General features: G+C 46.1%; 2 protein-coding genes and 2 long non-coding RNA genes across 7 annotated transcripts; 2 read left to right on the forward strand and 2 right to left on the reverse strand.

The window, feature by feature from the left end:
- Positions 1-31360: 31360 nt before the first annotated feature.
- On the reverse strand, positions 31361-67532 carry RNMT (RNA guanine-7 methyltransferase). The gene is made up of 12 exons (XM_066579507.1): positions 67444-67532; positions 66334-66451; positions 56295-57444; positions 55251-55386; positions 51978-52103; positions 49636-49748; positions 46232-46413; positions 42855-43019; positions 38336-38453; positions 36017-36118; positions 35897-35930; positions 31361-31764 (listed from the first exon to the last, which is right to left on the reverse strand). The coding sequence occupies exons 3-12, from the start codon at positions 57411-57413 to the stop codon at positions 31727-31729; spliced, it is 2133 nt and encodes a 710-aa protein (XP_066435604.1). The 5' UTR covers positions 57414-57444; positions 66334-66451; positions 67444-67532; the 3' UTR covers positions 31361-31726.
- Positions 67533-67552: 20 nt separating this feature from the next.
- On the forward strand, positions 67553-71570 carry LOC136579160 (uncharacterized). Of its 2 annotated transcripts, XR_010786716.1 has the most exons (4): positions 67553-67815; positions 69113-69220; positions 69375-69548; positions 71100-71570. It is a non-coding gene; the product is annotated as an uncharacterized lncRNA (long non-coding RNA). The 2 variants fall into 2 exon arrangements; XR_010786715.1 differs by lacking the exon at positions 67553-67815 and having other exon boundaries at positions 68960-69220.
- A 1413-nt stretch (positions 71571-72983) lies between these two features.
- Positions 72984-77073, reverse strand: LOC136579159 (uncharacterized). Of its 2 annotated transcripts, XR_010786714.1 has the most exons (4): positions 76809-77073; positions 74914-75021; positions 74586-74759; positions 72984-73275 (listed from the first exon to the last, which is right to left on the reverse strand). It is a non-coding gene; the product is annotated as an uncharacterized lncRNA (long non-coding RNA). The 2 variants fall into 2 exon arrangements; XR_010786713.1 differs by lacking the exon at positions 76809-77073 and having other exon boundaries at positions 74914-75195.
- A 422-nt stretch (positions 77074-77495) lies between these two features.
- Positions 77496-114086, forward strand: FAM210A (family with sequence similarity 210 member A). 2 transcript variants are annotated; one of them, XM_066579508.1, is made up of 5 exons: positions 77496-77613; positions 85271-85381; positions 95883-96314; positions 106719-106830; positions 112360-114086. In XM_066579508.1, the coding sequence occupies exons 3-5, from the start codon at positions 95896-95898 to the stop codon at positions 112627-112629; spliced, it is 801 nt and encodes a 266-aa protein (XP_066435605.1). In that variant the 5' UTR covers positions 77496-77613; positions 85271-85381; positions 95883-95895; the 3' UTR covers positions 112630-114086. The 2 variants fall into 2 exon arrangements, with proteins under 2 accessions (XP_066435605.1, XP_066435606.1); XM_066579509.1 differs by having other exon boundaries at positions 77505-77609.
- The last annotated feature ends 7810 nt before the right edge of the window (positions 114087-121896 follow it).

Genomic DNA, 121896 nt, shown 5'->3' on the forward strand with positions numbered 1-121896 from the left:
CTGCAGTCTTCTATGGGGCTCCGTGTAGCTCCGTGTAGCTCCGCCCCGTCACGTGCCGATTCCAGCCAATCAGGAGGCTGGAATCGGCAATGGACCGCACAGAAGAGCTGCGGTCCACGGAGGAAGAGGCCATCTTCAGCGGTGAGTAGAGAAGTCACCGGAGCGCGGGGATTCAGGTAAGCGCCGAACGGGGGGGGGTTGAAAAAAAAAAAAACCCGTTTCGGCGCGGGACAACCCCTTTAAGCTGAAGTGACTTTTTGTGGATACTTCATCCTGTGATCTGTAATGAGTTTGTTTATCTGAAGTGGTCCCGATTGCAGAAGTCAAAACCTTTTATTTTACGTTTCTTTCAGTTCTCTTAACTATGTCTTTGATCATAAACATTTTAAAGAAACCGTTCTTAAAGTAAAGATAATATCTAGAATATTTGTGTTTCTTTGAGTCAGGGTTGAAGTAGTAAACAACCTCTTCAGGGAAAACCTTACTTAGTATTACATATCCCTACATATGCTGATGCACAATCACAGTTTTTTTCTACTATTGCCTTTTTCCAGTTTGTGCAATACTGCTATTTGTATGTGCAGTTAGTGACTTTTTACAGGTGTTATCCCAAGTGCTATAATTTTAATTTTTAACCACATTTTCCCTACTTAACTGACTAAAATATCTGTGCAAGATGCTTGCAGAATAATGCACTGCAGAAAATTGTTCCACATGCGGACACATGCGGAACAAAACGCACAGCCTACTTCCTGGTTCTCTGTAGCAACCCGAAAGTATCCACCTGCAACATCGCAGTACATCCGCAGTGTCATTGCGCATGTACTGCGAGAAAAATCGCATTCCATAGAGATCTATTGAGCCCTCTTGCGCATGATCTGCACTAAAATAGGACATGCTGTAATTTTTTTCATGCGCATGAATTTCCACGATAAAGTTCCATCTGTCTGTATTGACCCGAGGAAACTAATTAACTTCTATGGCTGCACGCAACAGCGGAAATTCCACGCGGAATCACGCTGCGGAAAATCTGCCCATGTGCATTAGCCCTTACATAAATATAAAACTCAAAATCAGTACACAAATGCAACACTAGAACAAACTCAAAACATAAATATAGCTTCAGGACTAAGTTCATGACATAGGTATAGCCCAACAACCAAGTTCATGGCATGACAATTTGGGCATATTATGAACTAATACCTAATTACCCTTTTTTTTGGACAATCCAAAAATTAAGTGTTTTTTTTTTTGGTTTTTTTTAAACCAGTGTGTACTGTGTTTTTTCAAATAAGAAAGATGGAAAAATGGCCCCTGTCTTTCTTTATAATGCAATACAAAACACAAAGGTTGAACACAAACTTCTTTTAATAAATGCACAATAAAAAATATAAATTTCCATAAAAAAATTATCAAACTATTTTAAAATGAATATAAATATAAATAACTGTAAAAAAAAATCCACATTAAAGGCTGGTGAATCTTGGCCTCGACTCATGGGGTTGTTGACTAAAAGGCCAGATGTTAGTGCCACTATGGTGAATGGGGTCTTGGACTGTGCATGTTGCATATTGAGGATTGTAGTATCCTATTGTGTGGTGCTCATGTCCGTCCTGTGTATAACGAGCAAGAAGTGGAATAGAAGCATGGCGCTCCCATTGATTCCAATAGGAATAAAGCCAACATTCCCATTTCCTCACCTGATCACCTGATGGATAGGAATCCTGAGCAGCGGACCCCCATCCATAAATTTCCCACAAAACCACTTTAAAATTCCTGATGCTCTGATCTAATATGCAGACATTTATTTCACTTATTTGAGTTGTGCCAGAGATGGAAATCTTCCACAGGGCAGCTCCTCATCTCTTTTTGGGGGGAATATTTCATTAACATAGCCATAACATTTGGAACGAATGGAAGAGATTTAGTCGGAGGAAGGGTTACACTACTCTATATTAGGGCAGCAACGGGTGGGCATGGGAAGGAAGCACCACATATAGCTTATGGATGGATGATGTCACAGAACATCCTAGATGGCTTCATCTGAATTCTCACTCAGATGTGAAACTACCCTCATAGCGCAGCTTTCATTTCATATTCTGCTCTTGAGAAATGAAAGCTGTGCTGTGATTGATTGCTGTGGGCAAGAAAGATAGTTTATCTTGTGTACAGCTTTCATAGGCTTTCTGCTTCAAATCTGCATTGTTATAGGATATTAACATAAATAACGTATATATATGATGCATGCGAGGCCTGAACATGTCTAATATAGCAGGTGGACTCAATTCATTTCAAAACACACATATCACGTTCATCCTTAACAAAGAAATTGACAAAATCTGGGGGTGTACTGAAAATAATGAGCAGTTGTGTCTATGTATAGCCTAAAGCTATAGTTCTATATGCCTTGGGAACATGCATGATGATGAGAAATGATCACAAGGAAGGTACCTAATTAGCTCATTTAGACGGCTGTGTCTGGACACTGTGATGTACCCATTGCTAATTCCCAAGAAAAAAGTCAACCAAATGAATGAATTAATTAGCTTGTTATTCACACTATGCTTTATTAAACATCATTAATGTAGATGACAATCATGAACCTCACGTGGACATTACTTACACAGGCTGTATGCTGGATTCTCTTTATATTACTTGCACTGTATGCCACACATTTTCTGAGCATTTCAAACGAAATCTTCAGCCCTTCGTAAATTAGAGTTTTTGGGCCAAAATGGCCAGACACTTTATTGAGCTATTGCATATGTGGTGGGTTAACTATTAGAGATGAGCGAGCATACTCGCTAAGGCAAACTACTCGAGCGAGTAGTGCCTTATTCGAATACCTGCCCGCTCATCTCTAAAGATTCGGCTGCCGGCGGGGGAGAGCGGTGAGTTGCGGGAGTAAGCAGGGGGGAGCGGGGGGAAGAGAGTGAGAGAGATCTCCCCTTCATTCCTCCCCGCTCTCCTCCGCCGTTCCCCGCCGGCAGCAGAATCTTTAGAGACGAGCGGGCAGGTACTCGAATAAGGCACTACTGGCTCAAGTAGTTTGCCTTAGCGAGTATGCTCGCTCATCTTTATTAACTATCATAAGTTTTTTTTTTCTTGGGATGCCAAAATAATTCTTCTGCATTTTATTTTGTCACTGATACGGCTGTTTTTACAATAGTTTTTTTTCTAGAACTTTGTTTTAACTTTTATTAGGGGTTATGTGTTTAAAAAAAAATGGTTTAACCCTTTGCAATCCAATTTTGGATTCAGGGTTTTCTAGGGGGCTTTCTCTTTCTGCCATTATACAATGGTGCCATCTGCTGGATAGAGTCAATACTGCGGTATTGGACATGCTGGAGAGGCCCCCGACAACAGAGCAGCCAGTAATATACAGTAAGAATACCCTGCTGGACATCTTCTGACATTGGAGCTGTACAGCTTTCAATCAGAATGTCTTTAGACGTCAGACAGTGGATTGGAAAGGGTTAAATTAAATTTACAGTTGCTTATTTTTTAATTTGTAAATTTTCATTTAAATAAATTATAAGAATAGTTTCCTCATTTATTTTCAGTCTTTTGATATATAAGATGTATAGTCTCAGATTATGCAATGGATTGGGCTAGCTGGATGTTTTGGTTTTTTTTTATCTTGTTTTTATTTTAGAATTTTCTTTAAATAATTTTTGTATATATTTACCGTACTTTAACATATATATATTCCCCATGATGTCTTAAATGACCTCTCAGGAAAATTCATACTGTAATTTTTTTTTCTATTTATTTTGCAGTTTTCCACTGCAAACCGAGGCATCCATAGAATAATATTCACTAAAGACTTGGGCTGTTCATACTGCATGCTTCAAATTCTGGTCATTCTTTCAATATGCTGTGAAAGAGAATCTTATTCTCTTTCACAGCATATTGTAAGAATGACCAGAATTTGAAGCATGCAGTATGAACAGTCCAAGATTCATATAACCAGAGTCCCATAATACAGTTGTGGTTCTGATGTAGTTGTTGACGTTTTCACTAGAGATGAGCGAGCGTACTCGGAAAAGCACTACTCGCTCGAGTAATGTGCTTTATCCAAGTATCGCTGTGCTAGTCCCTGAAGATTCGGGTGCCGGCACGGAGCGGGGAGCTGCAGGGGAGAGCGGGGAGGAACGGAGGGTAGATCTTTCTCTCCCTCTCTCCCGCCCGCTCTCCCCTGCTCCCCTCTGCGACTCACCTGTCAGCCGCAGCGGCACCCGAATCTTCAGACCCGAGCACAGCGATACTCGGATAAAGCACATTACTCGAGCGAGTAGTGCTTTTCCGAGTACGCTCGCTCATCTCTAGTTTTCACAAACCCTTATTTGTAGGGCTTCTTCATGCACACTTTTTTTCAACACTTTTAAGTTTTTATCCCCTTCAAAAGAGATTGTTATGATCAGCTAGAATTCTTTTTCAGTTTCATTATCTCCTGTAAACTATTTTAACCCCGTAACACTACAGGATGTACATTTACATCCTGGAGGTTAGGGGTTCGATCCCGCTCCATACAATGCGAGTGCCAGCTGCTGATCAGAGCTGTTAGCTATTTAAATGCCGCTGTCAATTCTGACAGCGGCATTTAAATGCCCTGATTGATGTTTGGGGGTCTTGGACTGCCCCCTGCAATGAGATTGTGAATTGCTGTGCGGTTGTCATGGCAGCCAAGGGCCTTGGGAAAGACACCAGGGCTGCCATTGCAGATTGCCATGTCTGTGGCGCAGCTTGATAGATTGCCTGTGAGATCGCGGTATAATGTAATGCTATGGTGTTGCATTATACTGCAGGAGAAATCAAACCATTGCAAAATGTAAAAATTAGTTTAAGCCATTTAGGACCAGGCACAGAAAATATACGGCGCCTGGTCCTGGGCTTAAAGCCCAGTCGTATGTAAAATTACGGCAGGGATTTAAGCCTCCTGTCTCTGCAATCAATCACAGGAAGGATGGGTTGTCAGCTGTTTAGTGAGAGCTGATAACCCAGAGAAGAAGTCAGGAGGGGGTTTTAACTGAAAAGTGAAAGTGGAAGTGTAATTTTCACTACGGGAGCCTTATGGTCACGTGACGTAGCATTCACTGTCTAGCAGGAAGCTCCGGATGCTATGTCGGGCTAATGCTGAGACTGAGTGAGACATCCTATACTAACGCCGCGAGACAGCGCATATGCGTGGTCTTGGCAGTATCCCAACATAGCATCCAATGCTTCCTGCTAGACAGTAAATGCTACGTCACTATGACATAGCCTACACTGACCTCCCAGAAGAAGAATGCAGCTGCATAACAAGAAGAATACGGCAGTTTGCAGAGAGGTGACCTGGAGAACTGCAGGAGCCAGGAGCAGATCGGTGAGTAGAAGATGTCGTAAGTAGACTGCCTGGAGAAGAATAGGTAAGTATAATTTTTTTTTTTTTTATGACAAAACCCCTTTAACCCCTTCCCTCCCCATAAGGGTACGTCATGGGAGCCGGGTACTTCCCGCAAAATGATGTACGCTTACGTCAAAGGGATAGCGCGAGATCATAGCAGATCTCGCGCTATCCCGCAGCGGGAGACGGCTGTCACTAGTAGCCGGCCTCCTGCTGCGATAGCGGGGGGCATTGGAGATGCGCCCACCCGCCGTTAACCCCTTCCCTGTCGTGATCTAAGTAGATCGCAGCAGGGAAAGGGTTCACAGAGGAAGCGCGCGCTCCCTCTGTGACTCCAGCCGACTCTCGCGATAACATCGCGAGAGCCCGGCTGGTTGCTAAGGCAACAGGACGCCAGATACCGGCGTCCTGTATTGCCATTGTCTAGGATCACTGTAGTAAGCGATAAGGCATGGCAGGAGAGAAGTCCTGCCATGCCTTATTGTAACAATCTTCAGTCCTGCAGTGTGAGTCCCTCAGAGGGACACAGATTGTGTAAAAAGAAGGGAAAAATAAAGTACAAAAAATAAAAATGTAAAAAAAAGTTAAAAAACCCTTTTTTCATGCTTTTTCTTATATTAGCATAAAAAAATTAAAACAAAAAATCCCACATATTTGGTACCGACGCGTACAATAAATTGAGCATGCTTTTTATCCTGCATGGTAAAAAGCGTTTAAAAAACGCTAAAAAACTGAGGCAAAATGCTAATTTTTAGCACTTTGCCTCCCAAAAAACGCAATAAAAGTGATCGAAAAAATGTATGCACCCCAAAATAGTACCAATAAAAACTACAGCTCATCTTGCAAAAAATAAGCCCTCACAGAGCTCCGTCCATGGAAAAATAAAAAAAGTTATAGGACTTTGAATTCCGTGAGTTTAGAAAAAAATATTAATTTTCAAAAAAAAAGGGCTTTTATTGTGGAAAAGTGGAGAAACCTAAAAAAAAATATAAGAATTTTGGAATCGTTGTAACCCTACCGTCCCGCAGAAAAAAAATGTAGTGCGTCATTTATGCTGCATAATTAACGCTCTAAAAAAGCCCCCAAAAATCTATGGCAGAATTGATGCGCTTTCTCTCCCTACGATCATAAAAAAATAAAAGTTTTACAATATAGTCTATATAGTCCGATAAAAACTACAGTTCGCCACGCAAAAAACAAGCCCTTATATGGCCCCATTGATGGAAAAATATAAAAGGTATGGCTGTTGCAAAATGGAGATGAAAAAATACCAAAAATCGTTTGGTCCTCAACGCCGAAATAGGCCATGTCCTTAAGGGGTTAAGGTTGGGACAGTTACTATTCAACTGTTTTACAGCTAATCCTTTACAGTGTGTCCGTTGACCTCATTGCTGCAGGCTCATTTAGAGGACTTCCTGATTGGTTAGCCTCTCTTTACGTATTCCAGACTTCTGTAATGGATTGATTTTTGTACCTGCTTTTCTTCGTGTCTGCTGTTCTATTTTATCAGGTTGTTATGCATTTGTTAGGATTTAATAAAGATGTATTACGCATTTAAAGTGCTACTTAGTGTGTGTTTTTTTGTTCGATCTCTTCAGCAATGAGTCACTCTGATTCCACTTTGCTGTTTTTATTTGCTTTTTACATAATTTATCTATTCCTTAGAGTTTTTAATGTTTCTTCGCTGCCTTCTTGTTTTAGCCGTTTATATGCTTTCTTTTTGCTGTTAATTGCCCTCTTTACATTTTTATTGGGCCACATTGGTTTTCTCCTATTACTAACCTTTTTATTCTTGTAAATCTTCAAATAGAAAAAACTCTTTCCGCGCTCCTGCTGGAGCTCCTCTTAGGAAAAATGAACTGTCGTGGCAGACAGTATTTATAAAAATTAATCATAAATTTATTTCCAATTAAAAGATTGCATGCAAGTGGAAATCTTGCAGCAATAGTTATACAACGCGTTTCGACGTTCTCAAGACGCCTTTCTCAAGTATACAGATGGATTAAAATACAACCTTTAAATAGCATGTCTTACCTTTCTGGAGGTGGGAGTTACAGGTGCTTGGCGCGCGCCTCCGTATCGTGTCGCTCTGGCGCGGTATCTAGGTGTCATAGCTGTGTAACGGGGAGGGTGTTCCAGCGTGAATATGCGCTGATACTGAACGTAAACTCCGTATTCTAGAAGGGAGGAACGCTAGATGTGTAACTCCCGGTCTGATGTTTAAAAGGGATAACTCCGACCTCCAGAGGGATCGATGCAATAATATTGCATCAAATTAATTATGCTAAAAATTCAATCTAAACTAAAAAATTCAATCTAAATCAATTAATAAAAGATGTTAATACAAAGATTGAATAAATACTATATGATGGAATTATACTATTCGGATAAACAAATATATGTATACATCAATAATGAATAATATAAATGATATTATTATTAATTAAACTATAAATACATTATGGATAATGTGAATAATAAATATTTAGACCAAGCAAAAAGGAATAATGGAAAAAACACCTAACATGGACCCAATCCCAACATAAAACTCAATAAATAAATAAAACCATAATACCTTATCAAAGAAAGGGGATACACACCTTAAACTACATGTTAAAAATAGAAACCAGCTAGTGTTGGGAAAATATATATAACAGTTACTGATAAAAAATAAATAAATATCAAAATTTCTCTAAAACCTCGTTCAGACCAAACGGAGTTAGGGTGTTCAACCTAAAAATCCAGAACATCTCTCTCGTCCTTAGTTGTGCAAACGAGAGAGTATGGATTTGTTCTACTGGTGTTATTTTCATATCTTTTGGATTTTTATTATGTTTCTCCGAAAAATGGCGTGAGACACTGTGTTTAGAATAACCTATTATTATTTTAAATCTATGCTGATTCGCCCTTATATTTAAAGTATTAGTGGTACGTCCTATATACTGCATTCCGCATGGACATTCATTTTATTCTTGTAAGATATGAACCACTCACTCATTTAAAAAATGTCCCATTTATTGTTTATCCTTCTATTTCTGAGGACATTGTCCCAGTCAGTAAGGTTAAGAGTATTTCTAAGCTAATTGTACTTTGCGTTCCTAAAGTTTAGTATTTTTGTAGCTCCCCGATAAAACTCCCTATTAAAAAATAGAGTGGAAAATTATTAGATTACGGTCACTATTTTCCAGGTACACCCCAACGTGCACCCCTGTTATTATGTCAGGTCAATTGGTTAATATTAAATCAAAATGGCCATCCTTCTAGTTAGGTCCTCTAGAAGTTGGGAAAGGTAATTATTTTTAGTTATTGACAGAAACTGTTTCTTTTATAAGATCTGCAGGTTTCAGCTTCCTAGTTTATATCCGGATAGTTAAAGTCCCCCGTAATAATGACCCCATTGTGATTTGCTGCTTCATCTATTTGCCTTATAGCTCTTTCACAGAAGCGTATATGGCCGTCGTTTTTTACGGCCAGCCAATACACGCTACGATTTGATGCATTGGATTCCAATGTATCAGATTACATGGGCGTATTCCGTCCGCGTAAAAGCATTGGGCACTTTTATGCCAGGCCAGAAAGATAGTCCTGGAACTATCTTTTCGTCCGGAATACGTTAGACGCCACATGGGCTTCTATGAAAGCCAATGACAGCGGCTGGATAAGGGAGGTGGGGGGGGAGTTTAGCAGCATGACTGCTTAACTCCCTCTCCCTTCACTCCTCCCCTCCAGCTGTTTGCAATGGGAGGGGGCAAGCTCTACCCCACTCCTCACCCTCTTCTATTGCTGGCTGCAGACAAGGGGGGTGAGTGGGCAGGTGCTTAGCTCTGACCCCGCCCACTCCCATTGCAAACAGCTGGAGAGAAGAAGTGAGCCAGCAAGGAAGAGGGAAGGGGAGGCAACGGCATTGTGACCTCAGCGTATATGCGCCAGGCCCGTGCTTTCTGAAGGGCACACAAACCTTAGATTTGTGCACCCATTCTCGCATTTTTACGGCGCCGGCGGTCGCACGTAAAAATGCCTATGCTTGTGGGAAAGGACCCTTATTCATACATTTTCAGTGGCTTCTGATACATTTGTTGGCCTATAGCAAATCCCACAGAGGATTTAATTATTATTTTTCCCTCCATGTATCTCTACCCATATACACTCTGCCCAGTCTTGTCAGTAAGAGGAGCAAAAAGCGTAACAGCATTGCCACGCTCCCAATGACTTCAATGGGAGAGAAGTCAGCAGTCCCATTACCTGCACTAACCGCTGTATTGACAGTGAGATGGAAGATCAGCTGGTCTTGAGTGGTCATTCCTCATTCATTAAATACTGAGTGATGACCTATCCACATTTTGGCAGCATGCTTTATTTTCCTGCACATTTGCACACCAAGAGTCCATATAAAAGTCAATGGGGATGCAGAAATGCAGAATTGCGCAGGAAAAAGAACACGTCTGGAAGTCAGACTAATTAGCCTTTTCACAAGTAGTAACAGATACGTTGCCAGCAGCACAATCCAGAGCACTTTAGTAGTGAGGCAACAAATGCAGTCACCTGGAACTAGAACTCGCTATACGCGGGTAACTATGCTGTTTTATTCGGATAATCCCACGTTAGTACGAATACACATTTAGGTGATTTAACATCCATTACGGGAGCATCCTATTTGTGGTTGATGATTTCCATGCTAGTGCGAACATTTACGGCATTTATAAGACGGTTAAGTGGAAGGTATAGAGTAGGAGAATTCTTTCTCTTTCCACATGTTAATATCGGAGCAGGTATGGACTTGCTTTGATGTCCTCTTTACAATGTTCTTATTAAAGTTTGGACAACACACCTCTACATATTCACGTTCGGAACGATGGATTAACGGGCACATTCTTTTTCACTTATGTGATCATATTTTGCAGATTCACATATATGATGATTATATCTTTGTGCGATAGTCTGATGCACACACACGACATTCTAAGGATGTTGTCTCATGGGATTTAGTGATTATGCTCCTGCGGTTGTGTAGTTAAATTGCTTTGGTGCTGAATGATATAGATGACACAATGTTGGATTTGTGGTGGGGTTGATCAATGATAATATAAGCGTGTTGGATTTATTTTGGGAGGGGCCTATATGACTAATCCTATTTTGAGTTTTATATATATGAGACGCTCTTATGTATCCGTATGCTATTATGTCCTTGGAGGAAAAACGGCTTACATTTTGCATCTTGAATGCTGTCACGTCTTCTTTCTGTAATAGGCATTTTCAATCCGTGTGTTTTAACCCGCGTTCAAATGAACATGCCACGTGTGTAGAAAAAAATACTAAAATGCACCGATAAAGCATCGTTTATTCTACAAATCGCTTGAGTGAAGGGGGTCTAACACTAACCCTGGGGCACGGATTTGCTTCTAGTTTTGGTTGTTAATGTAACTTATAATACATACATTGAATTTAAAATACTAAAAGAATTTCACATGATAGAAATCCAGCTGGAAAAAAAGGAATATTTAGAGATACAGCACCTAGTGAAAGTTTCCCTAGGACAGAGTTTCTGTTTTCCAGTTCTCAAATACACCCAACTGGTTGCTTGAAATGTATCTTCAGTGGTGCACTGGTGCTTTTGAATGGGGTCACAGCATTAGCAATCATCACTGTTCTTTTTTCATCAGAGGTCCCCAAAATACCGCTTGTGCCTGCTGGTACTTCCGGAGTAGGCCTGAGAAACACTGCTCTGGACCACGGGACAGGTATGGTGATAACCTTTCTTATAAACAAAATAATCAATCTGGATTTACTGAAAATCAAGGGCACAAAGAAAAAAATATTTGATACGGATACCACTAGCTTTCAGAGTCTGAATGCTGTAAAGTTGCTATATAGCTCTAATAATGCACATTTTGCCAAAAGTTACGGAGACAAAAAGGAAATTGCTGCTTTGTGATTATGATTTCACCAGTATGGAGAAATACATAGCAAAAGAGTAAACTTGTATGATTATATATATATTAATTAAGGCTAGAACTCAGATCGCAAATCAGCATTGTGACATTGCAAATAATGATTGTGCAGGCCAATTGCACCATTCAGTCCTTCGAGAAAATCAGAAGTATTTAACCCCTTAAGGACATGGCACTTTTTTTTCCATTTTCGTTTTTTTTCCCCCCCTTTTAAAAAAATCGTAACTCCTTTATGTATCCATCAACATAGCTGTATAAGGTCTTGGTTTTTTGCAGGACAAGATGTATTTTTCAATGCTACTATTTAATGTACCATATAATGTACTGAAAAACTTCAAAAGTGGAGAGAAATGGAAAAAATGAAATTCTGACATCTTTTGGTGCGCCTTGTTCTTATGGCGTACACACTACAAAATGACACGATAACTTTATTCTATGGGCTGCTACAATTACTACGATATCAAACATATAGTTGTTTTTTTTTACTGTACTACTTGTATGTTTTTTAAAGGTACTTAATTTTTTTAAATTATTTTCTGCCACCATCTTCTGTGCGCAATAGCTTTATTTTTCCATCAACATAGTTGTGCAAGGGCTAATTTTTTGTGGAATGTCCTGTAGTTTGCGTTGGTACCATTTTGGAGTACATACAACTTTTTGATCACTTTTTATTGCACTTTTTTCTTGGAGACAGGGTGAGCAAAAAAGCACATTCCTCGCAGGTTTTTTCCTGACGATGTTCACCGTGCAGGGTACAAAATGCCTTACTTTGATAGATTGGACTTTTACAAATGCAGCAATACCATATATGTATTTTTGTTTTATTTTTTTTAGATTCTTTTATTATTAATATGGCATAAGGTTTTTATTTACTTTTATTACTTTTTTTGAAATAACTAGTAAAACTTTATTGATCTTATTTTTACTTTTTTTTTTAATAGTCCCCAGAGGGGACAACAACTTGCGATGCTTTGATTGCTCCTGCAGTATGATGAAATGCCATAGCATTATACTGCGATCAGGTAGGCATTCTATCAAGCCATCCCCCCTTTCAGAAGGCTATCGGCTGCCATGACACCTGCATGGCTCCCTGCGATCTCAGCACGGTGGGCCGTACCGGAGTCCTGAACAGCGTTCGGGGGATTTAAATGCCGCGGTCTAAAGTGACAGTGGCATTTATAGGGTTAACAGGGCTGGTGAGCTGCGCAACTCATCGGAGCTCTTGCCACTGTGTGTTGTCAGCTGTAAAAAAAAAGCGGGTGGGTGCCTGCGATGTATGGAGGGAGAGCACCCCATGATCTCCCTCCATAAACATCCTGCAGCTGCAGGATATAAAAACACCAAAGGCCAGTTACTAAGGAGTTATGGCTAGAAGTCAGATCGCAAATCAGCATTGTGCCATTGCAAATAATGGTTGTAAAAGCCAGTTGCACCATTCAGTCCTTTGAGAAAATCAGGAATTTTGAAAGATCAAGAGATACCGAGTATGATAGAGGTGATAATTTGTTCTGTATCTATTAAGGGGTTAAACAAATAATGGCCCTTTTACGCAAGAAAACAGTCAGCTAAACAACTACACGAGCGCTGATGTCACCGCTAAGGTTGTTAACGATCGTGCAAAGCGTTTGTATAGACTTCGCTGCTAGAGCGCTGGGTTCTCGCAGGCTTCTCGCTCAGCAGTTCGCCTTCTATGCGAAGCGCCGAGTGGGCAGCATTTACATGGACCGAAAAACCAGCAACCCAGCGATAATTTTCATGCTGACTGAAAGTCAAAGATAACGACTTGTGAACGAATAGTGAGAATTTTTTTTTGCATTTACACTGCATGATTATCGCTCAACTTTGTATGTTTGAACGAATTTTGAGCGATAATCGTTCCATGTAAATAGCCCATCAGCTATGTAATTCATTAGCGGAAGAGACTTTGAATGATCTTCCGTTTACATCCTCAAAAGATTGTGCAGCAAAAGCTAGCCCAGTTAGTTCTAGACAATGGGTCTTTTAGAAACATAGTGAAAACCTTTGGTTTGTCCTACTCATAGAGTTTCTATGTAATCCATAATATTAGTCCCCATAAAATTAAAATAATTCTATCCTGACAGGAAATAAGTTTGTCTTAAATTTTTAGATGTTGATGGTTTTCGTCTTTTTTGATATTGATCTTATATATGTCAATTTTGTAAGGAAATGATCCAAATATTCAACAGATTATATGATATCACTATTGAGTTGGACCCCATAGTATATGTTCTGGGCGATATTTCTACAGTTGATGGAATCAGTTACAGGGATATTCCACAGACTGGACAAAATGTTCAAAATTTCCCTAACATTTCCACTTACAGTGGGTCCAGAAAGTCTTCAGACCCTTTCTCTTTGGTACATCTTGTGATGGTATGGCCTTGTGCAAATTGAAGAAAATAAATTTGCCTCCAATCTGAACTCAATACATCCTAAAGGCAAAACGAAAACAGAATGTTAGAAATTAGGGATGAGCAAAATGCTCGGGTGCTCGTTACTCGAGACGAACTTTTCGCGATGCTCGAGGGTTCGTTTCGAGTAATGAACCCCATTGAAGTCAATGGGCGACTCGAGCATTTTTGTATATCGCCGATGCTCGCTAAGGTTTTCATTTGTGAAAATCTGGGCAATTCAAGAAAGTGATGGGAACGACACAGAAACGGATAGGGCAGGCGAGGGGCTACATGTTGGCCTGCATCTCAAGTTCCCAGGTCCCACTATTAAGCCACAATAGCGGCAAGAGTGGGCCCCCCCCCTCCCAACAATTTTTACTTCTGAAAAACCCTCTTTAGCAAGGCATACCTTAGCTAAGCACCACAATACCTCCAACAAAGCACAATCACTGCCTGCATGACACTCTGCTGCCACTTCTCCTGGGTTACATGCTGCCCAACCCCCCCCCCCCCCCCCCGCACGACCCAGTGTCCACAGAGTACACCAAAATGTCCCTGCGCAGCCTTCAGCAGCACTCATGCCACACGCTGGCCTCATAGCCACACCACCCTCATGTCTATTTATAAGTGCGTCTGCCATGAGGAGGAACCGCAGGCACACACTGCAGAGGGTTGGCACGACCAGGCAGCGACCCTCTTTAAAAGGGGCGGGGCGATAGCCCACAATGCTATACAGAAGCAATGAGAAATCCAATCCTGTGCCACCTCCATCAGGAGCCGCACACGTGGGCATAGCAATGGGGAACCCAGGTGCCACACACTATTCATTCTGTCAAGGTGTCTGCATGCCCCAGTCAGACCGGGGTTTTTTATAAATAGTCACAGGCAGGTACAACTCCGCAATGGGAATTCCGTGTGCACCCACAGCATGGGTGGCTCCCTGGAACCCACCGGCTGTACATAAATGTATCACATTGCAGTGCCCTGGACAGCAGAGCTAACGTCAGATTAAATGCAGGTGGGCTTCGGACCACACTGCATGCCCCAGTCACACTGGGGTTTTTTATAAGTAGACACAGGCAGGTACAACTCCCTATTGTGAAGTCCCTGTGGACCCACAGCATGGGTGGCTCCCTGGAACCCACCGGCGGTACATAAATAAATCCCATTGCAGTGCCCATCACAGCTGAGGTAACGTCAGGTTTAATGCAGGTGGGCTTCGGCCCACACTGCATGCCCCAGTCAGACTGGGGTTCTTTATGAATAGACACAGGCAGTTACAACTCCGTGTGGACCGACAGCATGCGTGGGTCCCAGGAAGCCACCGGCGGTACATAAATATATCCCATTGCATTGCCCATCACAGCTAAGGTAACGTCCGATTAAATGCAGGTGGTCTTCGGCCCACACTGCATGCCCCAGTCAGACTGGGGTTCTTTAGAAGTGGACACATGCAGTTACAACTCCGTGTGGACCGACAGCATGGGTGGGTCCCAGGAAACCAACGGCGGTACATAAATATATCCCATTGCATTGCCCATCACAGCTGAGGTAACATCCGATTAAATGCAGGTGGTCTTCGGCCCACACTGCATGCCCCAGTCTGACCGGGGCTTTTAATACATAGACACTGGCAGGTACAAATCCCTAATGTGAAGTCCATGTGGACCCACAGCATGGGTGGCTCCCTGGAACCCACCGGCGGTACATAAATATATCCCATTGCAGTGCCCTGCTCAGCAGAGCTAACGTCATATACAATACAGGTGTGCTTCGGCCCACAGTGCATGCCCCAGTCAGACTGGTAATATGTTTATGTAGCAAAAGTGTAGGCCAACCCCACACACCTTGCTGTACCATGAGTGCAGGCGAAGCCCATAAAAATTACTAGGAAAAAATTGGTGTACCAACAGTACTAATGTACCTCAGAAAAATTGCCCATGCCCAACCAAGATGGCAGGTGAAACCCATTAATCGCTTTGGTTAATGTGGCTTAATTTGTAACTAGGCCTGGAGGCAGCCCAGTTAAAATAAAAATTGGTTCAGGTGCAAGTTTCAACGCTTTAATGAGAATTGAAACATATAAACATTGTTTACTAAAGTAATATGACTGAGCCTTGTGGGCCTAAGAAAAAATTGCCCCTTCGGCGTGATTACGTGAGGTTTCAGGAGGAAGAGCAGGAGGAGGAGGAGGATGAATATTATACACAGATTGATGAAGCTAAAAGGTCCCCGTTTTTGATGGTGATAGAGAACGATGCCTCCATCCACGGGTGCAGCCTACGTATTGTTTAGGTATCGCTGCTGTCCGCTGGTGGAGAAGAAAAGTCTGGGGAAATCCAGGCTTTGTTCATCTTGATGAGTGTAAGCCTGTCGGCACTGTCGGTTGACAGGCGGGTACGATTATCCGTGATGATTCCTCCAGCCGCACTAAACACCCTTTCTGACAAGACGCTAGCCGCAGGACAAGCAAGCACCTCCAGGGCATACAGCGCGAGTTCAGGCCACGTGTCCACCTTCGACACCCAGTAGTTGTAGGGGGCAGAGGCGTCACGGAGGACGGTCGTGCGATCGGCTACGTACTCCCTCACCATCCTTTTACAGTGCTCCCGCTGACTCAGCCTTGACTGGGGAGCGGTGACACAGTCTTGCTGGAGAGCCATAAAGCTGGCAAAGGCCTTGGAGAGTGTTCCCCTGTCTGCGCTGTACATGCTGCCTGATCTCCGCGCCTCCCCTGCTACCTGGCCCTCGGAACTGCGCCTTCTGCCACTAGCACTGTCGGATGGGAATTTTACCATCAGTTTGTCCGCCAGGGTCCTGTGGTATAGCATCACTCTCGAACCCCTTTCCTCTTCGGGTATGAGAGTGGAAAGGTTCTCCTTATACCGTGGGTCGTGCAGTGTGTACACCCAGTAATCCGTAGTGGCCAGAATGCGTGTAACGCGAGGGTCACGAGAAAGGCATCCTAGCATGAAGTCCGCCATGTGTGCCAGGGTACCTGTACACAACACATGGCTGTCCTCACTAGGAAGATCACTTTCAGTATCCTCCTCCTCCTCCTCCTCCTCAGGCCATACACGCTGAAAGGATGACAGGCAAGCAGCATGGGTACCCTCAGCAGTGGGCAAAGCTGTCTCTTCCCCCTCCTCCTCATGCTCCTCCCCCTCCTCAACGCACTGAGATATAGACATGAGGATGCTCTGACTATCCAGCGACATACTGTCTTCCCCCGCCTCTGTTTCCAAGCGCAAAGCGTCTGCCTTTATGCTTTGCAGGGAACTTCTCAAGAGGCATAGCAGAGGAATGGTGACGCTAATGATTGCAGCATCGACGCTCACCATCTGGGTAGACTCCTCAAAGTTTCCAAGGGCCTGGCAGATGTTTGCCAACCAGGCCCACTCTTCTGTAAAGAATTGAGGAGGCTGACTCCCACTACGCCGCCCATGTTGGAGCTGCTATTCCACTATAGCTCTACGCTGCTCATAGAGCCTGGCCAACATGTGGAGCGTAGAGTTCCACCGTGTGGGCACGTCGCACAGCAGTCGGTGCACTGGCAGATTAAACCGATGTTGCAGTGTCCGCAGGGTGGCAGCGTGCTTGTGGGATTTGCGGAAATGTGCGCAGAGCTGGCTCACCTTTCCGAGCAGGTATGACAAGTGGGGGTAGCTTTTCAGAAAGCGCTGAACCACCAAATTAAAGACGTGGACCAGGCATGGCACGTGCGTGAGGCTGCCGAGCTGCAGAGCCGCCACCAGGTTACGGCCGTTGTCACACACGACCATGCCCGGTTGGAGGCTCAGCGGCGAAAGCCAGCGGTCGGTCTGCTCTGTCAGACCCTGCAGCAGTTCGTGGGCCATGTGCCTCTTCTCTCCTAAGCTGAGTAGTTTCAGCACGGCCTGCTGACGCTTGCCCACCGCTGTGCTGCCACGCCACGCGACACCGACTGCTGGCGACGTGCTGCTGCTGACACATCTTGATTGCGAGACAGAGGTTGCGTAGGAGGAGGAGGAGGGTGGTTTAGTGGAGGAAGCATACACCGCCGCAGATACCAGCACCGAGCTAGGGCCCGCAATTCTGGGGGTGGGTAGGACGTGAGCGGTCCCAGGCTCTGACTCGGTCCCAGCCTCCACTAAATTCACCCAATGTGCCGTCAGGGAGATATAGTGGCCCTGCCCACCTGTGCTTGTCCACGTGTCCGTTGTTAAGTGGACCTTGGCAGTAACCGCGTTGGTGAGGGCGCGTACAATGCTGCGGGAGACGTGGTCGTGCAGGGCTGGGACGGCACATCGGGAAAAGTAGTGGCGACTGGGAACCGAGTAGCGTGGGGCCGCCGCCGCCATCATGTTTTTGAAAGCCTCTGTTTCCACAAGCCTATACGGCAGCATCTACAGGCTGATCAATTTGGCTATGTGCACGTTTAATGCTTGAGCGTGCGGGTGCGTGGCGGCGTACTTGCGCTTGCGCTCAAACAGTTGCGCTAGCGACGGCTGGACGCTGCGCTGAGAGACATTGCTGGATGGGGCCGAGGACAGCGGAGGTGAGGGTGTGGGTGCAGGCCGGGAGACGGTAGTGCCTGTGTCCTGAGAGGGGGGTTGGATCTCAGTGGCAGGTTGGGGCACAGGGGGAGAGGCAGTGGTGCAAACCGGAGGCGGTGAACGACCTTCGTCCCACCTTGTGGGGTGCTTGGCCATCATATGTCTGCGCATGCTGGTGGTGGTGGAGCTGGTGGTGGTGGCTCCACGGCTGATCTTGGCGCAACAAACCTTGCACACCACAGTTCGTCGGTCGTCTGCACTCAGTGATAAACTGCCACACCTTTGAGCACCTTGGCCTCTGCAGAGTGGCATGGCGCGAGGGGGCGCTTTGGGAAACAGTTGGTGGATTATTCGGTCTGGCCCTGCCTCTACCCCTGGCCACCGCACTGGCTCTTCCAACCTGCCCTGCTGCTGCACTTGCCTCCCCCTCTGAAGACCTGTCCTCAGTAGGCTTAGCAAACCAGGTGGGGTCAGTCACCTCATTGTCCAGCTGCTCTTCCTCCGAATCCTCTGTGTGCTTCTCCCTCGGACTTACTGCCCTTACTACTACCTCACTGATAGACAACTGTGTCTCATCGTCTTCGTCCTCCTCACCCACTGAAAGCTCTTGAGACAGTTGCCGGAAGTCCCCAGCCTCATCCCCCGGACCCCGGGAACTTTCCAAAGGTTGGGCATCGGTCACGACAAACTCCTCCGGTGGGAGGGGATTTGGAACCATTGCTGCCGATTCTGGGCAGGGGCCCGAGAACAGTTCCTGGGAGTCTGCCTGCTCCTCAGAATGTGTCATTGTAATGGAGTGAGGAGGCTGGGAGGAAGGAGGAGCAGCAGCCAGAGGATTCAGAGTTGCAGCAGTGGACGGCGTAGAACTCTGGGTGGTCGATAGATTGCTGGATGCACTTTCTGCCATCCACGACAGGACCTGCTCACACTGCTCATTTTCTAATAAAGGTCTACCGCGTGGACCCATTAATTGTGAGATGAATCTGGGGACCCCTGAAATTTGCCTCTCTCCTAATCCTGCAGCAGTCGGCTGCGATACACCTGGATCAGGAGCTCGGCCTGTGCCCACACCCTGACTTGGGCCTCCGCGTCCTCGCCCGCGTCCTCTAGGCCTACCCCTACCCCTCAGCATGGTGTATTACGAATAGAGCAGAAACAGAACGCTGTAATTAAATGTGCCGCTTATTGGCCTGTGGTTGAAGGCTGACTTCACTTACGGAACGCACAGCAGAGCCAGGCAACAATTTTGCGCACGCCTGCACTGAGACGTAGGTGCGTATGACTGAGCTAGTGGAATTCACAGCGCAGAAGCAGTCAAGTAGCCAAAGGCCACTAGTAGGCCTTAAGTATTTTGCTTCAATTTTTTTAAATGCTGAGCTGATACAGCAGACAGATACTGTAGGCAGCGTATATTATGTATACTGTTTCCCTCTGGCGGGATGACGGCGGTGATGTAACGGAGACAGCAGAGCCAGGAAACAATTTTGCGCAAGCCTGCTGTAACGCTTAGCTGCGTATTAATTAGGACTACTACCCCCAGCAGACACGCAGTACACTGAAGACGGTCACAGGCAGCCCAAATATAGTATTTTTCCCCAATTTTTTTGAAAAAGCCCACTGCCTATATATCTCTTTCCCTGTACCACTGTCCCTGCCTCACCAGTACTGGCCCTATACTCTGTACAATGACTGCAGACTGAGGACACAATGCTCTGCACGCCCGATATACAAAAAAAAAAAAAATTGTGCAACATTGCTCACAGCAGCCTCAACAGTACTGCACACGGTCAGATGTGGCCCTAAGAAGGACCATTGGGGTTCTTCAAGCCTAATATAACTCCTAACGCTCTCCCTATAGCAGCAGCATCAGCAGCACTTTCCCTGATCTCTGTCAGAATGCATCTGTGGCGAGCCGCGGGCGGGGCAAATTTTAATACTCGGGTGTCACCTGATCTCCCCAGCCACTCATTGCAGGGGGGGGTGGTATAGGGCTGGAACATCACAGGAGGAAGTTGTAATGCCTTCCATGTCTTTCTATTGGCTAGAAAAGCGCGCAAATGTCTCAGAAATGAAAGTGAAAGTAACTCGAACATCGCGTGGTGCTCGTCTCGAGTAACGAGCATCTCGAACACCCTAATAGTCGAACAAGTATCAAGCTCGGACGAGTACGCTCGCTCATCTCTATTAGAAATCCATGTTTTTTTTTAAAATGAAAATTATGTATTCGTTTGTTGATTTTTATATGTTTATTTGTATAGGCTCCATTCTCGGGTTTATTATTGGAGGTGTGGACCCATGGGGTCTGCTGGGGGGGAGGAGAGAGTTCCTACTGGGATATTGGGGTGGCGGCTGCTAACGAGACTTGGCTATAATAGCGCAATTAGAGGACCAGGTTGATCTGACCCTTCCCAGCCCTGAAAGATTTTCCGGCTCATTCCAGTAAGGGTCTTGCTGGCCGAGTTCGCTTGTAGATTGGTGAGGGTCAAGCCAAGCCCTCAGAGAGACACTATTACTGGCAGAATGTGGTGCTCGAACTGGACATCGCCCGGCCCGGTACTACCCACTGACTATGGTTGAATTCACTACTTTGAATAATGCTCACGACAACCCTACCCTTTCTTAACCCTATTTTCCCCAAATTTTTATTTTTATTTTGGTTATGTTAAATTGTATGCTGGAAAATCAATAAAACTTCTTTTCAGGCCCTTTGGAATGACACTGAAATTTAGCGTTCCTTTTTTCTTGATCATGTTTGACATGCATCTACATCTTGATTGAAGTCCACTTGTGGTAAATTCAGTTGATTGGGCATAAAGGTCTCTATAAAAGGTCTAACATCTCACAATGCATATCCCTGCCAAAACCAAGCCATGAGGAGAAAAGAACTGCCTATAGAGCTCAGAGACAAGAATGTGTGAAGGAACAGATCTGGAGAAGGCTACAAAGACATTTCTGTTGCACTGAAAGTTCCCAAGAGCATAGTGGCCTCTATAATTCTTAAATGGAAGAAATTTGGGATGACTAGCCCTCTTTCTAGAGCTGGCTAACCCAACAAATTAAGTAATTGGAGAAGGACCTTGGTAAGAGAGGGAACCACGAAATATGAACCCTCCTCCCCTGAAAACAAGCCCTAGCTAGACTACATGTAAAAAAATACTCACCTAGCTGCTGGCGTTCAGGTCCCTCACGCTGGGCTGCAGCACTGTGGCAGGCTTGCATGTCCTCCTGCATTCCAATAGAGTAGTTCTTTATGGTAGCAAGCTTGAATACCTCATCAGCAAGCTAATGCTCTGATTGGTTGACACAGCGCTCGATTAACCAATGTTAGCTGGCCCTCGATTAACCAATCACAGCCATTTAATTATGTCATTCCATGAATGGCTGTGATTGGTTAATCGAGCACCCGCTCTCATTGGCTGACGTGGCGCTTGATTAACAAATCAGAGCATTAGCTTATGGAGGAAGGGTATTCAAGCCCTGCTACCAGGAAGAGCTGCTCTGTCAATGTGCAGGAGGATACGGAATCCTACAGTAGCGATAGAGACTAGTGTGAGGGACCCAAACACCGGCTGCTAGGTAAGTATTATAAGACATCCCCAAAAAAATAAGACACTCTTTTGGCAAAAATTAATATGACAGTGTCTTATATTAATAAACCCTGTATATTATATGGGGCAGCAGGCACGAGACGTCAAGAAAACTTGGTAGGACGAGCAGCACATGTGAAAAAAATGTGGATATACTCATAGATCATTGACTGAACATGAGTCAACAATATGATGCAGCAGCCAAAAAGACAAACACAATTCTGGGATGTTATAAGAGAAGCATAGAGTCTAGATCACTTGAGGTAATTTTTCCCCTCTACTCTTCCTTAATCAGACCTCATCTGGAATAGTGTGTTCCGTTCTAGGCATCCCACTTTAAAAAAGAGAGACAAACTGGAGCAAGTTCAGAGAAGAGTTACCAAGATGGTGAGCGGTCCGCAAATCATGTCCTATGAGGAACAGTTAAAGGATCTGGGAATGTTTAGCTTGCAAAAAAGAAGGCTAAGAGGACACTTAATAGCGGTTTACAAATATCTGAAGTGCTGTCACAGTACAGAGGGATCAGCCCTATTCTCATTTGCACAAGGAAAGACTAGAAGCAATGGGACGAAACAAAGAGAGGAGACACAAATTAGATATTAGAAAAAAACTTTCTGACAGTGAGGGTGATCAATGAGTGGAACAGGTTACCACAGGAGGTGGCGAGTTCTCCTTCAATGGAAGTGTTCAAACAGAGGCTGGACAAATATCTGTCTGGGATGATTCAGTGAATCCTGCACTGAGCAGACGGTTGGACCAGATGACCCTTGAGGCCAACTCTACCAGTCTATGATGAGTTAGTTGCTGGAGACCTAAACTGGAGAATCAAAATAAGTCTCTAGGGTCCATTTTCCTCTTGCACTATAGAGGTCTATTTGTTCATAGGGATAGGCTACTTTATACTAGAAAGTAACAAGATAATGTTCTACGCCTCACAAGATCTACGCCCCACACATCTATTTGTTGAGAAATCTCTCCTATTATAGAAATTATTGAGAATTTACTATAGGAATTATGGGTAAGAATTAGAAATGTAATTAGGAGTAATCTCAAAGTGAAATAGAAAGTGACAAAATTAAAGTCTTCACACATGGCATAGACAGATTTAAGCCAAGTTCATATCCTGCTACACATTATCATATAGAATACAAGGTGCATTGAAATGTCAACATACATTAATTAAAATGGTGCCCCCGGACAAGTGGCCATCAGGCCCATGCGTTAAGATGGCACTGCCTAAAAGTCACTCTGGCTGAGCTCCAAGTATCATGTGTGCAAATGGTAGAAACCTCTAGAAAGTCAACCACCACTGCAGGACTCCACCAATATGAACTTTATGGCAGAGTGGCCAGAAAGACGTCTCTCCTCAGTAAAAGACACATGAAAGCCCGTCTGGATTTCAACTAAAAAAGCAACTAAAGGACTCTGACTGAGAAACATGATTCTCTGGTCTTGTGAAACCAAAATTGAACCTTTTGGCCTTAATTCTAAGCATTATGTCTGATTGAAACTAGACACTGTTCACTATTGCAAACATCCATCTAAAGCCTCAAATTGAACTTTAGTACTATTTTTGCCAACCTGCGCCACCCCTGCTCTCCAGGCAGCTTTAAATTTTACAGGCGTATTCACCATTGCAGGCGTACCTCTGGAGCACATGCGCTAGCTGTTCATTATTACTGGAGCACATTCCATAGAGCATACTCGAAGTGTGCTAGGTGTACTCCAACCAAAAGCAGGGCTGAAATACACCCAGTGTAATAGCTTTGATCCTATTTATTGCGCACAGACAGTTGTGCAGCATTTAAATGGATGCAGAGGCAGCACAGATGCTCCAGTCAGAAGCCATTTCTGTCTGATTATTTAGAAGCATGAATACAGATGATAGAAGCATGTAGAAATATTTTATTGGTGCATTACAATTTTTATTTAACTTAATAAGTGAACATTGATGTTTAGCTTGTTGCTATTAATGAACAAACAATTCACAATAGCCAAGTTATATTTGCTTCAAACTTCTGGTCACATGATGTGTGATCTGGCTGCTGGAACATGAGCACTCCACTGCAGCAGGTCACATGATTCACTATGAAGTCACGGATTACTCTGGAAGCAATCCCCCGCAGGGGTACGCAAAAACTACATCTCCCAAAATGCCCCATTGCCAGAAATTGAGGAGTGAATTTGAGGCTTCTCAGCATGCCTGATCATTTATGCAGACGAGCATACAGGTCGTAACCATTGGATACCAATGGAGAACTAAGCGGGGGGGGGGGGAGAACACAAGTAAAGCAGTATCTCTGCAGTTTTGTAAAACAAGTTACAACATTAAATTGCAAAATTACATGTTATCGCCTTATGAAGCATATAACTTTCATTTTGAATCACCAAAATACCCCTTTAAAAAGCTGTTTCACTACGGTTTTATTTATTGGGAAGAAATGTATTCTTGTCAAATACATTGATAAATCTCCCCCAACATTAAGGATGCGGTAGAAGAGAGATGAAAAACGGAGATATAAAGAACAGCAAATTCGGAGATTTGAGATGAAATTGGGAGTCCCAGAATAAAGAATTAGTTGTGTGAAAATTGATATTTAAAGGATTTTAGGAGAAATGAGAGACAGAAATGTGCTTTTTTTTCCGGTTTCTTTTTCAGGTCGTACACTTCCCAGATATTTCCTTAGTATGATTAAGCCTTTAACTGCCAGCCATTTTTCAGCCTATTTTTTTTATCATTGCCTTTCAAGAGCATAACTATTTTTCTGGGACATGGCAGTATGGGGTGCTTTTTTTCCATTGTAGGACAAGTTGTCTTTTGTAATTGTACTGTATAATTTATTGGAAAGGTTTAAAATTTTTAAGTGACGTGAAAGTGGGGGTGGAGGGGGGGCGGCGATGATACTGCTAACTTTATTCTATGGGTCAGTACCATTATGCTAATGCTATGCTGATAGAAGTTTGTGTTTTACTACTTTTGCAAACCTTCCATTAAAACATATTTTCCATCGATGGTAGTGTTTGAGGGCTTATTTTTTTTAAAAGGGACGAGCTGTAGTTTTTATTTCTACCAGCTTTGGATATATAAGCCTTTGAGATCACCGTATTAGTTTTCTAATTGGGTGACAAAAAGCCTATATATATATATATATATATATATATATATATATATATATATATATATATATATATATATATATATATATATATATATATATATATATATATATATTAGCTGATATACCCAGCTTCGCCCGAGTTAATTTGGTACTGGTGTTTATCTGGTGTTCACACGGAAAGTCTTATGAAGTCGTGGTTACTTTAGAGATACTGAGGAAAAACATATGTTGACCATTTTGCATAGTTCTCTGCGTTACCCAGGAAACACCACGTGGAGGTAACCATGCAACGTTTCCTTCATATAAAATGACATCAGGATGTGAGAGAATTAGATGACGTACATAAAATTTGGACACTAATTCTTTTGCGCTTAGAATTGAATAATTGAGTTGGGACCCATTAGCTTTTCATATTTATGACACAATCAATGCTTGTGCCAAATTTCATGTTTCTATGACATTGGGAAGTGAGAGATTTGGATTATGTACGTAAAATTTGGGCGCTAATTCTTTTGCGTATAGAATTGAATAATGGAGTTGGAACCCATTAAGCTTTTACTATTTATGACATAATCAATGCTCGTGCCAAATTTCCCGTTTCTAGGACACCGGAAAGTGAGAAAATTACATTCCGCACGTAAAATTTGGACGCTAATTCTTTTGCGCATAGAATTGAATAATGGAGTTGGGACCCATTAGCGTTTCCTATTTATGACATAATCAATGCTCGTGCCAAATTTCCTGTTTCTATGACACCGGAAAGTGAGAAAATTACATTCCGCACGTAAAATTTCGACGCCAATTCTTTTGCGCTAGAATTGAATAATCGAGTTGGGACCCATTCGCTTTTCCTATTTATGACATAATCAATGCTCATGCCAAATTTCCCGTTTCTATGACACCGGAATGTGAGAAAATTAGATTCCGTCCGTAAAATTTGGGCGCTAATTCTTTTGCACATAGAATTGAATAATGGAGTTGGGACCCATTAGCTTTTACTATTTATGACATAATCAATGCTTGTGCCAAATTTCCTGTTTCTATGACACTGGAAAGTGAAATTACATTCCGCACGTAAAATTTCGACGCCAATTCTTTTGCGCTAGAATTGAATAATCGAGTTGGGACCCAATTTCTTTTCCTATTTTGGAGATAATCTATGCTTGCGCCAAATTTCATGTTTCTACGACATTGGGAAGTTGGAGAACTTTTGGCGAGTCAGTCGAGTCAGTCAGTGAGGGCTTTCAGCTTTTTATATATATATAAAAACAGTATTCACTATGTGAGGTAAGTAATGTAAAACTGAATATTTTTGTTTAAACGGCTTTGTAGGAAAATATGAGAAAAAGCTTCATTTTTTTATTGAATGGTTTTTATTTATTTGTTCGCTTCTACTACACACTGCAATACTTCAGTATATTGTATATTTAACGTTTACATATTAAGCCCTGCCATAGTCAAGTAAAATATAAATCTGCTGGATTTAATTTAAAATTACTGGAAAAATGAATGCTGAATGTGATAGAAAGGTGTCAGTACTGTTGTTCCAACACAGCTTGCTGTGTATAGGACTGCATAGTCATAGACCTGTCAGAGTGCCTATGCTGATCCCTGTGCACTGCTTAAAAAAAAAAAAAAAAAAGCCTTGAATTTAAATGTGAGCATCAGAACTAGACCAAGGAAGAGGGTGGCCTGGTTTGATTAATTAGATTTTATTACATCAAGTGGACAGCAAGGTGCATGTGTTATTTACATAGTGCATCCTGGTGAGATCTCTTTCCCAGGTAAAGGAGGCAAGCAGCTATCCTTCCTACTGGCTAGAAAAACAAACAAACAAGCAAAAAAAAAAAAAACTTATGCCCCCTCTTTTGGAAGTTCCCATAATGTGCATCCATACAGAGCTGGTTGATTAAAGTTGACCAGCTCTCTCATATTGAGGAGACACAACCACTAACAGATTTTTCATTTAACCATTTTCACCAGGTATGGGAACCATGTTGTACTTCCGTCTCACCTGTATACCTCACTTTGCCCTCCTAGTCCTACTCTGGGGTCACCCACTCAAAGGCCTAATTCCAGATCTCAAGTCCCAGCTTCATGCAGCAGATTCCCACCACCCCTTTTTTCCTTTTAGTTTTCGCTGGTATTGACAGGTGTAAATTTGCCATTTATCTAAAAACAGCACTCATTTTCCCTACAGTTTATAGGACAACTGACGGGGCACAGATCCTACTAGCTTTCAATTATCTGATACGACAATACTTTATTGTTTAGGAGTCTGTGTTTCAACCATCATCCACCATCGTTACCGGAATTCCATCCTCTAAACACTATGCGCTCACGGCAAAGGTTTGGATCTCCTAAATGCTGTTATTGTATCCTTTCAACTTTGTCACTGATGTGAAAACATCCTGTTCAAAATGTAATAATCACTAATAAAAGATCTTTAAAAGGCAGTGTGACACTCTGGGCATTGTTCTACTTAGAAGCCCTGGGTTACTATATTTTCGAAGATGTTACATTGGCAAATACCACCTACCTAAACTTTATTGTAGCCTAAATTAAAGTGTTCCACCCCTTCATGAGAGTTTGTATTATTGTATTCATTATTCTTGCAGAATGTAGTGATGTAATAGATATCCTGTACGTAGGAGTGGATTTAACACTAGCTGTGTGCAGGAATTGTGCACTGGAGGTTATGACCTCGCAAGGTTTATTTACTATAATTTAAGGCATAAATTGTAGTGAAAATTAGCACTAAGGTCTTCAGTATAAATACAATTCTAGGAGCTACAAAAAACAAACATTTAGGTTTTAGTGCTCCTACAACATAATAGCACAGAAAACCAGAAATGAGACCGGTAGTGTGAAAAGGCCCTTACCTACACCCCTCTGTATGGGTATTTTAGGGTTTCGAAAGTATTTTATTGAAGAACTGCAAGGTACATAGAGGAATGAGTTTACATTCACAATATGCACCAACAGTTAAATGATAGAATTCCTTATTAGAATCAAACTATGTAGTTCTTCTATTTTATTAATTATGAACGGTGATAAGAGAAAAATAGCTCTACACTCGCAACCAGGCGCGCTCAGACCTCAACTCAATAGCATGGCAAAATTTAGGGAAACTAGGGGTGGAAGCCCGACAACCTGGAGGGTTCAAGCCTCTTATAATAATATTTTGGTGAATGAAGAATGTGATTATAGGATCGCAACACCCAATACCAAACAAACATTTAGGTGCAGGGAGGCATGTTTGTGGTAGTCATTCGCACCAAGCTCTTCCATGTGCATTATTTCATCTAATGCCTCTATCCATATTAGCTATGTAGGAGGTGATGTTGATTTCCATAATTTGGGAACAAGCTGGCACATGGCTTAGAGAAAGAAGCCGAGTGGGCCCTTTTTAGTCTGTGCCAGATAGCCTGGAAGCAATGAAAGCAGTACCAACTCAGGGTAAAAAATTACAATGAATGGTAGGCCCCATTGAATAGGCTGTTTATGTCATGCCACTAAGGCCCTATTAGGGGCAAGACCACCAAATGTGTGAAGGAGCCGGTGCATCTCCAACAGGAATTTGAAGTCTGAGGGAATATTTTGGCTAGTCTCATTGGAGTTCTAGACCATTGGGTTAACAGCTTATAATTGAGTTTCTGGCCTTCACTCTGACACACAAAGGTATAGTGAAAGTAAAGATTTTGGCCCAGTGTTCTGCCTAGTTATTTTTCTTAACCTCTCTTAAATGCCAATGAGTCTTTTTGTATACAGTATATAGTATACCATGCCCTGGTCACCAGACCCCCGTCATCTATCATTTCTCACAGAGCGCACAACACGTACTCAGGGTAAGCAGGTTTCTAGTCTGGAGAGTAGTGTGGAGTCACCAAACAATGCCATCAAATCTGGGTTACCCAACAGGGGCAGGAGTGGACCAGGTCAGGATACTAGGTTTAAGCATGATACGAGCCTGTCCCATGTGTCTATCAGTTCGCTCATAAATGGTGATGGATTAGGTATTTGTCAAGCCAACCTGCGAGACAGCCAAAAGATACCCTGGGCTCGATATGGTGTGGCATTTTGTTCCATTTCCACCCATAGTTTGGAAGAGCAATTATGCATAAGGTCCATAATACACTTGCAAATGGCTGCTCCATGCTTTAGAGTAAAATTTGGCAATCCCGTACCGCCTTTCTCTTTGCGTTGTACGAGGGGCCTAGTGTTACTCCAGACGAATTTCATTGTGGCACCGTGAAGGCGCAACAAGTAAGACCTGGGTAGCTTAATGGGGAGGGTTTGGCATATTTAAGAATCTGGGTTAAAAAAAAATAATAATAATTCAATTTTTTAGATCGTTAATCCTGACGAACCAGGAAAGTGGGAGTGGCCATTTCTGACAGTCTACTTCTGATGTTTTAGAGCACTTTTTAATTCAGGTCCATTAAATTGATTTGGATCGACTGGCAGGGAGATCCCCAAATATTTGATGGCATCTGCATGCCAACGCAGTGGGATTATGGATTTTAGTTGAGAAGTTTCATTCTTTTGGAGGGTTATGTTAAGAATTACGGATTTGTATAGATTTACTTTAAAGTTACTAATTCTTCAGAACTTGTCAAATTCTTACAAGGTGGTTGGAAGCGTAACCTCAGGATTTGTTACATTGTGTATGGTTATTTTAGACAACATTCATACATAGTACAAAACATCCTTCAACATTATGAATGCTCACATTCAGATTTTATATAAAGAATGCAGCTCTAAATTTGTCTGAGAATGTTATATATATTCAACATATGTAGGTACACACATACCAACCTATACACGCACACACTATATCTATCTATGCATGTTGAATATATAGGACATTCTCCGCCATGTTTAGAGCTGCATTCACACAATTCATTAAACTTTGGGACTGAAATTCCTCAGCATTCTTTGTTGGCTCAGTGGCTGTACAGAACTTGCTGTGATAAACCAGGCACTGTACAATAATGTAAAGTAACAGACGTGGAAAGTGTCTAACAAGCTTGTCAACTGTTTCCAGTAACACCCAGACTATAATACAGGCTTTACAAAGTTACTCAGCCTCTTAAGGATAATAATTCTAAAACTGCAAAACTTGACATATAATTGGAGGTACATTATAAATGTAACAGCTAAAAAACGTAACGTTTCCAGTTGGCTGTATAACTGAGGTGTCACATGGTCGGCGTTCATTGTTTATTTCTCTATTACTTCCAAGATCCTGTCCTTGTTGTCTGTAATGTTCTAAATCTGTACAACGGGCCCTCACTTACCATAACAACTAGAAAGCTCTCGCTACAAATTGAGCAGGACTCTTGGAGATCTTTAAATTGCTGGGTCTGATTAGCATGCATGTACTGAGGAAAACATTATGCTGGTGAACCTCAGAATGTGTGTATATTATAATACATATAGCTGAATTTAAGTTACCCGCAATCCCAAGCCAACAATCAAGAGTGAATAGAAGCATAAAAATACAAAATCACTATAATGCTGCAAAATGCTCATAACTAGTACTTACGTGTAGCCCAATGCCATAAAAAGCACAAATTGCTTTATTTACCTAAAATTATGTTTTTGTGCTGAAAAATCACTCTAAAGTGCTGGCCACTAAGGGCCTAACTTTGCTGTCCACCTCCTGTTGTCATGTGAAATCTGTCTCTAACAACAAAGACGACAAATCAGGAAACGGATAGCGATGACTCATGCTGCCCATAAAAGTCTATAGACAGGTTAGGGGAGGGGGAAGAAGAAGAGAAACTCACACAGATGTCATTCCTGTAGCTGTAACAGAATAAATCTCTTAGTGTTATCTAAAACCACATCTCCATAATTCTCTAGTGTGGTACATGATTATGTTATTTCTCTGTATGCTAGAGACACTTAAAGGGGTTGTCTGAGATAGCAGTTTTGTCTAAAAACAGCTCCCTTGTGGCCACAACATAAAGGGATCATACTCCTCTGCCAACAGGCTTAGGTCTCCGTACTGACAATGTGTATAGGCTGCAGTCAGCCTGTGGTGTCCTATAAACCTGCTTCTCCAGTAATGATTGCTGGGCTTTATCATTGGCTCCAACATCTTGTCTACGGGAAAGCACCCTGTAAACATTATGTCATCAGGGAGTCCATAAACCGCCACCAGCTCAGAGTACTGAAAATTAGATATACAGCATGCGGGAGAGAAAACTGGTGATAAGTGTAGGAAGCAAGCCATATAATGGCCAGAAATTGCGTTATTCATTATGTTCGCACATGGCAGCTTATTCTAAAAAGTCATCAGAAAAGTCAGGTCTGCTTTAAAGATAAAACTAAACTATCATGTTCTGCAAATAGAACACCAAATGTTTTGAAACTGAAAATAGAAGAGATTTAATGCTTGTTGCACACGTATGGTAAAGTTAAAATATACACTCTGTGCATGCAAGTCCATTTCCGTCATCATCAACGCATACCCTTGGAAGGAAAAAAAAAAACTCAACATCTGTTTAAAACATTTGTACAAAATATCGATGGTCTTTTCATATTTACACCCCATCCTGTCACAGACAAGCATTTGTAACTTGCACGTTGACTTGGAACAGATATGTACGCCAAACTTTACATACATGCACAGGAGCTGTAACAAAACATATATACACAACATTCACAAGCTTCTTTAAAAAAAAAAAAAGAAAAAGAAAAAAAAAGTCCATTTTCAGAAGTGTCTCCATTCAAGTCTGCTTCTCAAAGGCGAATACTAAATATAGACCTGTTGGATAAAAATAGAGCCACGTTAGCAAACACGACACAATTAATAAAAATCCTGCACATGTAAAACAAGACCGAAAGAAAGATCTTTATATCATGTCGCTGTAGATCTTTACTGAAAGAACTAGGGTTTAAGCAAATGTAGATGAAAGTCCCACTGATACTGCAGCTGCAGATCAGATTGTGAGATGCTCACCACAAAGCAAAGTGTCACTTCAGAAAAAATTAAGTGTCCTGAATTAAAGCTAGCAGGCAGCAATTCTGGGATTTAGAACCGTATGGAAGTGCTTCAAGGCATAATTATGCACATTAGCAGGTGGCTTTTCATTCCATCTCTCATCATGCAACCATAAAAATATAGGCTTCAAGCTGGCAGAGAGAAATTTATCATAGGCGGTATGCAGTCCAACTTTGGCCCCTGAGACAGATTAAAATGGAATTTCCATTGAATACGACAACCACCCCAAGAGAAGCACAGAAACTGAGGTGCACAGCGAGAAGTGTACACGAGGCATCGTGTGTGCGCATTATACACAATGCATTCAGAAAGTCTTCATTTTTTTTACATTTTGTTATGTTGTGGTCTTGTGCACATAAAAAAAAAATGAAGTCCCCCCCCTCATTCTGCACTTGATACTCCATAGCAACAAAGTGAAAACAGGACGTTAGTTTTTCATTTTACAAAATGTAATGGTGTACAAAGATTTCTAATATCTGGCATTGACACGAGTATTCAGACTGTTTGGCATGACACTTGAAATTTAGCTCTTAGGGCCTCCCGTTTATCTTGATCATTTCTGAGAGGTTTCTACGCCTTGATTGGAGTCACCTGTGGTAAATCAGTTGATTAGACACCATGTTTAAGGCCACAACTGTCTCGTAGCTCACAATGCATATCAGAATCAAAACTAAGCCATGGAGGAGAAAAGAACTGCATGTAGAGCTTAGAGAGTGGATTGTGTGGAGGCACAGGTCTGGGGAAGACTGCAAAAACATTTCTGCTGCACTGAAAGTTCCCAAGAGCACAGCAGCCGCAACCATTTTTAAATAGAAGTTTGGAACAACCAGGACTTTTTCTAGAGCTGGCTGACCCATCAAAGTAATAAGAGAAGAAGGGCCTTGGTAAGATAAGTGACCAAACACACAAACGTCACTCTGGCTGAGCTCCAAAGGTCCAGTTGGGAGAAACTGCAAGGTAGTCATCCATCACTGCGGCACTCCACCAATATGGGCTTTATGGCAGAATGGCCAGAAAGAAGCTTCTTCTCAGTAAAAGACACATGAAAGCCTACCTGAAGTTTGCCAAAAAAAGCACCTAAGTGACATGGACTATGAGAAACAAGATTCTCTGGTCTAATGAAACCAAGAGTGAACTTTTTGGCCTCAATTCTAAGCGTTCCGTCTGGAGGAAACCAGGTGCTGGTCATCACCTGCCCAATACCTCCCTACAGTGAAGCAGGGGGGTGGCAGCATCATGCGGTACAGGTGTTTTCAACAGTTGGGCAGAAGGCTCACCTTCCAACAAGACAATGACCCTAAGCACACAGACAAGACAACAGGGGTGGCTTAGAAACAAATTTCCTTGAGGGGTCCAGGCAGAGCCCTGACTTGAAGCAAATCGAACATCTCTGGAGAGCCCTGAAAATGCCCCCATCCAACCTGACAGAGTTTGAGATGATCTGCAGAGACGGATGGGAGAAAATCCCCAAATCCAGGCATGCAAACCTTGTAGCATCATACCCAACACGACTGCAGGCTGTAATCAACGCCAACTAAACACAGGGTCTGAATACTTATATCAGAAGCAAAATGTTAGAAATCTTTGTAAATCTTTTAAAATGAAAAACTAACATTCTGTTGTCACTTTATCATCATTATAGGGTATTTAGTGCAGAATGATGTGGGGAAAAGTTGTTTGTTTTTTTTTGTTGTTGTTGTTGTTTTGTTTTTAAAGTTTGCACAAGACTACAACACGAAATGTAAAAAAAGGTGAAAGCAGCGCTGTTCGTTGTTTGCAGTTCACAAGAAAATGCTGACCCCTTAGGTGAAACGGTTTGGTGTGCTTGAGTTTGCCAAGGGTGAATCCATTGTTAAAGAGCAACGAGAACTCTGGCGTCAATTCCAAAAACAGCCACCTTGTCACAAGCAAGTTTACACATAAACATTTGTTGAACTCTGTTGCATGTGCAAACAGAAAAGCACTAGTTGCCCATGTCTCATGAAAATGTGGAGCGTATTAGAGAAGTGGCAGAAATTAAACTTAGTGGCAGGTCAAACTTTGAACCTCCCTCTTTTTAATGATGTGTGGATTGTGAACCTGCCTTTTGTAGTTTGCAATTAAATCTGCTCCTTCTTTCTGAATAACCCTACATAAATGTAGATGGTGTGAAATGCCATAAAGCACTTAACATCCTGCTGCAACAGAGTAAACGTTTAACATACAGGTTGAGCCTAAAAATGCACGCCGGGTTCGAACAACTTTCCTCTAGTGTGAATAGTCAGCTTCACTCCTGGTGGAATATTGACTATAGTCCAATATAAAAGAAAATATATGATGGTTGCATTTATTTATTTTAATTAGTGGGGCTGGTGTTTTTCAGTCACATATGCGCTTTTATTTGGCCTTTCCTCCTACAGAGATGCCTATGGAAAAAAGGCAGAAAAGCCAGAGCAAAAAAAAACAAACAAAACACATTAGAAAAAAAATGGCACTACAATATTGCAGCGTTTGTTGGGCATTTCATATACTTACTATTTACTAGAGATGAGCGAGCACGCTCAGATAATGCAGTTACTCAAGCGAGTATCGCTCTTCTCGAGTAACTGCATTCTCATCCGAGCAGGCTTTGGGGGGGAGGGGGAGGGAGCGAGAGAGATCTCTCTCTCCCTCCCCCCCCCCGCCATCCCCCCAAGCCTGCTCAGATGAGAATGCAGTTACTCAAGAAGAGCAATGCTCGCTCGAGTAACTGCATTATTCGAGCGTGCTCGCTCATCTCTACTATTGACCTATAGCAACCCCCTGGATGCAATGTTTTGGTAAATGATTGCACATGGCTGTTTTTCCACCCGATCTTCGAACTGAAAAATCAGTTGAAAATAGGTCCCATTCATTTGCTTGAGTGTATGCACAAGTCTTTCGTTTTATTTTACGGATAGTTAACGCTAAAAAAAAAATTATTATAGCATGTCCTATTGTAGTGCGATTTTTGGACGAGAATAGCGCATGTCAATGTGCCATGTTCAGCACATCGGACAGCACACAGGCGAGATGTCCGACTGCTGTCTGATGCGTGCTGCACCAGAGAATCTTGGGCGCAACTTTTAAGATGCCCTCATGCAAGTAGCCTTAGGGTACTTGTACATGGGCCGATGGCTGGGCACATAAGCACCTTACAGCCACCCTGGTGACAATGGCTTCTGTGCTTTCCCACAAAAGCAATGATCGGTCACTGAATGAATGGGAGCGGGGAGGAAATCTTTTGCCTGCTTACCTCCATTCACAGTATACATGCACTCGTTCATAGATGAACAGCTATCTGTTTAAATGGGCCAACAGTTGCTCAGTTTTTAGCTTAGCTAAAAACCAAGTGAGCGATTCTCACTCACTTGTGCTTTCGGGTCCCGTGTTTAAACAGGATGACAGTCCACCCCATAATCGCTCGACTAACAGTCCTTGTAAAAGTACCTTAAGAAATATAAACTTTAAAAACGTTTTATGCCAAGGAAAACAGGTAATCATTGTATTATTATATCTCTAGGGATACGGTAATACAATGTAAACACCGAATAATGCCAGAGGCCATGGGAAACTATTGTAGGTCATTTTTAGCCACCATCCAAGTGTATGACTCTACAATCTATAGCAAAAATAATCTGGTCAACTGGCATCTGTCAGTAAGAATCAGGTAATCCGATACCTGACAAATCCTGTTAATGCCATCCTAAATAAAGTCAACTCCGTTCTCACAAAGCAAACTGTTTAAGATGCAGTGAAAGCAGACAGACAAAATAAGAACTCAAACGATGAAAAGGTCAGAACCATCGTGCTACACTTTAAAAGAAGCTGGAGAGCCAAACTGCAATACAGCCAGTGCCTATTTTGAGAAAGCAATCGGATTTGGAGAATCACTTACTTGTAGCTTCCCATTCAGATTTGCTTAAAGTGCCCTTGAAAGAAAACAAAAATCTTGTTAGAGATACAGCAAGGGCGATGACTATTTCTATGGACAAGAGCACGGAGGAGAACGGCTTACCAGCGGCATCCTCTCTTTGCCACTTTCCTTTACATTCCTTGCATGTTCATAATCCTCTTCATTTTTCGAAACTAAAGTGGCGTAAGGAGCTGGAGGATATTGCTGAAATAAAAATGTGACACCACGTAAGAATGCATACAAGTATGGGAAGCGCATGATACATTGGGTGCAATCCGCTACGGACGCTGTGTATTTTGAGTGAAGTTAGACACTTTTCTATTACTTAAACCAATTCTTGGCTTAAGGCTCATTTACACGCAAAAACAATTTTTCAACCGATTGAAAGATTGACAGTTCGAGCTATTATTTTGCATAAACTGCTAGCGGACACTAACTGCCATCTCTCTCTGGCTGAACAATGGATTATATGCTCACGTTATCACTCAAAAGCCATAGGTGCAAAGAGTATTGCTCAAAATTCGTTCAGTGTAAATGGGGCTTCATTCTAGACCAGGGCTGCACAGCTTGTGGCTCAGAAGCCAAATGCCTCTGACGGTGTCATGCTGGCCAGTAGCTAGTTTCTATATAAGAAAGGAATGGCACACAGTGTGGAGCTAGGAGTGGGAAAGTACTAGTGGTGCACTTTGTAGCCATCCCTAGGGCCCCTATATTTTAGAAGAATGGGGGGCAGCAGCCATGTGGTGCTGGACCAGAGGCAATGTGAGAGGGTGGATAATGGCTGTTTTTTTCTTTATGCCTTACAAGCACAAGTTGTTGGTTTTTTTCCCTTCAGAAAACCCTTTTAAATTTGTGCCTAAAAACTGATGCATTCCAATAATAAATTTGATGCAAATTACCAATTCACTCAGCTTTGCCCACTTTTAAGCAGAAAATAAAAGGAAAGTGTGTTGTACAGTAAATCTTTCTGGTGCAAACCATTAATAAACTTCAAAAAATATAATAACCACCTTTATTTGCATAGCGCCAACTTATTCCGTAGCGCTTGAGCATCTTACTCTAAAAATCACATTTGTATTAATGCCACAATAAAATTGGACCTTTCATAATCACCAATACTTGTGGGGGCCATCTAATTTACTTAGTAGTTGTTAGTGGATTCTATATATTTTTTATAAATGGCGGAATGTGTTTTTATTGCTCTAATTGTTTTCACACTCTGATATACCAGTGGTTATCTTATGTCTATGATGCTATTCCTGTCATTCCCAATATTGTGCGATTACCTAGATTTTATTGCAGCCTCACAGCGTGGCCTGCATGCAGGTGGGTCAGCTGGTCAGCGTTCTACCCCCGCCTGCTTTCATTCACTGTAAGCAGGCAGTTGTTCAGAACTGAACAGCTGCTGTTTATACTGAACGGCTAGTCGTTCAGGCTTCTGCATGCAAAAACTGAGCAACTATCGCTCAGTCGTTCAGTCTCTGCATGCATTTACATGGGACGACTATCGTTCAAAACCCTGCAGGAGCGCAGGTAGTTGAACAACTCTGAACGATAATTGGCCTGAGTAAATGGGCCATAACAGATATGGCCAGAGGAGGGAGAAGATTCTGTACATTTTTTGGCAGGAGATTGACCAAAACCAGTTTTCTACAAGCCTTTTAAATTAGTTGACTACAATTACAACCCTAAGTGCCCAGTCAAAGGGGTTTTCTCCACAGTAGACATTTATCACTTATATACAGGACGTGACAAAGGCCTATTTACCGAAACTCTCACCAATCGTTAGAATAGGGGTCCGAAGCTAACTATTCCTCCTCACTGCGGCCATGCATGCACTGTGCTGCTTCATTCAATGTCGGCTACCAGAAACAGCCAAGTGACACTGAATAACTGAAATGTCAATTGCGGCATAACCTCAGTAAAAAGTAGGAAGAATGGCTCTGAAGCACAAACTTCTGCTCTAATAAATTACATACCATGCACACTAAGAGGAACATGAATGAGACCCCAAGATTAATTACTTATGGAGAAAGGCATCAGTTTGTTTTTTTTTGAACAGTTTGCACCTGGAAGATACAATCTTACTCCGAAAACGATGCAATGTGTGTATCTGGATAAGCACGCATCTGTAGGCAGATTTAATTCCAATTAGGTTACAGCTTCCGACTTTCCACTCCTTCACGCCTTTATAACTCATTGTCTGCATCAGCACACATACAGATTACAGCTAACCTCTGCTTTTCTTGACAAGCAAAAAACTGGAAATTAACGAGAAATGATTTTCTTCTCCATTGAAGGTTCCTGCAGTTTTCATTTGAATGCATCCCTTCGTTTTTTTGAATTTACCTTACTAATCTAATGACACACACAATATGCTGCGTAAAAATATTCTCCGCCATCAAACACTGAACAAATTACCTCCAAGGCCAACATTTTCCGCAGCAACGTTTTCTGTTCATCATTTTTAACCTTCTCTTCAAAAAATTCCTGAAAGGTCCTCTTGTAAATTAGTTTCATCTTATATTTTTTGGCCATTCTGCAAAATAAATAGATGTGTTATTTTCTCCCACGCTCAAACTTCAAATCCATCACGTGTATTCTCATTTTCCTTCCTTAAAAAGAACAAGCATTTCAAACAAACACAGTGACACCTTATGGACATTTGCAAAAATGCAGTCTCATTTTTAGCCGTTCTGACAAACTGTCACTAAGCCGCAATATTCATGGTGAGGTATGAAAAGACCTGGCGTTATATATATTTTATTTACATACATTTAAACATCTGAGGCCAACTATGTGTGACTTTGTTAGGTACCCAATGTCTTGTAAGATACTATACTTATCCTATTTCTAGGTTACTTAGTTTTCATAGTAATGGACCTCTTCAGTGGTCACTATTGATGCCGGAGTGAACAAAGTAGAGTTCTCATAGTAGAAATATTAAAGGACTCTCTAAGTTTGCTGATGACGCAATGTTGTTCTTCAGTACACAGTCACAAGCAGAAGATGATGGACTCTTTCATATGCTGACAGGACAAGTGAATTCCATGGTAAATCTAATTGGTTTTGTTGGGCCGGCTGCACACGAACAGGCTGGATTCTGCATGCGGCCGCCCACAGCTGAATCCTACTCTGTGCCCAGCCGGCTTCCGCACGTGCCTGCTTCTGGTCTTCTATGCCTCTACTGCAGATGGTCTGCATTGTGCGCTTTCGGACATGCGCAGTACGTTTTGTTTTTTTTTTTAAATCCCTGCTTTTCCTATGCCGTCACTGGACGGTGACGCAGGTACCCGCGACCTTTCCGCAAAGCCAATCATGGAACGGCCGTGGGTCGGACTGCTTCTACTAACTTCAATGGAAGTCGTCCGTGCTGAATTCGCACAAAAATGTAACATGCTGCGATTTTTCCTCCATGAACAGAAATTATAATTGATTTCTGCTTGTGTGCAGGAAGAGGCAATTTTCCATAGCATGTTACCAACAGTATTTGCTGCGGATTCGCGGTGCATCGAACACCCGCCGCGGATTAAATAATGCAAATCCGTTTGTGTGCAGCCATTCCAAAGATACTCAACTCTCCCTACATCTATGCAGACTGACAAAATCCAAGAGCCACCCAGCAAACCCAGACAGAGCCAACAAACAGGAGTGAAATGCAGACTCTGCCATTCATCTTCATGAGAGACGCGCACGCAGAGTCAAGCTGCTGGCGAGTGCCAAATTTGCAGGGACAGGGCACTGGAACAGGACACCTAGTGATTATGAAGGCAAGGTGGCACAGAGAAGCTCCAACTACTCTGACCTGCCAGCATAGGTCCCCACGCTCACAGCCTTTGCCAGGGGCTCCCTTCTCCATTGAAGGGAGATGAGACAACGTGGGTTGCCTACAGGACTTCATCTTCAGCTAGCCTGGTGTGGTTTACACATGGAAACCACTTTGGGCAGCCACATATGGATTTGCCCCACTGACTAGGGCTAAAGCAGTGTGTGCATCCACATGAAAATCAAAAGCACAACTCTGAGGCTCACCCTGGGAATTCTGCCACATATTAAACCGTGAGATCTACGTCAGGAAAATGTGACAGTTCATAAACCCATATGAACATGCCCTTACAGTATCCTCCACCTGCATGCACTTCCTATCTTTGCACATACAGGACCTGGTTGGTCGAATGGATCATGCAGCGTTATGTACACTACCCCATTTAGGAAGACAGCTGGACCAAATGTTCAGAGCAAGCTCTATTACCTCTTGTATCCGCTGGTCCCAAGCCCAGATAAATAGGGAGAGGTGGAGAAAGCACACTGCCGGGTCGGATTCTGACTTTGAAATCTCGCAGCGGAATCAGACCCTGTGCCTCATCATTGACCCCCGCTTACCTGTCTTGAATTCAGAGTCACGCCAGTGATGACATGGATCCGCTGCGACTTGCCACAGGACGGACGGCTTCCATTGACTGCTATGGAAGCTGTCCGTGCGAGGCTCACAATAGAATACGACATGCTGCGATTTCCCCCCGCAAGCCGAAAATCGCAGTTGGTCTCCGCTTGTGGACATGGAAAAACATTTTCCATAGCTGTCCTATGGGGAGTATTTGCTGCGGGATCCGGAGGCGAACGCCCGCTCCGAATCACACAGTGAAAATACGGCCTTGGGCATTGGGCCATATAAAGATGATTCTTGCTATTGTATACCGGTCAGAGGGAGGTCAAAAGGACATGGTTTTGGCCTCTATGGACAGCGATTACATTAGGGGCTTTCCCGACATACGCAATAAGTGTAAACAAAAAAAAGTGATGTGAATGGAAACGCAGCTAGCTTTGTTTAACGTAAGAATTTTTTGGTTCAATTGTAGGGGACATTTGTGTGTTTCTGAAGTACGGCCACATTAGTTGTCAATTTTGATTACGCTTTCAATAACTTTGCCACTGCTAGAACATGCTGATAAAAGGAGAGGCTGTTGTCACCTTTTCAAATGGCCCCTCAGTAAAGGCCCTTTTACATGCAAAGATAATCTTTCAAGCAACTAAAAGATTGAAAGATTTTGCGCTCTATTTCCATAAAGTGTTAATGGCCATTAACATGTTATCATCTTCATTTACATGTGAAAGGACCTCTAAGAGTTGTTTGCAGAGCCCAGTGTATGTTTAAACACACATCCAGCTGTGTAAACAGCTGCAGACATATCCAATGGTTCTCCTTGCGGCTGCAGGCAGATTGCATTGCTCTCCTTGCGGCTAGTATAAACATACCGCGGGGAGAACAGCTGGCAGGCTTTTCAAAGATGAGCAAAATACATTCAAATGGAATGTATTTGCTCAGTCTTTCAGCATCTCAACGGCGGATTTTAAGTAAACTAAAATCCATCGTTCAAACGAAAACTGCACGATGCCTGCGTTTACATGTAACGATTATCACTCATTTTCGGCCATTTGGATGAACTTTGAGCGATAATCATTTCAGGTAAAAGGGCCTTCACATACTCCATTTATTAGAGTTTGTCAGTTTCCTGGGAAACAAATTCAACGGATAACAAAAATATGGCTGTACTACTGCTAATCACTTATATTAAAAGCAAATAAAAAGACCCCCACAGACTCATCTATGATTGGTTCAAAAAGTTGTAGCAATAAATCCAGCTCTGCTATATTTTACAGTTGTGCTAAAAATAGTATTTTTAGTAGCTTTATTTGTTAATCACACTTTGACTAAGAACCGTATGCAGTATAATTAGGGATTATATGCTGATAATGTACAAATATGAGGTACTTAAAATGGTTGATCAATTCTGAACTATTGATAACCTATCCTCAGGATAGGTCATCACTACTTGATCAGAGGAGGACCACTACTCAGGCCTCCTGGTGATCAATCGTTTGGGGGTGACTGTCCGTGTGCACAGAGCCGTGGTGGAGGTTGCTATTGTTAAATTCAATGGCAACAGTGTCTGCAATACAAACCTGGGCCACTGCCAAATGTATGTAGCTGTCATCTTCCAGCTCCATATACACTGAAAGCCACTCGCAAATAGCTGATCGCTGGAGACCCCAACCAGTAGACCCCCGCCAATAGACTACTGATGACTTATCCTTAGGATAAGTCATCAATAATTCAAAAGTGGACAACCCCTTTAAAGGCCCTTTTACACGCAAAGATAATCTTTCAAATGACTGAAAGATTTAAGGCCCATTTAGACGGGACTAGGGTTGGGCAAATGATGCCCGACACATACTTACTCTCATGCTGCTGCAGGGAGCTAGTATCTCTGGCTCACAGCGGGGTGGCTGCAGGAGATTTCTATGGAGGAGATGCGCTATGTTATGTCAATGGAGAGGGGCAGGGAGGACGAGGAGAGAAATCTCCTGCAGCCTCCCCGTCCCCCTGCTGGCAGCTCTGTGAGCAAGCCAGCGATACTAGCTCCCATGCAACGGCATGGGAGCAAGGACACACAGGGACGAGTGTCAGGCATCATTTGCCCAACATTCGTCCCGAGTAAATGGGCCTTTAGAGATCTATTTGCATAAAGTGTTAATGGCCATTACACTTTATCTTCTTCATTTGCATGTAAAAGGAACTCCAGGGGTTGTTTGCTGAGTCAGGCGTGTTTGCTGTCAGATTGCATTGTTCTCCTCGGGGCTAGTGTAAACATGTTGCAGGGAAAACATCCTGCAGTCTATGGAAAGATGAGCGAAATGCATTGAAATTTAGTTTTTCAGCTGCAGAACAATGGATTTTAAGTAAACCAAAATCCATTGTTCAAACAAAAAGTGCACGATGCCCGCATTTACACGTAATGATTATCACTCACTTTCGGCCATTTGAATAGATTTTGAGCGATAATTGTTGCGTGTAAAAGGGCCTTAAGGCTTCCCATGTAATACTACTGCACAATAAATACAATTTAAACAAAATAATATGAATAAATAATACACTTACTCTACAAGCACTGGAAAGTACACCAGAAACTCAGGGACATTAACCACACCTTCCAACCTAAAATCATATTTGCATCCAAACAGTGGATAATTTCCTTTTTCTTCAAAGGTCACACTATATACATCGTTCCCAAATGAATTTGTATTAGAATTTTCAAGGCGTTTCCTGTAAAGAAGGAAAACACAAAAATAAGCATTTTTGCAACCACAGGATTTGCAAACAAAAATCTCTAGTCTAAAGGCCCCCTGCACACAGCTGAGCCACCCACGAGTACCTGCTGTCTTCTCTTCTCATCTGTACTGCGTATGGTCCGCACGGCTCGCCGTCAGACATGCGCAGTACAGATTTTTTTATTTAATACCTGGTTTTCCCATGTCATCCGCGTCATTGACTTCAATGGAAGTCGTCCGTGCGGGATCTGTGGACAAATAGAGCATGGTGCGATTTTTGCTCTGCTTGTGGGAACAGCAATTGGTTTCCACAAGCGAGCAGGAAGAATCGATTTCCCATAGCATGCTATGCGCGCTATTTGCTGCAGATCAGCAGTGCGGACGCCCGCCGCGGATTTCGCAGCAAATATCCATCCATTGGCAGGAGCCCTAAGAGACCATTCATATAGGCAAGTTTTAGCTGCAAATTCTCTCAGAGTTTGTAACAGAGCAAACTCAGACAGAACTCGGACCCATTTAAATCAATTGTCTATTCAGACAAGTGATTTCTTTCATGGTCTGTAAACAAAATCCAAAAAGATTTGCAACATGACCTATCCTGGTCCGACCCTTGGACAAGAGTAGGACATGCAAATATACAGTTTCTTGCATATTGGACAGCACTCAGCCGTGTGAATGTGACGTGGACCTTATACAGCATGAAAAAATATAACAGCATTTCAATATACACAAAGGCCGTAATTAAAAAGAAAGAAGACAACAGTTTATGTCCCAGAACAGCAAAGGGCTCTCCCACCATGTTGCATACAACAAGCCCGATCCTTCTCATTCTGTGTTCCCCCTTCCACTTTTGATAACCTGACATACCCATCTGTGCGCTAATCTAGATTTGGGATCCAATCAAAGTTCAGATTTTATACAACGACCAGAAATTTGCTCTTTGCCAGTATTTTGTCAGTACTTGCCCTGAACGTGTGGTTTGACTGAGGACCCGACAGCTCTCCTGATGTGTGCTTTAATATCTATATCCTCAGAATACAACTATTCAAAAGCATCTTTTCTTTGAAGTCTACGTGGTGCCACCTAGAAACGTATGAATAAACTGCCATCTGGAAATTACCAGTTTGGGGAAAGTGGCGGCCATAAACAGTCTCAACTGTCTTGGTCATTGGCTGCAGCAGTCTGTGATGTCCCGTAAAAAAATGGGCTACCTGTAAATGGGACGTCAGCGAAATAGCCATATGGCAAAGGAATTGTGTTTACAGAAAAAGATGATCTCAGGCAATCCTTTTAATGTATTACTATCAACAAGCACATAATTCCAAGGCCGCATTAGTGCTTAAATGTAAGGAACACGCCTGTAATTACCCCCCTAACTAGGGCTGCTCTGTTAACCCTTAAAGGGGTTCTGTCAGCAAAATAAAAAAATTATACTCATCTGCATCCTGCCCTGCATCCATGTACAGTCTAACCTGTGGAAAGAAAAGAGTTAAAAAAAAAAAAAACAAAGTCACCTAATCCCGTTGTATTTCTTCCCACCGTTGTTTATCTTTTGAGTGAGGGGTCATCTCCCAGCGGCATCTGCGCGCTGACGCCAACCTGGCGGCGTCTAACCTCTGACGTCCTCAGAGAGTTGACAGCGAGTGCGCAAGCGCGCCGGGAAGGGGGACGCATGTGCACTTACCGTCGACTCTCCGAGGACTTCAGAGGTTAGACGCGGCCAGACCAATCAGTGGGCGACGCATCACTTGTGATGAGTCAACCACTGACCCGGGCGGCAGTACAGATAGTCCCCTACTTGCGAACGTTCGAGTTACGAACTTCGCAAGATACGAACAATCTATCCTGCACAGTATGATCTAATGCTATGGCAGCATTACATCATTCTGTGGAGGGACCGGACAGGCTTCTATGAAGCCTGTCCGGTCAGATCGCGGGACACTTTGCGGTTGCTGGGCAGCCAGGGGCCTTCTGATAGGCACTCTACATAGGCAGCCCTGTGGCCTTTCAGAAGCCCCCCAGCTGCCTAGCAATTGCATCTGATCGCGGGACACTGTACGGGACACCTGAATGTCGGGTGCAGGGTGCTTCTTACAGCGATGAACGGCGCGGTTCGGTGGATCTGCTGCCGCCGGGTGTCGCTGTAAGAACAGCCTGCACCCGACGTTATATGGAGCAGGATCCACCTGCGATCCCGCTCCATACAAGCATTTGTTCGGACAAACGAACAAATGTACTTGCGAATAGGCTCCTGGAACGGAACCTGTTCGCAAGTAGGGGACTATCTATACTTGCCGTTCAGCAGTGGTAGAAGTAGTGGCGGAAGCTCGCACTTTGACAGCTTCTGCACTGTGATAGAAAGGCTTCCGGAGGGACATCAGGAGAGCAGCAGGTTTGTGGTGAACGGCCCGGTAAGGCACAGGCGAAAATATATATATATTTTTTTTTTTTGCTGACAGAACCTCTTTAAGCATACCTAACTTTTTAAAATAAGCCACTGTGTGTGTATGTATGCACTAGGAAAAACATTTTCTGGCAATTATATGACTTGTATCCTGTATTTGTTCCCCACTGCAGGGTGTGTATCTGTTAATGTTCTCAAGAGTAGTAGGAGGAGCCTGCTGCTGTGCTGTGTACTATAGACTGCACATAGAGAGCTGCACATCCTGCTCTCTAAATGCCTGTAGCACACATCTTCATGTTGTAGTAGAGTGTACGAGTGCGAGCACTGGAGCAATTTTCGTTCCATTCCACCCCACTTAACTTTTGAAAAGTTTTTCAATACATTAGTACATTAAATGGGCTATTAAAAAATACAACTTGTTGCACAAAAGAAAGCTTTAACACGGGTATGTCAACCAAAAAAGAAGATTACAGATCTTTGAAGGGGAAAGGGTGAGACGGAAGATGAACAATGAAAAAAAAAAAAACACTAAAAATGGCTGCAACAGGAAAGAGTTAACAATAAAACTAACAGAGCAGTTTATTATTAATGATCTTACTAATGTAACAAAATCCATCATCTCATCTTCTCATGTTCTAGACTTGCCAAGTGTTGATAACCCAAATTTACAATTTTCTATCAACACTCCTTGCCAGAGCTGTCACGGGAGGATCCGTGTTTGCCAGTATTTGGCAGGCTAATGAAACAGACAGCTCATTTTCTCAGCAGTTTGAGGAGCAATAAAAAGGATCAAGAACACTTACACCACCTCAAAGCCATCTAGAGTTGTGCCGATGAAATAGCCTCCAGGGCAAAGTTGTTCACAAGCATTTCTCAGCATCATGTCAGCCTGCTCATATGTCTCAAATGAGTAATGATAAACAAATTGACAGCTGCAAATGTCAAAAGTGGTGTCTGGATTCTTCAGCTTCGCAGATAAAAGCTCCTAGAATAAATAAAATGGAATTTAAAGAGATGTCACATTGCGCTAAAGATTTTGTACATTTAAAGGCTTCTATTTCAATCCAAAATTTGACTTTTTTTTAAAGCACAAAAGCCAAGTAAATGCAATAAATCATCATTTAGTTTGGGAGGACCTCGTGTATAACCTTGGCTGCATGCTACGGTCAGAGGAAGACGTAAGAACTAAAAGCAACAAACAATGAGGCCCAAGTAAGCTATGATTCACACACAGGCAATTACAGCCAAGACGGTCTCTGTTGGAATGGTGTCAAATCATCCATATTTCATAGCACTAAATACATAGGATACACCAATCAACACAGCACATCCCGACGTTTTCCCAGGACAACTCCTGCTATGCACTCGCTACAATACAACTGCAGAAACGGATATTCCTTCCCAGCAATTACTTAATCTTGTTATTCGCATAGAACCAACTTATTCCACAGCGCTTTCAGGTTATTTATTACGCCCGACCAAGCTGGGTACTCAATTTACAGACATTGGAAGGATGGAAGGGTCAGTCAATCTTGAGCCGGCTACCTGAACCATGCGGTGATTGAACCTCTGTCATGGGCGCTTAGGACTGCATTTCTGCTTCCTTAACACACTGCACCACACAAGGCTCACTTCAATAAGAGCCCTCATATAAAGATAATGTCACCTAAAGCTTGAAAAGGACTGGCTGAGTAAGGCCGCATGCACACGCCAGGTCCAGATTCCGGCAGCGGAATCCGGCCCTAACCGTAGCCGGTGACCCCCGATACCTGTCTTGTTCTTTTGAAATCTGTACTGCAGATGGTCTGGCCGTCACGCCGATGCACATTAAAAGGATGGGGTGGGCTGTCAGTTTTTAAAGTTACATTATTAATAGAACCTATTGATTATTATTACTTTTCAACCTGTCACTTGTAAACACAGAAATTGGCAAGTCAGTAATTGCACATCCATCCTTGTATCAGTAGTGTGTCACATTGTCAAACACAATATAGCAAACCTAGAGACTTCTTTTACAGCAATGTTTACACTGGGATGGTTGTGTGAATAGGAAATTGTGGATTTACTTGTGATTCTTAAAAGATTTTTTGCGAGTCCCACAGCTCATAAATATTCCAGACTGCTTCCCCCAGCCCAATATGAGCACCGCTACTACTTCTATGTAAGTTTTATACGTTTCTCAGGTAGAGAGCAGACAGTGCTAAAATCAGCTTCCCTCAGCAGCATAGAGGCTTCCCTTTAATGTTAGCTGGGTGTCACTGGTCAGACAAAAAAAGAAATAAAACGTTCTAAGGACGACGACAGTAGTGACCATCCATTGGAAAGGAATGAACATCTGAATTGTATCAAAGGGTATAAAGATCCATATGTTCAGATATACAAGAAGCGTTTGTTAATGATTTCCCCCGATCCCCTGCTATTTATCGCAGGATGCTGAAACTGTGTGTAATGATATAAGGCTCTATAGGTTACGCTCCAATTTGTAACTCTGAACCGATAACGGTCTTTCTTTTACAGGTGCTGAAGTGGTGCGAGGCCCGATAATGGACCCAGGGAAATTCAGAGCAGTCATCAAGTTCCTTTACTTGAAAGGCCGCACAGCAAGGGGGACGGTCGATGAGATGAAAGAGGTTTATGGGGAGGATTCCCCATCAGAGGATGTAGTCAAGAACTGGCATCGTCAATTCAAATGTGGTCGGACTTCAGTGATACAGCTCCAATTCCAGGGCAATCCCACTCAGCCATCGATGAACATACCATCCAGCAAGTGGAGGCTGCTATTTAGGAAGGTGGTCGCGTAAGCATTTGCAATCTAGCCCAGAATGTCAAGATTAGTGCAGGGTTCGTGGAAAAAAAATCATCCAAGATCATCTTCATTTGCATAAGGTATCCGCTCGCTGAGTTTCCTGGCAGCTTACACCTATCCAGAAGCAGGAACTAGTTGAATGCTCCCAGGCTCTTTTGATGATTTGCCATAGAAACCAGGAAGACTATCAGACTGATCACACAGGATGAAAGCTGGGTCCATCACTATGATCCGGAGACTAAAGTCCAGTCCATGCAATGGAAGCATCCGGACTCACCGACTCCAAAGAAGGCACATGCCCAACCCTGGACAGGCAAGGTCATGCTCGCAGTCATTTGGGACCAGCATGGAGTAGTCTTGTTGGATTTCCTAGGAAAGGGTACCACAATTAATGGGGCATACTATGCTTCTCGGCTGCGGAAACTGCAGGAGGCCATCAAAGCCAAGAGACGTGGAATGCCGAGCAAAGGTGTCCGCCTTCTGCAAAACAATGCCCCAGTTTACAACTCACATGTTGCCCACATGGCAGCACGCTGCTGCAGGTATGAAATTGTACCGCATCCGCCTTGTTCACCCGACCTCGCACCATCGGACTTCCACCTCTTTTCAGCAATGAAGTCCTTTTCCAGATGATGAGACTGATTTCTGAAGTCACAATGCGGCTTTTAGAGCAACCTGTCAACTTCTACAAGCAAGGTGTTTACAGTTGCATAAAGAGATGGGAGAAGTTTGTGTCCCCCTAGGTGGCACCAATGTAGAGAAGGACTAATAACTGGGCCAAGAATTGTTCCTCTTAGTCCACAGGAAGGTGGCCAGGGGAAATCTTTAATGAACGCCCCTCGTATATACTTCAAACCAATAGCCATATGGATCTCCCACTGAACAAGTAAATGACTATGTTGTCTATGTATACCACTACATTCAGTTTATAGATAAGCCTGCAGTTCCCCTTTAAAGTCAATGAAACAGTTTGCACAATTGCCAAAAAACAAATAGCAGAAATTGAATAAAGATGATTTTCTCCAGACAGCCCTGTTTATAGCACTGGTACATAAGATGGTGTAATAACAGCATCCTAGTCCTTGCAATATCACACCAATGGGCCCCCTTCAAAATTGTACTATATATGTAAGGCCACATTCATATTTGCATTAGAGGCTCTTTGAAGCCGCTAGCACAGATCTGGCATACAATGGGGTTTATTCTGCCTCATTTTATTCTATCACAAAACAGATCCATTCAGGCAGGGATTCTGTTTTTCTGCTCCCATAATGGAGCAGAAAAAACCCAAATGCAGATGTGAATGCAAGTCTCTTTTGCGACTGATTGAAAACTAAGCAGGTCAGAATGCAATGTTCTCCTAACGGTCCTCAGCCTTTAGGTGACGATCTTAAAATGTACCTTTGTAGAATCCGCAGTCACAAACTCTGCTTCAAAAATATAGTCGCGGTAGTTGCGTGCTTTCATATCCGAGTACCGCTGCTCACACTGCTGGACAGAAACTTCTGCTATATCTGTAAAAAGTATCAGAATAAAAGTACAATGAAGCTTAAGGCAGGCGACAGCTGGACGTGTTTACATATAAACCAAAGTTGGTCCACGGCTACAGTTAATTAGCGGTGAAAGTCTTGGACAATGACTCCTGCTCCTTGCAGAGTGGTGTGAACACTGATCGTTACATAATTAATATTCTCTGGAGGCCAACCATAAACAATCAAAGGCTTCTCACACAAAAAGCAAGTGGTGTAAAATGTGCTCTATTCATTCTAGCTCCAATAGAAAGAGCTTTTGAACAGTTTCTAATGAGAAGAACACATACAAAAGAAACAAAAAAAAATAAAAAAGGAAAAGTCTCAAACATCCAAAGTAATTACAAGAAAAAAAAAGCATATTCTTGGCAGCTTGTAAAGTAAATGACTGAGCTGCGCAACAACAAAACCGCTAACAGAGCAATTCACTTTTTTTTCCGTATCCAATCTGTAATATCAGAAAGAACATATAAAGCGACTTACGAACTTCAAATCATAGTTATTTAATGCTGAACTATTTTCCATGGGGCTCCCCCTAGGCCATTTCAGCAGTAACACGGTAATATTATACACACACATAGACATATATTTATATATAATTTTTTTCCCCTTCTGTTTTGGAAAAGAAGAAAACTATGCAGAGATTTCAACACCAAAATCCACAGCGGATTTTCAGCTGCAGAGTTTCCTCCGCACGTGGCTATAATATAAAACGGTTTTTAGCCACATTTTTTTTTCTTCTCTTCTAAAACAGAACACTCAGTACACATCTAGTGAATATTTTTCTATAGGCCAATACCCACGGACGGATTTCTGTCGCATATCACGTGGCAGAAATCCACAGTGTTATTCCGCAGCTATTAGGTTCTATTGAACCTAACAGCTTTTTGCCTTGCAATGCTCACGCTGCGGAATTCCGCAGCGTGAAAGAAATCGCAGCATATTCTATTTGTAGTCAATGGAAGCCGTCTGTCATGCAATACTTCCGATGCGAGCACAGCTGAAGTATTGAGTGATTACACGTCACCGCTGGCTGGTCACGTGCTGCACTGCGCATGCGCGCCGGATGGATTCTTGCGGCGGATCCGGAGAGGCGAGTGTGGGGTCTTGTGGGGTGCCGTGTCTTACTCTGCTGCGATATTCCGCTGGCAGAGACGGACACGGCCGTGGGCATGAGGCCTACGTGTGTTTGTTTTCAGTAATGTGCTGTCATGTTTGATACTTTTTGGACTGTAGGAAGTGATTTTATAAAATATTTTTCAGATGTCAAAATTTACAATGCCCGCTCTAGAACTAGATTTCTTTGAGTGAAAGACTATGTAAGTAAGCATGCACATATAAAAAAACCTACAGTATTTGGGCCCTATTCATTATCCAGAGCAGGTACAAAGACAAGCTCTTGCTGTGGTGAATCCCAAACATCTGTATATTGCGTAGGTCATCAATTCATTTCAACAGGAACCATGTGTTTTCTCATTTTAACCTTGAGGAAAACAGAGCTCACATAAATGAGCATACCAGGAGCTTCAACTCTGGGATCTTGTAGTCGTATCACATCCCCAAGTGCTGATCCCAGGTATTAAATGGCAGTGCTAGTATATTTGTGGTGGCATTGCATCCCTCCAAGTGCTACGTGGACATAAAGTCAGCTTTGGGAAAAACATATCCTACACTTATGAAGCACTATGCCTAACATTCTAATCTGTGTTATAATCATTACTGCCCGATCCCTAAAATAAGGGGGGAAAAAAATGAATTAAAACACAGGTTTAAAAAAGTCCTGGAAGAATATGACAGGTGCCTAATGGGCCATTTACACGGGACAACTATAGGTCAAAATTTGTTCAAACACATGAATTTCAGTGATAATCGCGCAGTGTATATGCACAATTTAAAAAAAAAAAAAAAAAAACCTGCTAATTATTTGTTTACAGGTTTTTAATCACTGAGTTTCAGTCAGCTTACAAACAGTGCAGGCTTGTCGTTCTGTGTAAACGCTCCCCGCTTCATGTAGAAGGTGAAGCACTGACTGAGAGCCCAGCCAGAAACCTTACCGGTGAAGTCTATCAGTGTAAGCGCTCTGCACGAGTGCTAACGACCTTAGTGGTGACGCCAGCGCTTGTGCAGTTGTTTACCCGTGAAGGGCCATTAGTAGAGCTACATAAACAGTACTCAGCAAAGCAATGGTTAGAGCAGATAAAGGCTAGATCATACCTGTACACACAAGCTTCTGTATTCTGCCTTTCTTCCACTTTAGGAGATCTCCTCCTTTTCCACAACCCAGATCAAGAACCGTAATATTTCGATGATTCTTCCGCCATACTCTATCGATAAACTCACCTGAGGAACAAACGATACATTAATTCACTGTCATTTTAGTATTTTTCCCTCCCAGATCACACAATGTTACTGGTCAGTTAAAAAGATGATTTGTTGCTATATTTCACCCTACGAACCATCAATTTGGTTGAAATTCTCTTTTCTTTAATCCACTTTTGTCTAATATGTATGGACACCTTTAAAGGCTTGCTCTTTCCAATATGTTCACGGCTAATGGAAGAGGATGCATGGAGTTTTGCATAAGCTAGCCAAGTGGCTTGTTACAGAAATCGCCTCCCAATAGCACCGACCATATTATAGGGAAGAATCGATCGGCTCTCCAACTCAAAAATTAACATTAGCTTTAAAAGGATATTTGCCAGAAAAAAAACTTTTTATGTAAAAACGTGTAATAAAAAGTTTAGAGACTTTCTTGTGTGCCACTTGTGTCAATTCCTTACTTTCACACCTTTGATTGCCAGGAGGCAACAAACCCTCGTGGTGTTTTCTCTGCAACACTGAGTATACCAAAAATTGTGTGATCAAGAAAAAAAAAAAAAAAACTAGTGAAAGGGGATCCTGTGGACCTTAAATTGTCACAGGTGGATGTCAAGAATCATTCTGACAAACAGGTGGTGAATAATCAAGGAAATTGCAGGTGAATACAACGCTGGAGCGGTAACTAACGTGTGTGAATGCACAGCTCATCGTTCCTTGGCGCAGATGAGCTATAAGACAAGATGACCAGTGTCAGTGCCACTGCTATCTAGGACACAGAAAGGCGAGCCTTCAGTGCGCAAAAGTGCTCAAAAAGTTTAATGCTGGGCAGTGGAAAAACATTCTTTGGTCAGATGAATCCAGATTTCTGTTGCACCATAGTGATACTAAAGCCAGAATTTAGTGTAAGCAGTTTGAGTCAATGAACTCTTCCTCTCAAATGAGAACTGTTTAGCAGGTAGAGGAGGAGTAACGATGGGGGAAACATTTTCATGGCACACCCCAGGTCCAATATTCCGGCAGAACAAGTTCAACACCTAGTGGAATCTATGCCGTGATAAACTGCCCAAAGGAGGTCCAAGGCGCTACTAGATGATGTCTCCAAGTGGCCATTCAGTGCATGTTTTACATCCATATGAACAAACGTACTACCCAACAATTAATAGAGATGACCACAATATGTCATGAATCTAGTCTAAAAAAGTAGCGCAGAACTTGAAACAACTTACGTGCCAACTACACTTCAATCACTTCTAAAGATCACTATGACTGAGGGCCTTCTAGACCTGCACACGTCAGTGATTCATATTATGCACCTTGTAAAATCTAATGTTTAGAAACATTTGAGGCGACATAAGATTAGATGGCGCTCAGTAGCGGAGTTCTCTCCATATTGGGTAACTATAAGCGGTTTCTGACAGTTGACTGCCACTGGCAACAGCTGCGGTCAGAGCTAGTTCCGATTGCAGCCATCTAACTGCTTTAATGCCGCGGCCAATAGCAACCACAGCGTCTAAGCAGCTAACCCTGGGAGGGGGCTCCTCCATCACCATTATGGGGTGCCAATGGGTTGCCATGGCAGCCTGAGGCCTTGTGAAGTTTTCCAGGCTTGCCAGGAAAGTCAGCCTATTAAGTCTTACCTGAGTTATGAAATGTTTAAATGCATAAAGAGAGTTTAAAGGGAATGTATCGCATAGTTTATTTTCTAACGGAAACCAGAAAGCAAAACATATTACATTCTTCCAATCTGTTTCTAGAGTTTTATTCTGTGGTCTCTACAAAACGACAGCCATCCTGCCTTTAATGCAGATACACCATTCACAAACAAAACAGAAGGGAACCCACTGATTTCTATGGAAAACTGTTCTAAACTTGCTCTGTGACCTCTGCGGAGGTCATTGTGCAGTGAGGGGAGGAGGTGAGCTGTACTTATCACTTACTGTAAATGGTGACCCGTCTTCCCTATATATAAATGTTACCTTTCATTATAATCGTGCCTTTGATGATTTAGTGATGACCGATTAAAGGTTTTCACTACAGAACAGTGAAGAACCAAATTAGCAGTCCACCAAAAAAAAAAAAAATTCTTTAATAAGTTTAACATAAAAACTTGATTTATACAATAGGTAATTTCCTGATAATCCGTTCCCTTTAAAACGTGCAGGGTAAAAGTGAAAACTGAACAAGCCCTATGAGATATACTGCAGAATGAACCTAGTTACAAACTGTATCCTTCAGGACTGCAATACTGCCTTGTCTGCAAGAGGGGTGCTGAGCGCAGTCATATATACTGTAGTTTCATGTTGCAGTAGATTTTAAGGAGCTGTGTGAACGCCTCCCTGCAATCCCATGAGTCAATAACTGACGGCTCTCACCATATAAGATTATGTGTGATAGATGTTTATCTAAAATGTCTATAGCAGTCACATAAATCTGATGAAGAATTGCTACCATTAAACTTATGAGATATGAGCAGAGGTGATAAAGGCTTCTAAAGGGTGAAGACATGATCAAGTCATCACCAGTTCTCGTTATCATGGCTCTTCGGTTACACAGCTGGTAAAAACAGTTTCATTACATTCTTCCCGGGCTTCATCTGCTACAAGTCTAGCACGATGGGCATATGGAAGACGAAAAATACTATGACCAGTTTTTCGAAAACAGTGCTAAATAGCGATTACTTAGAATCTGAGATTTACATATAAAGTTAAGAAATAGCTTCCAAAAAAAGAGACCCCATTTTAACAAGTACTTGGTGGATGCAATAGCGCTCTCGGTGTGGGAAGTATTTGCACTAGTACATACAATAGGAGGATTGCCATGTAAGGATCCTCTTAAGGTGCTTTTACATGGGACGCTCTGTCGGGTGGGGATCGTTCTGGCTCGCTCATCTCCATTCACAGTAAGGAGGCAGTCATTCATAAGTGTGATATGCAAGGCACTACAGATCACAAACCCTATTCTTGTGCGTGAACCGCATGATAATAGGACCTGCTTCAGTTTTTCTGTCTCACACTAGCGGTGCAAGAGGGAAAAAGACCCCTGTAAAATGAACCCATATAATACATCGTGTGATATCTGTGCGTCATATAAAGGCAGAGAACTCTGGTATAAATATGGCCTTAGTAGGACTCACAAACATTCTATTACGCATATAAACAAACAAACCACCTATCAGAGCACTTTTCATCCAGTTATTGAAGTTCCTTAGATGAAAGATTCGGGACTGACTGCGTTCCTGCAAGCCGCACTCCTGAAGTTCATTATAGTGCGTGGCAACCGCTGAGCTGTGACCTTCTGACGTACGCTGTCCAGAGAGATGGAGAAAAGAAACATGAAAATAAAGCTTAAAAGAACACAAATAGTTTCTATGCTATATATTACTAATTCTTTAAGAAGGTGCTGTCAGGAAAAACGATCATACCATATATGCAACTGCAAGTAATGTGTAGCCACCTACAGCTCACCTCAGGGATATACTCTTACACATTGGTCAGGGTGCCGACCTTAATCTTTTTTTCTGCACAACTTATCCAAAAAGTACTATTGATGACCTATCCTCAGGATAATTGATTGGCTGGGATCCGTCGCTTCAGACACAGACTGATCAGCTGATGATACACAGGGGTCAGAGTGGAAGTCTCTGCTCCGACCTCTCTGCAGTGGCCGATGCTTGTAACTGCAAGTGCAGGTCTCATTGAAATCAATGTGAGCCGTGCCTGCAATTACAAGCGCTAGCCACTACACAGATGTCGGAGCAAAGACTTCAGCTGTTTCTGCTCCGACGCCTGTGTAATTGCGGCGCTGTCAGCGGATGCATAAATCAGCTAATCGGTTGGGGGTCACAAGCGAAGGACCACAGTCGATCCTGAGGATAGGTCATCAATAGTATTTTTCCCGGAAAACCACTTTAATTCTCCTTTTTTTTTCTCCTCGCAAGGGGATTTGAAGATGCTATACTTCCCCAGCATTCTAAAGCATTATTGCCTGTCAGTGTTGCACTTTTCCTTGACCGAACAGGCTAATATCTATGGCAAACCTGGTCCCTTACTGCACTGCTACACAGGACAACCACCTAACTATCATTCCGGCGTTTCAGATAGGCGGGGCTGGCAGGAGACTATTCCGCCCACCTTCGTTCACAGTTAACAGGCAGTAAATAGTCCTGCAGTTTGTAAATTTAAAAGTACAGTATAAACAACGGTAAATACATACAATTTTCTTAGCTGGTGGATCTAAGCCATCAGACTTCCTCTTCTCAGTTGGTGGATCTAAGCCTTCGGACTTCCTCTTCTCAGTTGGTGGATCTAAGCCTTCGGACTTCCTCTTCTCAGCTGGTGGATCTAAGTCATCGGACTTCCTCTTCTCAGCTGGTGGATCTAAGTCATCGGACTTCCTCTTCTCAGCTCGTGTATCTAAGTCATCGGACTTCCTCTTCTCAGCTCGTGGATCTAAGTCTTCGGACTTCCTCTTCTCAGCTCGGGGATCTAAGTCTTCGGACTTCCTCTTCTCAGCTCGGGGATCTAAGTCATCGGACTTCCTCTTCTCAGCTCGGGGATCTAAGTCATCGGACTTCCTCTTCTCAACTCGGGGATCTAAGTCATCGGACTTCCTCTTCTCAGCTCGGGGATCTAAGCCTTCGGACTTCCTCTTCTCAGCTCGGGGATCTAAGCCTTCGGACTTCCTCTTCTCAGCTCGTGGATCTAAGTCATCGGACTTCCTCTTCTCAGCTCGTGGATCTAAGTCATCGGACTTCCTCTTCTCAGCTCGTGGCTCTAAGTCATCGGACTTCCTCTTCTCAGCTGGTGGATCTAAGTCATCGGACTTCCTCTTCTCAGCTGGTGGATCTAAGTTATCAGACTTCCTCTTCTCAGCTGGTGGATCTAAGTCATCAGACTTCCTCTTCTCAGCTGGTGGATCTAAGTCATCAGACTTCCTCTTCTCAGCTGGTGGATCTAAGTCATCAGACTTCCTCTTCTCAGCTGGTGGATCTAAGTCATCAGACTTCCTCTTCTCAGCTGGTGGATCTAAGTCATCAGACTTCCCCTTCTCAGGTGCCAGATCTAAGCCATCGGACTTCCCCTTCTCAGGTGCCGAATCCAAGCCATCGGATTTCTCCTCCTCAGCTTCCAGATCCAAGCCATCGGACTTCCCCGCCTCAGCTGCCGGGTCTAAGCCATCGGACTTCCTCTTCTTAGCAGGTGGATCTAAGCAATCAGATTTTTCCTTCTCGGCTGCCCGATCTAAGCCATCGGACTTACTCTTCTCAGCAAGTGGATCTAAGCCATCAGACTTTCTCTTCTTAGCAGGTACCGTTACATGTTCTGTATCCATACTATGTAACTGAGGATCCACAAGCCTGGAACTAAACAAAACAACTGGATTAGATTCTCTAGGTAAGCCCCCTGCACACGGGCGGAAATTCAGCGGCGGGATTTCCTGCAGAATTTCTGCCCTGGACGCCTGCATAGGATCGCGGCATGCTCTATTTCTGTGCGGGACTCGCAGAGGTCCGCACAGAAATGTCTCTCCTGGCGCCCCGGCTCTGCTCTGCACATGAACCGGCTGGCCGACAGCCGGCACATCAAGGAGCCGGAGCCGCGGGAGAGGTGAGCACCGCGCTGGTCCCTGCAGGGGCTCCAGTCGGGTCCCGCTGCGGGAACTCTCGCAGCGGGATCTGACCCGGCTGTCTGCAGGCGACCTAAAGGTTGATGTAAAGACGCTTCAAATCAACACATATTGGAAGTTGGAAAAGCCATACATTTTCAACAAAAGTTTAAAGTATAGGTTACAGGACCGTGTAATACATTTAAAAAGGGACTTTATTCCCCATTTCTTAAGATTAATTAAAACCAGGTAGTGAAATATTTTCCATTTTTCTAATCGGTTTACCAATTGTAGGTGTTTTTATTTGGTGGTTTCCACATGACTATGGGGACGTCCATCTTTCCTGAGCTACATTTAACAGCATTTAGAAAACAATGCTTTATAGCAACATCATGGGCCATCAGTGTACAGAAGGGGACCCATTGACTTGTATGGGAGGCTGTTCTAGACATGTTCTATGATCTATGCTGGGCGGACAAGTAGATATTCACAGCTAATCCCCTATTGTGAATGGTGGGTTCTGTGATATCTACATATAGGTGTTACCTTTCAGTGTAATTCTGCCTGTGACGTTATGCCCCTTTTACACGGGCCGACAGCTGTTTAAAAAACGACTGCATGAGCGCCAACGTCACCGCTAGTCATCAGCGCTTGCGCAGAAAGACTTGCTGCTGGATTGTGGGCTTCTCGTCTGCTTCTCGCTCAACGCTTCACCTCCCATGAGAAGCGCTGAGCAGGGAGCATTTACACAGGATGACAAGCCAGCGAGCTAAACGATTATCGCTCAAATTTGATCATTTGAACAAATTTTTAGCAATAATCATTACGTGTAAACGGGACATTAGTGAGATGAAAGCTGCAAAGCTTTTTCTACAGATTTCAAGAGGTGACAGTTTAGTATGAGCAATAATCGATACGTATAAATAGGCCATTAGTTGAGATCCCACTGGGGAATCCTTCCTCTAGAGCAGCGGTTCTCAAGCTCTGCTCCGCGGAACCCCTGGGGCTCCGTGAGCGACAGTCAGTTGCTCCGACCGAGTGTCTCCGTGGTGAGCAGCTGACGACTGCTCACCACTGTAATAATAACCAGCAGGGTGCCACAGTTCCCAGCCGGTAATCGCGCTGCGACGCTGATCCCGATGCAAACTCTGACGTTAGTGTGCACCCAGGATCCTCCTCCCCTGAGACCCCTCCTCCTCAGTTCCATAGGAGAGGACAAGGGACAAAGCATTTCAGGCGCATAACTGTCAGCGTGCACCCAGGATCAGCGCTGAGCAGAGGAAGAGCAGCGCTGACTCCAAGGAGGAGGTAAGTATATGGAGCCACTGTAGGGGGACGCCATTACTACTGGGTCCACTATAGGGGGACGCCATTACTACTGGGTCCACTATAGGGGGACGCCATTACTACTGGGTCCACTATAGGGGGACGCCATTACTACTGGGTCCACTATAGGGGACGCTATTACTACTGCGGCGGCAATGGGGGAACCTAATGCTACTGGGGCTGCAATAGGGGACACTACTACTACTGAGGCGACCAATATGGGGGAATCACTATTACTACAGAGGGGTGAGGGGGGAATTGTGGCGGAATTTACAATAGCTGTAACAGCAAACTGGATGAGATTTTGAAAATTTTATTCACACGCTATGAAAAATATCTGCACAAAACCCATGTGGCTATTGACATGTGGTGTACAATTTAATTCCACAGTATGTTAATTTTAAATATAATGTATATCAATAGCCCATCCAGTGTTCCAGCATTACTCCCATTTTAACGGCCCTGTCCTTTTAATAAGGACGGAGGTGAAAATTCTATGCTGTGATAAGCCACGCCCCTAACCCCACCCTCTGTCCCGCTCTACGGCTCCACAAGAAACTTTTGCTTCAAAAAGGGCTCTACGGCTGAAAAAGTTTGCCAACCACTGCTCTAGAGGACGGGTTTAGTCTGCATACTTCTCTAATGAACATTTTAAACCAAGGGTGTTCATACATTCTAAAATCAAATACAACTCTTAAAAAACAGAGACCTGAATCTAAAAAGTGCTAGGTTTAAGATTCTTATTCAGGCCCTCTTGTAGAAAGTCCAGAAGATCCAGAATTATGGGCCCTAAGGAACTATCAAGCGAATTACTACAAAAACTAAAAAAGGCTTTCCACGCTCTAAGGGCTCATTGCCACGAGCGTGATTTCACCACATATTACGCAAGTGATGTACGCCTGCGCAATATGCAATGGAGTCAATGAAAATACATTGATTCGTTCAGAGTATATTTACTGCATGTGATACAAACGTGAAAAAGAATGCAGCATGTTCTATTTCACGCACAAACAGGCCTATTGCTCTCTAACGGTTGTGGATTCAACGCTGTACATACGCAATACATTACATATGTGCGGCGCTGCACACGCAATGCCGCTAAAAGACACAATGGGGTATTTAAAAAAAAAAAAAAGAAAGAAATTAGTCCTACAGCACATGACCGCATGCGTGAGATACGCTGTTATGTGCAGTGCACAATTGCTGCCATACACAGCAATAACTGGCTTACCGCCAGCTCTCACAACGCTGAGTGATCCACGCAGCGTTTTACGTATACGGCCATGGGAATAAGGCTTTAAGTAAATATTTGAGGTTACTTTCTAATAGCTAACAAAGTAAAAACAAGCCCCTCTGATAAACACTTTTTCCTTAAATAAAATAAATCTTGTTATTTGAGTAGCGCCAACTTATTCCTTTCAGGTAATTTATTACCCCCCCCCCCCCCCCCCACCAAGCTTGGTACTCATTTTACCAACCTCAGAAGGATGGAAGGCTGAGTCAACCTTCAGCTGACTACCTGAATCACATGGGGATTGAACTCGCAACCCTCAGGTCGTGAACAAGAGCTTAGGACTGCTGCCTTAACAATCTGCGCCACACATTACATTCCAGGCTATCCAGTGCAGAGATTTCATATTCGGCTTAAATAGACCGCCCTTAAAAAGTAGATCCTTCCTTTCTGGTAATCTTTATGGGTCTGTTGAGAGACATCTTTCTTAGCCAAGAGGGACATCTTGTTTTCTTTGTAGAAAGAGGGTTGAATAGAAGACCCTTGGTTGAATGGGATTTAAGCCAATATCCTCCCCTTATAATCACTTTTACCCATGTGCTGGCATAAATTCTGTCCAAGGAGGCGGTGAAAAACAGATGAAGTCATCCACCAACCTGGGACCATGGGGGGGGGGTAGCGTCGCTGCTGATTTTTACTGGAGGGGCAAAAATGTTGCTAAAGAGGAATCCAGTGCTCTCATTATTGGGTCTCCAATTCTTATCTTTCCTAAAGCCTCTATAATCCCTCTTCCTTTTGAATGGCTAAAGCCCCATTTACACGCAACGATTAAAGCTCAAAATTCGTACAAAGATGGCTTCTGAGTAGAGATGAGCGAATCTACTCGTTTCGAGTATATACTCGATCGAGCACCGCGATTTTCCAATACTTCAGTACTCTGGTGAGAAGATTTGGGGGGCGGGGGGGGGAGGCGTGGCGGTGCGGGGGGTAGCAGCGGGGAAGAGGGGGAAGCCCTCTCTCCCTCTCCCCCCCACTCCCCGCTGCAATCCCCCACTCGCTCACGGCGCCCCCCCGAATCTTTTCGCCCGAGTACGGAAGTACTCGAAAATCACGGTGCTCGGGCTAAAATGGGGCGTAGCCGAGTAGGCTCGCTCATCTCTACTTCTGAGCGATAACTGTTGCATATAAACGCTTCCATCCTTCACTCTTCGGCTGAACGATGATTTTTAGGCGAGCTTAAAATCCATTGTTCAGCTTTAAAGTGATAGCAGGGGCCACACTCCATGTTCTCCACGGGAGCAACTGATTACATTGTATTCAGCTGACAGCCTTAGGCAGCCCATGCAAAGACAATGCAGCTGAGTGCAAAGTCCAGGCCACATGCTGGGATTTGCAAACAGCTGCTAGAGGCTCATTTACATGAACAAATGATCCCTAGACCTGTCAATTTTTCAGTCCTTTGATAGATTGTCTTTGCGTGTAAATGAGCCTTAACTCCTCTGAAAGGGTCTCTTGTCTAGGAAAACTAATGGCAGGAAATCCTTTGTTTTCCTATGGGAAGCTTATTCCAAAATTTTCAGTTAGTCTAAAAAGGAATTCAAACTCACTAAGCTAAACTTTTAACAATCTGGCCACAGATCTGACTGCATTACTGGGCCATAAAGGAGGCGGTGGAGGCTTCCCAATCCTTTTTTAAATATAACTGCCACCGTTTTATCCATAGGATCCTTTAAAACGCGTCATTTCCTGTGTGACTCACAACTACAGCGTCTATGCCTCGCTGTAACTGGCGTAGAAGAACACATGGTAAGGGCAGGGCGAAACAGCACAATACAAGTGCCAGGAAACGTGTCAAGAGCAAATTAAAATAAATAAAATCGCCGCATGGTGCATTTTTGAGCGAATTCCGCGCAAACGGCTTCCATTGAAGTCATTAGAATCTGTCTGGTCTGCTGCGCTTTTGCAATTGACATTGCAGAAAGGTTGTGGATTTAAGCAGGAGTTTAAAAAAAAAAAATTGTACTGCGCATGTCTGACGGCAATCCATGTGGACCATCCCAAGTTAAGAAAAAGCAAAGAAACATCAGGTACGCGCAGACGCTGCTGCTGCTGCCAGGGCCAGATTCCGCCCGGGTGCAGGCAGCATGACCCTGTTTTTTTCCTGTTGCCAAGTGAAGTCCGCCCTTCGTAACATAGGTAAGACAGATCAAGTAGAGGAAGGTGAAAAGTCATGCCTTCTACGGAAGTATACAGAAAGGAGGGAGACATAGGCAAAAAAAGCACACAAAAGTGGTTGCTGGAGCTAATGATTGATTTACAGCTACTACAGAGTCTGATGTTTTCATGTGTAGTGAATAGAACACAGCATAGCAGCAGGCTCCTCCAACCTGCTCAGAGAAAAGTGAAAGTTGGATATATAGCCTGTAAAGGAGGAACATCATCTAGCAGGATAGAAGTGATAATGGCCAGATATGGTGTTATTCCCTATGTACAATGTGATTGTTCTCAGTAAGAGAAACCAAGTGATCTAGATATGATACCTATTAATGGCTAATAGGGATGAGCGAGCACGCTCGGTAAAGGCAGATAGCTCTCTCACTCTCCCCCCCGCCGCCCCCCTGCATTTGCTCGGACGAGTATGCAGATACTTGAGAAGAGCAATGCTCGCTCGAGTATCTGCCTTTACCGCGCATGCTCGCTCATCTCTACTAAAAAACATACATGATGATATAGTGAGCTTTCAAACCTACACAGGGTTCTTCCACAGGCTTAAATGGAATAGATCAGAAGAGGGGTAGAATAATTATAATATATTACATACACAGACATGGTGTGATTAATTTGCACTTAAAACAATACCAGAACAGGAGGAGTAGAGGAGTAAATACTTCCTTAGTTCACAGATAAGGGATATGATGGTTTTATAGTCTCTAACTTGGAGTGTCAAAGGTTGTTATAAATTTGTATTCCCAAATTCTTCTGTGACGCTGGGATTTGAAATTGCCTTTTAATATACTAACTTTCATATGTTCTATGTTGTGTCCGTAACTAGAAAAATGCTCCGCCACAGGCAATTTTGTCTTCCCCTCTTTAATTCAGTGGCGATGAGACCTTATTCTCGCTTTCAGTTTTTGCCCCGTTTCTCCAACATGAAGGCCCCTCAGCAGAACATTTACTGTACCGGATCAGGTAGACAACATCAGACGTGGAACATGTGAATGTCCTGGGGTTCTTATAGTTCTGCTGTGTGTTGGGGATCCGTATCCTGTCTGCGGTCAGTATATGTGAGCAGGTCTTACAGCTCCTTACATTACAGGGATAAGTTCCTTTTTGTGTGTCAGAGAGCAATGAACTCCTGATCATAAAGTTCCTCAAATTTGGGGGTTGCCCGTAACACAGAAGCAGGGGGTTCAGGAATAGGATTTCAGACAGTCATCCTTGTGTAGGGTATGATGGAGTTTCTTTGCAGTTTTCCTTAGTACCTTTAGCTGTGAATTGTCGGTCACTACTAGAGGTACGTGTCTGTTTTCTTCCTTATCAGTGTATTGGAGTAGTTGATTTCTGGGTATCCTGGTGGCTCTGGTGATTCGGTCATTAATTGAGGTGGGATGGTAGCCCTGATTTAAAAATGGCTTTTTAAAATGGTATAAATGTTCCTGTCTGTTGGGTTGGAGAAGATTTGGTTGTATCTGATGGCCTGGCTGTAGATGATGGACTTTTTGATGTGCTTAGGATAGTAAATGTCCCACCTGAGGCATGTGGGCCGATCAATCGGTTTTCGGTATAGGGATGTCTGTTTTGAGTTTGAGATTTTTATGGTGGTGTTAAAAAAGTTGATTTCTGTATTCGAGTAGCTTAATGTCTGGCTTATGGTGGGGTGGAATGCATTGAATCTCTCATGGAATTTTATTAGTTCTTGTTCGGTGTTGATCCAGATGATTATGATGTCATCAATCTAGCAGAAGTAGGCTAATGGTTTGCTGGAGGAGGACAGAAAGTCACTCCAGTTTTGCCATGAAAAGGTTGGCATATTGCGGTGCCATTTTTCTGCCCATGGCAGTTCCGGTGAGTTGCAGAAATCTCTCTTTTCCAAAGGAGAAATAATTGTGTGCGAGGATGAATCTTGTGACTTGTAACACGGATTCAGAGGCAACCCCACTAGCATCAAGGTGTGCCTGGCAGGCGGTCAGGCCATCTTCGTGTGGGATGTTGGAGTATAAGGATTCCGCATTCATGGTGGCCAGAATTTTCCATCTGGGTGGGAACCTACGGTTGACAGTTTGTTCAGTAGGTCTGTGGTGTCCTACTGGTTGTATTTCTCATGAGTGGTTTGAGACACATTCTATTCCCACACCTGAGATAATCGGCCTCCCAGGGTGGCCAGCTGTGTGTAGTTTAGGAGGTATGTAGAATACACCAACCCTGGGGCTCTCCGGTATAAAGTACACAAGGACCCCACAGACAGGCTTTTGATGACCCTTCTCAATTCCCTCAAAACATTTGTACTTCTGATCTATTTCATTTAAACCCGAGGAAGAACCCTGCGTTGGTTCAAAAGCTCACTATAACATCATGTATGTTTGTTGGCCATTAAAAGGTATCATATCTACAAGATTACATGTTTTCTTCTTACTGAGAACAATCACATTTTGCTCTACTGGCTAACGTGGTACCAAACCTTTTTCGTTTTTCCTTATGTAAACACACAGCAGCTCATTCTGAAGCGTTACCTAAAAAGTTACGCAAAAAACAAACATTCTCTAGTCTGTAAAGCAATATCTGCACTTGCAGGTGAATTTTCAGAATAGGCGGCCATGTGTATCTACATGAGGTATAATATATCTATTATATGACTTGTATCTGGCATTTCTCACTAGTTGTCCCCCTTGTAGGCTGCATCTATAATTCTGAGTTCTCTCTGCACTGGTGGATAGACACTGATGTTATGTTGTCTTTATAGCGTTTCCCAACTCCATTCATGAAAGCAGCCCAAGAGGTCATGTTTCCAGGATTTCATCAGTATTGCAAAGATGATGTAATTACCCCGTGTCTCCAAAAATAAGACCTACCCAGAAAAGAAGTTCTACCCTGATTTTCTGGGGAGGCTTGAACTATAATCCCTACCTTGAAAATAAGCCATGGCTGCAAAGAAAATAATGGAATACATTACCTAGCAGGCTCAGTCCACGTCCCTTCACTGTTCTCCGGAGCGCATGCTGTGGAGACGGAATTTATGAATTGGCTAATCAATGCCACGGCTCAGCCAATTCATAAAACTCACCTTCACAACATGATGGCTGTGATTGGTTCTTCGCCCGCTTCTAAGCTAATCAATGCAGTGTTCGATAAAACAATCACAGCTATCGCATAAGTTCATCAAAATCTGTATTGATTGGTTCTCAAACGCTGCTCAGCCTATCAGAGCCATCGCTTCCTGGAGGTGGGATCTATGAGTCCCTTAACCAGGAAGTGATTTTCTGTAGGCGGCCGAGGACTGCAAGAAGTGCATCTGAGCTCCGCAGAGCAGTGGGTTCCTCCGCAGAGCAGTGGGAGGAACCCAAACTGAGCCTGCTAGGCAATTATGATAAGCCATTCCCTGAAAATAAGACATAGCAACTCTTTTGGGGCAAAAATTAATATAAGACAGGGTCTTATTTTTGGTCGGTGCCTGACATTACCACAGGTGTTCTTACTATAGGATATCCTGAAAACATGATCTGTTGGGGTGCCCTGAGATTAGCAGTTGACTGCTCTCTACACTGCATATGCAGAAAACAGCTCCTCATCAGCATGGAGGGCAGTGTACAGCAGTGTGAATGAGATTCCAGTAGCTATCAATCACTTACCAGTTAGCTGCAGCAGCGTGTGGATATCTGATTCTGTCTCCCTAGACATCTATGAGCAGCAAGAGTCCTCAGACTCCACCACTTCCTGTGTTGTCCTGTGAAGTCTGTCTCTAGTAAAAGAGCTAGACGTCACATGACAACAGGAGTGGCCAGCACCTCAGAACCTGGGCTGAATATATATAGTAAACCCCCCTCTGAACATGGCCCAACAGTAATAAGGTAAGAATAACCAGGCAGGACGTACATTTTAGAGTTGTGGCAGATTGTATCCAATGTATTCCGACTTGTCCTCAATCACAGTTTTCTATCCGCGATCCTATTGCTTCATTACACGGTTTACAACGTCCCTGATTTAATACTTCCTATCAGAAAAAAAAAAGTACAAAAACATGTCACCATAAGAAACTTGTTTGTACAAGAAGTAGTCAACAATTAAAGGGGGTTTCCAGGCAACATCCGTTGTCAGCATTGGGATACACCGGCGTCGGAGCAGAAGCTGCAGCTCTGATCCCTGTGTAGTGGATGGTGCTTGTAATTGCAGGCACAGCTCTCAATGAAAACCCCTTCAAAAGGCATCGGCGATTTCGCATGAGCGTAAGCGCAATTGTTAGCGCCTTAGCACTGGACTTTTGTGCTCTGAAAGCGGTTTTGCGTGCATGTCGACATATTTTACTGTACTTTTTCTGCCCGCAGGACATATGCAGTAGCACGCAGCCAACGCACCGACTGAAATGGTTAATTAGTTCCAGATGTGTTCTTGTACCAGTGGAATCGCGCCATGTTTCACGCTTCTCCATGCAAATTACATTCCCCAATGATTTCTATGGGGACCTTTGGTGCGCAAATACGCAAAACGAGAGCGTGTACTAACTTTTGGCGCGATCGAAACGTGCACGCAAAATATGGAAATGGGAACTAATCCATTGAAGTCAATGGGCTCTATGCTCCGGGTATTGCACGTGCAAATACGCCCCTGTGAAGCCGAAGGCTGCAGCCAATGACAGAGCTCAGCGCTCCACCGCCAAGCAGCAGCGCTGGAGATGCACGGAGTCGGGTAAATGGCTGTATGTTATTTTAGGGCATGATAAACACGGTTTTACAAATAGTAAACCTGATACAACCCCTTTAGGAAGCGGCCAGCCCCCCGAGATACACATATAGCCCCCATAAGGTGCTGCCTGCAGACTGGACGGGGCATTCCTTCCCAGAACTCTGCAGCTTGCCCTGATTTACCAGCACTGTGTGAGCCGTGCCTACAGCCTCCCGGATATCACCTCTCCCCTTCCTCCGAGCCCCCGCGTTACTGAGAGCAGTCACTGAACGAGCAGCACTAGGTATACAGCCCTTCACTTACCTGCACGGACACTACAGCCGCATCCACACTGATAGAGCGGCAACCGGAACTGCACTATTGTGTACAGTGCTGTGCATCCGGGATAGAGAGAGGGCTGCAGGACGCATATTAACACATTCTGCCGCAGTTCTACAGCGCGGCCGATTCAGCCAATCAGCTGGCTGGAATCGGCACCACGTGACACAGCGGCGTGCCCGCGCATTGCCGTGCACGATGAGCTGTGCCCGCGCGTCACGTGGGCTGTGACGTCACCGTGCCTTGCATTTGCCCGCGGATTTTGAACAGTATTGATCTACGGAGGAAGCAAGCTGATGGTTGGAGCCTTTTCCCCAATTTACAAGATGGGAGAGTAAGATTTGTGCGCTACGTGTGGTGAGTACCCACCTGAGATTTGTGCGCTGTGCGCTACGCTGTGCGCTACGTGTGGAGACGCGGTTACCTGAGATTTGTGCGCTGTGCGCTACGTGTGGAGACGCGGTTACCTGAGATTTGTGCGCCGTGCGCTACGCTGTGCGCTACGTGTGGAGACGCGGTTACCTGAGATTTGTGCGCTGTGCGTGTGGAGACGCGGTCACCTGAGATTTGTGCGCTACGTGTGGAGACGCGGTTACCTGAGATTTGTGCGCCGTGCGCTACGCTGTGCGCTACGTGTGGAGACGCGGTTACCTGAGATTAATGCGCCGTGCGCTACGCTGTGCGCTTCGTGTGGAGACGCGGTTACCTGAGATTAATGCGCTGTGCGCTACGCTGTGCGCTACGTGTGGAGACGCGGTCACCTGAGATTTGTGCGCCGTGTGCTGCGCTGTGCGCTACGTGTGGAGACGCGGTTACCTGAGATTTGTGCGCTGTGCGCTACGCTGTGCGCTACGTGTGGAGACGCGGTTACCTGAGATTTGTGCGCTACGTGTGGAGACGCGGTTACCTGAGATTTGTGCGCTATGTGTGGAGACGCGGTTACCTGAGATTTGTGCGCCGTGCGCTACGCTGTGCGCTACGTGTGGAGACGCGGTTACCTGAGATTAATGCGCCGTGCGCTACGTGTGGAGACGCGGTCACCTGAGATTTGTGCGCTGTGCGCTACGTGTGGAGACGCGGTCACCTGAGATTTGTGCGCCGTGCGCTACGCTGTGCGCTATGTGTGGAGACGCGGTCACCTGAGATTTGTGCGCCGTGCGCTACGCTGTGTGCCATGTGTGGAGACGCGGTTACCTGAGATTTGTGCGCCGTGCGCTATGTGTGGAGACACGGTTACCTGAGATTTGTGCGCCGTGCGCTACGCTGTGCGCTATGTGTGGAGACGCGGTTACCTGAGATTTGTGCGCCGTGCGCTACGCTGTGCGCTATTTGTGGAGACGCGGTTACCTGAGATTTGTGCGCTGTGCGCTACGCTGTGCGCTACGTGTGGAGACGCGGTTACCTGAGATTTGTGCGCTGTGCGCTACGTGTGGAGACGCGGTCACCTGAGATTTGTGCGCTGTGCGCTACGTGTGGAGACGCGGTCACCTGAGATTTGTGCGCCGTGCGCTACGTGTGGAGACGCGGTCACCTGAGATTTGTGCGCTGTGCGCTACGTGTGGAGACAACACCCAAGATTTGTGCGCTACGTGTGGTGAGTACGTCACCTGAGATTTGCGCGACGCCACCTGGCGCAACCTGTCTTTTTTTGCAGATTTGTGCGCCTTATTGCAAAATTACGTGTGGAGAGGATCCTGACGTTTGGACGCGTTTCGAGAAGAATTTCGCTTTGCTAGGACACCACCTGACATCACTCAGCGAGGTAAGCTGCTGCATCTGCCCAAATTTTCATCGCGTGCATCTGCTCATATGCGCATATTTGGCGCATATTTGCAGGTTTTCGCTTGCATCTGCTGATATGCGCATATTTGCAGGTTTTCGCTTGCATGTGGTGATATGCTCTCCGTTTTCCACAGGACGACTCGTGTGGAGAGGAACCTGACATTTGGCTGCGTTTTGTACAACGTACGGAACCGGAGATTAGCGTTTTAGGTGCTGATCTCACATTTGCCCCCCGCCTTTTGGAGAGGACGACTCTTCTGGAGAGGAATTTCGCTTTGCTAGGACACCACCTGACATAACTCGGCGAGGTAAGCTGCTGCATCTGCCAAATTTTTCATTGCTTGCATCTGCTCATATGTACATGCATGCCTGCCTGTATGCGTACATGCGTGTATGCCTGTATGCGTACATACGTGTATGCGTACATGCGTGCCTGCCTGTATGCGTACATGCGTGCCTGCCTGTATGCGTACATGCGTGCCTGCCTGTATGCGTACATGCGTGCCTGCCTGTATGCGTACATGCGTGCCTGCCTGTATGCGTACATGCGTGCATGCCTGTATGCGTACATGCGTGCATGCCTGTATGCGTACATGCCTGTATGCGTACATGCGTGCATGCCTGTATGCGTACATGCGTGCATGCCTGTATGCGTACATGCGTGCATGCCTGTATGCGTACATGCGTGCATGCCTGTATGCGTACATGTGTGCATGCCTGTATGCGTGCCTGTATGCGTATATGCGTGCGTGCCTGTATGCGTATATGCGTGCGTGCCTGTATGCGTATATGCGTGCATGCCTGTATGCGTACATGCGTGCGTGCCTGTATGCGTACATGCGTGCATGCCTGTATGCGTGCCTGTATGCGTATATGCCTGCATGCCTGTATGCGTACATGCGTGTATGCGTGCATGCCTGTATGCGTATATGTGTGCATGCCTGTATGCGTACATGTGTGCATGCCTGTATGCATGCCTGTATGCGTATATGCGTGCATGCCTGTATGCGTGCCTGTATGCGTATATGCGTGCATGCCTGTATGCGTGCCTGTATGCGTACATGCGTGCATGCCTCTATGCGTGCCTGTATGCGTACATGCGTGCATGCCTGTATGCGTGCCTGTATGCGTATATGCGTGCATGCGTATATGCGTGCATGCCTGTATGCGTGCATGCCTGTATGTGTACATGCGTGTATGCGTACATGCGTGCATGTCTGTATGCGTATATGCGTGCATGCCTGTATGCGTACATGTGTGCATGCCTGTATGCGTATATGCGTGCATGCCTGTATGCGTGCCTGTATGCGTACATGCCTCTATGCGTGCCTGTATGCGTATATGCGTGCGTGCCTGTATGCGTGCCTGTATGCGTACATGCGTGCGTGCCTGTATGCGTGCCTGTGTGCGTGTATGCGTGCCTGTATGCGTACGTGCGTGCTTGTATGCGTACATGCCTTATGCGTACGTGCGTGCTTGTATGCGTACATGCCTTATGCGTACATGCATGTATGTATGTATACATGCATGTATGCTCACCCACTTACTCAGCCACCCCCTCTCTCTCACACACACACACTTGCTGTGTTAAATTCGTCTTATTGGCCGAAAAAGACATTACATCAGATTTGAGTATTTAATTACTTATTTTAGCAAACGTACAGGTTCCATCCCAATACTGCACCTAATCTGCACTAACTGAACAAACCTTCGGAGAAACATGCCAATTGTCCAAATACGATGTCTTTATCTATTAAAGTAGGAGTGAAGAAAAGCAGGGACAGTGCAAGAACTATGAAAACCCACGGAATTAAGCCAATTGCAGGCAGGGTTAATTTTTTTTTTCTTCCTCGTTATAGGTCAGCTGATACGTTTTGGTCAGAATCTTGCACTGTGGTAACCGTTTCCGCTGCTCGCAACCAGAGTTGAATCACCAGAGAGCCAGAAGTTCCCAGATGTTGGCTCCGGAGGACGCTTAAAAGCTGGAAATGGCCCATCACCTGCTATGGAAATACATCATCAGGATCTGATGGAGCAGTACGATGAAGATTGTCAGGTTGCATGTGATGCTGCTCACTGTCCCTCGTTAGTCGGTTCACAGTTTATACACTAAGCTATTTATCCCCTTAGAGAACAAGCCTGTTTGCGCCTTAGTGACAGACCGAAAATTTGGAACTTTACATGTGTCACTTGACATATCATAAGTCCGTAAAGGTTTTGCATATCCAAGTGACTGACATTTTTTTCTTCCCCTTGTTGTACTTCTGTTAGGTAGTAAAAAAGGACTGTTAAAAGTTGTGTATATTTATTAAAATTGCTACTTTGCACAATTTTGAATTTTCATTTTTTCACATTGTCAAATGTCATATATAAAATAAGTGCAAACATTCTGTACAAATCTCTGCGAACATATAGATTTCCATCTGTTCACTTTATTCTGGATGCACGGTTTAAAACCTTTGTAAATTTATTTTTTCCATTTAGGAGACGTACAAATTTAACATTTCTTTTCAGAATTTAGAGGAACACTTAGGCCTCATGTCTACGGGGAAAATCAGGCCCGCTACGGATTCTCCATGTAGAATCTGCAGCGGGTCCCTCCTGCCCCGCGGACATGAGCGCTGAAAATAACAATAAATCAGAATTAACTTACCTCTCACACGCTCCGGATACTTCCTTCGCTGCGGCGTCATCTTCTCTCGTCGCGGCCGGATCTTCTTTCTTCAGCTCAGCGGATGTGCATGATGACGTCGGTGACGTGCCCCGCACATGCGCCGGGCCAAAGCAAAATGATCCGGCCGCGACTGAGAGAAGATGGTGCCGCGGCGAAGAGAAGAAACGGAGCGGATGGGAGGTGAGTTTATTCTGATTTATTGTTATTTTCAGCGCTCATGTCCGCGGGGCAGGAGGGACCCGTTACGGATTCTACATGGAGAATCCGGAGCGGGCCAGATTTTCCCCGTGGACATGAGGCCTTAATGTATTCTCTGAGAGGGTCAGGAGTATTTTGGCCCCACATTTATTTTTAGGAATGAATGCAATTTAGGAGACCAAATAATATTTAATTTTTAGAAAACATGTCCTTTTCAAGACCTTTTTTTTTCTATATTGCACATCAAAAGGAGGATTGAACCTCCGAAATGGATACCCCTGTTTTGTCTCGTGTTCACAAGTATACACAGTGTGGCCCTAATGTTATGTCTGTATGCACCACTGGGCCCAAAAAGAAAGGAGTAGTCAGTGGCTTTCTGAACAGACTGTTACAATCGTGTGAGCAGATAAAGCAGAGGGCCCACACGATCGTGACTAAAGGAGTGGTAGTCTAGTAGTATACACGCACACCGGGAACACAGGAGAGTCACACAGTATCCAGGCAACCAAGCCTGTGCTACAGGGGGGATGACAGTGGCCCTACCTAAGCGGGGACATCAGCCGAGTAAGAGGGCGGCCCAGCGATCTTAAGAACTGGGCCCTAGCAGATCCGAGGAGCCACACCACAGAACAGGAGTCATACACATGCCACATAACAGACACCGCCAACTGCATCAGGAACAGGACAGGGCACACCTCCAATTGCATCAGGAGCAGGACAGGGCACACCGCCAACTGCATCAGGAGCAGGACAGGGCACACCGCCAACTGCATCAGGAGCAGGACAGGGCACACCGCCAACTGCATCAGGAGCAGGACAGGGCACACCGCCAACTGCAACGTATAGTCAAAACACGACAGACTCCACCCAATTCAGATTTTATAATTTATTGCTAGTGTGGATGTTACAACAAGGTTCATTCCGTGATATAGACCAAAGGCGGCTGTGTTTATGGGTCTTTTCTGTTTACTGGATTGCAGTAAAATATTGCGCAGTTTTTCAGGATCCTCCGTCATAATTCTTTTTTTTTTTTTTTAAACGTATTAAAAAAAAAAGGGAGTCACTGGGAAAAAACAGTTCATAAAAAGAAGGGTTTCAAGATTGCTGAACGTCGAGGGTCTCTTCACTGTCCGCCAGCCTTCCCGTTCTCAAGGACATCAGATCTGCAGGAAATGAGAAATCAGCAGGTTAACAGTCACATCCCACCATTATTACTGATTCCTAGATCCGCTCAACCCACTTACAATGACCACTACTCCCCCAACCTGGACAGAAGAATTAGACATACATACATACAGGCATGCACGCACGCATGTATACACACACAGGCATGCACGTATACACGCATGCACGCACGTATCCACGCACGCACGTATCCACGCACGCACGTATACATACACGCACGCACGCATGCATGCACACAGGCACGCACGCACGCACACAGGCACGCACGCACGCACGCACACAGGCACGCACGCACGCACACAGGCACGCACGCACGCACACAGGCACGCACGTACGCATACAAGCACGCACGTACGCATACAGGCATGCACACATGTACGCATACAGGCACGCATACAGGCATGCACGCATATACGCATACAGGCATGCACACAGGCACGCACGCATACAGGCATGCATGCACGCACGCATACAGGCATGCATGCACGCACGCATACAGGCATGCATGCACGCACGCATACAGGCATGCATGCACGCACGCATACAGGCATGCATGCACGCACGCATACAGGCATGCATGCACGCACGCATACAGGCATGCATGCACGCATACAGGCATGCATGCACGTACGCACACAGGCATGCACGCACGCACACAGGCATGCACGTACGCACACAGGCATGCACGTACGCATACAGGCATGCACGTACGCATACAGGCATGCACGCACGCATACAGGCATGCACGCACGCATACAGGCATGCATGCACGCACGCATACAGGCATGCATGCACGCACGCATACAGGCATGCATGCACGCACGCATACAGGCATGCATGCACGTACGCACACAGGCATGCACGCACGCACACAGGCATGCACGTACGCATACAGGCATGCACGTACGCATACAGGCACGCACGCACGCATACAGGCACGCACGCACGCATACAGGCACGCACGCACGCATACAGGCACGCACGCACGCATACAGGCACGCACGCACGCATACAGGCACGCACGCACGCATACAGGCACGCACGCACGCATACAGGCACGCACGCACGCATACAGGCATGAATGTGTGTACGCATACAGGCATGCATGCACGCATACAGGCATGAATGCGTGTACGCATACAGGCATGCGTGTACGCATACAGGCATGCATGCACGCACGCATACATGCATGTACGCATACAGGCATGCATGCATGTACGCATACAGGCATGCATGTACATATGAGCAGATGCAAGCAATGAAAAATGTGGCAGATGCAGCAGCTTACCTCGCCGAGTGACGTCAGGTGGTGTCCTAGCGAAGCGAAATTCCTCTCCAGAAGAGTCGTCCTCTCCAAAAGGCGGGGGGCAAATGTGAGATCAGCACCTAAAACGCCCATCTCCGGTTCCGTACGTTGTACAAAACGCAGCCAAATGTCAGGTTCCTCTCCACACGAGTCGTCCTGTGGAAAACGGAGAGCATATCACCACATGCAAGCGAAAACCTGCAAATATGCGCATATCAGCAGATGCAAGCGAAAACCTGCAAATATGCGCCAAATATGCGCATATGAGCAGATGCACGCGATGAAAATTTGGGCAGATGCAACAGCTTACCTCGCTGAGTGATGTCAGGTGGTGTCCTAGCAAAGCGAAATTCTTCTCGAAACGCGTCCAAACGTCAGGATCCTCTCCACACGTAATTTTGCAATAAGGCGCACAAATCTGCAAAAAAAGACAGGTTGCGCCAGGTGGCGTCGCGCAAATCTCAGGTGACGTACTCACCACACGTAGCGCACAAATCTTGGGTGTTGTCTCCACACGTAGCGCACAGCGCACAAATCTCAGGTGACGTGCTCACCACACGTAGCGCACAGCGCACAAATCTCAGGTGACCGCGTCTCCACACGTAGCGCACGGCGCACAAATCTCAGGTGACCGCGTCTCCACACGTAGCGCACAGCGCACAAATCTCAGGTGACCGCGTCTCCACACGTAGCGCACAGCGCACAAATCTCAGGTAACCGCGTCTCCACACGTAGCGCACAGCGTAGCGCACAGCGCACAAATCTCAGGTAACCGCGTCTCCACAAATAGCGCACAGCGTAGCGCACGGCGCACAAATCTCAGGTAACCGCGTCTCCACACATAGCGCACAGCGTAGCGCACGGCGCACAAATCTCAGGTAACCGTGTCTCCACACATAGCGCACGGCGCACAAATCTCAGGTAACCGCGTCTCCACACATAGCACACAGCGTAGCGCACGGCGCACAAATCTCAGGTGACCGCGTCTCCACACATAGCGCACAGCGTAGCGCACGGCGCACAAATCTCAGGTAACCGCATCTCCACACATAGCGCACAAATCTCAGGTAACCGCGTCTCCACACGTAGCGCACGGCGCACAAATCTCAGGTAACCGCGTCTCCACACATAGCGCACAGCGTAGCGCACGGCGCACAAATCTCAGGTGACCGCGTCTCCACACATAGCGCACAGCGTAGCGCACAGCGCACAAATCTCAGGTAACCGCGTCTCCACACGTAGCGCGCGGCGCACAAATCTCAGGTAACCGCGTCTCCACACGTAGCGCACAGCGTAGCGCACGGCGCACAAATCTCAGGTGACCGCGTCTCCACACATAGCGCACAGCGTAGCGCACAGCGCACAAATCTCAGGTAACCGCGTCTCCACACGTAGCGCGCGGCGCACAAATCTCAGGTAACCGCGTCTCCACACGTAGCGCACAGCGTAGCGCACGGCGCACAAATCTCAGGTGACCGCGTCTCCACACATAGCGCACAGCGTAGCGCACGGCGCACAAATCTCAGGTGACCGCGTCTCCACACGTAGCGCACAGCGCACAAATCTCAGGTGACCGCGTCTCCACACGTAGCGCACGGCGCATTAATCTCAGGTAACCGCGTCTCCACACGTAGCGCACAGCGTAGCGCACGGCGCACAAATCTCAGGTAACCGCGTCTCCACACATAGCGCACAAATCTCAGGTAACCGCGTCTCCACACGTAGCGCACAGCGTAGCGCACAGCGCACAAATCTCAGGTAACCGCGTCTCCACACGTAGCGCACAGCGCAGCACACAGCGCACAAATCTCAGGTGACCGCGTCTCCACACGTAGCGCACAGCGTAGCGCACAGCGCATTAATCTCAGGTAACCGCGTCTCCACACGAAGCGCACAGCGTAGCGCACGGCGCATTAATCTCAGGTAACCGCGTCTCCACACGTAGCGCACAGCGTAGCGCACGGCGCACAAATCTCAGGTAACCGCGTCTCCACACGTAGCGCACAAATCTCAGGTGACCGCGTCTCCACACGCACAGCGCACAAATCTCAGGTAACCGCGTCTCCACACGTAGCGCACAGCGTAGCGCACGGCGCACAAATCTCAGGTAACCGCGTCTCCACACGTAGCGCACAGCGCACAAATCTCAGGTAACCGCGTCTCCACACGTAGCGCACAGCGCACAAATCTCAGGTGGGTACTCACCACACGTAGCGCACAAATCTTACTCTCCCATCTTGTAAATTGGGGAAAAGGCTCCAACCATCAGCTTGCTTCCTCCGTAGATCAATACTGTTCAAAATCCGCGGGCAAATGCAAGGCACGGTGACGTCACAGCCCACGTGACGCGCGGGCACAGCTCATCGTGCACGGCAATGCGCGGGCACGCCGCTGTGTCACGTGGTGCCGATTCCAGCCAGCTGATTGGCTGAATCGGCCGCGCTGTAGAACTGCGGCAGAATGTGTTAATATGCCTGCAGGACGGGAACGCCGCACTGTCCGTCACAGCGCCACAAGCGGCGGGAGGCCGCATCACAACCTGATATTCTCAACCAGAGATTCACGAACTAATTTTGCTGGATGAATGTAACAATAATAGAAGTTCTGAAAAAAAATGTAGAGGAAAGCTTGCAGGTTCTTGTTGTATCGCTGCTGCTAGAAGCAGAACTATTACGTTCAGAGCCGGCGAATGGACTATATTCCCTTTCTCTCAACGACATAATTATTGACCTATTTAAATACCTCATCAAAATATCCACTAAGGATATATTCTGCCGGCAATGGTTTTACATCCGCGCGATATCTTATACACAAGTGCATAGCTGTATTACTTTCAGCAGGGAAAAAACTACAGTTCCCGTGATGCTCGGGTGCTGATCGCGCATGCGCACGGCCCAGTGCCTTGAGTGGGCGGGTCTTGGATACAACGCGGTGCAAGAGTCTGTAACCCTGAGACTTCCTTGTCATTTGTAACCGCTGGATGAAAGTGCAGGAGCCGGATCAGGTGCAGGTAGTGGTCCGGGGGAGGGGGGCCTCAGTCATAGCCGCCAGGGGGCAGCACATGTCTGGCCAGGGGTCAGTGAAGGGTGTAGGAGGGCAGTTACATTGCTGCTATGGCCATGCATGGGGACCTCCTACAGATGTGATGGCTGCAGTAACATGATGCACATTCTCCTCTCCTGCTAGGAGTGTCTCATGGCCGCCTGCTGGCTCTGGTGGTTGCCCTTCCCTTGCATCACACACCCAGCTGCGTCTGCACCAAAGCTACATGGTGACACGCTTCCCACCGCCGTGCCAGAGATTTATATCTCCTATAGAGTTGGCTCACGCGGGCTATGGCGTGTTTTGGTCTGTGAACATGCAGCGCATTCATGGGCTGAAATAAACCGGAAAACGCGGGTAACAGTGAAAAAAAGGACGAAATCCTGTTGGTTTTGTGCGTAAATATGAAGCATATATGTCGGTTTCTGCGTATTTCTGCACGCACCACGATAGGACGGTTTTTTGGTTTTTTTACGAGGCCAAAAGTTGCGTGAAAAAAATGTGCACATGTGAATAAAGCCGTTGAAATCAATGGGCGCCGTTCGCTGCGTATTTACACTCTGATTGAGCCCTTACATTGGAAACCTTTCGCTATTGTGCAAATGTGTGATACATTGTACGTCCCGGGCAGCCGCTCTGTTAGGGGGGTAATGCCGGGCACGGAGGAGGACCGCCAGGCGGTGGGCTCTCTATCTTGTTAAATTCCAATCTTATGGGAAGATACATGTCTCTAGAAAAGTTGGGTCCCCCCCTCCCCGTGTGACTGCACCTACTGACTGCAGATCTGCCTGATCCCAGCCATACATCCTTCTGCACAAGAGGCAGGCCCATCAGTTGGCGCTGGGTACACGGTGTACACGAGCAAACTATCCGCTCTACGGGGACGGCTGACCGGTAACGCAGTCATTCGCCCCATGCAGTTGTCATTGATCGGCTGCACGTCCCTCGTTTACACGCGCAGATGAGCGGTTTATGCTCACGTTAACAAGCCACCGCCTGAAGAACGAGCGTCTCCTGGGCCGCTGGCTGACCGGTGCCTTTACACAATCTGATTTCCAGATGAGTGTTTGCAGGAACGCTCACGCCTGATAATCCGCACGTGTAAGAGGACCATCAGGCACAGAGAGTCGCTGTGGCTCTGTACTAGACAGCCGTGGGCGCTCTCTGTGCTGCCATATTGGGCTATGCTCACTATTGTGATGTCTGCTTGGCATGTGCACCATGAAATGCTTCTGAGTTACATCCATAGGGCTCTGCTAGCTTGCCAGAGGCCAAAAGTAGTCTGGCTGGGTCACGCTGGTCTATGCGGTTTTGTAAAAGCTTCTTGACCATGCTGCGCCAAGACCAGCGCAGGGCATTTACATTAATGCCACACCCTCTGTCGCTAATTGACAGATTTCCCCATATGTACAGTAATATGGGCAGTCCTGTCATTCAGTGTCTGGAGGGAGGGGACATGCATGTTAATAAGCTGCATTGAACTCAAATCTGCCCAGCAACACACTATTAAAAAGGTAAGTTTTAGGTCGGCTTCACACAAGCGTATTACGCTGCATGCCACCCACATGACACAGTCGTGCTGCACACAGCAAGTACACGATGACGTTACGTACTTGCTGCATGCCGCTGATCGCCATGCGCTATCTTGGTGTATATGCGCACCTTAATACGCGCCAAAATAGAACGTGCTGTGATCTTTATTGCGCACAATATGTGTGAGTGGCAATATGGAAGCCAATGGCCTCATGCAGACGGCTGAGTCAGATGCGACCCATGCCCCAGCATTCGCCTTATGCTCACCCGGTTGGCATCTTCTCTCTCTGCACTGCAGTGTGCCGGCTGGCACACAGTCATGCATGGGCAGAGCGGAGGCGTGTCACCAGTGACGTTACTATGCGGGCCTCTGCGAGGCTCGCACAGAAATAGGACATGCTGAAATTTGTTTATCACGCGAGTTTTCACGCTGTCAAATCACGGCTGTCTGCATAGGATTGCATTATCTATTGCAATTCTATGGCAGCGGGTATGGGGCGGAAATTCTGCGGAAATCCCGCCGCAGAATTTCAGCCCGCATGCATTTACCCTATGGCAGACTGGTACAGCGTATAACACGTGTAATACGCTGTTTCAATACGTTCATGTGAAGGAGTGCTTACAGAAATGCTAATCGGTATAAGGGCTCATTCACATGGGGGTATTTGCGGTCTGACGTATGCATCTAATATAGTATTTCACACGCTGAAGATGTATACACCCATGTGAATGAGCCCTAAGGGCTCATGTCCACGGGGAAAAGAAGAATTAAAATCCGCAGCAGATTTTAACTCTTCTCCCGCGCGCGGATCCGCACCCCATAGGGATGCATTGACCACCCGCGGGTAGATAAATACCCGCGGATCGTCAATAAAAGTGATTTTTTTAAAAATGGAGCATGAAAAAATCTGGACCATGCTCCATTTTCATGCGGGTCTCCCGCGGGGACGGCTCCCGCGGGCTTCTATTGAAGCCTATGGAAGCCGTCCGGATCCGCGGGACACAAAAATCACATTTTACTTACCCGCTCCGGTTTTTCTCTTCGGCGCCGCGCCATCCTCTCTCAGCCGCGGCCGGATCATTTTGCTTCGGCCCGGCGCATGCGCGGGGCACGTCACCGACGTCATCGTGCACATCCGCCGAGCCGAAGAATGAAGATCCGGCCGCGACGAGAGAAGATGACGCCGCCGCGAAGAGAAGAAACGGAGCGGATCGGAGGTAAGTTTATTGTCATTTATTTGTATTTTCAGCGCTCATGTCCGCGGGGCAGGAGGGACCCGCTGCAGATTCTACATGTAGAATCCGTAGCGGGCCCGATTTTCCCCGTGGACATGAGGCCTAAGGCCGCCTGCAGACGAGCGGGTCGGATCCGGCGGCGAGAATTCTTGCCGCGGGACCCGAGCGCCTGCAGAGACAAGCGCATACTCGCCCACGCCCGGTGGCCCCGGCTCATTCATGTCCCGGCTGCCAGGCAGCCGGAACATGCGCAGACCGGAGCTGGCGGCCGGGTGAGTGACGTTTCTGTGCGAGGCTCTGCGAGCCCCGCACAAAAATAGGACATGCCGCGGTTTGTTTGCCGCGCGAGATTTCTCGCAGCCAAACCGCAGCCGTCTGCATAGGAGTGCGTATTGTAATGCACTCCTATGCAGACTTTCAGTGGCGGAAATCCCGCCGCGGGATTTCCGCCCGTGTGCAGGCAGCCTAAAGTGACCGGATTGGTTCCCTTTAAGTATGTGACTTGCAATTAAAGGGGTTGTCTCGCGAAATCAAGTGGGGTTATACACTTCTGTATGGCCATATTAATGCACTTTGTAATATACATCGTGCATTAAATATGAGCCATACAGAAGTTATTCACTTACCTGCTCCGTTGCTAGCGTCCCCGTCGCCATGGTTCCGTCTAATTTCGGTGTCTTCTTGCTTTTTTAGACGCGCTTGCGCAGATCCGTCTTCTCCCTTCGGCTCCGCTCGGCAGCATCGGCGTTTTGGCTCCGCCCCCTTGTACGCGTCATCGCGTAGCTCCGCCCCATGACGTGTGCCGATTCCAGCCTCCTGATAGACGAACACTGACAGGTATAATACACTGCAGTACAGAAGTATTGCGATGTACTATACAACTGACTGAAGCGATTGCTTATTAACCCATTCCAATCCACTGTGACGTCTGAAGACATTATGATTTAAAGGAGATGTCTCGAGGAAGCAGTTAAATTTTTTTTTTGCCCAGTCCCCCCCATTAAGTACACATTACTAAGCCCCCCTGTAAATGACATTTCTAGCTGGTTCGTACTTACCGTTCCAGCGTTTCAGCAACTTATAAAAGTTTCCTCAAGATGGCCGCCGGCTCTTTCCCCGTCGCTCGCTGCAGCCCGACGTGCGCGCTCCCGAGACGCCGCCAGCTGTGTCTCCATGGCAACCGGACGCATCGCAGCCGCCGACCAGACGCCCCGCAGCCGCCGACCAGACGCCCACCGCCAGGCAGCAGGTAAGGCGCTAGCCCCCGGCTCCCCAGCGCTAGACCCTCAGCCCAGGTGAAGGCCCCGGAGCCCAGCGCTAGGTTCCGGAGCCCAGCGCTAGGTTCCGGAGCCCAGCGCTAGTTCCCCCGGCCTAGCGGCAGCCCCCCCCGGCCTAGCGGCAGCCCCCCCCGGCCTAGCGACAGCCCCCCCATCGCAGCGACAGCCCCCCCCCGGCCTAGCGACAGCCCCCCCATCGCAGCGACAGCCCCCCCATCGCAGCGGCAGCCCCCCCCCCCCGGCCTAGCGACAGCCCCCCCATCGCAGCGACAGCCCCCCCGGCCTAGCGCTAGTTCCCCCATCGCAGCGGCAGCCCCCCCCCCCCCCCCCCCCCCGGCGCAGCGGCAGCCCCCCCCCCCCCCGGCGCAGCGGCAGTCCCCCCCGGCGCAGCGGCAGTCCCCCCCGGCGCAGCGGCAGTCCCCCCCGGCGCAGCGGCAGTCCCCCCCGGCGCAGCGGCAGTCCCCCCCGGCGCAGCGGCAGTCCCCTCCGGCGCAGCGACAGCCCCCCCCGGCGCAGCGGCAGCCCCCCCCCCACAAATCACTTACCTGGGAGGCTTCTCGGGGCGGCTGGGCTGGGCTTCTCCGCTGGGCAGCTCCAGTTTCTGCACCTTCCTCTAACAGAGGAAGGTACAGAATGGTCGCTGCAGCGCGCTCCCGAGCAGTGACAGCTCGTCTGCGCATGCGCAGAAGAGCTGTAGCGGGGAGCACACTGAAGCGGCTCGTGCTGAATGGAGAAGACCGGACTGCGCAAGCGCGTCTAAAAAAGCAAGCTGCCGGCGAATTTAGACGGAACCATGGAGACGAGGACGCTAGCAACGGAGCAGGTAAGTGGAATAACTTCTGTATGGCTCATATTTAATGCACGATGTACATTACAAAGTGCATTAATATGGCCATACGGAAGTGTATAACCCCACTTGGTTTCGCGAGACCACCCCTTTAAGGCTGTACAGCTCTGATGTTGGAAGATATCCATCGGGGTTCTCTTGCTGTATATTGCCAGCCTCTCTGCGGTTGGAGCCTATCCAAAGTGTCACCTTATGCAGTTCTGGCTTTAGCCAGCAGATAGCACCATTGTATAACGGCAGAAAAAGAGTAAGCCCCCTAGGAAAACTAGGATACAAATTGGATTGGAAAGGGTTAAAGCTCTCTTGTGAGACTAAAAAATGAATAAAAAGAAAGAAAAAGGCCCAATTTTTTTTTCTAGCATTACTTAGCAAAGATCAGCGAAAAACAGAGCGCACTTGGATGCCATCCATGGGCGGTTCTGGTAGGACATGTGATGACTTATTTATTTTCTTATACCTGGACCATCAGTCTGTGTAGGGGCTCATTCACACGAAAATAAATCCGTAGCGTATTAGGCAGGGAATAGAACCCATTGTTTTCAGCGGGTCATTCCCAGCTGTGTATTTTTCACATCGTCCTGGTAAACAAGGGCAAGCTACAGAAAAAAACAGCATGTTCTATTTTGGTGAGATAACCCATTAAAATCAATGGGATTACATAAAGACGCAGAAAACCTGCATATTTGTATATTTTTGCAAAAAAATCAATGGGATTTCTTGCATTTAGTTATGCGAGTAGATATGTAGCATGTTGCATCGCGTTAAAATAAACAAGTACAAACCGCAGGCTGAAATACATCGGGAATCAAACTGTCCGCGAGCAAACTGCGTATTCATGGGCCGCGATATGGCCGTCTGAATGAATCCTAAAAAGTTATGGCTCATGGAAGGTGCCGATAGGGAACAATACTGTCTGCCAGGAAGGAGTTAATAGACCTTTGATACGGGGAGTTTAGAAGAAAGTTCCTTACTGTATTCTGTTGACTATAAGGGCGGCTTCTCACATACCTATTTGCGTACTCAAAATTTGCGCGTGTAATACACAGAATAGAACCCAATGATTTCAATAGATTCATTCTCAGCTTCGTTTTTGTGCGTGCATTCCACGCGTGCGAAAAACGCCACAGGATACTCTATGCTAATGCAAATTTGTGCACCAAAGGCCCGTAGAAGTCTACCCGAGACCACGTAACTGCGCATTGTATTGTGAGAAAAACAAGATACCTGGAACTGATTAGACTACATCGCATTTAAATCGTGGGACGGGTGTGTGAAATGTCCCCGTCAGCACGAAAACACACGCAAAAGTGCCACGTTCACAGCAAAAATACGTCTCACTATCACTTGCGGTTTTGCACACACGCTCGTGGGAAGCTGCCCTTAGACACACTTTTTAGCAGGAAACAATTCTGCATCTTGTACCGTGAAGTCCCGAGGCCTCGTGTCCGTTATTTTGCTGCATCAGCGATGCTTTTTCTTGTGAAAATCGCGCATTGCTCAGTTGCTCCAGCCTGTTTTCTTGCGCAATAAAATCACGAGAAAGTTAATAGGAGTTTGTAATGTAGTTGATACATTATAACTTTATCTGGGTGTATCGCATAGCGTGAAAACCGCAAGTTCATGCGATGTGATAAACAAGGAGGCTCCATAGGGAAACATGGGAGATTTAAAAAAAAAAAAAAACATCGCAGGAAGAGAGAGCATGCCGCGATTTTTTTTTTCTCGCAACGTAGCCTCAGTGACAACCTCGCTAATGTGAAGGAAACCATTACAAAGCATGGGCTTCAGAAACATGCGTTCTGTAGCGCTGTTGTATCGCCGGAAAATCGCACGACTTTGTAAACCCGTGTAAAAGCGGCCTACGGATGAGGTCACACACAGAATTGTTGAGGAACTTCGCAGAATGCACAACAAAGTTGAGCACAGTGTAAGTGAATGGGGATTTACAAACCTCATTCACTCGTGACGTAAAAAACGTACAGCAAAAAATAATCGCGCCGCTTATTTTCAAATCCACAGGATACTCGCAAAAATAGCAGAAAGTGAACGCCATGGTGAAAATGTGCCCTAAATGAAGTCGTGTGGATTTGCAAGTGTAAAAATTGCGCTATGTACATTGGAACACCCAAATTAGTGGCATTGACCCTCCTCTTCCTCAGAACACTAGGAAACTTTTAATTAATAGGAAATATTTTTTTCCTATGCTTTGCTGCCTAAACCCGGGGTGCGTCTTATGGTCCGAAAGTCTATTTACCTGTTTAGCTCTCTGATCTCCCCTGTTATCTCACAGTCTACTTCTCCTGTATTCAGTCCCTGAACGGCCATTTAAGGCCCCTCCTCACACAGGCGCTTTTTACTGCGATTAGCGTGGGGCTTTCTGCAGCGCGCTAATCGCGGTGCAACGCTCGCATTGTTTTCGATGGGACCGCTCGCACAGATGCAGATTACCACTCGATCACGCCGCTTACCATTCAAGCGGTGCATGTTCTATTTTTGGGCGTTTCAGCGTTTTTAAACGCTGTGCGTCGCCCATTGAAATCAAGCTTGTAAGGGGTTAAACTGCCAGGATCTGAGGTTTCTCTGCTACTGTCTGTTAGAGCAGGAGCATGGCTGTCCGGAGTCAGCCAAGCCACTGCCTTAAAAGATGTATGTGCAGGTTTAAAGCCCATTAGCCAACGGGCTACATAACCCAAATGTACTGTTACTAAAATGTTATCGCTTTTATATTGCAGGAACCGTTGCGGAGGGCGCGGTATGCGGGTCGTTGGTTCGGCCAGATTGTGACAGCACGTTGCCATCTAAATATTCCTTAACTGGCTGATTGCTGGATGTGCTCAGATCAGGTCAGATTTGGGGTCCATGCAGAACTGTTCCCTTTATTTAATTGCTGCCTTCTCTAGTGATGGGATTAAAGATGGGGAGGGACCGTGCCGGCCTTGGGTTAGATGGCACCGTATGCAGAATTTCATATTTTTGTGAGAGGTGGGCGACACTTGTCGGAAGTGGCAGCCCCGGACTCGCACAGTTAGGCTGTATTCACACTTGGTGGCTTGTAAACTTGCGATTCTGGAGGAGTACAATGTGTTTTTGCTTAAACGCATTGCCTCGCACCAATGTACTTGGGATTTTCACGCATGAGATCACAAGTGCTTCCAATAGATGTGAACAGTAAAAATCGTATGGCATGGCATGTAAGTATGGTGCGATTTAAAAAAAAAAATAAATTTTAAAGATCCCATAGAGAATAGTGGGAGATTACTTGGGAGGAATTACCCCAAAATTGGACAAGCAGCGATTTTTTTCAATCTCTCGTGTGAATAAACACATTGAAATCTATGTATTAACACATACATGTTCCATCCATATCGCTATCAGACGAAGCTCACACGGGAAGCTCTCCAGTGTGAATACAGCCAGAGACTGGTGTAAAGCATGCTAGATATGTACGGCAGGTCGGTCCTGTGCATGGAGGTGTCAGAATGCACTTACCGCTAATACACGAAGAGGCGTGAGTGTGCATCGGGGAAAATTACACTAAGGCCCAACGCACATGAGCGTCATTTTATTGCATAGTACGCCGTGAATGGGGTCAATTAAAGTCTACGCAATGCGATGTTTGTGTCTAAGAAAAGTTTATTTGTTCCTGTTAGCTTACTGTAAAATATAATGGAAAATAACTTTCATTTCAAAAAAAGTTTGTGTTCAGGACATCGATAAGTGAAAATTTATGATTTTGCATTTCAAATGTTTTAATCCCTTAGTGACCAGCCCATAGTGTTTTTATGTCCTGCCCAAGTGGGCTTTATTCCCTGAGGACGTAAAAACGTGTCCTGCAGGGATTAAAGCCACGTGGGCTCTGGACGTGACAGCTCCATGCTGTCGGCGCCCACAGGTAGCCGACAGCATGGAGCTGTCATCCTGGGCTGCGGGCAGTCCCCCCCCCCCCCCGGCAATGCGATTTGGCGCTTTCCAATGGATAGCGCCAATCGCATTAAAGTGCAAAAAAGTTTTAAAAAGTTAAAGATTCAGCTGCCCTCATGGATCGGATCCATGGGGGCAGCTGAAATTACTCACCCACGTCCTCCGCATTATCCCCCGTTGATGGATAACTGCGATCACGAAAAAGTTTCACACAGTAAAAAAAAGTACAAGTTTCACCTGCCCTCATGGATTGGATCCATGAGGGGAGGTGAAAATACTTACCCCTGGTCTTCCGCGATGTCCCGGTGTTTCGGGACCTGAAGTCCCCCTTCTGCGCATGCGTGCCCGATGTCAATCATCGGGCGCGTGCACAGAGGGGCTCAGGCCTGGGAAATTCAAAATCCCTCTGCTCCTGGCTATCATGTGTAGCCAGGAGCACAGAGATGTCACTGGGGACATGATCCCTCTTATCCAATGGATAACAGTGATCATTTAAAGTAAAAAGAGTGTAAAAAGTAAAAAAAAAAAAAAAAAGTTTAAGAAAGTTTAAAAAGCTTTGAAATTACGTACCTAGGGCCCCCGGATTTATCCGCGGACCTTACCCCAACTTCTTCGCACACGCCCGTCGCCAAAATGGCAGACGCATGCGCAAAAGCCGTTCATTGCCAGGATAATTTAAATTCTCCCTGCTGCTGGCTACAAAACTAAGCCAAGAGCCTGTGGATTTCACGGGGGGGGCCGCGGTGAACGGTTCCTGATCACGTGTTCGCCGTTATCCGAAGGATAATGGTGATCACGTTAAAAGTTTTTTAAAAAAATTTGAAGTTTCATCTTCCCTCATCGATGCGATCGGTGAGAGGAGATGAAACTTTTTACCGGAGGCCTCCGTATTTGAATCCTGACGCGTTCCTCCTCCGTGAACCTTCCCAGATTCTGCACAAGCAACCGTCGGCAAAATGCCGGACACATGCGCAGGAGTCGGGGAGCCCAGGAAACTTAAAATCTTCTTGCTCCCAGCGACCAATGGTCGCCGAGAGCCTGGAGCAGTGAACAATCCCCGGTCACGTGATAAAAAGGTAGCGATCTACGTTAGGCCGGTCTCGTATGCCTGAATAGGAATTACGGATTCCGCATGCATCTGATCCGCGGTAATACGCAGATCAATCACATTGGATTACACAATTCCGCTCACATTAGTGGGTCGGAATTGTGTAATCCACTCGCAGAAAAGAGAACGCAGCAGGTTCTATTTTACTGTGGATATCCGCACCATAGAGCCCATTGTGCCCCATGGTCGCAGATATACCCGCTGCCCATACGCTACTACATTGTATACGGGCTGCGGGTACCCGTGTCATCGCTAAGCGACAGTGCAGGAAATACAAACAAAAAAAGGGTGTACTGCGCATGACGGCCCGTGTAAGTACGCAGTTATGCGCAGTACATTACGCGGCCGTATGCAGGGTCATGGCTGGCTCACAGCTGGGATCCGCTGCAGGCCTCCGCAAGTGGATTCCACATACGGCCGTGTGAGCCCGGCGTTATTCAGACTGCTACCTGTGGTACGTAATTTACAAGAAGCCTCGGGAACGTTCGCCTTCATGCAGTTCCAGGAGCAGCTTGTTGAGCGCCTTCTGTGTGAGACCACCGCACCTCATCAAGCTTACGGAAACTCACAGAGCGCAACTTCTTACGCCCCATCCCTACCGCTGAGGTAAAAAAAATATCCCCCAAAAAGCATGAGAGGAGGGGGGGGATACCCGGTTTTATTGCCCCATGTACCCATCCTAACCAGCCCCCCGTAATTACCCCTGTCTTTGGAAATACCACACAGTACACATTATGACTTTTATCTAAGATTTGGGGAATGCCAAAAAGGGCGCGGAGGGGGGAGGGGGGGATATTTTAGAAGTCAATTTTTATTCCGTACAAGTGGGCAATGGGGCCTGGAATTTATTCAGTTGTGCCCTGCAATCCAACTGGTGTTCCCTCCATTACAGGCCTTGCCATGTTTCCTGTAAGTAGATTAGGGCCACAATGGGTATGTTTCTGAACACGGGACAAACGGTGGTATCCATTTTGGGGTGAAGGTCTTCATTCCGATGTACACTGTACAAAAAAAACTGTTTTTAAATTAACAAAATTGCGGGGAAAAAATGAAAATCGTAATTTTTCCCTTCTGCTTTGCTTAGATTCATTCAAATACTGTGGGGTCAAAATACGCAGTACACCCCTAGATGAATTCGTTAAGGGGTCTAGTTTTCAAAATGGGGTCATTTGAGGGGGTTCCTTATCGTTTTGGCCGCTCAATGGCTCTACAAGTTGGTAATGGGGCCTGAAATTTATTCAGTTGTACCCTGAAATCTAACGGGTGTTCCCTCCATTATAGGCCTTGCCATGTGGTCTGTAAGTAGATTAGGGCCACAATGGGTGTGTTTCTGAACACAGGAGTATCCATTTTGGGGTGAAAGTCTTCATTTATATGTGTGCTGTACAAAAGAAAACACAATTGCCCAAAAAATGAAAATCGTAATTTTTTCCTATGGCTTTGTTTATATTTATTTAAAAATTGTAGGGTTACAGTACACCCCTAGATGAATTTGTTAGGGGTCTAGTTTTCAAAATTTGTGCGGGTTCTCTATGGTTGTGGCCGCTCAAATGATTCTCCGCTCGTGGACAGGTGCCGGCCCTTTCCATAGCAATGCTATGGGAAGCGTCGGCCGGCGTGATTCGCCGGTGGTTTACTGCCGGCGAATAAACTGCCATGGACAGGGGGCCTTAATCATGAGCCAAAGCCATTATACAGTCCGGAGTATGTCCATACAATTCACAATTATTGAAAATGTCTGGTTCTCTTCGATTGTATACTTGGTCACGGTCACTTTAGATGTCCTGACTACAAAAGCAAACTTTTTTCAAATGAAAGTTATTTTCCATTATATTTTACAATAAGCTAACAGAAACAAACGTTTTCTTAGACACAAAAATCGCCTTTTTTGTTGCCTAGATCCATTCACACTTGTGTATATTCAATGCGTGAAAACAGCAAGAAAAAAAAGATAATTTCTGTACAAAGATGATAGACTTTAGGCCTCGTTTACACAGGCGACAGTCACGCCATTTTCTTGCGATACGCAATGCTACAAAACGCATGTATGTGAAGCCCTTGCTTTCTTATGGGTTCCTTCACATTAGCGATGTTTTTTTGTAGCATGCAACATTGCGAGACAAAAACATAGTTGGTTTTGCGATTATGGACGTGACCTGCGAGGTTTTGTAGCCCATGTTTCTCGCTCGTGTCATTGGGGTACACAGCAAAGACCGTGGGATATAGCTTCTGCCACTAGGAGGCGACACTAAGCACAGAAAAGTTAGCTCTGCCCTCTGGCTATATCCCTCCTGCCGACAGCAGGCTAATTAGTTTTTAGCTTAGTGTCTCGTAGGAGGACGGTCGTGCCCGTTAGGGCTGCTTTAAGGGCCAGGGTTAGACGGAGAGGCAGGACGCTCCCCATCAAACCCGAACGGAGAGGAGGGCGAACAACCTCGGGTTTGTCCAGGTTGCTTCTTGCCCGGCCCGCCTCAGAAAAAAAGGTGGCACATCCGGATCATATACATCTGCATGTGGCCCGCCAGCGAGAGCCCCCCATGTTTGGTGCAAAGGTCCGCATCCCCTTCCCATGGGCAGTCGATGTTATAGGGGTAGGCTGCTGGCACTGGGGAGCCGCTTTTTCTCCCAGCAAGGACGCAGGAGGTTAGTATGCGCTTGCGACCCCCCCCCCCCCTCCCCCCTTCCTGACTCTCCCAGTATGTCGCTTTTTGCACGCGTACCTTGTGGGCTGCAGCGAGGCGCAGGGATTGGCGCAGGCGGACAGGCTCCTTTTCGTCGGGAGTAGTATACGCTATGTATGGCTGCGGCAGCGGAGGGCATTATTCGCTGGGGCATTCCTGCATTCGGCTCCCCTTGAGCTTGCAGGCGGGGTGGGGGAGGGCAGGTGAGTTCACCGTGGAGGTATGGGCTCACCTGATATTCAGGGCGCTGGTTCCAGGCACAAGCCGGCGGGGGGGCGAGGCCTCACGGGCATGGTACTTCAGGGCAACAACTTTCAGTATGCCCTGGTCTTCTGGCTCCCTGCAGGGGCTCCCAGCAGGAGTTCCTGCGATGTGGGGGCTCAATGGAGAGGGCTGCACTGTAGCCCTGGAATCGGAGGGGGCGTGGCCTCACCGTGTGGCCACGCCCCATGTGATGTGGGGGCGTGGCTTCACGGCAATACCCCCATGGATGGGTGTGGCCACTCCCCCACCCTCATTGACTCCATGCAGGGGCGTGGCCTCACCAGCAATGCACGCCGCCCTGCCCCTCCCCCTTCCTCCCTCAGCACAGGTGAAGGGGGATGACATCAGAGAAGCAGCCTATTGGGGACAGCGCGCCAGGACTTAAAAACCGCCCTGCTGCTCCACTCCTTGCTGCCCTTTTCTGCTCAGCTTATATGCTGTACAGCTCAAGCTCCAGGAAAGAAACCCTTCAGCACCTGCAGTCTCCCAACCCAGCGGCTCCCCGGACCTCGGCAAGGACCTCGGCAAGGACCTGGGTAAGCTCTGCCTGGTGGCTAGCTCCCCTCTTTCGCTGCGTATCCCTCCTGCCAGTGGTTGGCATAGCAGAGGATAGCTCGCAGTTTTCTTTGCCCGGTGAAACCCCAGCACCATGTCCGACCCCAGAGCCCTGGAGGCCGGACCAGGGACAGCAAGAGTAACGCACTTTGCTTGCTCACGCTGTAACCTAAAGTTCGCATGCGGACAGGCTGAGCCCTTTTGTAGAGATTGTTCCCCTGCGAAACAGGCGGCTGTGCAGGGCCCTCATTCAGCCCCCAGCTATGGCCGAGCCGGAGTGGGCCCGTTCCTTGTCACTGGCGGTGACCTCTCTCGGGCATCTGGCGCAATTTTGGAAAAATTAGCGCTGGACGCCTCCAGTTCACCTGAGGAGCGCGGCCGTAGACGAAAACGGGTCAGGCCTTCGGACTCCCGGCGGCCCTCCCGGTCACCATCCTCCTCGTCACTTTTGCGCTCTTCTGGTACTAGGTCGCGGCGCTTGTTGGCAGAAGATGGTTCGGACGAGGAATGGTCTGAATCCTCCTCAGACTCTGTCGTGGAGGAGGATCAGGTCCCAAAATTTTCGGCAATGGTGGAGAGCTTAGTGGTTGCGGTGCGTGACACTTTTCAGCTCACTGAACAAGAACCACAGGCATCTGGGATATCGTTTTCTTTCAGGCAGCCTAGACGCTCTCCAAAAACCTTTCCTCCTCATGAGGACTTTGACAAGGTCCTATCTAAGGAGTGGAAGGCACCCAATAAGCGTCTTTCCAAGATGGGTTACTTGGACGGGAAATACCCCTTCCCACAGGACTTAGTGGAGAAGTGGTCGGTCCCACCGCTAGTGGATCCACCCATTGCGCGCCTGGCTAAGCATACCGTGCTACCCACGGCAGAGTCCTCCTCCCTCAGGGATCAAGGATCGAGAAGTCGATGCCTTGGCAAAGACCGTTTTTGAGGCGGCAGGGTCAGCTTTTAGGCCTTTGTTTGCCTCGTCCTGGGTCAGTAAGGCTGTTACTGACTGGGCAAAGCGGTTACGGGAAGGAATCCTCGAAGGGGTGGCAACCGAGGATCTGGTGGGCATTACACACCAGATTGAACAAGCAGGCATGTTTCTCTGTGAGGCCTCTATGGATACAGCCAGGCTGGCGGCCCGAGCCTCCGCGGCATGGGTGGCGACTCGCCGGACCCTATGGTTAAAATCGTGGGATGCGGATGCTTCCTCCAAGGGGTCGTTAATCAGTATGCCCTTTGAAGGGTCTCGTCTCTTCGGCGCCAAGCTAGACGAGCTCATCTCAGAGGCTACGGGTGGAAAGAGCTCACTTTTGCCACAGAACCGTCCAAAGCGGTCACCTCCGCAGCACAGACGTTTTCGTTCCTATTGTCGGATGAGTCCTCATAGGGTGGAGAGAGAGGGTCCACAGGAGCGGGAACAAAGGAAGGTTCCTTCCTTTAAACCAAGCTCCTCTTGGTGGGGGCCCCTGCCCACAAAGGGTACCGAAGGCAAGCCCCCCGCATGAGGGACTGCCCCCACCTGTTTCGGACAAGGTGGGGGGATGGCTTCTCCAATTCAGCCAGGTCTGGTCGTCTCAGGTCACAGACACCTGGGTACAGGAGGTCGTGTCCAGGGGCTATGCGATGGAGTTCCACTCACAACCTCATGACCGCTTCTTTCGGTCCAGAACCCCAAAAAAGGATGGCTCCGTCCGTCCGGTTCTGGACCTAAAGAAGCTGAACACGTTTGTAGCAGTCCGTCATTTCCGCATGGAGTCGGTACGAGCGGTCATCGCATCCTTGGAGGCAGGGGAGTTCCTGTCCTCGATAGACATCCAGGATGCATATTTACATATCCCCATTTGTCAGGCGCACCAGCTCTTCCTCCGGTTCGTGGCACGGGGTCGAGTGACCCTCCCGGAAGCAAAACGTCAGCTGCTTCAGAGGCAGGTGCGGTCCCTTCTATCGTGGCGATCCGCCACGCGATGAAGGTTCTGGGACTGATGGTATTGTCTTTCGAGGCAATTCCTTCTGCCCTGTTCCACTCCCGCCCCTTGCAGTGAGCGATACTCTCAAGGTGGGACAGGTTAGCGCGATCCCTCGAGGGGAAGATAAGGTTTCCACCAGGAGTTCAGCTGTCACTCCAGTGGTGGTTGGACTCGCCACGCATCCAGCAGGGCAGGTCGTTCCTGCCCCTGCAGTGGCAGGTGCTGGCTACAGTCGCCAGCATGACGGGCTGGGAGTGCACCAATTCCTTTCTTTCCTCGGATGCTCAGGAGGATCAGGAAGGAAGGGCTACCAATGATTCTTATAGCCCAGATTGGCCGCGAAGAACGCGGAACACTGAGCTCATGGACATGTTAGCAGACGCACCCTGGCGATTACCCCTACGAAAGGATCTACTCTCTCAGGGTCCCCTCTACCACCAAAGTTGGGCTGCACTGCGTTTGACGGCGTGGCAGTTGAGACCGCAGTACTAAGAGCAAAGGGCTTTTTAGACCCGGTTATCCAGACAATGATTAGGGCTAGGAAGCCATCGTCATTGAAAGTATGTCACCGGGTGTAGAGGACATTTTTTCGCTGGTGCGAACAGAAAGGGACGCACCCGATGCTTTTTTCGTTGGCCCATCTCCTGTCGTTTCTCCAAGACTGGTTGGACTTGGGCCTAAGCCTCAGCTCCCTTAAGGGACAGGTTTCAGCTTTGTCAGTTTTGTTTCAGCGACCTTTAGCTTCAAGGTCGGGGGTGCGCACCTTTTTACAGGGAGTTGCTCATACGGCACCCCCTTTCCGGTCTCCGGTGCCACCTTGGGACCTTAACCTGGTTCTGGCCGCCTTGCATGCCCATCCGTTTGAACCATTAGCGGAAGTACTGTGGCGCATGCTGTCCTGGAAGATCGCTTTCCTGGTGGCGGTTACCTCCCTTCGTAGGGTTTCGGAGATTGCGGCGCTGTCGGCAAAACCACCCTTTACGGTTTTTTCACCAGGATAAGGTGGTGTTGCGACCGGTGCGGTCTTTTCTAAATTTGATCAAATACATACGTTCGCGTCAGCTGACGCTTCGCTGGGTAGAAAGGTTTTACAGACGGCTGTAAACTGACCGCATGCGCTTATGATTTATTTGTACCCACCCTTGGGGACGGCTGTGGGACGTCCCACGGTCTTTGCTGCGTACCCCAATGACACGAGCGAGAAAAGAGGATTTTTTACTCACCGTAAAATCTTTCTCGTCTCGTCATTGGGGGACACAGCACCCACCCCTCTTTCTTTCTTTCTATGACACGGTTGGTGGTCCTGGTCGGACTCCGGATTCTGTAAGTCGCACATGGTGCTGCGTGTTTTTCATTACAGTGAAATTTTTTGTTAACGTGTCATATGGCTATTGTTGTCTCTCTGTTCCTGCATAGCTATTCCAACTGCTGGCATGACAAACTAATTAGCCTGCTGTCGGCAGGAGGGATATAGCCAGAGGGCGGAGCTAACTTTTTTGTGCTAAGTGTCGCCTCCTAGTGTCAGAAGCTATATCCCATGGTCTTTGCTGTGTCCCCCAATGACGAGACGAGAAAGAGATTTTACGGTGAGTAAAAAATCCTCTTTTCCCTATGGAGCCTTTCTCTCTGTTGTATTGCATCACACAAAAAACGCAGTTTTCGTGTGGTGCGATGCAACTTTGACAATAGGAAATCCTACTGTTAAAGCCATAACCTAAGCCCTGCAGGGAAAAAAAAAGTATACATCATCTAGAAGCGCTGTCCAGGGCTCCGCTGCAGCTTCTTCCCGGGTCCCTGGCACTGTTCTTCGTCATCTCCTCTGGAAAAATCCCCGCCTCCTGGAAGCGCTGCCTCTGATTGACTGACACTTAGCCAATCACAGCCAGTGTTCGATGAACCAATCACAACCTGAAAATCCTCACATGTGGTGCTACAAAATCACCTTATCGCTGCGAAAAAGCACAGTGCTATGGCATAGACCAGCGATGCGATAACCCTGCTATTTTATCGCGGCGATGCTGCGTCGCCTTTGTGACGTATACCTTACACGTACTGACAATGCAGCGCATGCAGCTTTAGTGCAAAAGAGGAACTTAATATTAATGTTGCATTTTAGTATGAGGCCAGCCATGAATTATTGGGTGTTAGGACGCCGGTCATGTAGAAGCAATCACTGCGATACAGAAACTACAACCGCTTACAGGATACGGAACTAAACCTCCGTTCTGGCACAATAGTTGTCAGATTACCTTTACATTTTAATCTTTTTGCCACTAGGAAAGAATGTTCAGTGATAAATACTGTATGAGCTGCCTGTCTGTATGCGTTAAGCGAGTCACGCGTCACGCAGGGTTTTACCGCTGGGGTGCCAGTGGTGAGCCGGCCTATTGGCAGATATGGCGGCAATATTGTACTGCACATTACAACATATCTCACGCACACGGTCATGCACAGTCTTCATGTTTTTTTGTTTATATTTCCCACTCTGTCGCTTGGCAATGACAAGTATGTATGCCGCCCATACAAAATCTAATTGCGTATGGAAGGCGTTGATTACATGCCTATAGAGAACAATGGGCTCTGTCGCATGTAATATGTGGCGTAATAGAACCTGCTGCGTTCTTTTTTCCGCTTGTGTATTACACAATTCTTACACATAGATTTGAGTGAAACAGCGTGTGATATGCGAGTTGCCACATATAACACACGCGTAATACACGGTAATCTTCCACTCGTGGGAGCCCGGCCGTACTGTATTGTCCTACTACTTTCATCTACCGCCATTTCCTTCCTCGCACGGTTGCTGGTATTTGTATCTTACTGCTGGAACTATTTTGTTTTCTTTTGCTCATAGGTTTGCTGTCATCATGTATCTCCTGAGGACTTTATACCTGAGATTTAATTCCAGTTTAATACCCCTTACACCTTTAACGTTACGAGCTTGTAGACAGCAACAAAGATGCCTTATCCCACCGAGGATTGTATGCCGGCCTTTAATGTTTCACGGACAAGATAAATGTTTCCACTCGGCCCCTAAACAAGATCCGCCACAAGACAAAGCAGCCCCCCAGAGCCCGCCTCTTGATACCAGTACCCCAGTAACAAGTAAAGAGACAGACCCCGCATCCGATGCTCCTGTAGAAGAAACGGATCCTTTACAAGACACGTCCATTGGTCTGGTACAGAGGTTTAAAAGGACTTTTAAGCAGTATGGAAAAGTTATGCTGACCGTCCACGTGCTGACGTCCAGTGTGTGGCTTGGAACCTTCTACTATGCCGCTGTCAAGTAAGTGTCTCCAGGGAAACCGTCCTTTTTAAATTTCCATTAGTTAACTTGTAATCTACTTGGTAAAGAACTGGGCAAAATCTCTCAGATCCAGTGTGTCAAAAGAAAGTGCTACTTGGGGTCTAACTTTTTTTTTTTTTACTTAAATGTTTTCTTTTGGAAGTTTTCTGAAGGCCCTTTATTGTCTTTGTACTAAAAAGTTGAATTGCTTCCTGGACAATTTCTACTATCTCCTTAAAGTGGTCTTCCTATCTTGCATATCCTTGGGATATGTCATAGAAGTATGGGTGAGTCCCAACTCTGCTAATTCTGTGCGCCCCGTTTTGCCTGCAGTGAGAAGTGATAACATAAATGGGAATAACCAATAAACTACACTTTGTACATCCCTACCGTTGCATGAATAGTGGTCATCTATACTAACCCAACGATATTGTGTCCAGCTGCTGCTTGTAGTATTCTCCATCAGTCTTTTCCAACAGAGGTTAATATAGGAGGAGCAGATGTCGCTGTCTGTATAATAAGCCACTGGGTGCTTTTTGGTGCCTGATGAGAGCAATCTGTGACCTGTCTGCCTGCGGGGATGGAGCTTGATGCTGTTGGTGATCCCATACAGCTCCTTGCAGTCGCCGCTGTGGGCCAGATGCGTGCAAGACAAAGGGCAAAACCCAGTTGCCCAAGCCCATCTTCTGTCTAGCCCTAATGTTTGGTGATCTTGGTAATATAACCCTTTTAGAGAAATTTGAGATCCTAGAACACAGATTAAATCTATTCACAAAGCAAACCTCACTAAAGGTGGAAAGAATAAGTTTTATAGACTGAATCAGTAAGGCTGGGTTCACACAGGGCAGATTTCCGCTGAAATTCCGTCCGTAATTTCTCCTCCACTGCTAATTCCGGAACTAGTCAGCCATGTGGACAACATTTCTGAGAAATCTCGTCCACTTGCGATGCTGAATTCCGCTGCGGCCGCGCTCTCCTTTGTGGGAGTGCCAGCCGCAGCGGAAAAGCGAGCGGCCGGGCCGCTTCAAAACCCGCGGATAAGTGCTGCGGGTTTTGAAGCAGCGCTTTACCGGCGGAAATATCGCGGTTTTCCGCTGCGGCCAAACCACGAGATTTCTGCCGGGAATACACCGTGTGTGAGAACCCAGCCTAAAACTTGACTTTTATTGATAACAAATTGCTAAAACAGATCTGCATCAAGGGCATATCACGCCCAAAGAGGTACAAAGAAGGAGATAAACCTGAACAGCCATTATTTTTTTAATAATGTATATCTGGAGTTTTTTCACAATATCGTTGTACTTTTGCACGTTATAGGTCCATTTTATGTGACATTACAGGGTGTTTGTAACATTTGGCATTTTTCCACGATTGGCTATTTGATTGGCAGCGTGGATTCGCACATACCTATATGATACTTTGCAGTTTATTGAGCTTATTGGACAGCATTACTTGTCCCTCCTTGATTTTCATGGTCAGGGTATAACTGGTATCTAGGAATTTTAAGGGCCGCCCTTTTCGGGCCTGGAGGATAGAGCGTACCAGGGTGAGTTAATTTTAGGCATGTATATCTCCTTCTTTGTACCGCTATGTGTATGATATGTGCGGATGTTTATGGGCCGCTGATGCATATGTTTTCAATGAAGGTTAGGTTTTATTGCTTCAGTATAATACTTGTTATTTTTTCCTTGACTGATGGCGGCTTCACAAAGTGGTGGTTGTTTTTTCTCATGGCCAAATTCAGTCAAAGCAATAATGGAGCATTTTCTTTTACTCTTTAGAAAAGCAGTCGGCATACATGACCCCTAAGGGAATGGAAATAGTCATTTCTGTTTCTACACCCCACTGGTAGAGCAGCATTCCTTTTGCCCAATGTTTTGCTGTGATTATTTTGCCTTTTGCAATGAGGGTGTCTCGTCTTTGAGGGGTTTCTGAGTGTAATTTTTTTCTTATCGGAAAAGTCTTATGTGATAAAATAGCAAATGAACCCACGCCTCTTAACCCTTTCCAATCCAATTTTGGATTCAGGGTTTCCTAAAAGGCTTTCTCTTTTTGCTGTTGTACAACGGTGCCATCTGCTGGCTAAAGCCAGAGTATGTCCGCCAGAAAGGCTCCGACATCGGAGTGGCTGGCAAGACTGTAAGAATACCCTGTCGGACGTCTTCTGACATTGGAGCTATGCAAGCTTCAATCAGAATGTAGGAAGACGTGGATTGGAAAGGTTTAAATCCCTGCTGCTCCAGTGCCACCGATCCCAAGGTCCCTCTGTGGTCCCTGCCCTTATTGCTTTAAGGGAAAACCCCTTTAATCCTTTCTTACTCTCTCTTATGGTAATACATTGTACTTATATGAGCGGCCGTAATAGTTTGTCGCAGTGATGGCGAGGGCAGCACTTCCACACGTATTGCACAGCTGACACCCTGCTCTAACAGCCTGGACCGACGATAACTCTGATCCTGGCCCTTTTATTCTCGAAATTCTGCGGTCAATGTTGACAACGGCATCTTGGTAGGTAGATAATAAAAGAGGTTTGTCCCAGATGAGAGAGAGGATCGGGATCTGCTGTGTTTGTAGAAACAGTGCCACCTCCGTCCATGGGCCATATCTAATACTGCAATTAGCTGCATTCGCCTGAATTGGGATGAGATGCAAATACCAGACCTGGCGCTGTTTCTGCAAACATAGCAGACCGTTTTTTTTGTTTTGTTTTTTCAATCCAAGACAAATCTTTTTATTAAAATGTAAGAAAAAAGGTTTAAAAAAAAAAAAATTTAAATATGTATTTAAAGAGAAGAAATTGCCCGTTCCCATAACAAATTCCTTGAAGAAAAAAGAACTGTGTAATTGGTATTGCCGCAATCATAACAGCCCATATGATAAAATGAACACATTATTTATTCTGCACTATGAACACGTAAAAAAGGAACTGACAGAATTGCTATTTTTGTTTATCCTGGTTCCCAAAAATACGAATGAATGCATGTCATATGTATCCCAGAATGGTACCACTGAAAACTACAAGTCACTCCAAAAAACAAGCAGCCCATAAAACTGTTAGGGGTCTTTGAATGCAGCAACGCAAAAACTATTTCTTAAAAAGATGATGTTTTAGTGTACAAAAGTAGAAGAAAATTAAAAAAAATGTACATTGTGGTTTTGCTCTAATTCTAGCGACCTGCAGAATAAAGTTAAAGGGGTTGTCCACCACTAAACTATTGATGATCTATGCTCAGGATAGGTCATGAATACTTAATCGGCAGGGGGTCTGCTGCTTAGGACCCCTGCCTATTGTCTGTTCTCTATTGGAGAACCCATTTAACATGTCATTTGTCCTACATGGTGAATGCGGTAAAAGCAAAATTCAAAAAGCAATGGAGAAATTGCAGTTATTTTACCATTTCTCTCCCCTTTGAGCAAAAACAGAAAAATCAGTGCAGTGTAGATATCCTAAAATCCGGCCATTCAAAAATACAACTAGTCCCTTAGACAGCTATGGTTGCTAGTCTTGGCCGACAGCGTCTCCTACCTCCTTCTGTCATGACCTTTTATCCTGTGTTGACTGCAGCAAGACAACATCATTCAGTTCCCTGGGCATTATCTCTTAAATAGAATTTTAGAGAAATGCTTTACAGCAGCTTCATGGGCCATTCACACAGTGGACAGGAGGGGACCCATTGACTTGTACTGGAGATTGTTGTAGACATTTATTGTTCCCTGTGCAGAGGGTGTAGATCACATGTATCAAACACAAGGCCCGCGGGTCGAATCCGGCCCGCTGCCTCATGTTATGTGGCCCGCGGCATGCTGATGCCGCTCACCACTGTAGCGATTACCAGCGGGGGTGCCACAGCTCCCTGCTGGTAATCACTGGTAGCGCTGATCCAGGCGCACACTCTAACGTCAATGTGCAGCCGGGATCCCCCTCCCCTGAGTCCCCTGCTCTTCAGTTCCGCAGGAGAGGACTCAGGGAGGAAGCGTGCCGGGCGCACACACTGACGTCAGTGTGCATCCGGGCTCAGCGCGAGCAGAGGGGGAGCGGTGCTGACAGCAAGGAAGAGGTAAGTATATGGGTTGTGGGGGGCTTATTATTACTACTGTGGGGGGTTAATATTACTGTGGGGGGTTAATGTTGCTGTGGGGGTCACTATTACTACTGGGGCCACGGTGGGGGTTGCTGTTACTACTGGGGCCACTATAGGTGGTCACTATTAGGGCTCGTTCACACAGGTGTAATTGTATTTCGGTCGCACAATATGCTGCGTATTTGCGCAATCGAAAATGGCTTATGCCTACATATTTGGGTACGCAAAAAAGAACGCAGACGGACCCACTGAAATGGTGAGCAAATAAGCAGTGAATACAGAGATCTCCTGCACATTCACCATGTATTTGTGTGGCCCATTCACTTCCATGGCCTATTGGGGTGCGTTGTATGTAACAAAATAGGTCACGCTGTGTGAAAATATACATCATGTGAATGTCTCATTGAAATCAATGGCTTCTATTCACTGTATATTATGTACGCAAATACGCTTGTGTGAATGAGCCCTAACTATACTGTCTTACTATCGGCCCTTTGAAGGTCACCATAAGCCTGATGTGGACCTTGGTGAAAATGAGTTTGACACCCCTGGTGTAGATAGTTCGAGGCTGATCACCTCTTGTATATAGTGTAAATCCTGTGTTACTTACATAGAGGTGTTTTACCTTTCAGTGTAATCCTGCCTGTGATGTAAGTGAGATGACTGCTGAAAGGTTTTCTCCACAAATCAAGAAGTGATAGACTAGTATGCAAGCTGTTGCAATGCAATGCGAGAGATCTCCTTTCCCATTGAACTACATGGGCAAGGGAAATAAGCAGAAATCAAATAAACTGCTGCCAGACCCCTCTTATTCCTCTCCCCATTGGTAGAAGCAGTCATGCACGTTTACGGCGGAGTCAGAAAGCAGGACATTCGGCATGTGTGGCCAACTAGATAAATGAGCCTCGCAGTGTTCTATGTCCTATTTGTCCCACTTACAATTGTTCCACTTACAATACGCTTCCCACAACTGAGGATTTGCTACAATATATCCAGTCTAGACAAGACTAATCTGTGAGCTAAACATAGCAGCACTGCTCTTCTGTCCGCTACTATGTGTTACTGCGGCTCAAGGATGGCTTCACATGGAGGAAATCAGTCTTGGAAAAATCCAGTGCAGATTTCAAATGAAATCAAGGGTAGAAATCTATGCGTTTAACCCCTTAGTGGCGAGCCTATTCCTTTGCTTTAGGCCCCCTGTCCACGGCCGAGGCGGAATATCGCTAGCGATATTCCGTCACGGGGAAGGAGGGGGGAGCACTAACAGGTCCCCGAGGTGAGCCTTTCTGACAGGCTCACCGCAGAAAATCGCGGCAATCGCAGCATGCCACGATTTAAATCCTGGATGACGGCACTTCGCTTTCCATAGCAACCCTATGGAAAGCTTCACAGAGCGTGATTCATGGACGATTTATTGCCAGCGGATCATCGCCCGTGGACAGGCAGCCTTAAGAACCAAGCCATTGGCATCGTCGCATTACAAGAGCCATAACTTGTTGACATTAGCTGTTTGTCCCACTAAACAGTAGAAGTTTTCAATTGGAATGATTAAATATACAATGCTCTAGCGCAGGGGTCCCCAACCACCGGGCCGCGCCGTTGGGTGTTTAGCGCCGGTCCACGGCACCGCCTGGAATTTTTGCTCTAAACACAAGGCCCGCGGGCCAAATCCGACCCGCTGCCTTGTGCTATGTGGCCCGCGGCGTGCTGACGCCGCTGACCACTGAAGCGATTACCAGCGGGGGCGCCGCAGCTCCCCCTCCCGCTGGTAATCGCGCTGATCCCGGCGCACACACTGACGTCTGTGCAGCCAGGATTCTCCTCCCCGAGTCCCCTGCTCATTAGTTCCGCAGGAGAGGACTCTGGGAGGAAGCGTTCCGGGCTGCACACTGACGTCAGGGCAAGCAGACAGAGAGCGACAGCAGGAAGGAGGTAAATATGGGTTGGGGGGCTGCCTATTACTGGGGGGCTGCATATTATGGGGGGGGCTGCCTATTACTGGGGGGGGGGGGCTACTTATTTTATTACAAGGGAAGGGGCTGCCTATTACTGGGGGGAGCTGGTTATTACAGGGGAAGGGGCTGCCTATTACTGGGGGGGAGCTGCCTATTACTGGGGGGGAGCTGGTTATTACAGGGGAAGGCGCTGCCTATTACTGGGGGGGTGGGCTGCCTATTACTGGGAGGGTGGGGGCTACTTATTACAGGGGAAGGGGCTGCCTATTACTGGGGGGGCTGGTTATTACTGGGGGGGGTGAGGGCTACTTATTACAGGGGAAGGGGCTGCCTATTACTGGGGGCGGCTGCCTATTACTGGCTGGGGGGACCTGCTTATTACTGGGTGTGTTGCTTACTGGGGGGGGCTGCTTTTACTGGGGGGGGGGGCTACTTATTACAGGGGAAGGGGCTGCCTATTACTGGGGGGAGGCTGCCTATTACTGGGGGGACCTGCTTATTACTGTGGGGATTGCTTACTGGGGGGGCTGCCTATTACTGGGGGGCTTCCTATTACTGGGGGGGACCTGCTTATTACTGGGGGGATTGCTTACTACTGGGGGGGTGGGGACTACTTATTACAGGGGAAGGGGCTGCTTATTACTGGGGGGGTGCCTATTACTGGGGGGGTCTGCCTATTACTTGGGGGGCGCTGCCTATCACTAAGGGTGGGGACCTGCCTATTACTGGGGGGGGACCTGCTTATTATGGGGGGGACCTGCTTATTACTGGGGGGGGGGCTACTTATTACAGGGGGAGGGGCTGCTAATTACTGAGGGGTGGGGGCTGTCTATTACTGGGGGGGGGAGATAAATTATATGCTGCCCTATGTGTGTACTGCTAGGACATTCTAAATGTCATAATTAAATAAGAATGCACTAAACTCCAACCCCCTTCATAACCCCGCCCCATATAACCAAAGCCCCGCCCAACCCTGCCGGCCTTGTAAAAATGGTCTTGCTTGAAGTCGGTCCCTGGTGCCAAAAAGGTTGGGGACCACTGCTCTAGCGTGTAGGTATTGTCGTTACATACATGTCACGGCGCCTCCTGGAGTGCTTCTGGCTCCCCCTCAGAACATCCCCCTAATGTGTCCAGCGCTGGTGAGAAGCCGCTTCTAGTGCCGAGTCCTACTGGTACTAGCAATCACTCATTCACCTCTGTACTAGAGGATCTGAAACTGAGCAGCATGTTCTGTGAGGGGTTCGACCCACAGGGGGCGCCATAACAAGTAGGTGACAGTAATATCTGATTGCAGGAGGACTTTTTTTTTGTTTTATATGTGAATAATTTCAGTTAAAAACTTTGTGTGATGATAGAAAAATGTGATCTTTTATAATGGCCATCCCAAATTAGATGAGAAGAGATGACCCTACTGAGTAGTGTGGGGCTATCATGCTATCGGCACTACTGTGTATCGCTGATTACGGGCCTGGGGCTGAACGGCGCGGCAGCTGTATTCGCCGTATGCACACGGCTGTACTCTTCAGCTACCTGGCTTCATTGAAACTGACTTAATTTAGCATTTCGGAGACTGTTTATGTCTGCTCCCGTTAGGGTTTTGCTCGGTGGTGGTTTCACATCTGTTTCTGCTTTGGAATTTCCTGTGCGTACCGCACGTCAGCTGTAGGTTCGCTGCCACATAGCCGGCCTGCAGCTGGAGCGCTGAGCACTTGACATCAGCGCATATTATAGTACAAGTGTTTGTTTTAGTTACCCCTCAACCAGCTGGCATTATTGCCCTTTCTAGCTGCTACTGATCGCAAATGTCAGTCTAAACTTAGCGGCCTCCTTTGCATTATATGTTCCAAGCTATTAAAGTATCAGGTCTTCGGCCCAGACGTTGGATTGCGTTGTGTTCGGACCATTTCTACTGAACGAATCACACTTTGTTTCTGCTCGCAGGGAGCAAGCAAGGACGTATGCAAGAGAGGAGCAGTAGAACCCGTAGACTTCCTTTACGTACCCCCTCCTGACGTTGACTCAAAAACTGACTGCAAAAAAAAGGGTGTTTTATATGTTCCAAATAGCACTATTTTTGCTGCATGGCACATTTTACTATGGCTTTACAAGGCGGTATTTGGCCAAACGCCTTCTACCGGTGACACAAGTACTTTCAGCTTGTCACCTCCAGAAGCTGTGTGGCCGAAAGCTGCAGCAACTAAGCAGGCGGTTTCACCACATGTTAATGGCCGCATCGCAAAAACGATAATGCTGTTCAGCACGTGCAATAGAATCTTCAGGCTTCCTTCGCAGAATTGGTTTTTCTTGTGGCCTTATTTTGGCTTTAAAAAAACACAATTTTTTTATGCAAGTATTTTTTGCGTGATGGTTTATTTTTTTCCTCCTTCATACATTTTATATATGCGTTTTTGTTTTTTGTTTTTTTGTTTTGTTTTTTTCATGCATTTTTCCAGTTCTACAGAGAATTTTATGTACGGTCGTATGTGGGAAAAAAAGCCATACCTAGTGCATGCAATATTTTGGGGGTAAAAAAACACCACTGACCCAAAAAATTGCCCAGGAGTGAAATAAAATGCCACATAGAAGCACAGTTTGTGGTGTTTTTATATCTTAATATGGGCTTTGATCTGCTGAGGGAAAAGCACTCCGAGCAGGGTAGGCAGAAGACAGGCAATGAATGACAGCCGAGTGCTGTCTGTGATTGGCTGAGCGCTCAGCCAATCAGATACAGCTCTTTCAGCAGGAAGGAATTTTAAATCCCCACCTGATGAAAGAACTTCAAAGCAGTGCAGAGAGAACTCCTGGCAGCGGCGGAGAGGTGAGTGTGTATATATATTTTTTATTTTTTACACATGCTATGGATGATTTTTTCAGGGAAGCCCTTCCCTGAAAAATCACTGCTGGGGGGTGTCGGCAATGCTCCTGCTGTGTTTTTACGGAGTGCCCAGCTGGTATACAGCTATGCACTCTGTGCAGGGTATGTAGAAGACAGCTGGACCGCTGTGTTCTTCATACTCGACTGTGTTCACGGAGCGGGATACCAGCTGAAACTATTGTATCACCTGTATCCCACTGTGAACTCTTGATAAAGCTCATCGTTCTCCTTCAGTATGCTGAAAGACAACGATCAGCGACTGGTTAACGAAAACTACACAATGTCAGTGCAGTTAGACAACGATTATCGCTCAAAAGATGGCTTTGAGCGATTTTTGAGCGAGAATCGTTGTCTAAACCAGCCTTTTAGAGTAATGGAAGGTTTAATTAATACTACAATAAACAAAGGTTTTTATGAATGGTTATTATAATTTGTAAGTCTTCAAATAGAAGTATTAATATTCAGATGACCAAACTAATCAGTGTCCCATAACTATTATTTCTGGGCTTCAGATTTGCTTGTGTGAGATTTTCCTCTGTTTCCTCTCTTTGTACAAGCGCTATCTCCAGGCTCCAACTTTACATTTTGAAGGCATTCTCCATACAGAATCTATTAGGGACCTATCTTCAGGCTTGGCCACTGATGGCAGATCAGTGTAGGTCCACCGGTCGGGACCCCTGCCAATCAGCTGATGAGAAGGAGCTGTGGACAGTCGGGACTCTCAAAACACCATCTGCGAGAAGGAGGAGGCTTAACTATTGGTGATCTATCCTCCGGAAAATCACTTCAATACTTACTTTTATGACACTTTTTTAAATGTAATATATTAGCTAAGATTATGTGACTAGCATCCAGTTTAGACAGGACTTTTTCAAACCGGAGTAAAATCCCATCTAGCGTTGCAGTGTCTGTGTAATTCCAGTCTAATTCTACTAAATAAATAGGACATTTACATAAATTACTAAATTTTACTAACCGTTAACTCGCATTTAGCGGTGCCTCACAATTAGACTATATTCTTGTTTGGGTGCGTCTGGGCGAAAAATCCTTAGCAAAATCTGCGGCATCACAGTATTATCTATGGCAGGTTATCCACTGCAGAAAATACCTCCCATGTGGGCGCACCCTAAAAGTACGTATGATCATATACCTAGGACTCCTAATAGTTTGATCAACTATAGATGAGGATTCGTGGCCTACTCACTCGCTATAAATCCTAAGGTCCAGCAGAGGGCGCACTGCGTCCAGAAGTAACACACAGTTCTGTTACCGTCGGCCTCCCATCATCTAGTACTATGTTCTCCGTTTGTATGATGTTTCACGTACTGGATTGTTTTTCAAGGAGAAGCTACAGGAAACCATAACTTACTGTGCGGACAGGGAATGCCATTTTGGCAAAGTATATAGAATTTGGCTAAATCTTGTTTTTATGAATTGTTTTTCCTACTATATTTAGAATTACTATATTTTTTTTTATTTTTTTTTTTAACAGAGGAATAAATGTGGTTCCTTTCCTGGAGATCCTTGGTTTGCCCGAAAGTATAGTGAACATACTGAAGAATTCGGAGAGCGGGAATGTACTGACAGCGTACGCCATGTATAAGGTTAGTGGACATTTGTATATGGGGTGGGCTTCTGTTTCATGTTCTGTGCGTCACTTTATGGAATTAGGCTCCACGGCGAAGTAATAAAGCAGGTCTATATAGGAATTAGCTGCAGAATGCCTGGAGGTTCTGGAAGTACAGACCACCTTCAGTCACCGGCTCGCTTGTCTGTGACCTGTATTCATTCCCTTCTACAATCAAAGTTCGGATTAATGCTAACTTGCCATCAATTATCTCAGTATGCCCTTCAGTCATTCTGTGCCGTGGCCAGTACATACTAAATCCCCTTTTTGTAGTGATATATTTCTATAACAAAGCCACATTATTGCCTGCTCATTATAGACACTGGCAAGTTTGACAGCCCTGTGCCAGAGGAGTCATGGTGATGAGAGTCAGGGCCGCTGGGGGTGTATTAAGGGATCTTTATTCATTGTCTTTCCCCCCCCCCCCCCCCCCCCCCCTCACAAATATTTGACGTTGACACATGCTTTTAGTGAAAATTCCCTGTGATTGCATCATCTAGAAGAACTCCAGCATGTCAGGACCAAGAAAAATCTGTACCCCGCACTAGAAGTGGATATAGATACTTTGTTACAAATGAAGCAACTTCTACAGGTTACAGTGTCATTGTTGGTTGCCGTGTTTGCTTTCTGTAAGCAAGTGTTGCTTTATCTTTTGGAGAAGACCGCTTCTTGCCATAGGATGGAAGCGTATAAATATATGTATGACCTCATCCCGCAGCAAATAGTAATTCTATTTGCAAATACCCTTTTAGGCTGCCTGTCCACGGGCGTGTTTTTTTTGTTTTTTTTTTCACTGCGTTTCCCGCGGCGATAATCTGTCTGCGGGAAAAGCAGTGAAACTCTTTCCATAGACTTACTATGGAAAGCGCAGCCCCGCTGTCCATGAGTGAAGAATCATAGCGATTCTCCGCTCGCGGGATTTAAATCGCAGCATGCTGCGATTAGCCGCGATTCTCAGCAGTGAGCCTATCTGTCTCATTGCAGAGAACTGTCAGCTCTGCCCTGCTCCCCGGCGGCGGCTCCCGCGGGATATTGCTACGTCCGTGGACAGGAGGCCTTAGGGTTTTTTTTAGTTAATACAGGGGTGTCTTCTATCCAGCCCTGTCATTGATTAACCAGACTAGAGGATGGCTACAAACCATATCTGTCACTACACAGAGGAGCCTCTTTGGCCATGCATTATACACAAAGCCCTGTGATAATTAATGGGAATTGTGTAATGCATCATTTCCCCTGTGGTGGCGCTTCAGAAGAACTGAACACCTGCTATAGGATTTCCACACATACTAAACCGTTTTCTGGGGTTCCAAGTGATGAGACGGCCTACGATAAGTTTATCCTCTCGGGACATTTCTTAATGGTATCTGTAAATGTGCATCACAAGTTCCCATTTGAAGCCTCCATCACAAATGGAGAATAGCGCAGAATGCAGAACTAATTTTCTCTCCAGGAAAATAGACGCTCCTTCCTGCTCACTCCCGCAACTCACCGCTCTCCCCCCCGGCACCCGAATCTTTTGAGACGAGCGGGCAGGTACTTGCATAAGGCACTACTCACTCGAGTAGTTTGCCTTAGCGAGTATGCTCGCTGATCTCTATTACTAATCCTATTGAACCCTACAGTCAACCTTGCCCAGACAGAGACAGACAGTGAAGCTTGGGCTATGCATTACTTGCCCAAAAAATGAGCACAATCTGTCTGACTTGCAGTTGTGACTATTTTAGAGGAGTCGGACTTCGATGGTAAAAAAAAAATCTTTAAGATTTATTTTTTAACTCTGACATTTCCCTTTCTTTGTCAATTATGATTGTAGGCAACAAACTAGAGTTGTCCTCGCAGGACACGTCCGCAAAATAAATCTGGTGTGTTTTCGTATCACATTGCATGCCTTGTGTGTTCCGGCACTGGAAGGGTTTCGAACCCCTGATGTTCTCTGTAACCAGACATTCTTCTTCCGCATTGTGCCTGATTATCGAATAGTTTAGCTGTAGACGGAAGCACCATGTTACATTATCATGTATCCTGCCTGACAGAGAATAATGGAATGTGGGCTGTTTTTTATTTTTTGTTTCCCTTTTAAGCTTTTCTTTCCCTTCTGCCAGATTCCGGTGCGCTCAGCTTGCAGGTGTGATTATAATCTAGGACACGGGACTAGTCTGGAACGGAGTCATTTTTTGTAGTTGCTCGCAGCTACGCCATCCACCAGTTCAAGCATGCTTTCCCTCATGTCTAGACTGTTAAGCAGGCTTTTCAGCTTGATCAAAGCTGCTTACCTTTATAGTGCTTAATTTTGGTACATCCAGTCGCTGTGTTCTATGCAAAAGTAAAAGTGCTGAAAATGAAGATTATAGCTGTTAATTATCGGGGATGCCATATATGCTGGCCATATACTGAGTAAAGGGTCTAGTTAAATTAAAGGTGTGTAAATTATAAAGTTAGTTTTTGTACAATGAGCGACTGTATTTTATAGAATAGCCTAAACCCTAGTGGAATGGTCGGGCATAGACATCCATGCCAGCGGTACACGCAACCTCCACCATGGGAGACACGATCGCAGCATTGCCGACCAATGAGCCAAACGGTATCGTAGGAACAGGTTAGAGAACTGCTCCTGCTATGGTAATCCCATATGACAAGTAGATTGACATACGGGCTCAACTCCTTATCCCTTCTTTGAAATATCCCATTTGTCATGGTTTGTAAAGGCCCATTTAGACACAATGGTTATTGCGCAAAAGCCATCTTTTGAGCAATAATCGCTCTGTCTAAATTCCTGCCCATCGCGCACTAAAGGAGAAATCTAATTGTGTCTGCCGGCAACTGTGGATATCCGCACACCACCAGTGACCTACTGCAAGAACATAATGCCGATACAGGTACCGGATGTAGGTCACCGACACCACAGAGGGAGGCAATCATGCAATGCAGGAACAAATGGACATACAAGACTAATGGCCCTTTTACACGGGGCAATTATCGTTCAGATACCTGTGGGAATCTTCCGTGTAAACGCATGTAGCAACTGAACGAAAATCATTAAGTCATTCGCTTTCTTATGCAAAAAACTGAACGACGTGTCTTGTAGTGTAAACTGCAGTTCGTTCTCTTTTGAATGACTGCCTGCTTACGGAAAATGGAGGCGGTCCGGGGGAGAACGCTTACAGACCGCTCCACCTCCATTCCGGGAGCGTTATGAGCGATGCCAATGATACTCGTTCCTGTGTAACAGCGCAGCAGCAAGCATCACTGGGACGAGTGTCGGGCATCGCTTGTCCCATGTAAAAGGGCCCCAAGTACAAACGCACAGCTCCCAGTTACTAGAGAGAGTAAGAAAGCAGGTGCAAAAAAAACACGAAAAAGTTAATAAAGAACATGGCAAAAAACAATCTGAGCTGTCTAGTGCATTCCGCCTATGGACACATAAGGGCTCCTCACCTGGGTTTGGAGTATTTTGGGGTTTCCATGGGCTGACAACATGGGAGCTGTTCCAGATACGTCTTTCTTTATTGCACGTGCGGTTGTGTTGATGGTTATCTTGTGACTATATTTCCAGTCCGTGATATTTAATCTGTCACAATACGTCTCTGTTAAGCTTCCTCTGACTACATCCTGCTACAAGGCTTCTGACAGAGGATGTGATTATTGTTCCCCTGGCTCTCCACTAGATACTTGGATACCTGGATAATTAGACCATTGTGGTAAAGGGACTAGAAGCAATGTATATGCCAAATGCAGCAACAGAATCCTTAATGAAGGGAATACGTCATCTCCTACCTTGCCAGGGACTGGGCTTTACTGCCATGAAAAGAAACATTCCGTGGGAAATGTCCGCCGCAGCAGGAAGACCACTAGTACTCGCCATTATCTACTGTTGTAGAATTACTGAAGAAATGTCCAAGAACAGACCCTAGGTGTGAGGCTTGGGAGCTGATGAAAGATTTCCGGAGTAATGTTCATATTTGGCTGTGAATTGTTTACAACCCAGACTCTCTGGGACTTAGCTGCAATACCAGTGGAAATACTGAAGGGGCCTATTTAATGGGCTGAGCCGCGCGAGTCCCAGAGGTCTGACTACCACCGATCAAATATTGATGATCAACCCCTTCAACGATTAGTTTACTTATTGGTGACTACATATTAATGAGATGTAGAGGGTTGGGGAGGGGGGCTCTATGCTACATTATTATTGCAGCTACACTATTGAGTCTTAAACTGCAAAATAGACGGTCTACGTACTTTAAAGGGGTTGTCTGTTACCGGACAACATTGCCTCTAGAGAGCCAACTGTCTTTAAAATGACAAAACAAAGTGGTGCTTGCCCCTCCTTTTCCGCGGGGATGCAGCCCTATATCCTTGCCTTGGTCCCTGTGTTTGTTGCTGATGATGTCATGGGAAGTCCGCTGAAGCGTCACTGTTCTGAACTCCTGGCATCATGACACCCAAGAAGTGAGCACTGATGCCAGGAGAATGGGCAGTCAAGTGACCTCCGATGACATCAGTAACCAGACAACCCCTCTAAGAGCATTTCAGCAAGACCACTCCCTCTTAAAATTCCATTGTGTTTGCATAAGTGTTCCTAGTTGTGTTTTTAAATTTTTTTTTCTTTAATCTGGCCTATTTTGTCAGTCAATAGGCTAACAGAAAACGCTACAGTGTTAGGGTATTTTTTGTTTGTTTGTTTGTTCTTGTGGTATTTCCCCCATTTTTGGTGCATGGCTCATGCCAGTTTTTCTTTTTTTCCCACCCCTCTTTCCCCACAGGGTGCAGCATGTTCTAGCATGATATTTTTTCGGATGTAAAAAAACAAACATGCCTGAAACAGATGTATGTGAAAATTTTTGGAACAAAAAGCCACCTAAAAAGCACAAAGAAGGCCAAATATATAAAGTTTGTACAGGAATAGAAAAAATATATTTCTAGGGTTTTGGAAGGTATCTTTGTGGAAAACAGAGCTTAGTGACTGATCATCTGAATTGTTCAGAGTCCCTCATTATGACTTCTTCATGGATTCTCCCCCCCCCCCCCCCTTCCTTAGAGGTGTCTTTATGTCTTGAACCCCCTTGTAGAGCAGCACAGCTCTGACCTGCAGGCACTTCGATCTGTGTGTACTCTTGTTCACTACACGGCCCATCTACCTACTATTATCCTTTCAGGACTTCTGGATATTTCAATGTCATCCTAATAGATCGGTGTTGTGGGACATTAGTGGGAAGATTGGCGTTGACCGTTGTGTTAATCAGGCACAAAGGGCATTCGTAGCGCCTTTTTTCCTGGCTCCATAGAAATCAACGTCTTCTGCTTCTCTATTTTGTGTTCATTCTAGAACGTAAGGAAACCATGAAAAGGACATGGATGCGAGGCCATTCCTGCACACCATTCACATCCCCACTTCCCGTAGTATATTGACTTGTGTTGCTCCTTATCCGGTGATGCAGGCGGCATTTTCGCAGTTCGTTCCATCAGAATTCTCTACTCTAATTGATATTTCTATTTTTTTTTCCTTCAGATTGCAACTCCGGTCCGATATACTGTAACATTAGGAGGGACTTCTATCAGTGTTAAATATCTCCGGAAATATGGCTACCTGTCCACGCCGCCATTGGTGAAAGACTATATTCAGGACAAAATGGAGGAGACAAAGGAACTTATTAGTGAGAAAATGGAAGAAACCAGAGACATGATCAGCGAAAAGATGGAAGAGACAAAAGACCGGATCTCTGAAAAGCTACAAGAAACCAAAGATTCCATCAGTTTTCGGAAGAAGAAGGAGGAATGAGACAACCATTTCACATTAACGGCATTGCAGACTAATCCAGTTCCTGGAACTCTCCAGACAACTGCATTTGGGTTTGTTTTTTTTACATCTGCGTGGAGTTCCCGTACTCCGAACACGCCGATCCGCTTGTTTATTCTGCACAGAAGCTCATTCCTAGAAATCCTAATATAATACAAATTAACCTTGTCTATGGCTTTTACTGTTATCGGCGCAACTTAATATCAGTGTAGAGTTAGACGTAATATTAGAAGCTCTTCATTGAAATCCAATATAAATGTTTAATGCCTCATTCTGCAGCAACTTGTAACAACTCTGCAGGCGAGCTTAAATATTCCTGTGGCATTCACCCGGGATCAAGGCATTCTGTAGTAGACGCAGAAGAGAAAAAGGCCTTACATATATATTTTTCTTCAAGCGTTTAAAGCGACCTCCGGGCCTGGAGAAACAAAGATGGCCGAATCGATTCTCTGACTACCTGATGCACATCAGTATGTATCATTAGTTTAAATAACTGTAGGCTGTTTTGATTGGCCGGTGCTGACCAGTCAGAGCAGCATGTAGTGTGTTAGACTACCGATGCATACTAGTATACCATGCACATCTGGTGGTCATCGGTGCGGCCATCTTTGTTCAGGCCTGGAGAGTCGCTTTAACAATGAGTTTCTCTTTCTCCAGTAATTGCCCCGGATCTGGTGGCACACGGTTAACGTGGGTACTTACACGTCTCTGGCTCTTCTCCATTTACTTGTAACCTTCTTTACAAGCACCGTTTACTATTTAATCATTTAGACATTTGGGGAAAGCACCGTATATATGACAGCACACAAGGGTGATTTCATACTTGACGGATTTCTTGCAGACTGATCCATGTGATCATCTGATCTGGGCTTGCAGAAATCCATGTGCTTTCCACCCAGGCAGATCCAGATAAATGGAACGGAGTACCATTTGCAGACTTTTCTACAACAGATCTACTATGTGTACATCTACCCTAGCGATCCTGGTTTAACTCTTTAAATGCAGCTTTCCTAAAGTATATTTACCAGTTTTATTTCTGATTCTATGAAAATTATATTGGAAACTGTAATTTTGTTAATTAAATTTCTGTACCTAATATTAAGTGTTTCTGATTCTAACCCAGTCTTCATGGCTTGTAGACCTGGGAATCACAATGATGTATCCTGCCTCCACTTCTCTCTTATATTCTTTTGCTTGTACTGTGACCACGCACGAGGACTAATCTTGGACTAATGCACAGTTATAATGTTGCCCTTGCCTGGAATCTGCTGGTTTACATGTATAGCAGACGTGTCCAACTCTACATCACTTCGCACTGATTAACTTCAAGAAAGGATTATTGCTGAAATAAAATAATGTTTGCATTTGTTAACCAGTTATTTTGATTGCCATTTTTTATATTGCTCTTAATGGGTGAAATAAAGTCATTTAAAAACGCTTGTATTTAGTTCATATTGTTTCTAAATTTTGTTTAAGGAGAAATCTGATCAAGTTCCATAAAGAGGAGCAGCTTGAGGTGCAATGTCCATGGCACACGTGGATTTTCAATGTGGATATCTGCAGCGGATCATCTTAAAAATGATTTTTTTAATGTCTTGCAGGTAATCGCGGATTGTGTGTTTTCGTCTCCCATAGAGATAAAGCATGCTGCGATTTTAGGTCCACACTGGGCATCCACAAAGCACCTAAAAATCAAATCCGCAGGGTTTTATTCAGTTGCAGACGCCCCATTGTTTCCTATGGGCAGCTAGAGCTGTGGATCTCCGACGTGGATTTAACCCCTCAGTGACGGCCCCATTGCCTTTTTACGTCCTAGCTAAGTAGGCTTCAATCCTAGAGGTCGTAAAAACATGCATCCTTTTTGGATTAAAGCCCACTTGGCTGAGGATGTGACAGCTCCATGCCGTCGGTGCCCGCAGGTAGCCAACAGCATGGAGCTGTCATCCTGGGCTGCGGGCAGTACCCCCCCCGGCAATGCGATCGGCGCTATCCAATGGATAGCACCGATCACAACAAAGTTAAAAATAAAAAAAGTTAAAGATTCAGCTGCCCTGATGGATCGGATCCATCAGGGCAGCTGAAATTACTTACCCACCTTGTCCTGTGGTGTCCCACGGTGAAGGGGTCCTCCGGGACCCGGCACCGCTGTTTTGCGCATGCGTGCCAAACGAATGACGTCTCGCGCATGCGCAAAAGGACAGGAGCCGCGGTAATTTTAAAATCTCCTGGCTTCCGGCTCCTGAAGGTAGCCGGGAACCAGGAGATGTCACCGGGGACCGTGGTGAGCATTCCCCGGGTCCGTGATCGCCGATAGCGGCAATTGCGGAAAACGTTTAAAAAAAAAAAAAGTCTAAAAAAAGTTAGTTTCACCTTCCCTCGTAGATCGGATCCATGAGCGGAGGTGAAAATAATCTCACTCTGGGTCCTCAACGATGTCCTGGGACCTGAAGTCCCTTTCTGCGCATGCGCGCCCGACGTCAACCATCGGGCGCACACACAGAGGGGCTCAGGCCCCGGGAAATTCAAAATCTCTCTGCTCCTGGCTACACATGGTAGCCCGAAGCCGAGGGAGTCACCCGGGATGTGATCACGGTTATCCAATGGATAACAGTGCAGGGGTTACAGAGGTGGCATACCTGGGCAGACGAAGACCGGTGGCTTGCTGGGCGGTCTGGGGCTGAGCGGCCGCAGGTCCTGGGACACGGCAGCTGCGGCGGTGACAGTGGCAGGACGCGGGTCGCGGAGGCATCGCAGGCTGCAATGGCAGCAGCGGCCGGATACGGGCCGCCGGCGGCAGGACAGCGGTGACCAGGGGCGTGGCGGCATCCCAGGACGCAGAACGGGCACTTCCGAGTGACGCGGTCGGGAGCCGGAGGCAGGCCACGCCCACCTCAGCAGCGCGGGAGATTTAAAAGGACGGCCCCTGCAAGGAAGACGCCGCTCTCACTCCCAGGACAGCGTTTCCCTCTGGTTGCAGAAGTGCTGGCTGTGTGTGCAGTGCCAGAGAACTGCATACAGGAGAAGCCCCTCTGTGTCGTTCAAGCAACCCAGGAGCTCCAGCTGGGACAGGACAGCTGCGGGACAGGGTAAGCCCTGCTGAGGCAGCACTCCCCTGTGTTATATCCCCCCTGCAGTTACCCGCTTGCAGCAGTACGGGGGGGACGCCTTTTTCTGTGCATAACGCCATGTCTGATCCTAGGCCACAGGGTTCCGGTCAGGCTACAGGAAAGGCGAAATTCTATGCTTGCACTTTATGCAACGAAAAACCCCCGTGCGGTCAGGCGGAACCCCGCTGTACAAATTGTATTCCGGCTCAGCAGGCCCCCCGCAGCCCCAGTGGAGCAGGCGGCCGAGCCTGAGTGGGCGAGGTCTCTTGCCACGGCGGTCTCTGGCTTAGCCGGCACGTCGGCGGTAATATTGCGCTGTTTGCACTCTGACACGGTAGAGTCTTTCCCTGAGCGGTCACGAGGAAGGTCGCATAAGAGGCAGAGATCCCGCAGCCGAGAGGAATCCTCTCATAAGTCCCGCCTTCAGGTCCTCTAGGTCCCATTGCTTGAGGAAGTCCTTTCACGGGTCCCACAGCTCCAGGGAGTCTACCCGTACATCCCATTGGTCCAGGGTATCCTCCCGACGGTCCCGGTACTCTGCGAGGTCTTCTCGGTCGCACGCAGCCCCCTCACGATCCTCGTGCTCCTCGGCGTCCCAGGCTACACCCCAGGTGCAGCGACCACAGTCGCCGGTGAAGGAGAGTAGCGGTTCTGAGGAGGAACGCTCTTGTGTATCGTCACTTTTAGATTTAGACGAGGAACAGGTGTCTAGGCTGGCCACGTTAATGGACAGCTTGGTGGTGGCGGTAAAGGACACGCTGCAGGTGGCAGAAGAACCAGCGGAGGTTCCTCCAGCGGCCGTGTCTTTTAAACTGCAGAAGCGCCCGCGGCAGGTTTTCCCTTCCCATCAGGACTTTGAGGAGGTCCTAGAAAGGGAATGGGAGGTTCCAGATAAACGGTTTAGGTCACCTGGCGTACCCCTTCCCAGAGGATCTCGTGAAAAAATGGTCAGTGTCCCCGGTGGTGGATCCACCTGTATCGCAGTTGTCCAGGAATACCGCGTTGCCCACAGCTGATGTTGCAGCACTGACAGACCCGCAGGATAGGAAGCTGGACTCCTTGGCAAAGTCAGCTTTCCAAGCAGTGGGCACCACTTTGCGGCCCACCTTTGCTTCCGCCTGGGTAAGCAAGGCATCGGTGGCTCGGGCGAAGCAACTGTGCAAGGATATTCTTGTGGGGGTTCCGCCCCAACAAATTGTTGGAGGTCACGGACAACATTATTTAGGCGGGGAAGTTTGTCTGTGCGGCGAGCCTGGATTCAGCAAAGTTTCTGGCCCGGGCATCTGCGGCCTCGGTGGCGTCGCGCCGGACCCTGTGGCTAAAGGGCTGGTCAGCGGACGCATTAGCAAAGGGGGTTCTGACTAAACTCCCCTTTGAGGGTAACAGGCTTTTCGGGGCCAGGTTAGACGAGTTGATCAAGGACGCGACGGGCGGAAAGAGCACCTGCCTTCCCCAGAGTTCGGGAAGAGGAGAGAGAGCTGCACCAAAAAAGAGGCCCTTTTTTTGGTTGTTTCGCCGGTTTGGGTCTCGGCCCGCAGCAGGGCAGTGGTCACAAGCAAGAAGGGCTTCGACGGAACAGAAGGGGGGTCTTTCCTTCAAGGCTAGACCAGCCTGGCGGTCCCGTTCCAGGGCGCGTAAGGGCACAGGGACAAAGGTGTCAGCATGAGGGTCAGCCCCCACCTGTGCTCGACAGGGTGGGGGGCAGACTGTCACTGTTCCAGGACGTATGGCTGACGCACGTGGCCGACGCCTGCGTGCAGGAAGTCATCTCGTTCGGTTACGCCATCGAGTTCACGTCCTTTCCGCGGGATCATTTTTTCAGATCCAGAGTCCCAAAGGACCCGGAAAGAGCGGCGCAGTTCTACCTGGCGATCGAGCACCTGCTGGCCCAAGGTGTAGTGGTGCCTGTTCCATCCTATCAGCGGGGGCGGGGTTTTTATTCAAACCTTTTTGTAGTCCCCAAAAAGGATGGCAGGGCCAGGCCTGTCCTCGATTTGAGGCGTCTGAACCACTACGTCAGAGCAAAACATTTCCGTATGGAGTCCCTCAGGTCAGTGATTGCCTCAATGGAACCGGGGGATTTTCTTTTGTCGGTGGACATCAGGGACACATACCTGCACATCCCGATGCGCAAATCCCATCAGCGATTTCTGCGTTTCGAGGTCCAGGGGAGCCATTACCAATTTGCGGCCCTAACCTTCGTGCTCTTAATGTCACCGAGAGTATTCAGAAAGGTGCTGGCGGCGGTAATGGCATTGCTTCATGCAAGGGGAGTGGTAGACATCCCTTACCTGGACGATATTCTGATAAAGGCTCCGTGTCAAGACAGCAATGTAGAGAGCCTGCACATTACACTGCGGACGTTGAGAGACTTCGGGTGGATCATCAACCACAGCAAATCCTGCCTAGTTCCGACACAGCGGCTGGAGTTTCTGGGGATGGTATTCGACACCAGGAAACGCCAGCTTCGTTTGCCCCAATCAAAAGGGGAAGCGTTGGTCAGCAATGTGCGGTCCCTACTTCGGGGGAAGCCAGTATCCATTAGACATTGCATAAAGGTGTGGGGTCTGATGGTGGCCTCTTTCAAGGCAATTCCGTTCGCGCAGTTCCACTTACGGACGTTCCAACAGTTCATTCTGTCACGTTGGAACAGATCAGTACTGACTCTGGATCAGCGGATTGTAGTGGTACCCCGGGTCCGAGCCGCTGTGAGATGGTGGTTGAGCCCCAAGAGAGTTCAGGGAGGTCGTTCACTGCTCCCAGGCCAGTGGACGGTACTAACCACGGACGCCAGTCTTCACGGCTGGGGTGGGACTTTGGGGGGGGGGGGTTGTCCACCCAAGGGGTGTGGTCCCGGTGTGAGGCAGTACTTCCGATCAACATCTTGGAATTACGAGCTATCCGGCTAGCTCTGCAGCATTTCGACCCGCTTCTCAGGGTAAAAGACGTTCGGTTCCAGACGGACAATGCGACAGCGGTCGCATATATCAACCATCAGGGGGGCACGCGGAGCGCAGGAGCCATGGTCGAGGTGTCCGGAATACTCACCTGGGCGGAAAAGCATCTGCGGTCTATCTCGGCGGTATTTATACTGGGGATAGAAAATTGGGTGGCAGACTTCCTCAGTCGGGAGACTGTGGACCCCGGGGAATGGGAGCTGCACTCAGAGGTGTTTCAGGCAATCTGTCGTCGCTGGGGGACTCCGGATGTGGACATGATGGTGTCCAGGTTGAACTACAGGGTACGTCTGTTTGTGTCCCAGTCCTGGGACCCTCAGGCGTTGGCAGTGGACGCGCTTGTAATTCCATGGGCAAGTTTCAGCCTTCCGTATGTGTTCCCCCCTCTTCCTCTCATTCTGAGGGTACTCAGGAAGATCAGGAGGGAGGGGCGCTTGGTAATTCTAGTAGCACCAGACTGGCCAAGACGAGCATGGTACGCGAACATCATAGAGCTTCTGGCCAACGTACCGTGGTGCCTGCCAGAGCGGGAGGACCTGCTGTCACAAGGACCCCTCTTCCACCTGAGTTCAAGGTTGCTTCGTTTGACGGCCTGGCTGTTGAAACCGCAATACTGAGAAGACAAGGCTTCGCGGAGGAGGTTATTTGGACAATGATACAGGCAAGGAAGCCGGCGTCATCAAGGATCTACCATCGCGTTTGAAAACGCTTTTTTGGCTGGTGCGAGGACCGTCACCTCCACCCCATGCAGTTATCACTGGCCAATATACTGGCGTTTCTACAGACGGGGCTAGAATTGGGGCTGAAACTAGGCTCACTGAAGGGCCAGGTATTGGCTCTTTCAGTCCTGTTTCAGAGGTCGATTGCTACTAGGTTGGCGGTACGGACATTCCTTCAAGAGGTCGCCCATGCAGTTCCCCTGTTCCAGCCACCTACACCCGCATGGGACCTCAATTTGGTATTGGACGCACTACTGTCGCATCCTTTCGAGCCACTTAGGGAAATACCGTTGCGGCTTTTATGTTGGAAGGTGGTGTTCCTGATGGTGATCACGTCAATACGCAGGGTGTCCGAATTGGCTGCCCTGTCAGTCGAGCCACCCTTTATGACCTTCCACCAAGACAAGGTGGTTCTAAGACCAGTTCCGGAGTTTCTACCGAAGGTAGTGTCACCGTTCCATCTTAACGAGGACATCGTTCTTCCATCCTTCTGCTCGGCTCCGGTACATTAAAGAGAAAAAGCGCTGCACCGACTGGACGTAGTGAGGGCCTTGTGAATATATGTTGCAAGAACCAAGGATTTCCGGCGGACAGGGACGCTGTTTCTGATTCCAGAAGGGCCGCGTAAGGGATCTGCGGCCTCTAAAGTGACCATCTCTAGGTGGATACGGACGCTGGTGGCAGAAGCTTACTGCGCCAAGGGGTAACGGCCCACTCGACACGGGCAGTGGGGGCCTCATAGGCGGTTCATCATGGGGCCTCAGCCCTGCAGGTATGCAAGGCGGCTACATGGGCCTCCTTGCATACTTTTTCGAAATTTTATAGGGTCCATACATATGCATCAGCAGACGCCTCCCTGGGTCGGAAGATTCTACAGGCGGCTGTCCCCTGACTGCTCGGGACTATTTGTGAGTAACCCCCCCCCCCCATGTTTCGTTCAGGACTGCCCAATGATACGGACGAGAAACAGAAATTTTTGGTACAACTTACCGTAAAATCTCTTTCTCATCACGTTCATTGGGGGACACAGCACCCACCCCTTTCTCTGAAATAGCAGTTGCTGGAACTTTTTGTTCTTCGGTCGCAGATGGCGTTATATTAATCCAGAACATTTATATGTTTGACTTATGTAAAGATATAATTTTGTTGTGCTCCCACTGGCTACTCCTACTGCTTGCATACAAAACTGATTAGCTGAGTGCCTGCAGAGGGAATATAGCCGGTGGGAGGGGCTAACACTTTTTGCTTAGTGTAGCTGGCTGTGTCCCCCAATGAATGTGACGAGAAAGAGATTTTACGGTAAGTTATACCAAAAATTTCCGTTTTGGGCCCCTTTGTTCATCCAGACATAAGATTAGAGCCACAATGAGTATGTCTCTGAACATGGGAGAAACAGGGGTATCCTTTTGGGGTGTAAGTCCTCATTCATGTGTGTGCTGTACAAAAAAAGCTGTTTTTACAAATGACAGACTTGCCAAAAAACGAAGCTCATAATTTTTTTTCTTCTGCTTTGCTTAAATTCATTCAAAAACTGTAGGGTCAAAATAGCCTTCATGTCTCCTACTCCCATATCACATCTTGTATCCAAGCTAGAGGCGGTATAACAGGGTACTAAAGCCTCCATGCTCGCCCATATCACATCTTGTATCCAACCTAGAGGTGGTACAACAGGATACTGGAGCCTCCATGCCCACATGTATCACATCTTGTATCCAACCTAAAGGCAGTACAACAGGGTACTGGAGCCTCCATGCCCGCATGTATCACAGCTTGTTTCCAAGCTAGAGACCGTACAACAGGGTACTGGAGCCTCCATTCCCACATGTATCACATCTTGTATCCAAGCTAGAGGCCGTACAACAGGGTACTAGAGCTTGCATGCCCATCCATATCGCATCTTGCATCCAAGCTAGATGAGGTACAACAGGATACTAAAGCCTCCATGCCCACCCGTATCACATCTTGTATCCAAGCTAGAAGCAGCCCAACAGGGTACTAGAGCCTGCATGCCCACATGTATCACATCTTGTATCCAAGCTAGAGGCCGTACAACAGGGTACTGGAGCCTCCCTCCAAGGGGTCAATTTTCTGCAATAAATAATCCTTTTGCTCTGATATTATAGTCACTTATATCAATATTACAATCACACATAGAAAGTTTCATTTGATTCTGACGACTGGGTGATGGATTTTCTTTGGCAATGAGTTTATCTGTGAATTATATATACTCACACAAAATACTGGGAGAACAACAGTGAATAAAATAGGCTCATACAAAAATCATAAAGAACAAGCATTAAAATGCTACATTGTAGTTGTCACTTCCCTAATTTCTTCTACATTTCCTTAGAAATTAAACCTTCATAAAATAAAAATCCCACTAAAATGAAAGCAACCCTTTCTACTGGGAATTTCTACATGTTATAGTAAATATCATACACAAAACCTCTGTTTAAATGCCCACAT

This window comes from Eleutherodactylus coqui, chromosome 9 (genome assembly GCF_035609145.1).
Source record: "Eleutherodactylus coqui strain aEleCoq1 chromosome 9, aEleCoq1.hap1, whole genome shotgun sequence".
Lineage (NCBI taxonomy): Eukaryota > Metazoa > Chordata > Amphibia > Anura > Eleutherodactylidae > Eleutherodactylus > Eleutherodactylus coqui.

Excerpts from the sequence above, each read along its gene's own strand:
- RNMT (XM_066579507.1), bottom strand. The coding sequence starts at position 57,413 with ATGGATACAGAACATGTAACGGTACCTGCTAAGAAGAGAAAGTCTGAT. Across the intron at positions 36,119-38,335 it reads GGAAAATGTTGGCCTTGGAG|CAATATCCTCCAGCTCCTTA; the intron begins GTAATTTGTTCA and ends TTTTTATTTCAG. Across the intron at positions 31,765-35,896 it reads ATCTGAATGGGAAGCTACAA|GTCTATATTTAGTATTCGCC; the intron begins GTAAGTGATTCT and ends TTTATCCAACAG.
- FAM210A (XM_066579508.1), top strand. The coding sequence starts at position 95,896 with ATGTATCTCCTGAGGACTTTATACCTGAGATTTAATTCCAGTTTAATA. Across the intron at positions 96,315-106,718 it reads TTCTACTATGCCGCTGTCAA|AGGAATAAATGTGGTTCCTT; the intron begins GTAAGTGTCTCC and ends TTTTTTTAACAG. Across the intron at positions 106,831-112,359 it reads CAGCGTACGCCATGTATAAG|ATTGCAACTCCGGTCCGATA; the intron begins GTTAGTGGACAT and ends TTTTTCCTTCAG.